The sequence below is a fragment of the Quercus lobata genome, chromosome 2 (genome assembly GCF_001633185.2).
Source record: "Quercus lobata isolate SW786 chromosome 2, ValleyOak3.0 Primary Assembly, whole genome shotgun sequence".
Taxonomy (NCBI): Eukaryota; Viridiplantae; Streptophyta; class Magnoliopsida; order Fagales; family Fagaceae; genus Quercus; species Quercus lobata.
This window is the reverse complement of record NC_044905.1, coordinates 93,488,548-93,632,004: the sequence shown is the minus strand read 5'-3', so window position 1 is coordinate 93,632,004 and position 143,457 is coordinate 93,488,548. Positions and strand designations below refer to the sequence as shown.

The window sequence follows — 143,457 nt, the reverse complement described above, 5'->3', positions numbered from 1 at the left end:
GGTCCGTCGTAGGTGTTGATGGACTTAGGGAGTTCATCATGCTGCCAGAGTGGACGGTGCACAACTTTAGGTCTACCATCAAGGACAATCACTTCAGTACACTTAGGGACAATTTCCAAATTCCAGACAACATTCCCATCCGTCTACCCTATATGTCAAAGAAATGCTATTATGAAGGGGTAGAAGGTGTCGGAGTGTATGAACAGATGTTGAAGGCTGGACTTAGGTTTCCACTGAGTTCCCTTCACCGTGAGCTTCTCAAACATCTAGGTCTATTCGTCAACCAAATATCCCCAAACGCCTGGAGGGTCTTCATAGTAATGAAGGTCTTGTACGGTGCTATGACAGACGTAGCCAGGAGACTGACGGTGCGGGAATTTCTTCACAGCTACCGTCCGGATGAAATAGACAAATCAAGGGGGATTTATAGTTTTGCTGCTAAGAGTCCATTATTGAAGGTCATATTTGAAACCCCTGATTCTAATAGGGACTGGAAGAGCCGTTACTTCTTCCTAGAAGGTGACGAGTGGATGTGTCGTCCAGGGGATACGGAACACATGCTCGTCAATACGACTTGGGGCATATTGCATCCATCCCATATGCACCCGTCCTATTTCATTTGTTCAGTTTATTATTCTCTCCTTTTTGAAATTTTTTAATCCGTCCTCTTCATTTGCAGCTAGACGGCACCCACAAGTCAGTCTTGAGGAGTTTAGTTTTTTGGAGAGAATTTTTGCAAAGACCAAGCCGGAGGAAAGGACTTGGGAAAAACTAGTAACGCTTGATACCATTCACTGGTATTGTGACGGTCCTGCACCAATGCCGGCAGCCTCTAAGTACGACACCAAAATTCACAGACATAAGTCCGTCGCCTTATCCTTCTCGGACGTCTTTTATTTGTATAACTAACTTTGTCCATCAATCTTTGTAGAAATGGACAACGCTAAGAGGAGAGCACTTATTAGGTCGCAGGATGCAAAGAAGAAAGAGACCGGCGACGTGGCTCTCAAGGGGACGAGCTCAAGTAATCCGTCCACTAAGAGAAAACAGCTGCCAAAGGGGGACCGTCCAGCTAAGAAGCCCAAAGTCTCCTTGGAGCCCGTCGTAGGGCTAATGGCCGAGGGGGCGAAGACGGTTCCCAAAGTAAAGCATGGGGTCGGCAAAGGCCTTATAAAGGCTCCGTCTAATAATCAGGAGAAGCCGCCCATCCTCCTCCGTGAAGACTCTAAACATGCCTTGGAGCCACTCTCGTCCATCTTCTCGTCAAAGGACTATGAGGACCTGAGCAATCACTCCACGGAGGCTATAGGGGAGACGGGTCTTTTTGCAATCGCTCAGGTAATCCAGCCCCATCAACTTAATGTCCGTCTACCCAGTTGGCTTCCCGTCTAATTTCCTTTCTCTTTCAGGCCATGGTCATGATAAAGGGGCTGATGGGATGGTGTCTTACAAATGAGACGACCTTGGAGCGTGTATGGGCAAAGGCAGGGGAGACAGAGGAGGAGCTGAACCAGCTTCAAGTTTGGAAGTCCAAAATGAAGAAAAAATTTGAACTTTTAGAGAGGGTAAGGAAAGATCTTGAGCAGAGCATGGAGGAAGCAAAAAAGGCCCTTGACGGTAAGGACAAGGAGATAAAGGACCTGAAGGATAGGCTACGTCAGGCTAAGGAGGTGGCAATACGTGAGTATCGTGACTCCGACGCCTTGCTGTCAGAGCTAGGAGACTCCTTCCTTCAGGGTTTTGATGACGCCCTCCGTCAAGTCAAGACTGCCTATCCCGACCTAGATGTTTCAAACATTAAAGTTGAAGATCAAGCTCAGACCTCCTTCATGCCCGTCGCTTCAGAGGACACCGACGACCTTTTTGCTGATAATGTAATTTTGGGTGATAGAGAGTCTGCTCAAGCACAAGATGTCCAAGTCCAAGGCAATTTTGTAGTTGATAAAGCCCGTCAAGAACAGGACGCAGACCCTCAAGAATAAAGTAGTTTTTTTTTTTTTAAGTCTGAGAACAATCCGTCATTAATTTTGTATATTGAACAATTACCCTTCGAGGGTTTTCATAATTTTCTCTGACAATGATATCTATCTTGCCTCATTCCTTAGTTTTTATGCCCGTCTTATTTGGACTATTTTTTGTGATTTTGGATGAAATTTTTATAAGACTCCGTTCATCATGGGCGATCCGTCCACCTTTCGGGCTAGGGTTTTCATCCTTCTTAGGGCGATCCGTCCAGTCGATCGACTTTGATTTATATCCATCCACTTTGATTTATATCCATCCACTTTTGTGGACTTAGAATTTTTCATCCTCTTGGGATGATCCGTCCAGTTTTTCGGACTTTTATTTAGATCCGTCCATTTTTGTGGACAAAATTTTTCATCCTCCTGGGGTGATCCGTCCAGTCTATGGGCTTTTATTTCTATCCGTCCACTTTTGTGGACTTGGAATTTTTCATCCACCTGGGATGATTCTTCCAGTCTATGGGCTTTTATTTATATCCGTCCACTTTTGTGAACTTGGAATTTTTCATCCTCATGGGATGATCTGTCCGGTTTCGGGAGTTAGAATCTTCATCCTCCTGGGATGATCCGTCCAGTCTATGGACTTTATTTATATCCGTCCACTTTTGTGGACTTGGAGTTTTTTATCCTCATGGGATGATCCGTCCGATTTCCGGAATTTTATTTATATCTGTCTAATTTTATGGACTTGGAATTTTTCATCCTCATAGGATGATCCGTCCAGTTTCTGGACTTTATTTATATCCGTCCACTTTTGTGGACTTGGAGTTTTTTATCCTCATGGGATGATCCGTCCAGTTTCTGGACTTTATTTATATCCGTCCACTTTTGTGGACTTTAGAATCTTCATCCTCTTGGATGATCCGTCCAGTCTTTGGACACTGTCAGAATTCAGGTTGAAAAAGAAATAGAGATGCGCCCGAATATTCTTCTTAAAAAAGTGTTTGTAAAAAAGGTACAAAAAATACTAATAATTGTAGCAAAACTAAATAAGCTAGTAAATACGAAAAATTGTCTGAGCAAAATTAGTACGAGAGACTAAATAAATTGTCGAATAGGGGAAGATTGTTGCTTTTCATATCATCTCTACTGGTAGTATTTCCATAGGTGCTCCGTGTTCCATGAATGTTGCAACTTCTGCCCGTTCATCATCTCGAGGTGGTAGGTGTCCTTCCTTTGCCATGACGCGATCCTGTAGGGTCCTTCCCAGTGCCAAGCTTTCCTTGCGAAGGTTCTCTAGTAGCGCCCATTACTTTGCGTAGTACAAGATCTCCAACCTGGAAGTCTCTACGTCTGACATTGGAGTTGTAGTGTTTCACCATGAGGTTCTGATACCGCGCCAATCTTTGCTCCGCTGTTGCTCGGACTTCGTCTACCAGGTCGGGCTGAAGGCGCATGGCCTCTTCGTTCTTAACCTCGTCGTAGTTGTCCACCCGATAGCTTGTGAGCCCTACTTCTGTTGGAATGACAGCGTCACTTCCATATGCTAATCGGAACGGCGTTTCTCTAGTGGGCGTCCTTGCTATAGTTCGGTACGCCCATAGGACGCTTGGCAGCTCATCTGGCCAGATACCCTTTGCCCCTTCGAGCCGGGTCTTGATGATCTTAAGCAAGGATCGGTTCGTGACTTCAACTTGTCCGTTGGCCTGTGGGTGTACTGGCGACGAGTAGTGATTCTTGATACCAAGCTCTGAGCAGAAGGCCTTAAATGCGTTGTTGTTGAGTTGCTTTCCATTGTCAGAGACAAGCACTCTTGGTATCCCGTACCTGCAGATGATATTTCTCCAGACAAAGCTTCTAATGTTCTTCTCCGTGATAGTAGCTAGGGCTTTTGCCTCCACCCATTTAGTGAAGTAGTCAATGCCAACCACCAGGAACTTTCAGCTGCTTAACTGCTGTTGGGGAAAGGCCCCCTGATATCTAGTCCCCATTGAGCGAAGGGCCAAGGGGCTGTCATAGGGGTCAGTTCTTCAGATGGTTGCCTTATGAGATAACTGAACCTCTGACATTTGTCACAAGCCTTGACATAAGCCTATGCGTCTTTCAGCATTGTAGGCCAATAATAACCTGCTCGAATCAACTTGTGCACTAATGACCGTGCTCCCGAGTGGTTTCCGCAAATACCCTTGTGGATTTCTCTCATTACATGGTCCGCTTCTTCGTGGCATAGACACCTTAGGTACGGTCGAGAGAACCCTCTTTTGTATAAAACATCTTTTATCAGCACAAATCGTCAAATCGTGATGCTTGGACCTTTAACTTTCTAGCGGCGTTGTTCCCTTCTGGTAAAACGCCAGTCTTCAGGTAAGATATTAATGGCGTAGTCCAATTGCTTTCAGAAGTTACTTCCTGCATATTTATTCCGTCATCAATAAGCGAGGAGATTTGGACGAACGATAGTACTTGTTCGGGGACAAGCATAAATTCTGCCGAGGTTGCTTTGGCTAGTCAGTCGGCGCATTCGTTTTCTCCTCTTGGAATTTAAACGAATCTGACTTTGAGGCTGCCGATCCAATTCTTCACTTCCTCTAGATACCTCTTCATCCTTTCATTCTTACATTCGTAACTGCCATTGATCTGACTTGTCACTACTTGTGAGTTGCAATGCACGACCACGTTTTCCGCACCTACAGCCTTTGCGAGGTCTAGCCCTGCCACCAAAGCTTCATATTCTGCCTCGTTGTTGGTTGTGGGGAAATCCAGTCGGATCATGCACTCGATCTTATCCCCCTCCGGGGTTTGGATTACCACGCCAGCTCCTCCTGCTCATTTATTTGAAGATCCGTCTGTATAAATACTCTACTGTTGTGTCTCCTCTGCCCCCTGGTCGTCTCCGAGGGTGAACTCGGTGATGAAGTCAGCCACTACTTGCCCTTTTACCGCCGTTCATGGACGATACTGTATATCAAACTTGCTAAGCTCTATTGCCTACAAAGCCATCCTTCCTGCAGCCTCGGGGTTACTCATGGCTCTTCTTAAGGGCTTTTCTGTCAAGACAACAATAGTATGTGCTTGGAAGTACGGTTTGAGTTTTCGTGCTGCTGTTATCAACGGGAAGGCCAACTTCTCCATCTGAGGATACCTCTTTTCTGCTCCTCGGAGCACTCGGCTCGTAAAGTAGACTGGTCTTTGAGATCCGTCTTCTTCTCTTACTAGAGCTGCGCTAACAGCGGCCTGTGAAACAGCTAAATATAGGTAAAGTTCTTCTCCTGGCCTGGATGGACTGAGCAACAAGGGGGATGAAAGATATGCCTTTAGGTTGTCAAACGCTATTTGGCATTCATCCGTCCATTCAAACGATTTCTTCAGAGCGCGGAAGAAAGGTAGACATTTGTCCGTCGCTTTCGAGACGAACCTGTTCAAGGCTGCGATTTTGCCATTCAAACTTTGCACCTCTTTGACTGTCCTTGGCAGCTCTAACTCTATTATGGCCTGTATCTTCTCTAGGTTAACCTCGATACCTCTTTGGGATACCATGAAGCCCAAAAATTTCCCCGCCGTCACTCCGAACGTGCACTTGCCTGGATTCAGCTTCATGTTATATGACCGGAGGGTGTCAAAGGTCTCACAAAGATCGCCTAGGTGATCACCTTCGCATAGGCTTTTTACCAGCATATCATCAACATAAACTTGTATGTTCCTCCCAATCTGGTGCGCAAACATCTTATTCATCAATCATTGGTATGTCGCTCCAGCATTTTTGAGTCCAAATGGCATCACCTTGTAGCAGAATAATCCTTGGCTGGTGACAAAGGAAGTCTTCTCTTGATCGGCCTTTTCCATCTTGATCTAGTTATAGCTCGAGAAAGCGTCCATGAAGCTTAAAAGCTGGTGTCTTGTGGTTGAGTCCACCAAGGTATCTATCTGGGGGAGTGGATAGCTGTCTTTGGGGCAGGCCTTATTAAGGTCCGTAAAGTCTACGCACATCCTCCTTTTTCATTGGCCTTTTTTACCATGACGACATTGGCCAACCAATCGGGGTAGTACACTTCTCGGATAAAATCTGCCTTAAGTAATTTTCGTATTTCCTCCGCGATGGCTTTATCCCGCTCTTGAGCGAATACCCGTTTCTTCTGCCGAATTGGGGGAAATGAAGGTGATACATTCAATTTGTGAACCATGCTTAAGGGGTCGATCCCTGGCATGTCCTCGTGACTCCAGGCGAAAACGTCTTGATTGTCTCTTAGGAATGCCGTGAGCTCTTGGCATACAGGCCAGCTTGCCAATGTACCCACTCTAGTCGTCTGTTCTGACCTTGAGTTATCAAGGATCACTTCTTCTAATTCTTCAACCGGCTTTGCTACTGTCTGTTGTTCTCCTATGCACATTGTTTGCTGATGATCGTCCATCTCTAGCATAGCAATGTAGCATTCTCACGCCGCCGCCTGGTTCCCGCACAGTTCTCCTACTTCATAATCCGTTGGGAATTTGATCATTAAATGGTAGGTTGAAGTTACAGCCTTCCACAAGTTGAGAGTGGGTCGTCCAAGAATGGCATTGTAAGCGGACGAATAGTCGACCACCAGGAATGTTACTTCCTTAGTGATCAGCTGGGGGTAATCTCCCACCGTTATTGACAATATGAAGGCGCCGATAGGGAACACCCTCGTTCCTCCGAAGCCAACTAGAGGGGCATTAATCGGGACCAACTATTCTCTGTCAATCCTCATCTACTGAAAAGCCGGGTAGTACAGGATGTTTGCCGAATTGCCGTTGTCGACCAAAACCCGGTGCATGTTGTAGTCTCCCATCCTTAAGCTGACAACAAGCGTGTCGTCATGCGGGTGGTGCAGTCTTCGGGCATCTCCTTCTGAAAATCCGATGACGGGGTTATCGATCTATGCCATCTTGGGCACAGCGCCGGTAAGCTGGACATTCTGGACCGTCCTTAGGTAGGTTTTTCGGGCTTTTTTGGATGACCCAGAAGTTGTCGTGCCCCCTACGATCATCCTTATGTCTCCAATGGGGGGTCTTGGGCGCTCATTCTCCCGTCGCTGGGCCTGCTTTTGGGGTGGATTTGTTCTTTCCTTGCTAACGAACCTCTGTAGCTTCCCCTATCTTATAAGGGCCTCTATCTGCTATTTTAGATTGTAGCAGTCAGCTGTGTCCTGCCCGTGGTCACGATGGAAGCGGCAGTACTTGTCTCTTGGCCTCTTGCTGGGATCTCCCTTCAACTTGCCGGGGAACGTCAGGGCTCCTTCATCTTTGATCTGCATTAAGACTTGATCTATTGGGGCAGTTAATGGGGTAAAGCTTGTGAACCTCCCAGTGGGGGGTTTGGAGCATCTATCATCCCGTCAATCACTGGTCTTGGCCACCTTGTGCCCCCTATCCTGCGTTGTGTCCTCCTGTCTTTCCCATTTTCTGGGCCTGTCCTCGCGGGCCAGCAGCGCGTCTTCCGCATTCATGTACTTGGTGGCCCTGTAAAGCACATCCGACATGGTCTTTGGATCGTTCTTGTACAGAGAAAACAGAAACTTACCCTTTCGTAACCCATTAGTGAATGCTGCCACGAGTATCTTGTCATCCGCCTCGTCAATTGAGAGGGCCTCCTTGTTGAAACGGGTTATGTAGGACCTCAGCGTCTCGTCCTCCCGCTACTTAATGTTCATCAAACATTCAGTCGACTTCTTGTACCTGTGCCCTCCAATGAAGTGCGAAGTGAACTGGGCACTCAGCTCTTTGAATGTACCAATAGAGCTGGGTGTTAACCTACTGAACCAAATTCTCGCAGCACCTTTCAGCGTTGTAGGAAAGGCCCTACACATGATTTCGTCTGCAACTCCTTGAAGGTGCATCAAGGTCTTAAAAGTCTCTAGGTGATCTAGAGGGTCCTTGATCATGTCGTAACTGTCTATATGTGGCATGCGGAATTTGTGTGGTAGAGGGAAGCAATTGATGGAGGCAGTGAACGACGAGTCGGTTCGGTTGACTAGGTCGTCAAGATCGTTGGACACTCGCCCCTTTAGGGCGTTCATCATAACTTCCATCTGCTCCTTCATCGCCTGCATCTTCGCGACGATAGGTGGAGCCGCGTCCATGAGAGTTGGGAGGCTTATGTTTTGTCGCTCTGGTCTACTCGGGGTGTTACTGCCCTCCGGTCTCTCTTGGTTCTTGCGATTAGCACTAGCACCTTCTTAATCTTCTTCTTGGTTTCCTACCGCCATGTTCTTCTGTCGTAGCTGTTCCTCTAGGGTTTGGTTTTATCTGGTGAGGCGCTCCACTACCGCTATAAGGGTTAGGACTTGTCTCTCCAGGGCAGTAGGTTGTGGCTCGTCTTCCTGAATGTTTTTGGTGGTCGCCATTGAGCGTGTAAGTACCATGCATCCCTTTGTCCGGGTAGCGTTTGTATGGCTTACAAGCTGCAGTTACTTTCCCACAAACTACGCCAACTGATGATGCCGTAAATATCACTAGTGAGCTACACGTTTCTCGCACGCTCGCAACGATATCTGCACAAAAAAGAGAGGAGACCTAACAGAGAGCACCGGTGTGGTGTCGGCCGAATACCCTCCGAAGGTCAAGTTAGAACTATTCTCACAACTCTAGAGTGCTAAAGAAAGGTAAATTATACGTATCTCGGTTTGTGAGGGTATTGGGGCTTTTATAGTAGTAAAAGGTTGACCTTTCCTTCTGGATGTGGAAATCTTTTCCTTATAGGAATCTTCTTTAACAATCCTTAGCGTGATGGACAAGACTCTTCCTTATAGAGAAGCTCTTTATGAACTCGCGTATCTTCCGGAATCCTCTTAGTGCTAGGTTTCTATGGGGGTTTGGCGTGTATCGCAAGTATTCCCCATCTAGGGTTTCTGGCTGCTATGTAGACGCATGTCCCATTCTTATCAAACCTTCGTATGAGTTGGGCCAGGCTTCTACCGGCCCATGGATGCAGGCCCGTCAGGCCCATCTTTACAAAGATCCGTCATCCCAGATTTTACCCTCTTCAAGAAATATACACAACCAGGAACGTTTGGAGTAAAATCACCTTTTCATTATTCAATCAAATGGAGCATATTACAAAGCATAGCAGAATTAATCCAAAAAAAAGAAAGAAAGAAAAGGAAATGAACAAAATATATATGAAAATAATATAGAACAAGTAGCAAACTGCAAGCCTCGTACAGACATTTTATTTCACATAATTCAAACTAATTAACTAACCAACTTAAAGCATGAAGGTGATTTTCTCCAAAACAAGCTGTAACGATGAAGCCTACACGACAATATAGTATATTGCAGTCTCATCAGGCAGGGGGGACGTTCAGAGCTACGAGTTGGATATTGTCTTGGCCACTGCTGATGGAAACGCTGTCGCCGCCAGGAAGCGTTTGGGTACCACTACCAGTGTTGTTAGTTGTAAACTTGCGTAGTGCAAGGATGAGAGCGATGATGAGACGATCAAGCTCAGCACTTGAGTAGCAAGTTTAGCGTCCAAAAGCAACAACATTTCTTCCCTGCAGTAACAAGAGGAAACTAATTAATTATATCAATACTGGAAGCAACAAAAACAAAATTTGAAAAGAAATGTTAATAAAAGATATATTCAGCTATTGTTACCTGTTTGAGGGAGAAGACAAAGAGGACGATAGAGTGGAAGTGAGAGGACTCAGAGGAGCCATGTTATGCTAGCTTAGGGTGCTTAAAAGGTGATAGGAGGGAGGTATTTTGGGTTGTGTTGTGTGTTGTTATAGGCTTGTGTGCTTACTAGTAGTCTAGTTATTACAGATAAAGGTGATGGTTGTCTCTGCCTCTTTTTCCACAAGTTTGTCGGCCGAAGTCATTCTACGGCTGGTGGAATATGATTTTCCTCTCACTCTTCCTTTCTGACTTCGGGGTTCTTCGCCCACCTCCACCAGTTTTTCCCCCACCACCATTTATCCCAGAGGGTTTTGATAATTCTTTTACTTCTGGGAACACTGGATTTGATAATATAAGTAGAACACTGAGGAGTCTGTCTGGGCTATAGGAGTTGGGTTGGTCAAGGGAGCTATTAATGGCTCCCTGTAGTCTCCAGAATTTCACTCCTTGATTCCAGATTCTTGGAATATCAAAATGCTGTGATAGAGACTTGTTTTATGGATTTTTTGAAAGAGACTTGAGGTTTATCAAACACAATATAAGGATTTACAATAGGAAAGTTCCATTCTGGGGGAGATTTCTTCAACAATTGAGCCCATAATCTTCTTACACCCTCTATTCTAGTCGTCTGAAGACGTTTCTAGGACTTTTGACTGTCTTTTTTTTTTTTTTTTTTGTTATTAGGAATGTCTAGTCCCATCCATCTCTTCCTTGGAACCATTCTTCATCTACATCAGCATTTACATCTGGATCATGGTTGTGGTAGTAGGGGTCATCATATCCTTCAAGAGGATTAGGCATTTCCCAATGATCTTCATGTGGCCACTGCTGTCTACAAGTTTCTGGATCCATTGGTACTGTTTCAGATAAAATCCCTTTATTTAGAGATTCTGTCAGTGTGAGAGCATAGTAACAGGATACCCAAGATGGGTCCTGATGTGTGTGTAAAATGCCATCTGGATTAGTAATCCACTGTATTTCTGCAGGGTGGAAGAGTCTTTCTGCACGGACATCATTTTTGGAGTTAAGCTTGACAATTAAAGTTGCTGAAGTGATCTTGCTTGCAAATCTTGGATGTTCCATAGTAGAATATTTTATCCAATCACCATCAACGGCATCATTTTTCAAAATATCAGACCAGAATTTATGGAAGTATCTATTTACGCGTGGGAAAATATATTTGTAAAATTCTGGCTTAAAATGGATGCACAAATGATACTCACTAAGTAAATACCACATGTAGAGGTAATGTGCCACCGTCCAATTTGTTATCCAAAAGGCAAAAGGGATTTTCTATGGTTGGTCAACATCAGGGAAAATGGCAAGGAAGTGGGGCTGGTGTTTTTTAAGGTAATCATGGAGGGTTTTGATAATTCTTTTACTTCTGGCTTCAAGGGTCAAGATTTTGATTTAGTCTTTTATTTCTGAGGGAAGGTTTTCTATCATATTAAGGATATCATTAGGGTCTGCAGAGGAGGAGACTGAGGATGAGGATGGGTCTGTAATAGGATATACCCATAAAGGTGGGGGAATAATTGTGGTATTAAGGGCTAGAGGTTTCCTGGAAAGGTAATCAGTGATGAGGTTGTCCTTACCTTTAATGTGCTTGACTTGAAAAGACCATTGTGAAAACCAATTTGACCATCTGAGTAGCTGAGGATGTGGGAGCATTTTCCTTTTGAACTGGAGCATTTTGGGAAAGGAAAACATGTCCATTTCTACTAAGAAATTATGTCCAAGAAGATGGAATTTGAATTTTTCAATTCCATGCTTGACTGCAAGAATTTCTTTGAAAGTAGAATGGTAATGAAGTTCTGAGGGCTTGAATGCACTACTTTTGTAGCCACAAATATTCCTTTTGCCATCAATTTCTTCAAAAAGAGCTGCTGCCCAATACTCATCACTTGCATCTGTCTGCAGGATCCATTTACCTGGTCCTGGAATCTGTAAGGGAGGAAGTTTTTCTGATAACTTTTTCAACTGTTGAACCGCCTCTATGTGAGTAGAGTTCCATTCTGGGGGAGATTTCTTCAACAATTGAGCCAAACAGTTCCTGTATCTGGAAACTTTTGGAATGAAGTCTGACATGTAATTTACAATTCCAAGGAACTGTTGTATTTGTTTAGTGTTTGTGAGCTTGTCTGGAAATTCACCCAAAGAGGATGCTATGTGAGGCTGCAGAATATACTTTCCATATGAAATATTTACGCCCAAAAAGTCTATAGAAGACTGTCCTATGACCATTTTCTTTTCTGAAAGCATTATTCCTTGGGATTTCACTAAATTATAGAATTCAGTGAGTAATTTGGCATGAGATTCTTCATCTTTTGAGAACAAAAGGATATCATCCACATAGATTAAAGCATTGGTTAAAAGTGGCTGGAACAATGTTACCATTGCTTTCTGGAATTGGGATGGAGCATTTTTAAGACCAAAAGGCATAACAGTCCATTGGTAATGGTGGTCTGGGATGCAAAAAGCTGTCTTGTACCTTTCACTTGGATGGATGCCTAGCTGCCAAAATCCTGCTTTAAGATCAAACTTTGAAAATACTTTTGCATTTGAGAGATGCTGAAAGAGGGCACTCTTGTTTGGCAAGGGAAATTTGTCATCTGCTAGGAAGTGATTGAGATCCTGGTAATTGATTACCAGTCTGAGTTTTCCTCGAACTTGCTCAGCATGCTTATTGACATAGAAAGCTTCACATGCCCATGGGGAAGTTGTGGGTTCAATAAGGCCTTCAGCTAGGAGAGTGGATAGTTCTTGAGTGGCCAAGGCTAAATGTTCTGGATTCATCCCTCTGTGATTGGCTCTTGTAGGGTTGACATCTTCATTTTTCTTGAATGGAAGGTGTATGAAAAATTCTGGGTTTTTCCACAGAGGATTTGGATTTTTAAGGAGGAATTCAGAATGGCTCTTTGCACAATAGTCACTGATAATCTGGAGTTTTAAGGAGTCAAAAGGATCCACTGTGAACAGGTGGGGTACTTGGGTCCATGTAAGAAGGTGTTGTTTGTGCATGCGCCCTTTTGAAGACCATCTAAGACTTGGTATTTGATGAAGGAGATCAAATCCGATGAGAAGGTCTCTACCTGTAAGAGGGGATCCAAGGACTTGGTGTTTGATAGTTAAGGTTGGAAAAATTCTGATGAGGAAAGGTTTACTCTTTAAGGTTATAAGGAATGTTTCTCCATTGGCTGCTCTAAACATCTGGTGATGGGATAGCCAGAATTCTTGAGGTAAAATTTTGGGGTGAAGGATTGTTGCTGCGGCTCCTGTATCAAATAAGGCTATCACCGAAATAGGTCTAGAGTATGTATCAAGGAGTGCACTTGGGCTATAGGAGTTGGGTTGGTCAAGGGAGCTATTAATGGCTGGGATGTGAAAATGGTTTGGGTTTCTGGATCTGAATCATATTCACTGTCTGGTTCTGAGTCTTCTTCCGATGTAGAATAAGCCACAACTGCCAAGGCTTGAGGGGAGTATTCATCATCCAAAGAAAAGAGTGACTCTATATCCGAGAAAGGAGTATCTTCTGCATGGATCTGGGCTTGTTCAAGGAGCTTTGCTACTTTTTCCCTTTTCGGGCAATTTTTAGCAAAATGGCCTGGTTTTCTACATACAAAGCAAACTTTCGAAGTTTTGCTTTTAAACTGCTTCCTCCTGAGAAACTTCCATTTCTTTTTTTTGAAAGTGTTTTTCTTTTTTCCCGCATAATGTCTTTTCTTTCCAAAATATTTTTTGAAATGATTTCTTTTTTTCTGTGGACAGGCACAATTTTTCTCATAGCACTTTATCTGCAAATCTTTTCTCCTGCAATTGTCTTTGAGTTTGCTATGGACCTTGTCGATTTCAGAAAGAAACTTCCTCTGATTGCAGAGCTTTTCCAGGGCAATAAGCACATGTTGGTAGATTTCTCCCAAGGAAGCTTGTTGCAGAGTTATTTTTTGGAGGTTCATCATGCGAAGAGTTTTATCTCCCAATGGTTCTGGAAGGGAGTTGAGAAAAGTATGCTTGGCATTAACATCATCCATACCATTAAAAGAATAATATCTCCTTGACATTCTGTCGAAATGCTTTTCCAAATCTTTTCTTTCAAATGAGCAACATTTCATCAAAAGGAATTCTTCTCGTGCTACCTCTGTGTAATGAGTTACGGAGCCAAGAAATTCATTATGGACAACTATGAAAAAATCTTCCAACGTGTTGCACTGGGTTGCTTGTCTTTGTCTGTATTCTCCTAGATTGATCCACCACTCTCTTAGTCTTCCTGTAATTCTTGCCACAAATTTAGCAATTATCTGGGCCACAGTGGCATTCGGGGCTTGCAGTTCAGCAATGCACCAAGAATACATGCTAAAGATCTCATCATGCCATCTGGAAGGAGGAGCATTATCGAGGGTAAACAAATGTTTTGAGTCTGTAGTGGGTGAATAAGCCAACCTTGTTTGGTTTTCTGGGATAAATGGTGGTGGGGGAAAAACTGGTGGAGGTGGGCGAAGAACATCATCTTCCTCTTCCTCTTTTGGTTCATTATTTGTCATGAACACCTCTTCTAGGCCAAGATCAGACAAATCTAGCTCAGAATCCTCAATTACTGGGAGGACAAAAGGTTCTCTAGAGTCATTAAGGGTGAGGGTTTTAAGGAATGACGAAATTGGGTTTGGGGGGTCAGGGTCCACGGTCAACATGTTCATATCTGGAGGTCTTGAGGAAGCACCAATAGTTGGATCTGGAATTTGGTATACTGGTTCTTTGTCCTTCTTCATGGAAGAAGAGTCATTTTGGGATTTCACTTGTGATTCTGGTTGAGGTGGAAAAGGATATATAATGCTGGGGAGAATTCCATTTGGCTTAAAGGGATTATGATTAGGAAGTGTCATGACTAATGGTTGTAGGTTTTGAGAAGTTGGTGAAAACGGTGAGGTCAAGGGCATGGCAAGATCTTTATACAATAATTGCTGAGGCTGGTAGGGCATCTAGACATGCATTGGAAGAGCCTGAGTAGCTTCTTTCTGTGATCCTTCCATAGATTGGAGTTGTAGCAGCAACTGCTTTTTCTCTTTTTCTTTTTGTCCAATAAGAGGAAAGGAAACAGACAAGTCCTTGACTGTAGAAGCAATAATTGCCAACTCTTGTTCAACTGCCTTGATTTTCTTCTTCAAATCTTCAATAAGAGAATTGGAAGATGAAAAGGTATGATTAACTGCTTCAGCCATCCTTTGCTGGTTATCCTGGATTCTTGAAAGGACTTTATTCTATGCTACAGCATTTTCTGCTTGCTAGTTTAACGCTGCTTCTGCCGAAGAGACCTGTCTCTTGGTACCATCAGAATTAGTTCCAACAGGATTCTTTATTTTCCAGACATGTTTGGTATTAGTTTGAGGGTGGTCAAAATTTTCTAATGGAGGAAAATTCTGAGAATAGGAAGGAGAGGCTTGGTCAAACATGTAGCAGGGGGAAAATTCTGATATCTGGGTTGATTTAATGGGAAGAAGTTGACATTTAAAGGTTTGGGGAAGAACTTTCTGGTAGTATGGGATTAATGGGGGTTTCTGGTTTTGGTTATGATTTTCTTTGGATGAAGAGGGAGAGATTTGTTTCTTGGTTCTAGGATAAAGGACATAATAATCAAACTTTCCAGAGGGCTCTCCTAGAAGGTCAACTTCTGGATCTCCTACTTCATATCTTTCTTTGAGCTTTTGCTGGGAGGATTTGTTCTTTCTCTTGGAATAATCCTCTTCAAAGCTTTCTTCTTCCTGGCAGTCAACACAATCACAAACGTCCCACCATATGTGACCAGAAGGTAATTTCCCTTCATAACAAGGCTTTCCATTTTCTCGAAATGCTTTGATTTGAAGTCCTTCTTCACCAACATAAGATACTGGTTGGAGCATAGCAATTTGAGTTGGAAATACTGTGACATCCTTCTTCTCAAATTGTGCCATCAAGAATCTTGTTTCTACTTCACCATTACTTTTCTGATAAAGAGAGGATCTTTAGACTGGACTGGTTTAGTTGCTTGATGAAGCATCTCATATTTCGTAATCCATGATTCTGGGAAAAGAGTCATCATCTGATCTTTGTTGAATTGCCTTGGAACAAAGGTACACATGGGTGTCATTCCCGGATCAACTTGAATCAGCAACGCCTCATTGGATTGGGCTATGTCTGGAACCGCCATGTCAAAAGCATGATTTTGCAGTCTATAAGCCAGTTGATAGTGAAGTGTGGCAACAAATGTATCCTGCACCTGAGAAGCTCCTGTAATTTGGACTTGTACTTTGAAGGCATCACAAAGATGGGGGTCCTTCAAAGACATGTTAAAATTAGGAAAAAGGGTAACAAAAATTGTTCCCGCATTTAAGGTGGTTTGGACCGTCCCTATGACAGCATTTTGATATTCCAAGAATCTGGAATCAAGGAGTGAAATTCTGGAGACTACAAGGAGTCCCTTTCTTCCATGGAAAGTCAATGCCAATCTTACTGCTCCAAAGTGGAGGTGGGTATATCCCTGTTTCTGCCATGGAATTATAAATTCCCTAGGAAGTGCAAGAGTAATGAAATTTACTGTTTCACTGGCTGGAATATTATACTGGTCAAACTTAGAAGCTTGGACATATTCTTTAACAGTGGAAGACTAGGAAGGACCTAACAATTTTTTTATGGATTTTTTGAAAGAGACTTGAGGTTTATCAAACACAGTATAAGGATTTACAATAGGAAAGTTAGTAATAGGGATCTTACTATCTTCAGGTACATGAGAAATTTCATACAAATAGTCTAACCTATTAGCAGTAGACTTACGAAGAGAAAGGTCAAAAGTAGGTTTAGTGGTATCAATTACTTCTGAAGATGAACTTGCCATGATAGTTTCCTATAAAAAGAACTATTTACCAAAGACTTATCAGGACTAAAACACCTACTCCAGGCTTAAACGTCCCCAAAGAAACTATGGCAAATAAGATTCTCTAAAGACTTTCAAGACAGACTCCTCAGTGTTCTACTTTGATTATCAAATCCAGTGTTCTGATGTGATTAAGATAGAGGATCCACGTAATGTGGCAACTGCAAATCACAGAGCATACTAATCAAGACAATAATCAAAGTATACTAATCAAAGGAGGGGGAAACCAATGACATGGCTCTGATACCACGTATTATGCTAAGATAACAGAGGGAGTGTTATGCTAAGAAAACAGAGGGATGACTAGAATAGAGGGTGTAAGAAGATTATGGAAACTGGTTAATTAGATAGAATACTAGGAACATATAAAAGACAACATGGAAATGTGGAATAGAGCACAACACTAGATACAACAAACTGAGGGATATTATTAGATTCAGCAACTTTTTTACATCAGACATAAGAGGCACTAAAATACATTTTACAACAAGAGCTTTCTTTTCTTTTTCTTCACTCACTCTTGCCTCTTCAGAGTATTCTACCTAATTAACCAGTTTCCATAATCTTCTTACACCCTCTATTCTAGTCATCCCTCTGTTATCTTAGCATAATACTCCCTCTGTTATCTTAGCATAATACTCTTGCAGACAGATGCAAGTGATGAGTATTGGGCAGCAGCTCTTTTTGAGTCAAAAGTCCTAGAAACGTCTTCACACGTAAGCCCCCCAACAGCTCCCAACAGTATCATATTCCCCCTATCATGAAAACGGTGAGGTCAAGGGCATGGCAAGATCTTTATACAATAATTGCCGAGGCTGGTAAGGCATCTGGAACCCGGAGTCAGAAAGGAAGAGTGAGAGGAAAATCATATCCCACTAGCCATAGAGACCAACTATGAAATATGATTTTTCTCACCTTTTGTCCCACAATTGGTAAGGGGAACAAAAGGTGAGAAAAATCATATTTCACAAAAGTTGAGAACAGTCATGTTTCACACTAACATGATTATTCTCACCTTTTGAGAGAATTACCAATTGTGGGAGAGATGAGTTCTCTCTCCCACAATTGTGTGAGACATGATTGTTCTCACCTTTTGAGAGAATTACCAATTGTGGGAGAGATATGAGTCTCTCTCCCACAATTGGTAGGTCCCACAATTTGTGGGACTTACCAGCTTTGAAAGAAGACTTATTTATGTGAATCCTCTCTACATGAGTATGTTTCCCTTACAGCCGGTTGTGAAGGAGGACTTATACACAAGTGTGGAGCTAGCTATAGCTCAGGGTTCATTTAAACCCTCTAAGAGCAATTACATCAGCTTGTGCATAAGATTCCGTCTATTTTACACTTAAAACCTACTTTTTCTATTTTACACACCCATTTTTACAAAACACCCATATCAATTTATCTATTCTACACATTTATTCAATAAAATATTCATTTTTTTACAATTTTTTATTACTCTCCCTCACCGCCCCTCTCTCTCACAGACCAACACTCCCTTATAGACCCAGACCCAACACTCTCTCACAAACCCAGATCCAACACGCAAAGATCGGTCTTTTTGTTTGGTTCGTCGACCTAGACCCAGCCTTTTTTGTTGTTAATTTCCTTTATTTCTTGTTTGGTTGGTGAGAAAGTGGTGGAAAATAGTAGAAATAGAAAGAAAGACGATCGGCAACACTCTCTCATAGACCTAGACCCAACACGCAAAGAAAAGTAGTAGTTTTCGTCGATGTGTGAGCTCGGTTGTTGTTGTCGGCATTCGATTTTGGCGGTCCGGTGATTGAAATGGCACGCTTCTTGGATCGGTCTTCTTGTTTGGTTCGTCGACCCAAGCCCAGCCTTTTTTGTTGTTAATTTTCTTTATTTCTTGTTTGGTTGGTGAGAAAGTGGTGGAAAAGAGTAGAAATAGAAGGAAAGACGACCAGCAACCAAAGATCTGTTGATTTTCTCTGTGTTTGGTTAATTTTCTTTATTTCTTAGTTTCTTTGTGTTTTTCTCAGCAACCAAACAAATCCTGTGTAATACTAATTTCTTGTTTTACTTGATTTTGGAAGAAATTTTTTGATGTGGTGTTCTCTGTTGATGAATGTGTGGTGTTCTCTGTTGATTGGTGGCAGTGAGAGTGAGGTGAGAGTGAGAGTGAAAGCAACCAAAGACACAAAGAGAAGGAGAGAGAAAAAACTAATAAAAAAAATAAATGGAAGCGCTATAGTAACCGTGCATATATGCACGGTTACTGTAGCAATTGTGCATAAATGTAGAATTTTACACCCACTGATGTGGGTGTTTTTTGGGCCAAAATGTGTAAAAAGACTACCTTTTTCTATTTTGCAAAACTATCCACCAGCTGATGTAATTGCTCTAACTATATATATATATATATATATATATATATATATATAATATTTTTATTTTCATTGACCCTCTTAAAATAAATATTTGAATACTTTTACTCTAATGTTTTTTAGGTACAACTAAAATAACCTTAAATATAATCTTTGTTAGGGTACTTTTTTTTACCTAATATTTTTTAAATAACACCTATTTATTTTTCAAACGTCATAAACAAATTATTGGGCATACCTATGTATTTTTGACTAATACTATGCTAGCCCACGACTATTCTTCTTTCCATCACAAAATTGGGCTACAAATGTAAAACAATATAAGACCCAATATTTTTGTAAAGCCTAAATTATTTATTGAGAAAGCTAAAATCTCATTCCTTCTAAAGCCCAAGAATTTTCATGCTTAGCAGTATTTGAAAAAATCCCATGATTCAAATACATGGCAAAACAATTTTATTAATGAAATTCAAGTCCATAATTAAAGCCCATGATTCAAATTCATGGCAATATTATTTTATCAATGGGATTCAACCCCATGATTAAAGCTCATGATTCAACCCATGGCAAATTATTTATCAGAAGCCCAATTTCCATTGGCAACATCAAAAGCTCAGTTCTTGCTAGCAACATCAAAAAGCCCAGTTCTCACTGGCAACTTCAAAAAGTCCAGTTTTCACTAGCAATATCAAAAAGCCATCAAAAAGCCCAGTTCTCACTGGCAATATCAAAAGCCCAATTTTCATTGGCAACATCAAAAGCCCAGTTCTCGCTGGCAACATCAAAAAGCCCAATTCTCGCTGGCAACATCAAAAAGCCCAATTCTCGCTCGCAATATCAAAAGCCCAATTTGCGTTGGCACTATTTTATCAAAAACCCAAGATTATTAACACTTGGCAAAAATATTATGTTATAATTATTTCATTTAAAAGATGAACGATTTTTCTTAAACATTACTATGGCAGTCATCCCAAAAAACCAAGGCAATCATTTTATAAAAGCTCATGGAAAGTTATAATCAAAAGCTTATGGAAAGTTATCTTGAAGATTATGATATTAATCTCATAACATATTTTACATCACAATACCCATAATATTTGTCTTCAAAGCTCATGGTAACTATTCAATCCCACAAGCTCACCATTTAAATTATGATGTGATTATTAGAAATCATAGACATTACTTATGATACGGAGTTCATCATTTTCAAAAATAGTAAATGTTGTTTGCAAAGGCATTTTGAAACTTATCCTATTATTTCAAATATTACAACTCCTTGCCAAAAGACCCATTACAAATATCTATGAAAACCCAAAATATTTACTAATAATAAAAGTCCATGAGGGATGAAAACCCATGGCGTTGATGTCCATTTTGTAGGATGAACACAGCCCAGGCCAAAGGGACCAGCCCACATGAGCAAGCTCATTCCAAAGAACTCTAGCAAAAGGCAGAGGACTGAAAATAGATAACTAGCCCTTGTTCATCCTTGACCAAGGTACAGTTGGAGGCCTCTACAAGAGAACCAAGTCTTTGAGGATGAACTAGGGGCTGTATCATCAACTCTTTGTCACCCTCTACCTGACGTGAACAATGTCCAAAGGTTGTGATATCAGCTGAAGTCTAATGGGTGATGAAACTTCATCATTTTCCTTAAGACTATATCTTCAACGGAAGAGGAGTTGAAACCAAGTTATCCAAATCTCAACAAATCAATGCTATAAATGTCAAAAAAATTCAAGACATGGTTCATGTGTCAAGCCCATGAATCCTAAAGGGGAAAAATTGGGAACATGTGGTTTGGAGGGCATAAAGGGATCTCCAGTAGAACTCTCTGAAGTGGGCTTAAACTTTGACACCTAGCTTGGTGTGTTGAATCCTACTTCATGGGGTCCAAATCTCAGTTGCAGCACTAGGGTTCCTCCTTTTATACTTGCCTTAATCCTATTGGTTAAACTCAGCTTCAAAAAATCTTGACATTTAATGCAAACCACCCCAAAAACCCACCATGTGTCATATTACCCAAAGAAGCAAAGTAGTCCCAAAAGCAAATCTCCCACTTCTGGCCAAATCCCAGGATAATTAAGCTTGATACTCTACCCTTTGATCAGTCCTATGTTTTTGGACTTTTGTTATTTAATGCTTCCCTAAACTCCACTATAAAAGCATAAGCACACCAACCCACAGACGCACATCGACTCCCTCTGAAACTTCTGATTTGCTTGCCATTTTGCTTGTGTTTTAGCTCTCCCTAAGCTCAAAATTACTTCCTCTTAGCCCACACTCACTTAGCCTCAAACATTCCCCCATTTTCTGCATATTCACAGCCTATAAATACCTCCTAATCAGTCACAAACAACCTCTTACTCACTAAAGCCTTAACCCCGGCATTAACTCCATCACACCACCACAAGCCTAAATACCCACTCACTCAAAATAGCCCGCACTATCCCATTCGTGCCATGTATATATATTCACCAAAATCTTAGTTCAACATTTGCTGCACTGAGCTGGAATCTCTCTCTCCCTTCACACCATGCCAATTAACCCCTTTCTTCTTCCCATGGAACCTTTAATTTTTACCTTTTGTTTTACTATTAAAGGATATAATGTATTTGTAACAATGGAATTTTTCCCTCATATTGATGTAATGATGGCTGAAAGTACAATAGATTCCCCTGACCAAGATACACAAGGACCTCTAGAAGTGAACACTTTCCTAAATCTATTTAATAATTGAATTGCTGGACTCTAAGTGTAATTTTACCCCACCGCTGGAGAATTTATTTTTCTTGTATTATCAAAACATGACCACTAATGTACTAATTAACTATTCTGAAGTATTTTTATTGGGCTTTTGTTGCTGTTTTGTCAAGGTGCAGCCTTTATTTTCTTGCTTGGATAGGCTTATCACCACACCGAAAGCCTTTGGGGATCATCTCAAGAGCCCATCGTTGAGTTCTAGCTTGACTTCCCAATATTTTATTCAGAGGCATCAATTTCCCCCTCAACAATCGTTTTATCAATATCTTATCATTTTTGAATAAAGAAAAAGTCCAACAACAAACCAATTTGATCTAAAATCTTGAAAATAAAAGTTAGTTGCTGAATCTGAATATACTTTTAATTAATTTATTTATTTTTTGTAAAATGGATAACTTCATTCAACTAAAAAATAGAAAAAAGAAACATCAGGGCAGCAGGATAGAGCCTGGTAATGTCGTGGCCATAAAGGTCCGAAAGAAAAACATCCAAAATGCTGGGGTGGGGGGGGGGGGGAATTATAATACAAAATGTCATCATCATGCTTAGTTCCTAGTCTAGCCAGACCATCAGCGCATTGATTAGCTTCCCTGTAGCAATGGGCCACCTTCACTTAGGGCACCTGAGCAATGAGAAGCCTGCAGTTAGCCACAAGAGAGGAGTTTACAGCATTAGTACCTCCAGTTTGATTCATCAAATCAGTAACAATACACGCATCTAGCTCTACTTCAATTGCATTTATTTGTAAATTTTTACACGGCGTAAATGCACTTTTAGTTCATACATTTTGACTTTTTTCCATTTTAGTCCCTACATTTTATTTTTACCACTTTTAGTCCCTAAACCAATTAACGCAGGACATTTAAGTCCTTGAAGCACCATTCTTTCACCAAACTAACGGGGAAAGCTGATGTAGCTGACGGATCAATAAAATAATGATTTTTTTTACACATGGATCAATAAATTAACGAGGAAAGCTCACGTGAAGCACTTACCAAGCTCACACTGTGGCATCTCCTCCAAACATGCTGTCTGAGGTTTTTAAGTTCATTCTTCTGAATAGGTTTCACAAAAAAATCAACTGCACCCTTTGATAGACACTTAAAGTCTATCCCCATGGAATCATGAGATGACATCACTGCACGCATAGCTCATCAGGTGTGATAACTAGGGTTGTCCAAGCAACCCGGTGACCTGGCCAAGCCGACCAAACCAACCGGACCCAACCCGTCACGGCTAAATCCGACACCTCCGGCAGTCGGTGACGGTTCCTATCCTCTGAAACCCAACTCCGGCGGGTCGAGTGGCGAGTTTCAGGCTCTAAAACCTGAGCCACCCGATCCGACCGACAAATGCTTAAAAAAATGCCAAAATTTCCTAGATCTAGCAACTTTCTGGTGTTCCTTAGCTCCGATCCGGCCACCCTTGGTCTTCCTTCGCTCAGATCTGGTGGTATTTGCTCAGATTCACTCAAATCCGGCCAAGATCTACTCTCCTCATTCGTCAGATTTGCTCAAATCCAGCGATATATGGTTAGATTTGACTTAGATCAGCGAAGATAGGCTCAAATCGGCAAAGATAGACTCAGATCGTCAAAGATAGACTCAGATATTTGGTTGAATCCAGCTATTCTTACTAAGATTGGCGAAGATAGACTTCGATCTAATCGAATCCAGTGCCTTCAACTCAGATCGGCGAAGATAGAACTTCTCCTCCGCCCGTCGTCGCTCATCATCGGACTCGACCGACCCGACCGTTCGCTCCCCTGAGCTTGGCCAACTCGACCCATGGTGGTCGGTGGTCGGTTACGGGTGTGTTTTTGTTCCACTTGATATGAGTGGGTCGAGTCCAGGTTGAGGCCAAAACCGACCCAGACTGACTCGTGGACAGCCCTAGTGATAACCAAAAGCAACAAATCAACATGATTTATAACAAAACAAGCCTTACATTTTCATCAGTAAAAAAGATAGAAATTGCTAGAAATGCTATTAAATGACACTTACTGATCACAGGAATATTCTTGAGAGATTTGTGTCTCATGATCTTACATAAAAGACCTATTCCAGATAATAAAGGCATGACTACCTCTGTTAGGATTAGATCAATATGATTAGTTGGATTTTCAAAGATTTCCCATGCTTGAAGACCATTAGCAACAGTAGTAACTGCAAAAAGACGAAATTAACAATTAAGAAGTGTAAAGGAGAAACTAGTGTTAGGATTTAAAGACAACTTCAAAGGGCTTTTATCAGAAGTCAGAGGAAAAATAAGTTCTCCATCAACAGGCAATACAAAGCATTTTCAGCACCATGGAAAAGATTTTACTAAACTTCGTAACTGTAATTCCGTAGCAGAGCACTGACAACCTGGTGCGTAGAATCATCATATTCCACCAGAAGAACCTTCAAAGATCTAATAGGAAGAAACCTCTCCCAACATATCACGGGCCCTTGAGGTTGAGGTTGAGGTTGCGATATCTGCAACCCATCGTGGACCTGAATCAGCCCTCTAGGCCCATTGCTTACATCTTCAGTTGCCTCATTAATTCTTGGCTCATCTTCCTCTGATGATCCCAAACCTTGCCCTTCACCTACTACTCCAGTACTCACTTACTTTTTCTCATAACACATATGGTTATTTTGTTCCACCAACCCTTGGCCTCGAGCATTATCACTATTCACAAGAACGGCCCCCATCAAAAAGATTCAAGTGCTTCACGTGAGCTTTCCTCGTTAATTTATTGATCCTTGTGTAAAAAAAATCATTATTTTATTGATTCGTCAGCCACATCAGCTTTCCCCATTAATTTGGTGATGGAATGGTGCTTCAACGACTTAAATGTCCTGCGTTAATTGGTTTAGGGACTAAAAGTGGTAAAAATAAAATGTAAGGACTAAAATGGGAAAAAGTCAAAATATAGGGACTAAAAGTGCATTTACGCCTTTTTACACATAATAAACCCATCTCTTAATGCCCATAACTCGGCAAGGAAGCTAGTAGTTGAGCCTATATTTTTGGAGAAGGCTCAGATCCAAGCATCGGTAGCATTCCTAATACCTCCCCCTCCTCTAGCAGCACCCGGGTTTCCTAAGAAGGATCCATTAGTGTTCAATTTGTACCATCCCCTACTTGGTTTCTCCCATTTGATTCTCCTTTCCACACGGAGCCTATTGACAGATATTGTTTAAGCACAATACACAAATTCAGTCACTCTCTGCATGACTTCCTTGTGAATAAACTGATTTGGAGATTGGTTTTGAAAAACCACTCTATTCCTATACTGCCATAAGGTCCAAATCCAGAAGGCAAATATAGTGCTCCAAGTTATCTAACTGGTTCCACAAACCGAGTTTTGGCAACAATATTTTTTAAGCCAATCCTGTAGTTCAAGAGTGAAGAAATCCATATTAGCATCATCTCCACTTAGATTTTGCCAATAGTTAATAGCTAAGGTACAGTCCCTTAGAGTGTGAATGATAGACTCAGATGCTTGATGGCATATCAGGCAACTTGTATCCACATGGATTCCTCGAGAAGCAAGGCATTCCCTTGTTGCTATGCTCTTGTGAAAGCACAGCTAGATGAAGGATTGTATCCTAGGTAGGACATTTAGCTTCCAAATCCACTTGCCATTAAAAGAGTTTGGGGAATCCTTCAGTTCACAAGCAAGAAGGTAGGCACTGTTGAGATTAAATTCTCCATTGGATGTTGCAGCCCATATAAGGCAATCCTCCTCGTTGGCTATGCGAGCATGTGGCATTCCTTGGATCTCCATACGAACCTTAATAGGTAACACCAATGAGATCCTTTCCTAATCCCAGCCATTTTCTATAGCAATGTTTCCAATAATTAATTCAGCTTCCCCCTTAGCTAGAGGGCCGTGGATAATGGATCTCAAAGGACCATTAGATGTCCAAGAGTCTGTCCAAAATTTGAGGTTGCTATCACGACCAAGACTTCACCAAGTCCCTTTAGAGAAAGTTTTCAATCCTCTCTTCATTGCTTTCCAAGTTTGAGAGTTAGGGAGAGAGTTCTCATTCCTCAAATTGATCCTCCAGGGAGTCATATATTTCTTTTAAAGCACTTGGGACCACAAAGCATCTTTATCTGTATTAAATCTCCAATTCAGTTTGGCTAAGAAAGCCAGATTCCTCTCTTCTATCGAATGGATGCCAAAACCACCCTCCTCTTTAGGCCATGTCACTTTATGCCACCCCACCCAATGCATTTTTCTATTAGAATTACTAGAACCCCATAGGAAGTTCCTATTCATTCTATCAAAGCTATCTAAGATTCAGACAGGGAGAAAGGAAGTTTGCATCACATAAGATGGAATAGTGCTTGTAGTGGCTTGAATGAGGACACTTCTCCCCACAAGGGATAATAAATTCGCTTTCCAACCAGCGAGCTTTTGCTTCACACACTCCATTATGAAGTTAAAGTCCTGATTGGATGAACCTGCATGTCTAAGAAGAAACCCTAGGTACAACCCTAATTTAGGGGTTAAGTTGAAACCAAGAATATCACACAACTTCGCTCTTCGATCCCTATCAATATCTAGAGAGAAGAAAACTTTTGACTTTAAATTGTGAACCTTTTGGCCAGACAGCATACAAAACTCATCAATGACTTCTTTAACACAATGTCAGTTGGAATCATTTGCTTTAGCAAATAGTAGCAAATCATCTACAAAGAACAAGTGGGAGAAAGTAGGCCCACTAGTTGAAGCTTTAATTGGTTTCCACATTCCTTTCAAACACTTGTCCTCAATGATTCTCCCTAGTACTTTCATGCATAGGATGAATAGAAATGGGGACAACGGATCCCCTTGATGGAAGAAAAGGATCAAGAATCCTTCCATTGAAGAGAATAGAGATTAAAGTCGACGAGACACAGCTCATAATTATCTGAATCATGTCAGAAGGGAAGTTTGCAGCATGAAGAACTTCCTTAATGAAAGACCATTCTAGTCTATCATATGCTTTCTCCAAATCTATCTTAATGACTGTGTACCCCACTCTTCCCTTTTTCCTCCCGATAGTGTGTATTATTTCCTGGGCAATAACACCATTGTCCACACCCTTCCTCCCCAGCACAAAGGTAGTTTGGAAGGGGGAGACTAACTTGTCCAAGCACGGTCTAATTCTTGCCACTATAATTTTAGTTATGACTTTATACATGGTGTTGCAAAAGCTAATTGGTCTGAAATTTCCAATTGTCTCTAGGATGGGAATCTTTTGGATGAGAGCAATGAGAGTCTGATTTAGAGTTGGGGGAATGCTTTTTTCTTAAAAAATCTTCTTAACTTTTTTGATGGATGACTGTCCAACTATTAACCAAAATCTTTGGTAGGATCTAGCATGCAATCCATCAAGACCAGGAGACTTGGAGGCTTTTAAGGACCAAAGAGCATGTTTAATTTCATCATTATGCACTTTTAATTTGTTATTTGTTGAGTGGAGATTGGGGGCATGGGATAGGCTGAGAGTGATTGAGTAAAGACAAAAGAAAATGTTAACATAACAAAAAATTTCTTAATGTTCGTTTGGAAATAGTTTATATAAATTTTTGCTGAAAGTATAAAATTGGTAGGAACTCACATGGGACCTACGAATAGTAGGAAAAAAGAAGAAGTAATAAGCTAACTTATAATCAAGACCTAAACACACACTTAATATAGTTACAAAGAACAATAATTGAGTTGAATTGTTAAAAAAATAATTGTAAAAAGTCAATATAAAGTAAAAAATAAAAGAATTATAAGCAATAATAATTAAAGTTCACTTAACAACAATAATTAAACAGAGAAATAGAAAGAATAATTGTTCGAAATAGTGTTCTACAAAAGGAATCAAATTCTGTCTTTATAAGAAGTAAAGAAATTAATCAGAGAAATAGAAAAGAATAACCGTCTGGAATAAGAAGTAAGGAAGATGAAGCGTCAAGAACGAAGAAAAGTCTACCCCGCCCATTACGACACATTTCTGACGGGTACCTATTCTTTCTCTTTCAATTTTTTTCCCCAAATTTAAAAAGAAAATTTGACCATTTATCTATTTTCAAAGTTTCGTTTCGGTTCCTAATTAAAACTCAAAGAAGTGGGCTAATTATAGTGGAATTTTGAATTGTGACTATTTTTATTTAATATTTTTGTATTGTTTGATTTCATATATTTTGGATTTATATCTATCAATTCCTTTCTCTATAGAAATGAGGTGGGTTCTTTCTAAAATTATTGAGAGCTCTTTCTCTCTCTGTCAATGGTAGACAAGAGATTAGAGTTTCTAAACTATAAAAGAAGAGGATTATGGAGACATAAAGAGAGGGGAGGCACGTACTACTACAAAAAGAAGGAGCACCAAATGGTAAGACCTTTCTTTCATTTAATTGCTTTTTTGAAATTTAATAATTTGTTTAATTATTATACAAAGACGTGAATATGAATTTGAAATTCAATTAACTTGTATTGTTATTATTCTTGAATTACAAAGTTTGAGATTGTTGGTTTTACATTGCAATCCTTCATTGTGTTGGTAAAATTACCCATCAAAGTTTGGGAATTTGAATTTCCATTGTATTGAGGTTCATCTATTTGATTTTTAAATGGTACTTTTGTTTGTGTTTGTGAATAATATGAGTCTAGATACTACAATGGGTAACCCATCATCAACAACAGCAACAATGACAATGACACCAAGGTATTCCAAAGTCTTTGTCCCAAACTTGGCTATGTTTTTAAAATAATTTTGCATTTACTTTGGTCCTAAACATCTGCTTCTCTATTGGTAACCAAATTTGGTTCAATTTGTGGAGTTAAATTTCAGTTTTATTTGTTATTTGATTATATTTGTATATATTACACCTTGATGTTGTTCAGTCATTTAATAGATTGCCTACAATGTGTTTGATTAGAGTTGTCTACAAGTTTGCCATGAGTCCTAATAGAATCAAAGTTATTAGTCTTAAGGTTTTTGTCTTGGTTTGTTTAAGATTGTAATATTGACAACAACTATGGTAATGAATTATTCTTTTGAGAGAAACACATTTTTCTCTTTTATTTCTCTATTTTTACATTGGTGGTGGTTAAATTTGAAGAACTATTTCAAATTTAAATGGTTTTTTTTTGCGCGGGGGGGGGGGGGGGGGGGGTGTTTCTTTTGGATCTTTCCAAGAATTAGGATTGTGATTGTTGGAGATGGCCATCTATTGCCATTTTCAAATTAGTTACTTTATCTTTACTAAAAAAAAAGGAGTTAGTTACTTTATCTTTCATTGCTAACATCTTTTTTCTAATCCTGCTAATAGTACAAATTAATTTTTTAATATTTTTATACACAATTTGTTTGAAAAAAATATTGACCTTTTGTTTTATTCTAGAATTCTTAATACATGGAGGTGGAGGGGAAATAAGGAGCGTGGTCTTGTAGGAGTAAATAAATGGTCCCTGCCTTTTCTGTGCAATGCTGATGGTATTGAGACCTTTCTTACAATTTAGGGACTACCATATTATTAAATATGGAGCATTGATTGATTATTGAAGAAATTTGTTTCCTTTAGAAGCACACAAACTCTTCAGGTAATTTTATTTCATATAATTTAATCTTTTATACCTAATTTGTAAACCTAATTTATCATCTTTGCCTTTTGTTTTGATGACATTGGGAGTGTCACCCTTGATTTTAATAGTCAAATCTAAAAGCTTAATTTTGATTTATTGAGTTCTTTGCCAATTACAACACTTGGGTAATCTTCAAAAAGAGTTGCTAGAGCAAACTGATAGGTTATAGGATAGTCAAATTTCCCTTCTATTTATCTCATACTTTGTATTCGATTTTTTCCATTTAGTGTATTTATGTTTGAATTGGCTTTGATTTGCATGTTTTAGCCAGCTATTTTCTTTACAGGCTGATTTTAATAGCCAAATCTGAAGTTGAGAGTGAAGATTTGTTAAACATTGTGTTACCGCATATTAAGGGATTATTTACTTAATATGGTTGTTTGGTTTACACAGTAATGTGTGGACCTAAATTTTGTTGAATTGTTCTCGAAAGTAAAATTTGTTGAATTGCTGGATCTAATCTTCAAGAAGAGTTGCTAGAACAAATTGATAGGTTAATGTGGGGCCAAAGAACTTATGACCCGGCCCACTTTCCACTAGGACCTAGGGACCGTGCCGAGGAGAGTAGTTGCCGAGGACAAGTGGTGAAAGACCAAATAGCCTAGAGAAGCAGCCGAGGATGACCCTGTCCTCGGCATCCCAAGACTTCAAAGGGAAGAGCGACATCTCGTCAAAGGCTGCCTCCAAAATGCCCCCAGAAGAAGAGGCGAGTAGAATGGGACCCACATGGGGGTACGGAGTGGGGGTGGTTCAAGGTAAATACGTCACCTCCGCATTGAATGCGCCCACAAACATCCTAGCCATATTGATGAGAAAAGACGCTTGAACAGTGTGGTTTTGGTTAGTGCAACTAACAAAAAGCAGGGGGAGGCGGCTGATGAGACAGGTACTTGAATAGGTACCTGCTTGATAAACAGGTGGAGGGTCAGGATCAACCGAGAAGGACTATATAATGTGAGGACTTATGCACCAAAAAAGGGGCTTCTAGACCAGGGAGTCCTAGAAAAGGGAGATTAATAAGGACATGAAACTCCTTAGACGACCGGAGCCACTCATGACGTACCGGAATAGATTATTATTAAACACGTCAGGTTCATCCTTGTGCAAATCGCTATGGAAACCCTGATTAACTACCGTCCGGTGACCAAGGCCTAGCCTTTCAAGCCCACGCTCTACAAATTATATTGTTTGGGCCCCTAACGTGCGAACCCAATATCATTTTAGGGTCGTTACAAATTGAGTCCTTACAGTTAAGATAGCTTGATTTCCCTCCTATTTATCTCATAAATCGTAGTAGTCTTTGTCCATTTGGTGTATTTGTGTTTGAACTAGCTCTGATTTGCATTTTTTTAGCCAAAATTTTTCTTTACAAAAAAAAAAAAAAAAAAAAAAAAAAAAAAAAAAACTAATCAATCTAATTCAAGCAATAACTAACGCAACAATAATTTAAAATGTTAAAAATAAACAAGTAGCCTTATTACCCATTGGAAGCATTAGATTGATTAGTGTTTTTTTTTTCCCCATTTGAAAATTGAGACTACTAAGTTTTTGAACTTAAAAGCATTGATAAGCTTTGCAATGCCTAAGATAGTAATCAATATATAGCCTATGTTGTCTATGGTGCTACTCATTTTAGTAATTTTAGGCATTCTTTGTTAGAAAGTTTTGAGGGGGAAATTGATGCCTTTGAATAAAATATTGGGAAGCCAAGCCGAAACTCAACAATGGGCTCTTGAGATGATGCCCAAAGGCTTTCGGTGTGGTAATAAGCCTATCCAAGCAAGAAATAAATGCTGCACCTTGACAAAACAGCAACAAAAGCCCAATAAAAATACTTCGCAATAGTTAATTAGTACGTTAGTGGTCCTATTTTGATAGTGCAAGAAAAATAAATTCTCTAGCGGTAAGATGAAATTACACTTAAAGTCCAGCAATCAATTATTAAATAAATTTAGGAAAGTGTTCACTTCTGGGGGTCCGTGTGTGTCTTGGTCAGGGGAATTTATTGTACTTTCAACCATTATTACATCAATATGAGGGAAGAATTTCATTGTTACAAATACATTATGTCCTTCAATAGTAAAACAAAAAGTTAAAATTAAAGGTTCCATGGGAAGAAGAAAGGGTTTAATTGGCATGGTGTGAAGGGAGAGAGATTCCAGCTTAGTGCAGCAAGTGTTAAACTAAGATTTTGGGGGACATATATACATAAGGCATGAATGGGGTAGTGTGGACTATTTTGAGTGAGTGGGTATTTAGGCTTGTGGTGGTGTGATGGAGTTAATGCTAAGTTTAAGGCTTTAGTGAGTAAGGGTTGTTTGTGATTGATTAGGAAGCACTTGTGGGCTGTGAATGTGCAGAAAAGGTAAGGGAATGTCTGAGGCTAAGTGAGTGTGGTCTAAGGGGAATGAGTTGTGAGCTTGGGGAGAGCTAAACCACAAGCAAAATGACAAGCAAATCAGAAATTTTAGAGGGAGTAGTTGTGTGTGCTTGTGGGCTGACGTGCTTATGCTTTTATAGTGGAGTTTAGGCAAGCATTAATTAACAAAAGTCCAAAAATGTAGGACTGATCAGGGGGCAAAGTATCAAGCTTAATTATCCTAGGATTTGGCTAGAAGTGGGAGATTTACTTTTGGGGCTGCTTTGCTTCTTTGGGTAATATGACACATGGTGGGTTTTTGGGGTATTTTGCATTAAATGTCAAGATTTCTGAAGCTAAGTTTAACCAATAGGATTAAGGCAGGTATCAAGAAGGAATCCTAGTGCTGCAACTGAGATTTGGACCCCAAGAAGTAGGATTCAACACCCTAAGCCAAGTGTCAAAGTTTAAGCCCACTTCAGAGGGTTTTGCTGAAGATCCCTTTTATGCCTTCCAAATCACATGTTCCCAATTTTTCCCTTTTAGGATTCATGGGCTTGGCACATGAACCATGTCTTGAACATTTTTGACATTTATAGCATTGATTTGTTGAGATTTGGATAACTTGGTTTCAGCTCCCCTTCCGCTGAAGATATAGTCTTGAGGAAAATGATGAAGTTCCATCACCCATCAGACTTCAGCTGATATCACAACCTTGGGGCACTGTTCACGTCAGGTAGAGGGTGACAGAAAGTTGACAAGACAACCCCTAGTTCATCCTCAAAGACTTGGTTCTCTTGTAGAGGCCTCTAGTTGAACCTTGGTCAAGGATGAACAAGGGCTGGTTGTCGATTTTCAATCCTTTGCCCCTTGCTGGAGTCCTTTGGATCGGACTTGCTCATATGGGCTGGTCCCTTTGGGCAGGGTTGTGTTCATCCTACAAAATGGACATCAACAACACATGTTACCATGAGTTTTTATCCCTCATGGACTTTTATTATTAGTAAATACTTTGGGTTTTCATAGATATTTGTAATGGGTCTTTTGGCAATGAGTTGTAATATTTGAAATAATAGGATAAGTTTCAAAATGCCTTTGTAAGTAACATTTACTATTCTTGAAAATGATGAATTCCATATCATAAGTAACGTTCATGATTTCTAATAATCACATCATAATTTAAATGGTGAGCTTGTGGGATTGAATAGTTACCATGAGCCTTGAAGATAAATATTATGGATGTTGTGATGTAAATGATGACCACATGTTTCATGGGTTTATAATATGAGATGAATATCATAATCTTCAATATAACTTTCCATGAGTTTTTATAAAATGATTGACATGGTTTTTGCCATAGTAATGTTTAAGAAACATTGTTCGTCTTTTAGATGAAATAATTATAACATAATATTTTTGCCAAGCGTTAATAATCTTGGGCTTTTGATAAAATGGTGCCAACGTAAATTGGGCTTTTGATATTACTAGTGAGAACTGAGCTTTTTTGATGTGGCCAATGAAAATTGGGCTTTTTGATATTGCCAGTGAGAACTGGGCTTTTTGATTTTGCCAGCAAGAACTGAGCTTTTGATGTTGCCAATGAAAATTGGGCTTTCGATGTTGCCAACGAGAACTGGGCTTTTTGATGTTACTAATGAAAATTGGGTTTTTTAATGTTGCTAATGAAAATTGCGCTTTTGATAAACAATTTGCCATAGGTTTGAGTCATGGGCTTTGTTTATGGGGTTGAATCTCATTGATAAAATAGTATTGCCATGAATTTGAATCATGGACTTTAATCATGGACTTGAATTCCATTGATAAAATTGTTTTGTCATGTATTTGAATCATGGGCTTTTTTCAAATATTGCTAAGCATAAAAATTCTTGGGCTTTAGAAAGAATGAGATTTTAACTTGCTCAATAAATAATTTAGGCTTTACAAAAAATATTGGGTCTTATAGTGTTTTACATTTATAGCCCAATTTTGTGATGGAAAGAAGAATGGTTGTGGGCTAGCATAGTAATAGTAAAAAATATTTAGGTATGCCCAATGATTTGTTTGTGACATTTGAAAAAATAAATAGGTGTTATAATATTAGGTGTAAAAAAAATATACCCTAACAGAAAGTTTGTTTTAGATGGGGGCAAATCAAGCTAAGTTTGAATGAATTCAAACTGGAAGTCTTTTCCATATTTGGTAATTAAATGACAGTTCTTTAAGTCCCAAGCTGAAGTAGACCATTTCACATACATGGAGCTATGCAATATCATCACAAGGTCAGTTCAAATATTTTATTTCACAAGTTTATTCTTGATTTGTATTGTACTTATCATTATTGAATTTTAATAAGTTGACATATTACATGTTTCGAATGTAGTGAACTATTTTACAATTTTACTTGATGTAAATATTTCAAGTTTCTACATTGATCTATCAACTTCTTTATAATAGCTTTTGTAAATATTTTCGCATGTATTTTGAAAGTAGTTTTATAGTTACAATTTCGTTATGCATTTTCAATACATGTAAATTTATAAGATTTATTAAGAGGATCTTTTTTTTCCTCCCCCTAAAGGTTAATACTGAATTATAGCATCATCTTTCAATCAATAAAACATTTATTATTACATAAACAAAATTGTCAAAAATGAATGATAATTACGGAATAGTAGCCTTTGAGCACACGCTCATGTGCGTGCTCAGAAGCTCTTCTATTTTTTGGGAAAAAGTTAATAATTTGCATCCATTATAATATGAGATTACTACATTTTTCAATCACAAAAAAAGCCTAAGAATGTGATGAGTATCATACATTTACAGGTGAAATAATTTTCCATCACTCTCCAAGCGATACAGAGTAATTATAAAGGTAATATCGCAGCACGTGAAAGTCCAAAAAAAACTGATCGATCAAAGAGCTCGAGGTAGAACAAGCCCAACCTAGGGTAGCCATGGCTGACCAGGAATAGCCTGAGCCCAAACAACTCGAACTTATAACCAAGCACCAAGGCCCAAACATCAAATCCGGAAAGACGGTAATGGAAATCTACAGCTACACACGAAGGACTTGGACATAATGGAGGCAGTTATGCTCCAGATATAGAACATAATGAATAATTCCCTTTACTTTCACTTTCACAGTTTCACTAGACCGTTCTTGCGACTCCCTTCTCAATTAGAGTTATTAGGCTGGTGCCACACCTGTGTCATTTTATCTTGTGCAAGTATGTTTGATCGCGGTCAACCACGTAAATCATAATTAACTCTCTCATCATTAAGTTGTTTAGTATTTTGATCTCCCCCTAACACTTGCCAAATGATTCTATGTGCTAAATTCATCAAGTCAAATAACATCCCCCAAGACATTAATGATTATGAGTAGCTAAGAGACTTTAAATCCCATAGCAAGGACAGAGCTCATAGTTATCTCTTGAGCACCTCCCCGGTGGCTTCTCCCCCAGAATTCTTGTAGTAGTCTCCTTTACTTGGCCATCGCCTGCCCTTAAGTTGCATAGTTGACAAGAATGTTCACAATTTGTGTGGTAGGGTTTAGGGGGATGCTTTCATTGTTAAGCTACACAAAATGCTGATGCACAGATAATGTCATTTTCACTCAAGATAACGATATACTATTTATTTCATCAAATGCTCACTACAGAAATGCCTTCAAACTTAGTGGCACGCCCAGCAGGGAGCACAGTTCACAATATATGGGTGTACTAGAGACAAATTGCAAAAATGGTTTACTAATGAAGAGCAAGTTATCCGTTCGCATTAAAAGGTATCTATCAAGCACTGCATTTTTGTCCTTCCAAGAATAGGTCATTAGCGTTTATATTACTCTCGAGGCACCGCTATAAACAAGCAGTTCAAACCTTGTCCCCAACAAAGAATACACACAAATGTATAATATTTGATAATTACTCAACCAAAGGCAGAAGCTTATATTGACAAACCACGAAACCAAATTCAATTACCATAATGGATTCATTGCATGCTGAAAGAGTAAAATATCATCAACTTAAAGTGCACACAAGATAAACAGTCAAAAATCAAGAGTAGAATGCATTGAAAGTTCAGATTATAATTTTAAACTCAATGGCATTTCACGGGTAAATTGGTACATGAATACAACATTGCCAGCACAGGAGCAAGCTGCTGCAGAGCTCTATCTGCAAGAAAAATAGAAATTAATTTCTGTCTGGTAAATATGAGAAAGAGGAAAAGATAAAAACAAATATATTGTGTTACTTCAAAATCATTAAGGCTCTTGTTCTCTTTTGTTCTCCACCATTATCTCAACCAAATAAAGAATTATAAAAAAATCAAAGAGTAAAAGGGAAAAGGGAGGGAGTGGGGGAGGAAAATTGAGCTTCATTTGATTAATAAAAGATAGTGGGGAAGAAAAATAAATCAGGATTTTGAAGCATTGCCTACACTTGGAAGAAACAAAAATTTTGATAAAGTAAAAAGCTATATTTTAAGAAATGCATTGGCTAAACCTTCTCTCAACCAGCTAAACAAAAGAAAATTATTCCAGTTAATATTCATTAATCATGTGCATCTGATTGATCAAACAAAAAGGTTATTCTTTAGCTAATGACTTAACATATGCATCCAGTATTTACACTCTATTTTTAGCTGTAAATCACTATTAATCCCACTACCTGTACCTTAACAAAAGCATACTTGTTTCTTTTCACCCTTTACCATAGAACACAACAGTCACTCATAGGAACATAGGAAAGTAAAATTCAAACAAAACTGGGGGGGGGGGGGGGGGGGAGAGAGAGAGAAAGTGATATGCCATTGTAACTATGACTGGAAGAAACCCCAAAAAGGTTCAAAAGTTGGCATTAGATTTCACTGCAATACGCTCTCCACATTAACTTTAGATATTTGTTGAAAAAATTAAGATCTAAGACTTAATATCATCTGTATGCAACCACAGCTTGTCTTAAGCCAAACAAACGCATTTCTAATGTCATTTTGAAAGAGAGAGAGAGAACTTTGCATAGCTGATGCACTTTCTTCTGCATAATGGGCAAAACTTAGGTATAGTTAGGTTCCCCGATTGAATACAACCACATGATTACACTTAAGTGATCAATTTAGTGTTATCTTTTCCAGAGACAATTAAATTCAACCATGTATTTCATTGGTTTATGCAACCACATGCTTATACTTAATTGGGGAACATAAGATACAACCCCTAAGACATTGTACCTAAATTTTATCCTTACATAATATACCCAAATCAAAGCAAAAATCACTATATGATTTCTTGTACTTTAATTAAAGCAGCATGATCATAGTTTTTTCAATTCAATCAAAATGTTTAGTAAGGCAAAACCCACGTGAAAATAATTTGGGGGAAAAAAAAAAGACAAGGATAAGCAAACAGATTGTGAAGCGTTAACTACTCAAGTCGAGGTCTTAAGTCAGATAAAAGATATTAAAAAAAAAAAAAAAAAACCCAACAACCAAATCTGAATAACTAAGTAACAATGTATCAAATAATACCATATGGGTCATGGAAAATTCATTGTTTGAGAGGCTAAAATTTGAAAAAATCATAAAAGTAAATAGAGTAATGAATGAGAGAAGCAATTACCAAGGCTATGCGGAATAGTAGAGTGGACGCCTGTATTCGTCAAAGTACTGATCACGATCCACAAACACAATGGCATAGAGAGCGTAGATTATTCCAGGGACGTAACCCAGAATAGTCAGCAACACACAGAGCCAGAACTCAACCTGTAAAGTTTCAAAATTGGAGCTTCAAAACAATGAAAAGCTAAGTACAGATCGAATAGAGAATCATGGAGAGAAAGAGAGAGAGAGAGAGGGGCGTACGGTGCAGCAACCGTGGCGTAAACAAACGCCCAGAGGAGGGAGCAAGATGGCGATCAAGATCTCGCAGAAGATTTCACAGCGATTTACCATTTTGACGGAGAGTGAGGGGGAAAGGGAGAGAGTCAAAGATATTTTATAAGAGATCCACAGACGTGAGGACCGAGGAGAGGGTCTCTTATAATAATTTTTAAACTTAATGGACAAGAAAACAAATTAATTAATAATAAATAGGATCTTAATTTTTTTTTTCTATAGAGGATAGAATATCAAATTATGGGAACCACAAACCCTATGACAATAGTTTGTTATCCTACCAAATTATCGACTAATTTTTAGCGTAGATGAGTTTGAGTTTTATATCTCTTATTTAAAAGCAAAATATTAAATCAGATGAATTAATTAGAACCTGAATTTATCTTATATAGCTTGTTGTTATCTATTTAGTGGTTTAAGTGTCTGTACCATTTTAGAGTTATTGTTAATTTGGTCCTATATTTCAGTATGAGTCAATTTGGTTTTATTGTTTTCAATCTGTAGTCAATTTGACCTTTATCGTTATCTTACCAGCAAAAATTGATTGGCAAATTGAAAATAGTATTGACTAAATTTAATAATAACCCAAAATATAAAGATCAAAATTGTAAATATTTTCAAGTTTTTGTTTTGGGCATGGATATTTTGGCGTGGATATGGCTTCTATAGTTTGCCACCTCACCTGTCAACAAAAGTGTGGGTCACTCATTTTATCTGCTTGCCTTTTTTTGGGGGGAGGGGGAATAAATAAATAATATTCTTATTTTGACCTTCTTTTGTAGATCACAATTGATTTTTTGATTGAATCCCTTGTGGTTCCAAGTTACTCAAGTTAAGATAAATCATTGCTTTGGCGAGGCAAAAAGATGCACTGATACCCTTGCTAAATTGGGAACTAAACAATCTTTTGACTTGATGTATTTTAATTTTCCCTTTGTTGATCTTTTGGATGTTTATTTATCAAACCTTTTGTGGGCTGTACTTTAACCGGCTTTGTCTTAAACCTTTTGTTTTATTTATGGTGTAGTTGAATTAATTCATTTAAAAACAAAAAATGCCTGATGGTTTGAATGGTAAAGCAGTTGGGAACCTTTTATTTTACTTTAATAATTCGATAATTGGAAGTATTAGTTATTATTATTATTTTTCATATCACTCTCTTGAGGCACCACTAAGTCACTAAACTATACACAACACAAGTTGTTTAACTCATGTCTCCGACCAAAAACACACTCAAAATTATAATATTTATTTGTAACTGATCTTTTCCATACTCGAGCAATGGCAGAAGCCCATATGACAAAACAGGAAACCAAGTTCAATTACCATAGTTTGTTCTCAAAAAAAAAAAAAGTTCAATTACCATAGTTGATTAATTGCATGCTGAAAAAGTTAAACATCGTCAACTTAAAGCGTACACAAGATAAGAACCAAAGATCAAGAGCAGTATGCATTGAAAATACAGATTATAATGCTAAACAAAATGGAATTTCGCAGATAAATTAGTACGGGAATATAACATCGCCAACACTGGAGCAAGCTGATGCAGAACTCTATCTGCAAGAAACATAGAAATTAATTTTACCTGGTCAATAAGAGAATGTAAAAAATATTAAAACGCAAAATTTTGTGACTCCAAATTTTAGTATATGAAGCTTGAGAAGAGAAACACTTGGGTATCAACTAAACTGTTGAGAACAGAGAGAAACAGAACATAGGACTAAGGTTGTTTGAAGCATTACTTACACTTGAAGACACAAAATTTTGATCAAGTAAAAACTTAAATTTAAGAAATGCATTGACTAAGCCTTCTCTTAGCCAGCTAAACAGAAGTGAATTATTCCAGTTGATATTCATTAATCATAAGCATCTAGTTGATCAAACAAAAAACGCTGTTCTTTAGCAAATGACCTAGCATATGCATCCAGTATATAGGTTTGCGTTGATTTTATCCGTGTCAACAGACAATTTGAAATGTCTCAACTTTTTTAAACTCCAATTTAAGCTGAAATCACTTAAACTATTTAATCCCACTACCTTGGCATTAAGGAAAGCATACTCATTTCTTTTCATCCTTAACCTCCTTAACCTCAGAAAACAACTGTCACTTGTAGGAACATAGGCAAGTAAAAAACAAAACTAGAGAGAGAGAGATGCCATGGTAACTATGACTGGGCTAAACTCCCACAATTTTTAAAATTACGTGTACGGTTTCACTGCAATTAGCTATTCAACACCAGCCCTAGTCTCAAATAATGTCTTTTATTGAGCCCACAAAGTGTAGCATTCCCCTACAGTCTGTAGAGTAATTTTTCACTAAGAAGGATTGTAATATGAAAGAGAGCATTCTAGTTTGAAGATCTCTTGACCCATATACAAAAACCTTTGATTGCGTATTGAATATAGATGCATGTCATTCTTATCCCACAAGCTAAGACCAAATTCTCACATGTCCGTTTCATTATTACAACCGGTTTTGTTTTTTTAATGTCAAAGACCAGAAGCTATGCACAAATTACAAATATTATTATTGGATCTGGGTTGTTCTTAACATCAATGGCTATTCATTCTTAATATCATCTCTAATTCCATATTAAAAAAAAAAAAAAAAAATCAGCTTGTCTTAAACCAAACAGACACATTTTCAATGTCATTGACAAAGGGACCTATGTATAGGAGCCAAATATAGGATGCGTTTGTATAAGCTGTTGTGAAACAGCATTTTAAGTTTAAAATAAACATTTGTAGAAAAGTTATAAGTAGTTGCTGTCGCAAAACATCGTTTTGGGTTTTTAAAATGCACTTTAGGCTCCCAAATCGTCTGACCAAACAGACTCATACAGTCATGCAAGATCAAAAAGCTCAGTACTTCCTTATGCACAATATACCCATCACACAATACAAAATTTACAGGGTAGCAAATTAAAATCACTATATGCTTCCCTGTGCTTTACTTAAATCAAATTGATCACTATTTTTGCAATTCATTCAACTATTTAGCGAAGCAAAACCATTACGCATGTGAGATTAATTTGAAAAAAACAGGGATAAACAGAAAAGATTATGAAGTGTCAACCACCCAAGAGTCAAGTCCATGTCTAAAGTCAGATCAAAACTAACCCAAAAAAAAAAAAAACCAATAACCAACCAGATATCCAAATAACTAAGAAACTGCATATTCATTGTTTCAGAGAGTAATTATTTGATAAAAGTAAACAAAGTAATGAGAGAAATAATTACCAGTTCTAAGCGGAAGCGTAAAGAGGACGCCTTTCTTCACTGAAGTACTCATCACGATGTAGAAACACAATGACATAGAGAGCATATATTATTCCAGGGATGTAACCCAGAATAGTCAGCAACACACAGAGCCAGAACTCAACCTGTAATATTTCAGATACATGAAATCAAAAAAGAGACAAACAAAAAAAGACAATATTTTTATCATGAAGAGAGAGAGAGAGAGAAAGGCATACACTGCAGCAACCATGGCGGAGACAAACACCCAAAGGAGGGAGCAAAATGGCGATCAGAATCTCGCAGAATATTTCACACCCATTTGCCATTTCGACAGAGTGACAGTGAGAGAAACAGAGAGAGTGAAATATAGTTAAGGTCTTGGAAGTTTTGATGGACAAGGAAATAGATCAGATACTAAAATCTTTCAGTTTCTTCTTTAGAAGAATCTGATGACTTATTTCAATGACAGGCCTTTTTGTAGTGATGTGGGGTCAACTGTTTACAGCTTGGTTTCTTGGTTTGAGTGTAAATAGGAGGAAATACCGATAGAGTAGAATTTGTAAAGAATATATATTTTTTATTCTTTCTTTTAGTATATCCTTTCTGTCTTTTAGTCTTTTTCTTAATCATAAATTGGGAGGTTGTTAGACCAAAATTAGCAAATTTTGAGGTTAAAAAAGAATTATTGTTTAGATTTTGGTTGGCAGATTTTCTACTTTCGTATTTTTGGTATATTTTGGTCAATGGTTTGTAAATGATGGCTTTGTCAATCAAATAAAAATAAATAATTTAAAAGTTACATATGGTCAGACACAGTTTAGTTACACTGAATACGTTAAGACGTGGATATGTGTCTGCATCTTAATATGTTGGGACACAAACTCTTCTTTACTTGGTTTGAAAGGATTTGAATAATGGATATTTTGGTTAAATATATTAAGAATATTATTTAAATTACAAAATTTTTGACGTGGAATTAGAACACCTAGTGTATTGTAAATGACAATTTTGTCATCAATTTGGTATACTTGGGTCACTATAACTGGGCATCTTGACAAATTGGCATATTTTAGTTTATCAGGTATTTTGTAAATGGAAGCTTATCAAGTTATGTTCAATTCAATGACATCTTACTGCTTAATTAGCTGTTCTACAACTTTTATGTTCACTGGACTGCTATTGAGGTGTATATGAGTGCAAATAGAGTTACATCTGTTGATATCGGTTCATATTACTATGGTAACCAAGTGTTGTTATTTTAATTCATATCTCAAATACATAGCCAAGTTCGTATTACAATAAAAGGTAATAATAATAAAATAACTTTGTTTCATTCTTAATACACAGCTTTGTGCTTGATACATAGGAGTACTTACATAACTTTGTGTTTCATTAGCATTTCTTAAATACATTATAAAAAGCCTTTGCCTAAATACAAATGAATTCACTAGAGCCTCTTTTTTATTTTTATTTTTTAAAATTAGATAGTTACAATGGAAAATAAGAAATTTAAACCCTAAATATCTTAATTAAAAACACCAAAAAGTCCAACTAGTTGAGGTATAAGGGTCTTGACTGTTAACTAGACCTCTAAGCTATAATACCAATTACAAACGCATTAAGCTAATTACAACTTCTTCACTTAACCATTTTCATTAGCCCTCAAAAGTTCAACCATAAAAACTCCACAAAAACCCCATGAGCAATAAACGCCAACAGGAAAAGCTTATCTCAACTTTTCTGTGTAACAATTTTCTTATCCAGTGTGTCATTCTTCTGAACAGCATTAGGATTATCCTCTTTGCACGATGATAGATTTGAGGATTATACCACTAGAAAAAGGGGCACCATTCCCACTCCACAAGCAAATAAATTGGCAACCACAAGAAATTTCCAAACAGCAAACAAATTAAAGAAGAAAAAAGACAAAAGATAAGATTATTTGTCATGCAACATCATTTTTCTACTCTGTCGGCATTGAGATTGTGCAAGATCCCTAAAAGGGATCCAAGGGCTGCCTTTTATATTAGTCTATCAATAAGAAGAAGATGGAAAACTCATTCATGAAGCATGTGGTCTATAATTGGGGGAAAATGCTAAGACCATATAATTTTATATAACTTCTGCCACAAGTTGCCACGTGATGAGTTGTGGCCAAAATTGTGTAAAATTATGTGGCATGTCATGGATCACACGTCAAAAGTGATTAAGGAATTTAACCGATTTTTATAAATTACATGTACTGTTTTTATTTGGGTCCAATTACTTTGTCATATTTGGTCCCTTTATTTTTATTAAATCATACATGTGATTTATTTGGAGATCAAGTTAATTTCTTTTTTTTTTAATGAATATGTTAAGATTTATTGTGAATTATTAATCATTGATTTAAAATCCACAAAGTTCCTTAAATGTACTGCAGTCCAAGTTCAAATCCATTGCAGAGATGAATTAAGGGTTGTCCAATTGCTAGAATATTCAAATGATACCACTCGTATGGATCCAATCCATTACGCAAGTGAATTAAGGGTTGTCCAATTGCTAGAATATTCAAGTGACATCACTCATACGGTGTCACCAATCCTTATTCCATTTGCATTAGGGTGGAGCATTGGCATTGAGTCTTGCAAATAGTATATGTTGGGGAATTTTAGCATCAAAGCACAAAGCAAGCCCATTACCTGGTCTTTTAATTACAAAATTTTTTACAATAGTGTTACAGTACACTTCTATATTTAGACTTTACTATTCACAAATTGCAAAACTAAATATCATTATTTTATTATGACACCCTCTTCTATCTGTCTTGTCTTCACTTCCTTCTTATTATTTTAATTATTTTTTATGAAGAGGAAGAGAGAGAAAGAGTTGGCGAAAATAATATTTTAATGAATAAATGAGATAATTAATAAATGAGATATTGGATGTATTGTAAAATAGTGTGGTATAATAGATAAAGCAGTTTTTGAAATTATAAAATGAGATATATTGTGGATACCAAATGTTAATACTCGGTCTAAAAATACTACTATTTTCCTCACATTCAATCAAAAAGAGGCCCGACCAAAAATACCCAAAAAGCTCTCCTCCCTTAGCCAGAGAAATCCATCCTGTTTGACATTTTTACAGCCCTCCTACAAGGGTACAACCCCAGACTTAACGACCTCAACCTCTCAAAGAAAACCCAAAATCCCAGCCACAAACCAACCCAATCTCTTTCTTCGGCCCAACCTGAAATAGAAACTTAACAAACCCCACCCCCTCAACAACCAAAAGCTCAACCCGAAACTGAGTCTAAGCCCACACCTGTTAGGCTCCTCTCCTTTAAAAAGCTAACTCAAGTTCGAAACCACCAGCCCACTCTCAATCCGAATTTATACAACAATTAAAATCCAAGCTCACACTCATCCTAAGCCCAACCTGTTTCTTTTGTTTAATAAATTTTGGCTCACACCTCCCTTAAGCTTAGTAAATCTTGTGTCTAGCCTACACATAAATAAAATAAAATAAGCCTAACAAACAACTTCAAGCTCCAGCCCACATCAAAATTAAACATAATTCCAAGAACACATAACTGAATACAATCTTACTAAATTAATACGGTGGAAATCAATGTTGAATAATTCTTGAAAATAGTCTTGTGGGGGCTTTTTACAATCTTTTTTGCCTTAAGAGTCCAATACAATCTAACTGAATTCTTCGTGAACTTCTTTTATACCCCTTATTCTTTTTAAAAAGACTCTAGTGTCATCCAACCTCCCTCGCATAACCAAATTGCTAGGCGTCTCACCAATTTAAAACGATCAAAAAACTTAGTTGCAATTACTTAGCTGCAAAAAGTTAGTTGCAAAAAGAGATTTCATGATTTTAATAGTTAGACCCAATCTTTTGTTGATTTTCATCAATTTTTATGTGGTTGGCTAAATTTAATTGATTTTTAATACAAATCTAATCATGTGATTGGATTAATGTTGGAGCTATGTTTAAGATCATCAAATTCCATTTAATTCAGCTACTCATGGGTAAAAAATGGGCTTGAATTGAATGGGCTATCACTGCTGATAAGACCCACAACGATTTGTCTAAGCACCTCCTAATGATGACAGTGTTCTCACTGATCTATTTGAGCAGTTGAAGGAAATTATTGTGGCCTTGAAAGAAATCAATCGGAGGCTTGTTGATTACGTTGCTCTTTGCTACGAGGTAATGGCCATGGCATCGGAGGGGTATAGTGAAAATATGCTTGCAACTACATTTGATCATTTGTGTGAAAACAAGAAGGCAGCTAGGAGATTTTTGGCAAAGAATGCTAAGCTTTGGAAGCTTTGGATGAATAGTTCTTTTTTACTCAACTCTGATGACTTTGTTTGGTGTTGACTAGTTATGATAGGATATTTTTGTGATGGTGCCATTTTTTACTATTCACCTCTAATGATACCATTTATGTGACAAATATGTATTAACTATAAACATCAGTTGGTATAAGTAGGGTATGTATGTATTACTAACCTTGAACTTCTGATGGTGGTATCTATATTTTGTGGACTGTTATGCTCCGAGGGATAACAGTTATGTACCTTGATTGTAGGATGTAGTATTTTGTGGATTTGAGATGATACAATGGCCCAAGTCATATATCTTTAGTGTAGGCATGGGGTACATGTGTAACATTCAGGTACCTGTTGTAGTTATCATTTTTGTAGACCATGGAGGTTTACCTCCAATGATGAATGTTACATTTATGTATTTATGATCTATATATTATGAAAATATTATTCGGATGTTTACCTCTATATGTTAATTTGGGTTTCTAATGCATATTTGCAAGCTAATAGGAAGGATCAAATTCACTATTATTTTACATGTCATATATTTTTGTAATTTTTATGAACAAACCAAACAAGGAAAAATATATACTGGAAAAACTATTTCCATCCAAGACAAACACCTAAAATCGTTTTCTATCATATTTTCCGCAGCCCAACCAAACGCATGAAAATCCATTTACATAGAGCCAAACACAGCCTTAAAACTGCAATTAAAGTGTTATTTTCCTTTTACTAAATGGTACAGTTTGTAAACAAGGTCGGCTTGACCCTACGTCACAAATATGAATATTAGTTATAAGTTACAACAAAAACAAACTGAAACTATCTGCTTTTGACTCACAATTGCAGCTTTCGGCTCCCCTTCAAAAATCACCTCAGTATGGCCTATTTGCCGAGCTACGAACATTGTCCATCTGATGGCAAGAGATTCAGCAACTTCTAGATCAACTATCTAAGCATATCACAATAGCAGAAATATTTCATATAACCTTTTTTAAAGGATTTTTTAGTCAACGAAAAATATTTTATAAGATAACCACATTTTATATGCAAATGAACACTTAAAAATGAGAAAATACATTACTTCAAAACAAATGGAATGTAAAGTCACATTGGTGGGGGTGAGCAAACGCCAGGAGACAGGACTCACTTATTTGATTAAAGTTTACCCAAACAAATTTAAATCAATTTCAAGTTGACAGTGGGTTCCATGCCTTGAAACATGATTATGTGGGGCATCAATTTAAGGAAATTTGAATGGTCGAAACTAACCGACCAAAGTAGGCTAAATCTAGGTTGTGACGCCCATTACCACCACCGTAGAAGGGTAGGTTATGGTCATGGGAGGCTAAATCTAACGTCTTTGTGCCTCCACACGTGTGTTGTGGTCCCTTCCTTTGTCTTTCATGCATTTTTATACTTCTCCTTCCTTGTCAACATCGCTTTGCTTTCTCACTCGACATAAACAGTCAACAATTCGAAATGAAATTGTAGTCGGAGATAGGACATCATTAACTTTTCAATATAAATCCGTTCAAGCTTATTAAATCCTAATCTCATCAAATCAAGTGACAAATTGAGCATCAACTGGCCCAAACCCGACCCATGCTCAGGCAAAAATGCTAGTAAACAATTGCCCTTTTTTTTTTGGCTCAAGAAAATGATATTTTTAAATATAATTAATAATAATAACAATCTAAAATTCGGAACCAAACCGACATATATCGTTATCCATGTATCGCATCCCATCCCAAATCTTGTCACCCAACTTTTTACCCAATATTCTATTCCTTTTTTATTTTTTATTTTTGATAAACACCCTATATTCTATTCCATCCCAAACCTTGTTACCTAAGTCTATTGTCCCCACTCTAAAACCTTTACGTCACGTAGTCTTTTGACCTTATTCATAATCATATGTCTTCTCAGTAGTATCTGTTCATAAGACTTTACGTAAGGCTTAAGGTTGCAACGCTTTTATTCTTTTCACTTTATTTACTTTCCCATTAATTACTCACACATCCAGTTACAACGTATTACATGCCCTTCCTCCATAGCCAGACCTCAAAATCCTAAAATTTCAATTCTGATCTCTCTCTCTCTCTCTGCAATCACGTGGTGTTCGTGTTCCTATCCGTTGATAACTGACTTCCAACGTACATAGCTCTCCCATATATTCTTCCAACATCAGCTACTTCATGGAGCATGCATTGAGCGGTCCGTACACATATCAATCCTTTTTATCATATGTTCTATTTTTTGGTTGCTGAGAAATTAAAACAAAAGGAAGAGTATACAAAGTTTTATTTTATTTTATTTACGTTTTGTGCTGTTTTTTTTATAATAAAAAAAATAATAATTTCGAAGCATGAAATGAAAACTGTTTTGTCAATTTCAGCTTTTACAGGAGAGCAAGAATTGTTTACTTTTTAAATAATGTGGTAATTTCTATGAGCTTCAGTTTCCGGGGAAAAAAAATCGGAGTTTTAACTTTACCACATTAAATGGTTTCATTTGTTTTTTATTTTTTCGACTTTTTCCCGGGAACCAAACAGATCATTATTACCTACCACCTCGCAAATTTATTGATTTTGAGCTGCTCCTGTATGTATATGTTGTCAGCTGGTCTTTCAAGCATCAGTCTCCGACCAAACTCAGGGCCAAAGAAAAATCCAAACGACATCCGAGAAGCGAAGACGCAGCAGCGAGAGCTTGATATGTTTCCGGAAGCAGAAGTGGCATCTGATGTTAAGCCTCAGTCAGATGTTACTAAGACCAAGATGGTCAGTCTTCAATATCTCATACTATATATATAGCTACTATTACATAACTATTATATTATTTGTGAGTTTTTTTTTTTTTTTTTTAGATTATATACACTTTACTAGTATTTAGTGAAACTCTGCATGATTTTTATTTGTTCAGGGTAAATCTCGGACACACACTTTCATGCCCTATTTCACTTATGAGATTAACTATGACGCTCCGTTTGTTTGTTTTAAAGTGATTATTTTCAGACGTAAAGTTACATGTAAAAAACTTTACATATGTAAAATATTTTAAATAAAATATTTTTTTAGAGTTTAGTATGATAAGTAAAATTTTTCAAGCACCCCATCAAAAACGATGGCTCAACGCAGAAGCTGTTAGTGCCACAGGTCTTGTGACTAGACCGTTGGAACCAACAGTTAGAGTGGTGACTCCAACAATTGGACTACAGGCAATCACCATTGGAGGGGTATCTTTGGTGACCGGACCGCCAATATTAGTCAACAAAATGATGTCTTTACCAAACATCTAACATCGATTGCATCTGCAATGTGGCGTCTCCAACCATCGAATTGTGGGCACCGGTTGCTAGTGAGGCGTATCTTGCCACCGGTTCGCTTCGGCCATTAGACCAATGACCAAGTGACCAAATGGGGGAGGGGAAGCTACCTTGTGTGTTTTGGAAAGTGTTTTACCAAATTTTTAAAGATAAAAATTTTTACAACTTTTTATTAAAGATTTTACTGACAGAAAATATTTACAAATTTAACTATATTTTATCTATAAATAAATTCTTAAAAATGAAAAAATATTTTACTTCAAAATAAATACTTTCTGTTAATCACTGTTTATATTTATTTGTTGGGCTTTCCGGATTTGACTTGAGTATGTGTATTGAGCCTAATACAATGCCACCACGTGTCCAATATTTCGTATTGGGTCCTATGAACATGACCGCACTGGACCAAATGATGTACTTGTTTAGCAAGTTATAAAATTAGAGTGTGAAATTGGTGTATTGGTTGGTTGGGTCCTTAAAAGTATATTAACCTGAGTTTGCTGTCTGGATTGGGACGCTCGCTACAGTACTGTCTGTTTTGCAGAACTTTTTTTTTTTTTTTTTCATCTAACTTTCTTATTTGCTTATATATATTCTCATTTTTTTTAGGTACAATTTGATCAGCCTTTGACAAATAATCCGGAGAACAGTCAGGTGCCCAGAAACCAATTGTCGCCCCCGTTTAGAAGAAAAAAAGTAAATAAACTTTCAGCACTTCACATTACTTTAATGAAATTAGTACATTTATATCTTGAAGTCGTGAGTTTAACATTGGGCAACCTCTCAAGATTTAAAGGATAGATATATTATCTTAGATTCACGTTCTCTTCTTTGATTGGCTGAATTGAGACTTATTGGCATGTGTGTATGTGATGCTTGAATGTAAAAATACACGGATATAAGCATGATTGTATCATTTTATATGTGTGTACAACACACGCTTATGATCAGAAATAAGTTGATATCGATGCCAAGAATATGGGAAAAGGTCAAATTAAGTTGGTATTGAATTATTGATGCCAATAATAATAAGCAAGTGTTTTTAATTTCTTTACTTACATCCATGACCCAACCCATCCCTTACTTCTGATAGGAAATAAACTCTGTTATACTATATATTAAACAGCTTTAGAATGGGTATTTTTGGTCTTGTGTCTGAATTAAATTTCAAACTTTAATTTTGAAGTTGTGTCCGAATTAGTTGGATGTCATGTGCATCGGAGGGCATACAATTTATTTTTTACCTCTTTTTTTGGGTGATTTTTACATCAAAATTATGCCTTTGTGTATTTGCAGCTTTCCCTTGGCATTACTTCAAACACGGTTGAGTTTAATTGTTGTTGTTATTGTTGTTTTAAATTATCAGGGAGGGCCTCTAGTCAAATCCAACTTACCAGCTAAAAGGGGAAATCTCTCTGAATACGATCGTCTGTTGAAAACAACAGCGGATAGGTAATATTTTAAAATATCATAGTTGTGCTGCTTCTATAGGAGTTATGATTCTTATGTGTTGATTAGCTCTTTGATTTTCTTTATTTATATGAAATTATGAATAGATCAATAGTTAATGTGGATTGTTGACTCTGAGCCTTGTTAGCCATTTCAAGTTTTAACAATCCAAATCTTGAATTTCATGATGCTGTCAGAAAAAATGCAAGTAGCAGAAAATACAAAATTTGATAAACGCCAACCAATAAAATCCACCAAACATGATCGTTGATTCCACATTAGCACACTAGACAAAACTCAATCTCTAATTTTCTCAACAGACAAAAGTTTTCTCTTCTAACGCTTACATACAAATAAAAGGCTACATCACCAATTTACAAGGACATCACTCCCCCTACTTCATTTTCTTATCAATATGGGAGTAACACTCTTCATATATGTTAGGATTATATTTTCTATATAATTGGCTAATCATTTGACAAAACGCACTTTATTTATAATTGGGTAAATCTAAGTTGGATTTAATGTATCAAGTAGTATGTTGTTCAAACATATCAAGTGGTATCATTAAAGACATGGAGGTTAATCCAAGAAACGAGTGAAGCAAAGTTGTTTCATTAAATCTCCAAACTAGCTTGATAGATGTTGCTATCTAAGATTAATGGAGAAGCTCGACACAAGCTTGATCTACGATTTTAGAAATCTCATATCTGAAACTCGGCCCATGATGATTTGAATGATTAGGATTTCTCTTCTTACAACTCTAGTCATATATAAGACTTATTTTAAAAGTCATTATACACGAAAATAAAGACCTAGAACATATATACTCTGTGAAAAGTTTCTTCGTTTGTGCGCTTTAGGATTTTGTAATCAAATGCTTCCTGATCTTCATTGTTTATGAAGTGAAAAACTTTGTAGCTAACAACAATAAATCAAGTTGCTGGAGTTAATCACGTACTAGGATCTGTGCAAAGGAGCTAGTCACAGATTGGAGATTTTTGCAACAAAGGAAAAACGTCTGCTACATGATTAAGTTCAATTGTGTATTGAAGCAAATGTTCAATTGTAGGTTGGTATATTGGGATAGGCCAGGATAGTGGTAAGATTCCTCATACTTGTAACCGCTTGATTATTGATTAGTGGATTTTTAGAAGTGGTGACAAGAAATTCACTCAATGGGTTTTTGACTTGAGAGAAGTTTTCCTCGTTTGTCAACAAATTACCATGTTTATTTAATTTCCGCTGCATTTAGTTTATTTGGTGATTTTTTGGTGTCTTGATGATTTGCATGTAATTTGACCTAATTAATCAAATTAGGTAATTGAATTAATTAACCAGGGTTAATCTTTCTTAACCCAACAATACATATATGTTAAAACTGCATCTCCTTATTTTTATTTTAACTAATGTAGGATTTCAAAATCAATTAAGAAATCTCTAAATTTTATTCATCTTGTGGCTAGACTTAACAAAATAATGTTTATGCAGGTGAATATGTGATGCTGAATACTATTTTCTATTCCAATGCAGGATAATGAACAAGCATACCCCAACTATGTTTGATCTGCGACAAGATCACCCAATTTACAGTGGGATTAAATCAGCTGAAACCTTAGTGGTTAAGCACCCCCCTCCCTTGTTTATTTTTTATTTTTAAGTTTCATTAATTTACACATTCATAGCCAAATTTAGAAACATGGTTCCTTTGACTTGCAATACAGGGGACTATTTCACTGATATATAACAAGGCTGTGATGGAACCAGCATATTGTCACCTGTACGCTCTTCTGTGCCGCGATCTTAGTCTACAGCTCCCACCTTTCCCATCTGATGAACCTGATGGTGAAGAAATTACTTTGAAGAAAGTCCTACTGAATCAATGCCAGGAGACATTTGAGCGTGCTGACGAACTGAGGGAAGAATTAAGCCAAATGACTGCTCCGGAGCAAAAGATGGAGCGCCGGGTTAGAGAAAGAAGGCTCAAGCTTCGTTTTCTTGGAAACATCCGTTTACTTGGAGAGCTTTATAAGCAGAAGATGGTAACTAAAAAAATCGTTCATCACATTGTTCAGGTTCCATTTGAACTTCCCTTCTCTGGTCTGTCTTTGGAGCCATTCACTGTTCATATATAGCTTTAGTTTAGAATATCTTGCTTGTTATTTATATTGCTCATGTCACTTGTATACGTGAAACAGAAGCTACTAGAACCTCCGGAGGAAAACGTGGAAGCTGTATGTCAGTTACTTAACACTATTGGTAAGAAGCTTGACCGCAAAAAATCACGGGCTTTAACTGATATATACTTTAGCCGATTGAAGGAACTGAGCACAAACCCACAATTGGCCCCTCGACTGAGTTTCATGATTCGTGACATTCTTGATTTGAGAGAAAACAACTGGGTTCCCAGAGGTGAAGAGGTATAGATACGAATGTCATCTTTGTTTTTGAAAGAAACATTGTGTGATATCATATGTCTGTGCAATGTGCATGCATGGGTTTGGCTCGGATTATCTAACCATCTCTTTACTACCTTGCTTTTCCAGGTGAAACCTAAATTCATCCCTGAAATACACTCAGAATCGCAGAATCAAGGGAACACCAGCCAAGGGAAATTCATCCCCACGATCAAAAAAGCTGCAATGTTGAGTAATCTTCAGAGAAAAACAGTCTCTCTTATTGAGGAATATTTCACTATCAGACTTTTGGACGAAGCGCTTCAGTGTGTGAAGGAACTAAATTCTCCAGATTACCACCCGGAGGTTGTCAAGGAAGCTATTTCCCTCGGACTAGAGAAAGGTCCACCCTGTGTTGAACCAGTTGTGAAGCTTCTTGAGTATCTGTTTGCTGAGAAAGTTCTTGCAGATGGAGACATAGAGCTTGGATGTTTACTTTATGGCTCAATGTTGGATGATGTTAGTCTTGATGTACCCAAAGCACCAAATGGTTTTGTTGAAATTATTGGGAAACTAGTTTTGGCTGGGGTCTTGGATTTTACAGTGGTGAATAAGGTGGTTAAGAAGGTGGAAGATGAACGGTTGCAGAAAGCTATATTTGATGGAGTAGAGCTGATTGTTAATTCAACTTCGTCTGGACAGAGTGTTTTGGAATCACAATTAAGCATCTGATGATGACTGATATTTTGTATAATTGTAAATGAATTGAACTGTTATAAACACAGGTTGAACTTGGTAAAAAGTTTGTTTATCTAGATTTTATATAGGCTTTTAAGATTGGATTGCGTGAGTTTGTAAATAAACTCATCAAATATCAACTTTTATTATTTGTTATTTATAGATAATATAAATAGTCTATTTTTTAATAAAAAATAATATATATTTTAATAATATATGGTTAGTGAATCTAATTTTTATAAACTTATAAACAAAATTCATTCTATCTAACTAACTCAAATATTATAATTTCAACTATAGTTCAATTATACAGTATGCGAATAGGTTTGTGTGCGGTAAAAAAAAAAAGTTGTTGTGTTTATTATATATGAGAAAATAGTAAGTTAATTGCATAACTCATAAACAAGCTTAAGCTTATTTCAACAAAAAAATGAATCAAAATTAAACATATTGTTTAGTTTGTGATGAACTTGAGCTCAACTCATGTTTAAAATAAAATTAAATAAGCAATTCCAAATTTGTAATATATGGTTAGGCTCGATTTGTTTACAATCCGACTAGTAAATAGTCCTAATGTAATACTTTGCATAAGTACATTGAGGTGACAAATTTGCCAAGCCTTATGGGCTTGACATGCCTCACCCCGTCCCAAATTTTGTTTTATTGGAGAAGTTTGTGGTAACATTATATTTTAATGGATTAATGAATGATAAAATATGCATTCCTTCAAATCCCTTTTGTATCCAATGTGTTTCCTTTTAAGATATTCCAGGTACAATAGTTACCATATTAGAACTCACCATCTTATAAATATGTCAATCCCCATATCTTGTCACTAATATTAATTTTTGTGCCAAATTTGGCTTGGTTTGAGTTTGGGTTGCTTACTTGGTTTTGGAGGGTGTTAGGTGGTAGTGCATACAACGCTAATATTCATTTTGAGCCTTATTGTGTCAAGTCTAAATCTTCTATATCATTTTTTATGCTCTATTATATGTTCTACAAATAAAAACTTGCCACATGTACACCTGGTTAATTAAATTCTTACCCAAAATAAATTAAAAACCCAGTACATCCCCATGACCACCAACCTTCACTGGCACCACTAACAAGAGACTGCTAGCACCATCAGTCATGCTACAATCCATGGCCAACCACCGCTTTGGACAAACCATCTCTTTTCCACTTCATCACTCTCAAACCCACCACCTCCAATTTCAACCGAACAACAAATACCCACAACAAATCCTTAGTAACCCTTCAATATAAATATGACGATGATTATAATGGATTTTTGTATATATTTCTCTATCTTTGCCTTTCAATTTGAATATGCTTTTGAATGCGAATTTGAAGGGATTTTTTCTTTGTGGAACTGTGATGGATTAAAAAAATGATCTTTAATTTAATAATAATAATAATCCGAAATTCATAACCAACCCAATACATATTGCTATCACTATATCACATTTCATCCCAAACCTTGCTAGGCATTCACATTCGATGAGCTAAAAAATTTAACTTTTAGCTCCTCAAAAAGTTACTTTATGTATTTTAACACATCCCTTTACAATACACTCTATATCATATCTCCTATTTTAACATACAACCCATTAAAATAATGTAAACAATTTCTATCCATTAAATAAAAATAAATAAATAAACCAACAAAAACTAGAGACACCCATGAACACCATTCTACAACAACAGAACAACCACAAACTGCCATACCCTTGGCCAAACACCTAAACCCAAACCCACATCCATAAAACACCTACAAATAGCCATACCCATAGCCAAATACTCATTTCATAGCAAGCCACCAACCATTCCATAGCCACACCACCACTTTCACAAACACCAACCATACTGCAGCCACACCAACACCAATACCAACACCAACCATATGACAACCATCGATCCAAACCAACCAAAAACCAACACAATCAAACCCTAACTCCACCAAAACCCAGCTACACCAAAAACCACCACACAAGCTGCCCACAGTGACAAGCAACGTCCTACAACACCAAAAACCATTGCAAAGAGCAACCAATGATGCCGAGATGAAAGGAGAGGAGAGTGAAGAGATGAGAGAGGAGAGAAGAGAGAAATGAGTCTGGCGAGAGGGAGTGATGAGAGAGGAGAGAGAAATTAAAACTAATAAAGTATGAGTAGCAACTAGTTACTGTAGCTAGTTGCTAAATTTTTGCTATAACACCTCTAATGTGGTATATTTTTTTGGTGTTGAGTCTTAAAATAGCTTTTAAGTGGTTTTACAAATTACAATATTCGATGTGAATGCACTTACCCAAGTTTTACCCAATATCCCATTCCATCCCAAACTTGGGGATATTTGCCCTCTAGCATGATTATAGAAACTATTTCTTTAGCAAGCAAGGTTTTGAAACTATTGAGGAAAGTAACATCTTGAGCCTTTGAGGCTAGAGTTTAGTGAAGAAACTCGAGCCTTTAAGGCTCGAGTTTTAATTGCTGACATGGAGAATTTTGCCACGTGAAACTTAGTCTCTAAGACTTGAGTTTCATAGAGCGTGAATAAGAAGTAAACCGAGACCGAGGAGAGGATAAAGAAGAAGATTTGAAGAATCTGAAGAAGAAGTAGATCTGAAGAGGAAGATTTGAAGAAGATCAGAGGAAGAAGAAGAATAGACTAGGAAGATCTAAAGAAGAAAAAGAAGAACAGACCAGAAGAATGCAGGAACTCAAGTCTTAAATACTTAGGGCTTGTTTAGTTATCAATCTCAAACTCACATTTTCTCATTTTAAATAATATTACATACATTTTCACACACTTTTTCACCTATACGTATTTCAAAAAACTACAAACAACATTTCTCAAACTACTCTACCAAACACCTCCTTAAATTCCACATGAATTTTTTTTCACATCAAATTGCCAACACTTGCAACTTGGGTCGAGACTCAAGATCCATATTTGAATTTGAATTTTAAAATCTCAAGATACTAGTTCATAAATAATTTTACAAACATGACAACTAATTAAAATGTTTCAAAAATAATGCTAAATGCAAAAAAAAATTCTCCCAAACCTTGTCACTGCTCTAAAACCTTTATGTCACGAAGTCTGTTCACTGACTCTGTTCATATGATTTGACTTTAGTATCTATCTGATAGACTGTACGTAATTGTCAAGGTTGCAACGCTTTTTATCTTTCCACTTTATTTACTTTCCCATTACTCATATATCCAGTTACAACTTACGGCCCTTCCTCCATAGCCAGACCTCAAGATCCTGAAATTTCAATTCCTCTCTCTCTCTCTCTCTCTCTCTCTCTCTCTGCAATTTCGTGGAGTTCGTGTTCCTAGCCGTTGATAACTGACTTCCCACGTATATACCTCTCCAATATATTCTTCCAAACATCAGCTACTTCATGGAGCAAGCATTGATCGGTCCGTACACATATCAATCCTTTTTACCATATGTTCTATTTTTTGGTTGATGAGAAAACAAAAGGAAAAGTACACAAAGCTTTTTTTGTTATTTACGTTTGTGCTGTTTTTTTAGTTTCGAAGCATGAAATGAAAATTGTTTTGTCAATTTCAGCTCAGACAGGAGAGCAAGAATTGTTTCCTTTTTTAAAATAATGTGGTAATTTCTATGAGGTTCAGTTTCTTAAAAAAAAAAAAGTCAGGGTTTTAACTTTACAACATTAAATGGTTTCATTTGATTTTTATTTTTTCAACTTTTTCCCGGGAACCGAACAGATCATTATTACCTACCACCTCCCAAATTTATTGATTTTGAGCTGCTCCTATATATGTTGTCAGCTGGTCTTTCAAGCATCAGTCTCCGACCAAACTCAGGGCTAAAGCAAAATCCAAACGACATCCGAGAAGCAACGACGCAGCAGCGAGAGCTTGATATGTTTCCGGAAGCAGTAGTGGCATCTGATGATGTTAAGCCTCAGTTGGATGTTACTAAGAATAAGATGGTTAGTCATCAATATCTCATACTATAGCTACTATTATATGTTATTTCTGAGCTTTTTTAGATTCTATACACTTTATTTGTATTTAGTGAAACTCTGCATGTTTTTTATGCGTTCAGGATAAATCTTGGACACACTTTCATACCCAATTCCACTATCGAATGGTTGATTATAAATGGTGGATACTCTATGCCAACCACTCTTTATATGGCCCTACAATATTTTTTTGGTTTTTCGGGATTTGTATACTGAACCTAATACAATGCGCCACATGTTTAACATTTTGTATCGGGTCCAATGAACATGACACTCCACCCAAATGATTGACTTGTTTAGCAAGTTATAAAATTTAAGTGTGAAAAATTAATTGGTGTATCGGTTGGTTGGGTCCCTAAAGTATATCAACCTGACTGTTATACGTTCTAGGAATCTGTTTTGTTAATGAGTTTGCTGTCAGGATTGGGATACTCACTACTGTACTTATATATATTCTCATTTTTTTTAGGTACAATTTGATCAGCCTTTGACAAATAATCCGGAGAACAATCAGGTGCCCAGAAGCCAATTGTTGCCCCCGTTTAGAAGAAAAAAAGTAAATAAACTTTCAGCACTTTACATTACTTTGATGAAATTACTACATTCATATCTTGAAGTCAAAAGTTTAACATTGTGCAACCTCTCAAGATTTAAAGAATAGATATATTATCATAGATTCACCTTTTCTTCTTTGATTGCCTGAATTGAGTATTGTTGGTTTTTAGACCCTTTAAAACACAATTGATTTAACCTAGGTAATTAACCAAGTTGTTACTTAACCCAATTTAACAAATCTAGGTTATCACAATTACAAAGATTATATCATGCAAAGCAACGGAAAAATAAATAACTCAATGATATGATAACCCAGAAAAACCAAACCGGTAAAAAACCTGGGGAGGATTTAACCTAGTTATCCTCAAGGTAAAAAGCAAATCCACTAGAAAGAATCGAAGTTCATACAATAAGATTTACAAGCCCCCACGCTCGACTTCTTATTGCTACCCACCAGTAGAACTTACTGACACGACCACGTGCAAGCTCCGAATCCACGGACTCCTTCTTTCTTTGGCCTTTGCAAAACACAAACACCCCCGTTTGTGACTTTGAGATCCCACTCAAAAGTTTAACAACACAAACTCTCTTGTTTGTGACTCCAAGACTACCCTTGAAGGTTAGATCATCAACACCTTTGATGACAAGAGAAGGCAGCAACTTCTACAATACCGGATCTTGAGATTCTTCAAGGAATAGCACCTGTAGAAGACATAAGAGAGCTTTTTAGGAACAAAACCCTAAATACAAAAGAAGTACACTCTTTTCTCTGTGAAAAGCCACATAAAAACGTGCTTAAAGTTTCCTTTATATACTGGAAGAAGTAGATTAGAAACCCTAATCCTAAATGGGCTTGAACTACTGTTTGGGCCTAATTAAAATTTTGCAGATACGACTTTCGATCAATCGAGCCTGTCTTTCGATCGATCGAACCAGACAGATTATGAAATCTTCTTCCTGCAGCTTGTATGTTTTTGAATCTTGACTTGAATCACATTGAGCATTGTCTAATAAAACCTATAGACTCTAAGATCTATATCTAGACAAGTTTGTGTTCACGATTTGCCAATTGTTCTAAACATTTAGAACCTAACAAGTATTATTAACAAGTATGTGTGTAGGTGATGCTTGAATGTAAACATTCATGAATATAATCACGATTGTATCATTTTATATGTGTGTATAACACACGCTTATGATAGGAAATAAGTTAATATTGATGCCAAGAATATGGGAAACAGGTCAAAATAAGTTGATATTGAATTATTGATGCCAAAAATAAGCTAGTGTTTTAATTTCTTTGCTTACATCCATGATCCATCCCTTACTTCTGATAGGAAATAAACTTTGTTATACTATATATTAAACAGCTTTAGAATGGGTATTTTTTTGGTCTCGTGTCTGAATTAAATTTCAACATTTAATTTTGAACTTATGAATGTGTTAGAATTAGTTGGATGTGCGTCGGAGGGCATGCAGTTTATCTTTTGCCTCTATTTTTGGGTGTTTTTTTCATCAAAATTATGCCTTTGTGTATTTGCAGCTTTCCCATGGCATTACTTCAAACACAGGGTTGAGTTTAATTGTTATTGTTGTTTTTAAATTATCAGGGAGGACCTCTAGTCAAATCTAACTTACCATGGTCAGCTAGAAGGGGAAATCTCTCTGAATACGATCGTGTCTTGAAAACAGCAGCAGATAGGTAATATATTAAAATATCATAGTTGTGATGCTTCTGCAAGATTTATGATTCTTGCTTCATGTGCTATTTAGTGCTAGAATTTTTGTTTGTTATATGAAGTTATGAATAGATTGTTGACTCTCAGGGTTTGTTTGTGATCTGCTTATTTTATTGAAACTGAAAACTTTTAGTTGAAAGTACCGTAAAAAATGTAAAAGTTAGTTGAAATAGTACAATGAAACCCATAAATAGTACCAAAAAATGTAGTAGAACTCATAAATAGTAATAAAAATAAGCTGAATAGTAAAATAAGCTGATTTTTTAATTTATTCCCAAGCGCACACTGAGCTTTGTTAGCCTATTATTAAGTTTTAACAATCCAAATCTTGAAATTTTAAGACGCTATCAAAAAAATGCTCTATGTTCCTAAGACTGAAAACATTCTTTTGTAACAAGGTAAATGCGTAAATTGAAATGATTAGTGAATACTTGTAATGCTTGTTCTGCACAGACATTTTTAAATTGCTAATTTCCTCACTAAACAAAATTATGTCTTCCAACTCTCTCACACATAGGGTTCATTTGGATTGAACTTATTGTTGCTGAAACTGAAAACTGAAAACTGAAAATACTGCAGTAAAATAATTTTAAATGTGTGAATAGTACCGTGGGACCTATTTTTAATTTTTTTTAATGCTTGAACAGTGCTGCTATAGTGCGTGAACAGTACTGCTACAGTATGTAAACAGTGATTTTTGTCTCTGCATAGTAACTTCATGTGATTTTACTGTTCATACGTTGAAAAAAAAAAAAAACCCAAAATGCTGAAACCTGAAATGCGTAAACGCACAATCCAAACGGCCTCATAGGGTCCATTTGGATACAACTTATTTTTGTTGAAATTAAAAACTGAAAACTGAAAATACTGTAGCAAAATAATTGGCTTGAAAACGCAGACTTTAAAACGCTGTATCCAAACCCTTCCATAATAAAGGCTAAACCATCACTCTATTTTTACGGATTATCCTACCTCTCTACTTTTTTTATTATCAACATAGGAGTAACACTCTTAATACATAGGAATATTGCACTTCCTTATTATTCTTCTAATCAATGTGGGATTCCAAAACCAACTAGAAAACCTCCAAACTTAATCCTTTCATGGACTAGATTTAACAAATCTCCACCTCTAGCCTTGAGCTGTCTTTGCTAGTATCCTTTGAGTACCCTCTTTACATCTTCCTTGTCAGTAGGAATGCTCTACCACACGTCCTTAACAAGAGATGATATATATTGAGTTCACACAATGCCTAAACTTCTCATTCAAACTCATTTGTACAACCATTTCATTCATTTTGACCACAAATCTTACCCTTTTTACATCCATGGTTATTTTTCCTTTGCTGTTTTTTACTCAAAGACTCATCTTTGCATTTTGCTCCATCTTTAACTGTCTCACCAATCAACTTGCTCTAACGCATTTGAACATTTGCTAACTTATAACTCCACCTTTTGTAGAATATCCTTAGTTCATGGAATACGGCCGATCCAAAGAAATCAAATTTCTTTCATGCCCATGTACCTGTTTCACATTACACAAGATTTTCACTATCCCATCAAACATCTCTACTTTTATGGTCCCTATTCATGCAACATTACATTCTCTTCTATTAGTCAACATTAAAACTTTCATCACAAGTCCTGTACGTGTCAATCCAATCTTTATTCTAACACATACGAAGCAACAAGCAGAATCCAAAACTCATGATTTTTTAAACTAAATCTATACTTTTACTAATCATCAGAACAGCGCCACAATCTTCATTCTCGCTATATAGAATCATTGCATATGCAAACTTCTTACAATCACAACTTTTCTTGAGCTCTTCTAACTTAGATCTTAGCTTCTTGCATAGATACTAATATTGTCCCATCTCATAATAATAATAATAATAATTTATATCATTCTTCGGTCTAGAATTTGATATTTGCTTCTCCCTATAATTCTTCCCGCATGACATACTGCTACCATGACTTGAATAAGATTTCACCATAAATGCCCCATTGTCAAAATTGTTTATTCTTATTGAGCATCTTGATCTATAAAAACTATTGTAACCTCTTCTAACTTTAGTGTTTCCTTGCCAACCAACAGTATAGTCACTAGGCAATCATATGAAGGAGAGAGTGAAGTTAGAAATAACAAGGCCAAATCTTGCTCCTCAATTTTCGCATCCATGCTTGAAAATTGAGTAGTCAATCTATGAAATGCGTTCAAGTGATCCCTAATATTGGTATCTTACTCCATATTAAATTGATACAACTCTTTCTTCAAGTTTCCTTGCTTGAAGTCAGCACTAGGGAAACCACTAGGACTTAGCATCAGGGAAACCACTAGGACTCAGCATCTAGGGTGGATCTCGAGTCATCACCAGACCAAAGAAAGACCAAATAGCCATTTTTCTCATTCATCAAAATATCAACTATCCCCTCAATAAATACAAAAGGTTGCTTATAAAGGATTGCTAAAGCCTAGTTCTAATTAGCATAGGAAACCCTAATTGCCTTATTACAAAAATAATCTTGCTTCCAAATTAAATACTAATAGCTTGCTAAACTACTAAGACCTAAAACATAAAAATACAATTGACTTGCAAACATAAATAATACTAAATAAAAATCTTCTTGCATCTCTTGCATCAACTAACTATTTGTAAGCGAATTTGAAACATATATCTTCTCTAATTTTTCCATAATTAGTGGGAAAGAAGTCTCATTCAATTTGTTATAGCTTATCTCTAGAGCTTCTCAAACAGATAGTACCTACTACCTTCTTCTCAAGCTCTTCCCATTCATCATAGAAAGATTTCTTTGCTTTCCATATAATTCTTTAATTAATCCTTATTGTGCTAGGATGTCTTCTTCGATCTCAAAACTTTGTGCTTGCAATCTCCTAAATGCCTAATTAATAGCTCTTATCCCAATTTGTAGTGAAGACACGCAAAACAATATGAAGGCAAGTAGCAAAAGAAAGAAAAATTGATATGGTTTGGCAAACCAATTTATTGTAAAAACACAAAACAACAAGAGGCAAGTAAGAGAAGATACAAAATTTGACAAACACCAACCAAAAAAATCCACCAGACAATCTTGTTGATTTCACGTTAGCACACTAGACAAAACTCAGTCTCTGATTTTCTCAATAGACAAAGTTTTCTCTTCTAACTCCTACATACATATAAAAGGCTACATCACCAGTTTACAAAGACTATCGCACCCCCTACTTCATTTTCTTATCAATATGGGAGTAGCACTCTTCATATATAGTAATATTGCACCTCCTTATTTTTCTTTTAACTAATGTAGGATTTAAAGTCAATTAAGAAATCTCTCAAATTTATTCATCTCGTGGGCTAGACTAAACAAAATCATGTTTAAAATATTGCTACAGCATAGTTTTAAGTTTATCATAGAGTGTGACCATATGGCTGTTCTTCTTTTATCTTTGGCAAAAAGCACATTTTAGTCCTTACATTTTCAAGTGATTCCCATTTTAGTGCCTACATTTTATTTTTACCGTTTTTAGTCCCTATCCTAAAAAATGCTTCCCGTTTTAGTCCCTACCGTTACATCAGAAATGGAGAAAGCTGACGTGGCAAACGGCAGAAATAAATAATACTAAATTAATGTCCACGTGGCCTAAATTAATAATAAAAAATGTTTTTTGGCATTAAAAAATGCCACGTTAGCATTTAAATTAAAAAAATTTATTAATTTATTAATTTTAACTAAAAAAAATTAAAAACAGAATTAAAAATTAAAAATCATATGAATTGAGATCTAAATGTGTCTTGAACAAGAACAACAAGAATACAAACCTAGATCCAAGAACACAAACCCAGAAACGATAATCAGTCAATCCTACGCTTTCTCTAACTACGCTTCTCCCAGTCTCTCAAAACTCCAAAACTCTCATCTCTCAACTCTCTACACTTCTCCCTGGCCTCAATCTCCGAAAATCTTTTCTCTCTCAACCCTCCCTTGTGATCATCACAATTTTAGGTGGTGGGTTTTGGTGATGGCACAGATCGGAGTTTGGGTCGGTGGTTGTGGTTGGAGTTTGGGTCGGTCGGTGATGGCCGGGTTGCATGATCGTTCGGTGGCTGGATTGGTAATGGTTGGTAGCTGGATTGAAGTTTGGTGGTGGGTTTCAATGTCTGAGATTGGAGTTTGTTGGTGGGTTTCGTTCACAGATCGGAGTTTGGTGATGGGTTTCGTACTTAGATCAGAGAGGCATGGTGGCTGGACTAGCTAAGTTTTTTTTTTTTTAAATCAGATTTGGGTGGGGTAGTTTGCTCCGATGGGTTTGTGTGGGTAGTGGATGGGTTTATTGTTTTGGATTTGTGGTGGATTGTTAATGGTTATGTGGCGGATTCCGGTGGATTTGTGGTTGTGATTTGAGGGCAGTCACGGGTCAGCCATGGGTTTGTGATTTGGGGCGTGGGTTTGTATTCTTGGATCTGGGTTTTTGTTATTGTTGTTCTTGTTCAAGACACACTTAGATCTCAATTCATATGATTCTTAGTTTTTAATTTTGTTTTTAATTTTTTTTATTTAGTTAAAATTAATAAATTAATTTTTTTTAATTTAAATGCTGACATGGTATTTTTTAATGCCAAAAAACATTTTTTATTATTAATTTAGGTCACGTGGACATTAATTTAATATTATTTATTCTTGCCATTTGCCACATCAGCTTTTTCCGTTTCTAATGTAACGGCAGGAACTAAAATGGGAAGCATTTTTCAGGATAGAGACTAAAAACGGTAAAAATAAAATGTAGGGACTAAAATGGGAATCGCCTGAAAATGTAGAGGCTAAAAAGTGTTTTTCGCCTTTATCTTTTTATACATGTGATTGACTGGGTTAGTTTCAAATGGTTGTAACCTTTCCTAAGATAAAGAGAATTAATGAAGATGATGCATTTGCTATATGATTAAACGTATCATTGCATTTAGTTATAAAAGATGTGGGTGAATAGGTGATGCTGAATACAATTTTCTAATCCAATGCAGGATAATGAACAAGCAGACCCCAACTATGTTTGATCTGCGACATCACCCAATTTGCAGTGGAATTAAATCAGCTGAAACCTTAAAGGTTAAACACTCCCTCAACCTTCTCTTCTTTTCTTTTTTTAAAATTTTAAGTTTCATTAATTTGCACATCCATAAGCCAAATTTAGAAACATTGTTCCTTTGACTTGCAATACAGGGGACTATTTCACTGATATATAACAAGGCTGTGATGGAACCGGCATATTGTCCCATGTACGTTCTTCTGTGTAGTAATCTCAATGAACTGCTCCCACCTTTAGCATCCGATGAACCTGATGGTAATGTAATTACTGTCAAGAGAGTCCTACTGAATAAATGCCAGGAGACATTTGAGCGTCCTGACGAACTGAGTGAAGAATTAAGGCATATGACTGCTCCGGAGCAAAAGATAGAGCGTAGGGTTAGAGAAAGAATGCTCAAGCTTCATTTTCTTGGAAACATCCGTTTACTTGGAGAGCTTTATAAGCAGGGGATGGTATCTGAAAGAATCGTTCATCACATTTTTCAGGTTCCATTTGAACTTCCTTTCTCTGTTCTGTGGTTCAAGCAATTCACTGTTCATATATAGCTCTAGTTTAGAATATCTTGATTGTTATTTATATCGTTCATGTCACTTGTATACGTGAAACAGAAGCTTCTAGATCCACCTGAGGAAAACGTGGAAGCTATATGTCAGTTACTTAACACTGTTGGTAAGCATCTTGATGAGGACCAAAAATCTATAAATGATATGTACTGTCAATTGAAGTTACTGAGCACAAACCCTCAGTTGGCTCCTCGACTGAGGCACATGATTTGTGACATTCTTGATTTGAGAGAAAAAAACTGGCTTCCCAGACGTAAAGAGGTATAGAGACGAATGTCATCTTTATTTTTGAAAGTTATCATTATGTGATATCATATGTCTGTGCAATGTGCATGCATGGGTTTGGCTTGGATTATCTAACCAGCTCTTTACTACCTTGCTTTTCCAGGTAAAACCCAAATTCATCCCTGAAATACAGTCAGAATCGCAGAATCAGGGGAACATCAGCCCAGGTAAATACATCCCCAGGTTCAGAAGAGATGCAATGTTGAGTAATCTTCAGAGAAAAACAGTCTCTCTTATTGAGGAATATTTCACTATCAGACTTTTGGACGAAGCGCTACAGTGTGTGAAGGAACTAAATTCTCCAGATTACCACCGTGAGGTTGTCAAGGAAGCTATTTCCCTTGGACTAGAGAAAAGTCCACCCTGTGTTGAACCAGTTGTGAAGCTTCTTGAGTATCTGTTTGCAGAGAAAGTTCTTGCAGATGGAGACATAGAGCTTGGATGTTTACTTTATGGCTCAATGTTGGATGATGTTAGTCTTGATGTACCCAAAGCACCAAATGGTTTTGGTGAAATTATTGGGAAACTAGTTCTGGCTGGGGTCTTGGATTTTACAGTGTTGAATAAGGTGGTGAAGAAGGTGGAAGATGAGCGGTTGCAGAAAGCTATATTTGATGGAGCGGAGCTGACAGTTAATCATGGATAGAGTGTTTGGAATCACAATTATGCATCTGATGATGACTGATATTTTGTAGATTTGTAAATGGATTGAGCTGTTATAAACACAGGTTGAACTTGTTAAAAAGTTTGTTTATCTAGATGTTATATAGGCTTTAAGATTGGATTGTGTGACTTTGTATATAAACTCATCAAATATCAACTTTTATTATTTGTTTTTTATGGATATTATAAATAGTCTATATTGTAATAAAAAATAATATATAATTTTTAATAATATAAATAGTCTATGATAAGAAGACTTAATCTGAAGCAGAGTTAACAACACTGCCACTAGCAGCAGGGTTAAAAGAATCACCCTTTTTTTTCACTTTTGTTTACACACAAGCCGGCAAACTATGAGGACAAGAACACAGGCTGGAAATTGATTTATTTGACCTCTTTTGACTTTAATTTTGCTTTGGTTGTTGTGTCTGTGAGAGGGATAAAGAATGTTTCAGCTGTGGGAGATATTTATTAGCATATCAATTTGTAAATATTTTATGATAAAATCTGTAATAGTTATAGTATTTTTAATTTTTATTTAGACTTATTTATAGCCTAAATTTGGGGCTTTCTTCCACCTGAAACCTTGGGCAATCGCCTCACTTGCCTCATAGATAGAGCCAGCCTTGCGGAGGAGGAGCACCGCCAAAATGAGAGGAAAGAGAAATAGAAACCAATAACAGATCATCGTAGTTGGTTGCTACATTTTTGCTATAACACCTCTGATGTAGTATATTTCTTGGTAATGGGAGTGTTAAAATAGCTTTTTAAGTGGTTTTTTTTACAAATTACAACATTCAATAATATGATGAATGTCCTTACCTAAGTTTATTGTCCCCACTCTAAAACCTTTATGTCACGTAGTCAGTTGATGCTATTTTTTTTTTCTTTTTTTTTTTTTTTGATAATCGTAGTCTGTTGATTCTGTTCATATGACTTGAGTTTGTAAATAGTATCTGTTCTTAAAGACTTTACGTAATGGTAAAGGTTGCAGTGCTTTATATCTTCTCACTTCTTTACTTTCCCATTACTCACACATCCATACCCAGACCTCAAAATCCTAAAATTTCAATTCTGATCTCTCTCTGCAATTTCGTGGAGTTCGTGTTGCTAGCCATTGATAACTGACTTCCAACGTATATACCTCTCCCATATATTCTTCCAACATCATCTACTTCATGGAGCAAGCATTGATCGGTCCGTACACATCAATCCTTTTTTACTGTATGTTCTATTGTTTGGTTGATGAGAAAATGAGTGAAACGAAAGGAAAAGTACACAAAGCTTTTGCATTTTATTTTATTTTATTTTATTTACGGTTTGTGATGTTTTTAATTTCGAAGCATGAAATGAAAATTGTTTTGTCAATTTCAGCTCAGACAGGAGAGCAAGAATTGTTTCCTTTTTTTAAATAATGTGGTTCATAAAGTTCAGTTTCTGAAATAAAATATCAGGGTTTTAACTTTAAGACATTAATTAAATAGTTTCATTTGATTTTATTTTTTTCAACATTTTCCGGGGAACCAAACATGTCATCAATTACCTACTACCTCATAAATTTATTATTTTTTGAGCTTATGCTATATATATGTTGTCAGCTGGTCTTTCAAGCATGAGTCTCCGACCAAACTCAAAGCTAAAGCAAAATCCAAACGACATCCGAGAAGCAACAACGCAGCAGCGAGAGCTAGATATGTTTCCGGAATTAGTGGCATCTGATGTTAAGCCTCACTCGGATGTTACTAAGAATAAGATGGTCAGTACTCATCATCAAATCTCATACTAACTTGTATTATTACATAACTATTATTAGTGAGTCTTTTAGATTATATACTCTTAATTAGTGAAACTCTGCAGGATTTTGTCATCAGGTCCCTAAGAATACCCTTTAAAAAAACAAGCCCCTAGGCTTTCATACCCCATTTCATGAGTAAGGCTTAGCTTCAATGCACTGAAGCCAACACAATGCGAACATGTGACAAAAATAGAACACATGCTATATTGATGCTTCCTGCCCACCACTTTTTATATGGACCTATTATTCTTTTTCTCAAACATGGCTTGTTGCATCTAGTATACTAGACCCAATATGACACCACTTGCCATCTGTCTTATATTAGATTTCATGAGCAGGGCATTTTTTTCCCTCACCACTTACATGATCCACCAGTTTACCAAGTTATAAAATTTAGTGTTAAATTGGTGTATTGGTTGGTTGATTCTGAAAGTAGGAAATTTACGTTCTAGTAATCTTGTACTTTTTGTTAATGAGTTTACTGTCACACACTGTAGTGTCGGTCGGTTGGTTCCGTAACTTTCTTACTTGCACTTCTCAACAAAAGAAAATTCTTATTTACTTACATATATTCTCACTTTTTTAGGTACAATTAAATCAGCATTTGACAAATAATCCAGAGACCAGAAACCGACGGTTGCCTAGAAGAAAAAAAGTAAATAAACTTTCAGCACTTTACATTACTTTATTATCAGTTTATTTTTCTTTTTGTTGATTGCTTTTATTGAAAATGCACTGAAATATACTTGTACTTTGAAAAATTAGAAAGAACAAAATTTTAAAAAGTTATACATAAAAACTAAAAGTTTGTCACTAGAAGAAAACGGATTACCGTGTGATTGTGTGTTGGGGAATTGCTTTAAATTTTTTTTTTTTTTTTTGCCTTTTGTCTTTTTTTTTTCTTTTTTCTAATAATCTAACTTTTAACTTTTTGTGTAACACATTTAACATAAAAATTATCAAAAATCATATTTTTTGATAAATACTATGCAAATAAGTTGTCGAAAATAAGCAAAATCTAAACACACTCATAAAATTACTACATCTATATCCTGTAGTCAAAAGTTTAACATTGTAGCCGTCACAAAGTCTATACGAGATTGGGCAACCTCTCAAGTCTCAAGATTTAAAGGATAGATATATTATCATAGATTCACTCTCTCTTCTTTAATTGGCTGAATTGAGACTATGCATGTATGCATGTAGGTCATGCTGTAAACATGCATGAATATAAGCATGATTAATTGGATCTTTTGAACTTTGCTTACATCCTTCCCTTACTTCTGATAGGAGATAGACTCTGTTATACTGTATATAAAATAGCTTTAGAATGGAAACTTTTGGTCTTGTGTCTAAATGAAATTTCTACATTTAATTTTGAAAGTATGAATGTGTCAGAATCAGCAATTTATCCTTTGCCTCTTTTTCTGGGCAATTTTTACATCAAAATTATGCCTTTGTGTATTTGCAGCTTTCCCTTGGCTTTATTTCGAATACTTGAGTCTAATTGTTGCTGTTGTTTTAATTATCAGGGAGGACCTCAACAAAGATCTGACTTACCATGGTCAGCTAGAAGGGAAAATCTCTCTGAAAACGAATGTATCTTGAAAACAGCAGCAGATAGGTAATATATTAAAATATCATAGTTGTGCTGCTTCTGCAGGATATATGATTCTTACCTCATGTGCTGATTAGCTCTTTGATTTCCCCTTTGTTATATGAAATTATGAATAGATCAATAGTTAACGTGGATTGTTGACTCTGAGCCTTGTTAGCCTTTTCAAGTTTTAACAATAATCCAAATCTTGAAATTTCTAGACGTTGTCAGAAAAATGCTCTATCAGACTAAACCATCACTCTATTTATAGGGATTATCCAACCTCTCTACCTTATTATATTATCAATGTGGGATTAACAGTACTCTTAAATTCTTAATATATAGGAATATTGCACCTCCATATTATTCTTTTAGCTAATGTGGGGTTGCAAAACTAACTAGAAAACCTCCAAATTTATTCCTTTCATGGATTAGACTTAACAAATCTCCACCTCCATCCTTGAATTGTCTTTTGTAATGACTTTTTATTAGTACTGTCCTTCACAAGAGATGCGATGTGAAGGGTAAGTTTTAAATGATTAAACGAATCGGTGCATTCTTATATCCTTAACTTTTTGTTAGCTGCCGCTGTTGACCTTGACACTTGTTTCAAAACAGTAAAGATAACTTATATCATAATAATCTTGAACCTAATGACAGCATTGTTTAATGTCATACGGTAATTCCTTTTTATTATCAGTAACTTGCACATCCCCCGGCCACGAAAGAAAAACCCCAACCCAAATGCATAGCCTTGGTTTTAAAGCATTTAGTTATAAAAGATGCAGGTGATGCTGAATACTAATTTCTATTCCGTTGCAGGATACTGAACAAGCATACCCCAGCTAAGTTTGATCGGCTACAGGATCACCCCGTTTACAGTGGAATTAATTCAGCTGAAACCTTAGTGGTTAAGCTTCTTTTTTTTCTTTTTTTTTTAAGTTTCATTAATTAACACATCCAAATGCCAAATTTTAGAAACATTGTTCTTGTTTACCTTTGTGAAAATTTTCCTTTGACTTGCAATACAGGGGACTGTCACACTGATATATAACAAGGCTGTGACAGAACCTGCTTATTGTCCTATGTACGCTCTCCTGTGTTCTGATCTTTATCAAAAGCTCCCGCGTTTTCCATCTGATGAACCTCATGGTAGAAACATAACTGTCATGCGAGTCCTATTGAATAAATGCCAGGAGACATTTGAGGGTGCTGACGAACTGACAAAAGAATTACTGTGTATGACTGCTCCAGAGCAAACAATGGGTCGTAGGGTTAGAGAAAGAATGCTCAGGCGTCGTTTTCTTGGAAACATTCAGTTAATCGGAGAGCTTATGAAGCAGAAGATGATGTTTGAAAGGATTGTTCATCTTGTTGTTCAGGTTCTCATTCCGACTCCCTCTATCTTGTTAAAAATAATTAGACCCGATATTAGTCGAGGTCCAAGTTTATTAAGATGTCTAAACATTTTAATAATTTAGCCTACAAAATATATGGGAACCAAATATCTGGATTAGTCCAATGGTACTCTTAAAAAAGAATTGTCCAAATTGATAAAGTGAAAATTTTAAGATTCCATTATGGAATTTGATAAAAGATGTATTTTATTTTATGATAAGATTGAATTTTCAAAGAGTTTACTATATATATATTTTTTAATATAAATTTTATAAATAAGATAAATCTCAACTTACTTCATGATGTAGGGTGAACCATGTTAAATCCATTATGTGTTTTCTCTTTGCCTTCTTTATTTTCTTTCTAAATGTAATATTTTTCTATACAATAGGCTTATGCCATATATTGTTCAAATATATTGTAAATATATTGACTGTTATTTATATGGCTCATGGTTACTTGTGTACGTGATCAGAAGCTTCTTGGACCAGCTGATAGCAAGTTTCAACCCAATGAAGAAAATGTTGAAGCCTTATGCCAGTTATTAATCACTCTTGGTAAGCAGTTTGATGAGAGCCCAACATCACGCTGTAAAAATGATGAGTACTTCACGCAGTTGAATGATATGAGCACCAGCACGCAACTGGCCCCACTACTGAGGTTCATGATTCGTGATCTGCTCGATTTGAGAGCAAACAATTGGGTTGCCAGGCCTGAAGAGGTACGCATAGTTAATTTCTTATACAAAAGTTGTGTCCATAAACTTTCGATTTGCTTCTTGTTGTACTGATCATTTGTAAATGTGTAACAATCCCTTTTCTATATCTTTATTTTTTGCAGGTAAAAGCCAAAAATATCACTGAAAAATACTCAGAATCACAGAATCTAGGGGATGCCAGCCCAGGTGGCTTCCTCCCCATGACCAAAACAACTGCAAGGTTGAATAATCTTCAGAGAAAAACAGTCTATCTTGTTGAGGAATATTTCATTGTCAGACTTTTGGACGAAGCGCTTAAGTGTGTGAAGGAACTAAATTCTCCAGCTTACCACCCTGAGGTTGTCAAGGAAGCTATTTCCCTTGGACTAGAGAAAAGTTCTCCATGTGCTGAACCAGTTGCGAAGCTTCTTGAGTATCTGTTTGCTGAGAAAGTTCTTGCAGATGGAGACATAGAGCTTGGATGTTTACTTTATGGCTCAATGTTGGATGATGTTAGTCTTGATGTACCCAAAGCACCAAATGGTTTTGGTGAAATTATTGGGAAACTAGTTTTGGCTGGGGTCTTGGATTTTACAGTGGTGAATAAGGTGGTTATGAAGGTGGAAGATGAGCGGCTGCAAAAAACTATATCTGGTGCAGCAGTGCGGATTGCTAATTCTACTCCTGGACAGAGTGTTTTGGAATCAAAAGCATCTGATGATGAGTGATATTTTAGTAGAATGTTAAATGACTCAAGATGTTATACCAAGCTTAGCTTAGTAAAAAACTTAAAATTATATAGACTTAAGATTGCACTGTGTAAACTATAAGTTTATAATAGGTTGATAAAATATCAACTTATTAATTGTTATTTATAAATACTACAGATAGTTTATTTTGTAGTAAAAAATAGTATATATTTTTTAATAATATAAGGTTGATGAATTTAATTTTTTTATAAATTATTGGTATAGGTTTGTGGGTGATAAAAAAATGTAGTTGTAGTGTTCATTATATATGAAAAAATAATTAGTTAATTATGTAGCTCATAAACAAGCTCAAACTTGTTTCGACCAAAAAAATGAATCAAACTTGAACATATTATATATTTATTTTGGTAATTAACTTGAGTTCAACTCATATTCAAAATAAAATTAAATAAGCAATTCTAAACGTATTATATATGATTACACTTAGTTCATTTACAACCCTACTAGTAAGTAGCACTAATGTAATACTTATTAGCATGAAGTACATTGAGGTGACAATTTTGTCTGGCATTGAGGGCTTGACCTCCCTTTCCCCATCCCAAATTACATTGTAGTGGAGAAAGTTGGTGTAATATTATATTTTTATGGATTAATGAACGATGAAAAACGCATTCCTTTTGAATTCAATGTGTTTCCTTTTAAGATATTTTTGGTGCCATAGTTACCATATTAGAACTCACGATTTTACAAATTAGTCAATCCTTATATCTTGCCATTGTGATCTCGATTACCAAATCAAATTGGAAGTGAAAGGGCTATGCGAGTAGGCCTAGACAACCTCATCGACTCTTCCTCCTTGTCTTATTCTGATCTTGTTATTCATGAGCTCATAGAAGCCATCCACTATAACATTGTATATTGGTGCCAATCTGTTTTTAGTTTCAAGGTTGATAATAAAGAGCGATGGTGCTTAAGATAAAATCCTATGAGGGGTTGAAACCTCTAGGGATTTGATTTGAGGACTTGGCTTGGGTCTAGTGCGCTCCAATACACTAGATCCATTTTGATGATGACATGGATTTACTTTTGGCCATGTGTATTATTGCAATTGGTCCAATGCACTTGAGGCATTGTACTCAATCTTTACTTTTTTTTTTCTTTTTCTTTTTTGTTTAATTCAAATATCTTTTACTTTGCTTGATATGGTCACGATTAGTGTTGTTCATTGGTTAAAACAATTGGATTTTTTTTTTTGGGTTTATTTAGTTGAACCATTCTAGTTGGTTAGGCCCGAACCGTACCAATCAGCCCCATTAGGTGTTGGTTTGTTGGTCTTGGTTAGGTGAGTTTTTTGGGCTTAGTCCAAGTAATTGAATCTAGGAAAAAGGGTAAGTGAAGGTAGAAAGAGTGGAAGATATGACGACTCTAACTTTTGCTTGAAGATCAAAGACAACATATGAAGTGGTGGTTGGTCTTGTTGTAGGTGTGAGGGAGGAAGTCTCAAATTTGACTTGGGTTGGTGTGGAAATCTTGTAACACAAATTTGAACTTCGATTTTTGGGTATTTTTTAAAGTATTTTGTAATATGTATATATACATATATATATATATATATATATATATATATAAAAGGTTGACAATCGGTTCGATGATTGTTGAGATCCAAAACATACAACTAACATACTGGCTGACCAATATTAGAAAGGAGTGCAACAATCACCACCTTCGCCCCTATCAACTACCTCCTTTAGCAATTCAAGTTGTGTGAAACACGATCGAAATGTTAGTGCAAAATAACTACAATCCTAGTCACAACTATGAGATGTACAGATGAGGTTTTTTTAAATATTTTTTTTCAAATTCAAATTCAAATTCAAAAGTGAGTTTACTAGTATGAACTATACAAGTAAGACAAGGGATTATCAAAAAAAAAGAAAAAAAGAAAAGAGGATGGAGGTAGAGGCCTGAGGGACACACGTGAGACTTGTGAATAAGTGGCGGAATTTGTTATCACACTTCTCTGCGGTATGGACGCCCCCGCTGGAACTCAAACTAGTTCCCGGGTTGGGAGTTGGGACACTCACACACAAATACAGGAGTACAGATTTGACGTCCGACACGACACCTTATTGTCACAATGTCATACATATGCACGGAGATACCGATACTCTCTCTCTCTCTCTCTCTCTCTCTTTTCCCTAACCTTTTGACCTTCCACCACGCACATCCTTTGCATCTCCAGTCACGCGCCTACTTTATCTTCCCCACTCCGTTGATTCCAGTACTACCCACACTCTCAAAATTTCAAATTCTCTCTCACTCTCCGTGTATTGATCTGTGTCTGTGATGGAGTTCAAGTTTAGAGCTGTTGATGACCGACCACCACCACCACCACCACCTCCTCATCCCACTGCTCCTTCCACCTCCAACTACGTCTCCAAACAAGCTTTGAGAGGTCTACTCTTTTCTCTATCTGTTCCTCTATACCTTTATCTTCTTCTTTTTTCTTTTTTCTTTTTTCTTTTTCTGTTTTATATTTCAATATCCAAAAAATAATAATAATAAAAAGAATGTTTTTCCAAGTTTAAGCTTCAAAATAGCTTTTCCCTGTAAATGGAACTGTTTTTTTTTTTTTTAATTTTTTGTTTATTATGAAAGATTTATCAAGTGCTTCTCTCTTTCCGTTTGGTTGCTAAGAAAACCTAGGAACGTAAATACCTGAAATTTAGATGAGGTCCAATTACTGAAAAAGCATAACTTTTTAGCTAACAGAGCATAACTTTAATTGAATGATCTGTTTTGTTTTCTTTTATATATGTATATATAATGCTTGTCTCGTCTGTTTGTTTGCTAAGAAAACCAAGGAAAAAGAAAGGAAAGGAAATTTATGAAATTTTGATTAGGCCCAATTACGTACTGAAAGCATAACTTTCTTAGCAAACAGAGCACAACTTTCTCCTTAATGTGATTGACTGAATTTTTTTAGCAAATCCTATATCAGTATCGGCTGGATTTTCAGCCACCAGTCCAAGACCAAACTTGGAGCAAATTCAAAATCCTAATGACACCCGAGAAGCAATAGTACAGCGTGAGCTGGAGAAGGCGCGGATTAGAGAGGAAATAATTGCAGCCGAGATAACTCGGCGTAGACTGCTCGAAGTGGAGGTGAGGAGGGAGCTGATGATAGAGCGAGAGATGGTATTGCAGAGGCTCTCAGCTGAGGGCAGGATTTCGTTCGAGTATGGACTGTCAATGCACACATTTGACGGTGGCTTTGCATTTCCCAGTTGTATCAGTGCATTCGATATGTTTCCAATGCTGCCACCGCCGAGGTTACCGGAAGCTATGCCAGTCCATGTCAGGCCCCCATCGGAGACCAACAAGGATAAGTTGATTGTACTGGTTAGTTACCAATCTTACATCTCGCCTAATTGTTGATGTTATGTTATATGCTGTCTTAATGTGTTTTCAACTAGTTTTGGTGAAACTACTAGGGTTGAGATCCTCCAGAGTTCCCATGTGATTCCACCTTGGAGTTCCTAAAATCTTATCCATTCATTTTAGAAAGATTGGATTTTGACACATCATCAAAAGTTTAAATAAACTTTAACTATTCCACTTTGGTATCCATTTAAATTATTGATAATGTATCAAAATTCAATCCATTCATTCAAAGTGAATGGATATGATTTTATAAACTTTATGGTGTAGTTACTCTAAGAACTCTAGGGGATCTTAAATTGAAAGGAAAAAGTTTTCCTCTAACCCACCACGTGGAAATTAATAAAACCATCCACACACATATACTTTTAGTCACATGACTTATTAAATGAGTTGTGTGACTTATTTGAATAAAGTGTGTGATAGTTTTATGAATCACCATGTAATGGATTAGAGGAAATTCCTCCAAGTTGGTATGGAGAAAACTTTTGTCCAATTTGAAATTGCTATATTCACCTCTTGAAGTTATAAAGTTTGTCAATGTAGCTGTGACGTAAAGCTTTAATATTGCTAGATTTAGGTTGTATAAAGAGAAAAGTGTCAAACTTTCACTTATACATAATGAGGTTCTTGTCAAATAAATGGATCCAAAATTACATTTTGCTCTAGGTTGACAAACAATCTTTTCAAACTTAATTGTAAAAGGCCTCCACTTCAAAAACATTTTGAGGCCAATAAATGCAAACAAATGCGTACCTAGGGGATATATTCATTGGAAGTTTGTTTTAATTTTTTTTCTTTACATTTTTCCTCGGTTAATATGTACGTAGATGTATCTAAATATATAGAAAAGTATACTAGCATTACATAAACATGTGCGTTTGCATGCATGTTTGTGTGCACATTTGCATAATGTATCCATGTTTTAATGCATGCTATATGTATGTGTTTGAGTCTGCAACTGCAGCACAGATAGTTGCACAGATGTAGAATAGTTAGATTAGATTTGAATTAGTGGTTATGATCTCGTTTTAGCTAGAGCAGCATCATGTTGTCTTATTTAAGAGTTTTCTGTAGTTGAAATGGCAACTTATTCTTGAGAAATGAAAGAATTGTTAGCGAACTTTTTTGGTTTTTCTTTGAACTAACTAATTCAATAGCTAGAGCAACAACATATGTAGCAAGCCTAAATACATATGATGCGAAACTGAATATGAATGAGAGAAAAAAAGAATGAGCTTAAGAGGAAAATAATAGCTTCTTTTTTTTCTTTTTTTTTTCTTTCATATTTAGAATCGCATCACATGTATTTAGGCTTGCCAAATATGCTTCTGGTAGCCCTTCTACTTTGGAACATCACTTTAAAAGTCAGTCCTAAAGGGGCATCATAGTCATTGATTAGGTAGATTATATCACTGGATCACTGCAGCTACGAATGTTTGCTGTAAAATTTTTTATAGAGATGTTGTGATCTAGACACAAAATAATCTAGATCGATGCCTTTGATGATCCTTTGTTACGTACCAGCTGCCATACCAGATTGGTTCTAGCTTTTGAATTTGCTTAGGAGTTTATCTTTATCTTAGCTATTGATTGTTATCTAATATTTCAAGTATTTGTTATTTAGTAGGATAGCAATTGTCTTTATCCTTATCAGATTAGTAGGCTAGCAATTGTAGGAATTGTTTCTATCGTTTAGGTGTTGGATTTATTTTTACGTTCAGTTGTAAGCCTATATAAGGCCTATTATGATTAATAAAGAGGTATGAGAATATTTTAGTAAAAATCAAGCTTTGCTTGTTAAGGAGGTCTTGGTTATCCCTCGAAGTATAGCCATAAATTTCCTCTTGTCTACTGTTTTATTTCTAAAAATCCTTAGATCTAACCATAGCCCCTCGAGGGAAAAGAGGATCTGCACGCGGCTGTGGAGGGGGTCGTATCATACTTGGTTATTGATTTTTCTTGTGTGGGTTCACTTGGAGAAAGCTACCATGTGCGTATGCAGTAGGCTCTACTGGTTGCTGTCCTACCTTCGTCCATACATTTTTAAGTACTTTACTAGAGCTTTTCAGGACCTTCAGGTCACCAAGCACACCAACCGGCATTGACCTTCTTGCAGAACCAAGACTGATTGGCAAACAACAGTTTCCGACGAGTCAGTGGCGGTGATCAGTCACAAATTTGCCAAAGCCGACTAGGTCGATGCAGTAGTTGGCAAGAGATCAAAAAAACTGCCTAAAATTTCACTGACCGGCCTTCTCACATATAATTTTTCCCAAGTCCCCCTTCTCTTCTGTCAAATCTTGCACCTGATCTCAGTTCTGAACTAGGATAGAGAGAGGTAAATGTGATCTGCCAATCTGGCCTTGTGGTTGTGGTGATGCTGTGCACAGTCATCGTTGCTTTGCTATCGTTGATTGTTTTCAACATTGCCACCCATAAAAGCCATTTTTGGCAGTGAGTCCTCCGTTCTTGTTTCCTTAGTTTTTCACACCACTATATTTCTGTTGATGTTTGTGAGGTTGTAATTTGCTGGACTTCTGTTTTGTAACTGAGTCAACTGACAAAATCAGTAGATCTGTAGAACTGAGTCTGGTGCAGCTTGGCACCCCCAATGCACTGGTGCAGCTCATTTCCCAATTTTGGGAAACCAATGAGGCTGTTGTGGTGAAAAAACCTCGGCAAAATTTGACTGCATTGAACCATGTAGAGGCCTACTTCGAACAAGTCTCTTTTGTACGTAATTAAGTTTAAATTTAGCCTTTCAATTTTATGTTCAAGTATAATGCTCCTGTCATTACACTTTGTTAGCTAATCAAAAAAAACATTCTATCATTCCTACCAAACACATAAAATGAAAAAATAGTATCTACTCCACCCTCTCTTCTTTCTATCCTTTTTGTCTTTTCCATCATTTCACCTTTTCATCCTTCTTACTAAACAGAAAGGTAGAAACTGCAATTTTGTCTTTTTAAAATTTATATATATATATATATATATAAAGCCTTTAATGGTATTCAAAATTCAAGTTATCTTAAGTTCAAAGAGAAAACTGAAGGATTCTCCTACAACGGATTTATAACTGTTGTTCAAATTATTTTGGCTAAAGTTGAAAGAATTCTTTTTGCAAATCATAAGATTTTGACAAATATGATTATAAAATTATAGTTGTCAAAATCCTATGATTTACAAATTGAATCAAATAACTTAACCAAAATGATTAGAATCTTAGTCATGAATCCTTTGGCTCAGGATGAACGTTGGCGGCATGCTTAACACATGCAAGTCGGACGCAAAGAATCTTAGTCATGAATCCTTTCTGATAGAAGTCTACGATTGTCTCAAAGATCTTAAGATTTATGATTTGAAATCCTTAATGCTGTCAAAAAAACTAACACCCTCAAATCCTATGTTAACAACAAGTATGGATAAAAGTAATTGCTTCTTTTTTCTTTTCTTTTTTTCTTTTTCTTTCCTTTTTGTTTTGTTTTGTATATGTAATAGGTTAGACGAAATTTGTAAAATAATATTATTTTAATAATAATTATCTAAATTAACACTGCTTTGAAGTTATTTGGGGACGTAGTTTTTTTTTTTTAATTTATAAAATAATGTTTTCAAAACACATTTTCACTTAAAATTGTCCTCAATTGGATGAGCTTCTGTGAAATTATGTTTTCAAACATGATTTTAGGAAAAATGCTAAATCCCCAAATAACTTCAAAACAATGGCAATTTAAGTAATTAATGTTAAAAAAGTATTATTTTACAAATTTTTCCGAAGAAGTTAATTTGAGGAAGTGTAACCTATTCATTGTTGTGTAATTAATCCTCTATCTTATCAATTCATATATGAGTGTCTACTTATAAAAATACATACATACACGTGTGTGTGATGCAGGACAACCAGAACAAAATTGAAACAACAATAAAATAAAGAGATATAACCTAAGAGTCAGCACCTAGGCCTTACTTGGAGTTAGCACCAAGTGGGGAAACCACTAGAAGTCAGCACCTAGGATGGACCTAGAGTCAGCACCAGACCAAAAGAGACCAAATGACCATTTTTTCATTCATCAAAATATCAACTATCTCCTCGAGGAGTACAATAAATTGCTTATAAAGGATTGCTAAACCTTAGTTCTAATCGGCCTAGGAAACCCTAATTGCCTTATTACAAAAATAACCTTGCATCCAAATTAAAATACTAATAGCTTAATAAACTACTAGGACCTAAAACATAAAAATACAATTGACTTGCAAACATAAATAATACTAAATAAAAATATTCTTGCGTCTCCCGCATCAATGTGTGTGCCTGAATCTTTAAAAAAAAAAAAAAATTCCAAAAAAATTAATTTGCTTATGTGTCGTGTCAAATTCCACATGTGAGTGACATTTTCAGGCTCTATAGATTACGAAATGAACAAGATATGGTATAACCTACTAAATCTTAAGGCTTATTTTAAATTTTAGGGTAATTGTATGAATTTAAACAATCAACAATCTATTTTTATGTGCATCTAATGTCCTATTTTTTTAATAGATTGAACATTTTAAAGTATCCTCCTAAATACAACGTGAATCACAATTTGATTTGAATTCACTTTATGACATTACAAGTTGATTTTGATGGAACTGTTACCTTATTTGCTTCGTAGTACATGGAAGTGATTAATGAAAATTATCTATTGTCATTTTAGGCCTGACACAATTATAGTGCTAGATGATAGAGGAACCCATTGTCAGAGTCATTGACATTTTCCATATTCTTTTTCCAAGCAATCCCTCAAATGCACTCCTTAGTTTTAAATGTAGGCAGTAATGAGCATATTTTCTTTTTTTGATAAATAAAAAAGATATATATTGAAGAAAATTACCTTATGCAGAAAAACATAAGGCAGAGAGAAAAATACAAAGGGAAAAGAAAGAGAAAAAAGAAAAAGAAAGGAAAAGATACTAAATACACAAGAGAGAGCTAAGGAACATAGGGAGAGAATCACTAGAGGTGAGTCCCCAAGCCCTAGACTTGTCAAACAGAGAGCCACTGAAAAAAGCCATTGGTTATTCGAACTCTCCATGTCCTCAAATGTCCTCCTATTTCGCTCCCTCCAAAGACACCACATCAAGCATAAAGCAGCTAAATTCCAAATGCTAGACAAATGCTTTCCAGGCCAATTCCACCAACCAAATAGAGTATCCGCAACCGATCTTGGCAAGACCCAGGAAAACCCAAAAGATCTAAACACCAAACTCCACAACCGATAAGCCTTACCACAATGTAGTAACAAATGATCCATCGTCTCCCCATTACTATGGCACATGATACACCGGTTGACAAAATCCATCCCTCTACCCCTCAAATTATCACCTGTAAGGATCCTATCCCATACAGCAGTCCACACAAAGAAGGAAACACGCCGCGGAACCTTAACCTTCCAAACACCTTTCCAAGGAAAAATGATGGGCAAGGGGCTTTTCAACTTATTGTAAAACGATCGGACATCAAAATCCCCATTCTTTGTCAACTTCCATTGCATACGATCTCCGTTCTCAGTAGGAGGTAGATTTGAGCCCAAGGTACGGAGAAAATCATCCACACCACCCATTTCCCAATAATTTGGTCTTCGAGTAAAATGAACATCCCAGCTTCTCCGATCCTCTATCCCCAACCATTCGAGAGAAGAGGCCACCGATGCCTCTTTATTGGATGCAATCCCATACACACTTGGAAAAGTCGATTTAAGTGGAGAATCCCAACACCATTGATCTGTCCAAAGCTTCACTCTATCTCCCACCCCTACCTCAAAGCGAATATTCTTGCTAAAATCCTCCCATCCCATGCGGATACTTCTCCACAAGCCACTCCCATGAACCCCTCTACCTAGCTTGGAAGTCCATCCCCCCCATTCTTCCCCAAACTTGAGGGCTACAACCCTTCTCCAAAGCCTTGTCTCCTCAATCCCATACCGCCATAACCACTTCCCTAGTAAGGCTTTATTAAAAGTAGTTAATTTTCTTACTCCTAACCCACCGTTTTTCAAAGGTGCACACACCTTGTCCCATCCCACCAAATGAGTCTTGGAGTCCCCCCACAAGAAATCCCTTTGCAGCTTCTCAATTTTATTGGCCACATGCATAGGAATGGTAAAAAGGGATAAATAATAAGTGGGAAGACTAGATAACGTGCTTTTAAGCAACGTTAGTCTTCCTCCTTTGGACAAATACAACTTCTTCCAACAGGCCAACTTACGCTCGATATTTTCCAAGATAGGATTCCAAATAGTAGGAGACTTGTGAGACGCCCCCAATGGCATACCAAGATAGGTCATAGGCAAAGACCCGATCCGGCATCCCAAAATCTCAACCAAGATATGGATATTAGGAACCTCCCCAATGGGAACCATCTCACTCTTTAGCGCATTAACCTTTAAACTTGTCACTGCTTGGAAACAAAGAAGAAGCATCCGAACATGTAGAATTTGCTCCTCATTTGCATCGCAAAAAAGAATCATGTTATCCGCAAACAAAAGATGTGAGACACATACTCCTCCACCCCGTCTACCATCAGCCCTAAAGCCTCGAAGCAAACCAGCCCCTTCAGCTTTTTTCATCATCTTGCTGAGGACCTCCATCATAACCAGAAACAACACGGGAGATAGCGGGTCCCCTTGTCTTAGACCCCTCAAACTCCCAAAAAAATCAGCTGGAGACCCATTAAACAAGACAGAGAATTGGACAGTAGATATGCATGTGTGGATCCACCTCACCCCAAATCCCATTCTCTTCAACAAATCAAGAAGAGCCTCCCAGTTCACATGTTCATAGGCTTTCTCAATATCTAATTTACAAATAACCCTCGGAATCTTACTCTTCACCCTACTATCAACACACTCATTAGCAATGAGAACTGAATCAAGAATCTGTCTACCACCCACGAAACTATTCTGAGACTCAGATATCAGCTCATCCAAAACCTCTTTCAAGCGGTTTGCCAACACCTTAGCCAAAATCTTGTAAACACTCCCCACCAAACTAAAAGGTTTGAAATCTCAAATATTAGAGGCATCATTCTTCTTAGGGATTAAGGCTATGAAAGTTGCATTAAGAGATTTTTCAAACTTACTATGTTGATAAAACTCTTCAAACACGGCTAAGACATCTCTTTCCACAACTCCCTAACAATGGTGAAAGAAAGCCAAAGAGAAACCATCAGGACTTGGAGCTTTATCTCCCTCCAACTCTTTGACAACTCGAAGAACCTCCTCCTGTTCAAACCTCCGTTCAAGCCAGTCCCTCTCCAACCCCTCAATCTGATCTAACTCCAAACCTTCCACGAAAGGCCTCCACTCCTCTGTCTCCTTGTACAAGTTTTTATAAAACTGTACAGCTTGGTCTGCCATCTCGGATTCATCCTCATAGGTAACCCCATTCACCTCCAACATACTAATATGATTATACCTTCTCCGAGAATTGGCCACATTGTGGAAGAATTTGGTATTGTTATCTCCTTCCTTAATACAAAGCATTCTCGATTTCTGTCTCCACGAGACTTCTTCCAATGAGAGAAGGTTCTATATTTGAGATCTCAACAACGCCCTCTCACCTAACTCCACTTCAGAAAGGCCAAGTTCCCCTTCCTTAACATCCAATAATTTCAAAGCCTCCAACAAATCTTTTTTCTGACGCTCTACATTTCCAAACTCACTCCGGTTCTACTGAATAATATCTTCCTTCAATGCCTTCAGCTTCTTGGCAATTGGCAAGAACAAAACTGGGAGTATCTAAGAAGGAGTATTGATTCCACAAAGAATGAACCCTATCTTTGAACCCATCTGTTTTTAGCCACATGTTCTTGAACCTAAAAGGACTTTTCCCCCTTTAGATCCCTCCTGCCTCCACTAATATGGGGAAGTGGTCTGAAATGAGACAAGGTAAAACTCGTTGGGTCATATCCGGAAAATGGTCCTCCCAATCATTAAAAACCAGAACCCTGTCTATCCTAGACATCGAAGGCTGATCTGAACCACTCGACCATGTGTAACTCCCTCCTTCCAATGGCAAATCTATCAAGCTAAGCTCCTCAATGAACTCAGAAAAATTCGTCATAGCCGGGGTAAGACGTAATCCCCCCAACCGTTTACTTGGGAACCGAACAATGTTGAAATCCCCTATGTAGCACCATGGAACTTCCCAAAGTTGTTGAATTCCAATCAGCTCATCCCATATCTGCCCCCTCAAGTTATTATCATTTGGGTCATAAACCCCAGAGCATGCCCAAATAAAACCATTCCCCAAACCCTGCCACCGAATTGAGACAGAAAATTGACCCACTATTACTTCCAACTTTTCTAAAGCCCTTCTATCCCACATTATCAAAACCCCACCAGTTGTCTGAACCGCATCCAAAGCTACCCGGTCTACATAGGGACAACTCCATAAACTGCAAATCAACTGTCTATCCATGCCTGCAAGCTTGGTTTCTTGAAGGCAAACTACATCACAGTTCCATTCCCGTAATAAATTTCTAACTATCAAACGTTTCTGCGAATCATTCAAACCTCGAACATTCCATGACACCATTCTTAACTTCATTGAAACTGTAGACTCCCTACTACAACCTCAGTCAAAAAATCAAAGAAAAGGAAACTATCTCCCATCATAATTAACCGAGGAAATCAAATTCCTCAACTCCCTCTTCCCTTTGACCTTAGAGACAGCTTTTCGGTGTGCAGCATCTTTCCTGTGCACCAGCTTTGCTGCCTCAATCTCCATCTCAAGAATAAAACCTGTGAAATCCACTTTTACCTTTTATTTTTTGTAGGTGATAACTTTGTCTGTGTATGTGTTGTGTGTCATATATTTGGTTCACAATTGGTCTTAAGCTTTAAAAAGGATAAAGGTTGCCATAGGTTGATGTTCATCATAAAATGTAGTCACTCTATTATGAATGCATTATAGATACATGTTAGGGTGTCCTTCATTGAACCCCGGATGTAGTGAAAAACAGGCAAGGGTTAGTAAAAGATGGGCCAAAGTGACCACACTTTGATGAACAAATGCGGGTAAATAATCTAGTCCAAGAAAATAGGATGTTTGCACTTATGCTATGTTTGGTTGGGGTGAAAAGGGGGAGGATGGATAAAGGTGGAAGGAAAAAGGAGAGAAAAATGTGATTTTCTATTGTTTGGTTGGAGTGAAAAAAGGAGAGGAAAGAAAATGGGGTGGATGGATTTTTCCATCTAGGCTCATCAATTTTTTTCCTTCCAAATTGGGGGAAAAAGAGCTAGGAAAATGTTGTTGAGAAGAAAAATGGAAAATTATCCCCACTTTCCATCCTTCTACTTTTTATAATGAGGGCATAATAGTAATTTACTCTCAATCCTTCGACTTTTCTATCCTTTCTATCAAACACAAATATTTTTTATTCTTCAACTTCTCTATCCTCCTAACATTTTCCATTCTCCCAACCAACCAGAGCCTTAGAATATAGGGTCTTTTATAAGGGAAACTAATGGAAATAGTATATACAATGACTAGATGGAGAAGAAATATATTAATATAATGTCTTTTGGGGATTGAATGGGTAGGTGAGAAATCTACAGATTTTGAACATACAAGATAAGATTGAAAATGGGGTATATATAATCATGGTTAAAAGTCTTAAAAAAAAAACTTGTTGAGGTTAGGAGATAAGAGATAGAATCATGTTAATAAAACTTATCCTAGGAGAAGAGACCATTAACCTAATTAGTGCTTATGCTCCTCAAATAAGATTGGAAGAATACATAAAGCAAAAATTTGGGGAGGATATGGTTGAATTGATTTAATTTTTACCAAATGTGAAAAAGATTTTTATTGGAGGAGACCTAAATATTTTTGTAACAATGTATAATTGGATTTTAGCTAACACTTGGTTCAAGAAGAGGGAATCACACTTAATTATCTTCAAAAATGGGACAATCATTAGTCAAATAAATTTCATCATGAGATGTTGTAATGATTTAGGTCTAAGGCTTAGTCCCATAGCCAACTCCAAAAATTTGGAACTAAGGATTGATGTTGTAACGATTGTAAGGTATACCAGAATAGATTATTACTTACCATAGGTTGGTGGTACTAGATATTTGCATTAGAAGAAGGACAAAGAAATCCAAGGATAAGATGGTGGGGTTTGAAGGGGAAGAAACAAATTGTGTTTAAAGATAAAATGATCAAAGAAGGAAAGTGAAATTTAGACAAAGATGATGATAAGATGGAATGACATGTCTACTTGTATTAAAGGAGTGGCTAACGAAATTTTTGGAGAATGTAAAGGATTTGGGCGACCAACTAAGGAGACTTTGGGGTGGAATATGGAGGTTCAAGCACCAATTAGATTACAAAGGAGCTATGAAAGCCTACCTAGATGTAGAGAAAATTTGGGTTGTGAAAATAATATAGTGGTGAAGAGTAAAGCAAAAAAAGTTGTCCAAGAGGCTAAGCAAATTATATAGTAAGTTGTATAGCAAGTTGGGGATGAATGATGAAGAAAAGAACATTTATGACCATGCCAAAACAAGGGAAATGAAAAGAAGAGACTTGAACAGTTTCAATTGCATAAAAGAGCTTTTTAAAAAGAGATGAAAAATTATTGTAATAAACTTTTTAATGGAAGCAATACAAAAGATTAGCACGAATTGAGTAACCCAATTGAGAATATAAATCATAGGTTTGTTCAAAGAATTTTGATGAGCAGGTAAAGTAATCTAATACCTATTTACGAGAGCAAGGAAGATATTCAAAACTTGCAAATTACCGAGGAATTAAACTAATGAGTTATGTTATAAAAATTTGGGGCAGTGATTGAATATAGGTTAAGACACTGAACAACGGAGAATCAGTTTGGTTTAATACTGGGGCTATCTACCACGGAAGCAATTTTCGTATTTAGACTCCTAAGGGAAAAATATAAAAAGTAAAGATCTTTATATATTAAGTTGATTAAGAATATGTATGACGGAGCTGTAACTTCTGTGATAATAAAAGGAGGCATCACATATGAGTTTCCTATGACTTTAGATTTGCACCAAGAATCATCATTAAGTCAATATTTCTTTGCATTAGTGATGGAGAAGCTCACTGAATCAATTCAAGAGGAAGTCGCTTGGTGTATATGCCCTTTGTAGATGATATAGTTTTAGTGCATGGAACTAGACGTGGAATTAATGTCAAGTTAGAATTTTGGTGAGACACTTTAGAATTTTGGAGCATTGATTTATGGAGGGCTATACTACATTGTGTCCTTATGGTGTATTTGGTGAGAATGGAACTCAAGATGTTTCAAAGGGAAGGAACGGTCTATTTCAGAATTCCAATCTTTTCTTCTTCACAATCTTTTTCCTTGTTCTAATTTTTTAGAAATGCTTTATCTTTGTAATTTATGTGTTTGATGTACTGTTATCTATGTACACTCTTGGTGTACTTGGACTTCTGATTAATACAAGTCCGTTACTTATTAAAAAAAAAAAAAAAAACTTTAGTAAAAGTAGAAAAAAGATGAAGAGTCTGTAAGACTTGATGGCCAAGTGATACCTAGGAGCGAAAGATTTTGATATCTTGGATAAATAATTTATAAAGACACAGGGATTTAAGACAATGTGAATTATAGAATAACAACAAGGTGGATGAAGTAGAGAAGCATATAGGGAGTGTTGTGTGGTAAAAAACCTATTAAGTTGGAAAATTTTTATAAGAAAGTTACTAGAATCTAGATAAGCTATGCTCAAGTGTATTGAATGTTGGTTGTTAAGAAGTAACATATTCATAAATGAGTGTAGCTGAATTGAAAGTGTTCAGATGATAAGTAAATAAAAGTAAACATACGATTCAAAATGAGGAAATCCAATTACTGTGTGTTTGGGCAAGGTATTTGTAGCTAGAAGCCTAGATTTGAGGTTCAGCCTGCATTTTAAGTTCTGTTAACTGAAAATTCTGAGATTGGCTGTAAAGGTGGAAAATTAAAATTTCCTCAAAAAATTTTGGCCAAAATTTGTAAGGCCAAAATCCCAACCACAAATTCCACCTTAATCAGGCAAAACCCAGCCTAAGCACCCACAACAGTAAAACCATGATTGTTCAAGGAACAAATCAAAACCGCTCATATTACTGACTGTTGTAAGTTTGATTAACAGAACCCATCGCAAAACCATCACCCATGACCATTGAACGCGGTTGTGAAAGCCCAAATCCTAGAATAAGCCCTCCCCAACCCAAACCTACTTACAGCTATAGCCAGGAGCTACTGCCAAACCACCCTGTGCCACCACCATCAATCAAGTAAGGAGAGAGAGAGAGAGAGAGAGAGAGAGAGAGTTTGGCCATGTAAGTCAAGTGAGAGAGAAGATTAGAAAAAGAGGAAGGGGGAGAAGGAAGATTTAGTGTAGAACAGATTGGAGCACAACCATGAGAGAGGGTGGTTGTAAAAATGATGGGTTTAAATCTGATTGAAGATGATTTGGTTTTTTTCCTTAATGGTGGTTTATGCAAAATGATGGCATGTGCAAAACGATGTCTCTGTAGTATATGAAGTATTATTCTCACAGTACATCCAAATAATGAAATTTGTAAATGATGGAGATGTAAACCCTGTCATTTGTAAAATTCTGTGTATTTAACAATTTCTTCATTCAAACACAATGTTAAAGATAGGGAGTCCCCTGTTAAGGGAGAGTCGCTTGAGATAGTTTGGTTATGTTTAGAGGAGAGTGATTAATGTGACAATGAGAAAGAGTAAGTTAATTTAAGTTGAGGGAACGAAATATTTATTGAAATACCAAAAGTTTTGTTAAAGTGAGTGAAAATGACATATCAGTTAAAGAAGTAATAGATAGTATAACTCCTAAATAGAATAGAATGGCGGAAAACAATACATGTGGCTGATCTTGACTAGTCTATAGAGAATTTGTAGCCGGTCCCAAAATTTTGGAACTAGGGCTTGGTTATTGTTGAATTGGGTGTGGACCGTGTGGTTGATGAAAGTGTTATGGGTAGGACCTGGATTTCCCCTTTGAGAAATGACATATAGCGACTTTCCCCAACTCTATAATAAAAAATACTTCATGCTAAATCCTTAGTTCTCCTTTCCAATGTTCAGATCTGGTCAAATTTCCAAAACATTATATTTCTTGTTAAATTGCTTAAATAAGGTAATTGGTAGTTAGATTTATCCTATACTGTTAAATGTGGAGGGTGGGATTTACATGAGAAATGATGCTTGAGGTTTCACTATTCACCAGGTGATTATATACTAGAGTTTCCTCTTATGTACTGTGTTTGAGTATTCTATTGCAGGCTAAGCCCACTCCAAATATTTCTGGAGCAAAGCGGAAAGCTGAAACCGCATCTGCAGGGGGCACCAGTGAGCTCCCACCATTTGGTATAAAGAAGAGACCCAAGGAGGAGTGGAGTTGTGCTATCTGTCAGTTTAGTGCCTTGAGTGAGAGAGCTTTGAATGAACACCTTCAAGGTAGAAAGCACAAGGCCAAGGAAGCAGGGCTTAGAGCTCAGAGAACAGGCAGGAGTACCAGCTCTACACCATCGACAAAAAAAACTACAATGCCTTCAAAGCAAAATCCAAACAACATCCAAGAAGCAACAACGCAGCCGCGAGAGCTAGATATGTTTCCGGAATTAGTGGCATCTAATGTTAAGCCTCACTCGGATGTTACTAAGAATAAGATGGTCAGTACTTATCGTCAAATCTCATACTAACTTGTATTATTACATAACTATTATTAGTGAATCTTTTAGATTATATACTCTTAAATAGTGAAACACTGCAGGATTTTGTGTTCAGGTCCCTAAGAATACCCTTTAAAAAAACAAGCCCCTAAGCTTTCATACCCCATTTCATAAGAGTAAGACTTAGCTCCAATGCGCTAGAGCCAACACGATGCGGACATGTGATAAAAATAGCACACATGCTCATATTAATGCTTTCTGCCCGCCACTCTTTATATGGACCTATTATTATTTTTCTTGAACATGGCTTGGATTTAGTATCCAGTTTACTAGACCCAATATGACACCACTTGCCATATGTCTTATATTAGATTTCATGAACAGGGCTTTTTTTTATCCCTCACAACTTACATGATCTGCCAGTCTACCAAGTTATAAAATTTAGTGTTAAATTGGTGTATCGGTTGGTTGGGTCTTTTAAGTAGGAAATTTACGTGCTAGGAATCTTTTACTTTTTGTTAATGAGTTTACTGTCACGATCGGACACACTGTAGTGTCGGTTGGTTGGTTCCGTAACTTTCTTACTTGCACTTCTCAACAAAAGAAAAATCTTATTTACTAACATATATTCTCATTTTTTTAGGTACAATTTAATCAGCATTTGACAAATAATCCAGAGACCAGAAACCGATGGTTGCCTAGAAGAAAAAATGTAAATAAACTTTCAACACTTTATATTACTTTAGTATCAGTTTATTTAGTTTTTTGTTGATGGCTTTTATTGAAAATGCACTGAAATATTCTTGTACTTTGAAAAATTAGAAAGAATTAGATTTTAAAAAGTTGTACATAAAAGCTAAAAGTTTGTCACTAGAGGTAAACAGATTACCATGTGATTGTGTGTTGGGGAATTGCTTTAAATTTTTTTTGTTTTTTTGCCTTTTGTCTAAATTTTTTTTTTTTTGCAAATAATCTAACTTTTAACTTTTTGTGTAACACATTTAACATAAAAATTATCAAAAATTGTATTTTTTGATAAACACTATGCAAATAAGGTGTTGAAAATAAGCAAAATCTAAACACACTCATAAAATTACTAATTTATATCCTGAAGTCAAAAGTTTAACATTGTAGCCGTCACAAAGTCTATACTGAGATTGTGCAACCTCTCAAGTGTCAAGATTTAAAAGAAAGATATATTATCATAGATTCACTTTCTCTTCTTTGATTTGCTGAATTGAGACTATGCATGTATGTATGTAGGTCATGCTGTAAACATGCATGAATATAAGCATGATTAATTGGATCTTTTTAACTTTGCTTACATCCTTCCCTTACTTCTGATAGGAAATAGACTCTGTTATTCTGTATATAAAATAGCTTTAGAATGGATACTTTTGGTCTTGTGTCTAAATGAAATTTCAACATTTAATTTTGAAAGTATGTATGAATGTCAGAATTAGCAATTTATCCTTTGCCTCTTTTTCTGGGCAATTTTTACATCAAAATTATGCCTTTGTGTATTTGTAGCTTTCCTTTGGCTTTACTTCGAATACTTGAGTTTAATTGTTGCTGTTGTTTTAATTATCAGGAAGGACCTCAACAAAAATCTGACTTATTATGGTCAGCTAGAAGGGAAAATCTCTCTGAAAATGAACGTATCTTGAAAACAGCAGCAGATAGGTGATATATTAAAATATCATAGTTGTGCTGCTTCTGCAGGATATATGATTCTTACCTCATGTGCTGATTAACTCTTTGATTTCCCTTTGTTATATGAAATTATGAATAGATCAATAGTTAACATGGATTGTTGACTCTGAACCTTGTTAGCCTTTTCAAGTTTTAACAATAATCCAAATCTTGAAATTTCTAGATGCTGTCAGAAAAATGCTCTATCAGACAAAACCATCACTCTATTTATAGGGATTATCCAACCTCTCTACCTTATTATTATCAATTTGGGATTAACAGTACTCTTAAATTCTTAATATATAGGAATATTGCACCTCCATATTATTCTTTTAGCTAATGTGGGGTTGCAAAACTAACTAGAAAACCTCCAAATTTATTCCTTTCATGGATTAGACTTAACAAATCTCCACCTCCATCCCTTGAATCGTCTTTTGTAAAGACTCTTTACTAGTACTGTCCTTAACAAAAGATGCGATGTACAGGGTATGTTTTAAATGATTGTAACTATTAAATTACCAATTGTCCCAAAAGCTCTTGAGATATGGTAAATTTAATCATTTAACCACACAATTCTAACAGTAACCTTTCCTTAGATAGGATAAAATTGATGTTGATGATGCATTCACTATTGCCTATATGATTAAACGAATCGTTGCATTCTTATATCCTTACTTTTTGTTAGCTGCCACTGTTGACCTTGACACTTGTTTCAAAACAGTAAAGATAACTTATATCATAATAATCTATTAATCTGGAACCTAATGACAGCATTGTTTAATGTCATATGGTAATTCCATTTTATTATCAGTAACTTGCACACCCCCCACCAGAGAAAAACCCCAACCCAAATGTATAGCCTTGGTTTTAAAGCATTTAGTTATAAAAGATGCAGGTGGTGCTAAATACTAATTTCTATTCCGTTGCAGGATACTGAACAAGCATACCCCAGCTGAGTTTGATCGGCTACAGGATCACCCAGTTTACAGTGGAATTAATTCAGCTGAAACCTTAGTGGTTAAGCTTTTTTTTTTTTTTTTAAGTTTCATTAATTAACACATCCAAATGCCACATTTTAGAAACATTGTTCTTGTTTACCTTTATGTGAAAATTTTCCTGTGACTTGGAATACAGGGGACTGTCACACTGATATATAACAAGGCTGTGACAGAACCTGCATATTGTCCCATGTACGCTCTCCTGTGTTCTGATCTTAATCAAAAGCTCCCGAGTTTCCCATCTGATGAACCTGATGGTAGAAACATAACTGTCACGCGAGTCCTATTGAATAAATGCCAGGAGACATTTGAGGGTGTTGATGAACTGACAAAAGAAATACGGCGTATGACTGCTCCAGAGCAAAAAATGGGCCGTGGGGTTAGAGAAAGAATGCTCAAGCGTCGTTTTCTTGGAAACATTCAGTTAATCGGAGAGCTCATGAAGCAGAGGATAATGGTTGAAAGGATTGTTCATCATGTTGTTCAGGTTCTCATTCTGATATTAGTCGAGGTCCAAATATTTGGACTAGTCCAATGGTACTCTTAAAAAAGAATTGTCCAAATTGGTAAAATGAAAATTTTAAGGTTCCATTATGGAATTTGATAAAAGATGAATTTTTATTTTATGATAAGATAGAATTTTCAAGAGCTTACTATATATAGATTTCTTAATATAAACTTTATAGATAAAATAAATTTTCAATTTACTTCATGATGATTGCTCATTATCATCAAGCCAACAAAAATATATTAAAAATGTAATTGTTAAAAATTTTCTGTCATGGATGTTGGTTGAACCATGTTAAATCCATTATGTGTTTTCTCTTTGCCTTCTTTATTTTCTTTCTAAATGTAATATTTTTTTTATACAATAGGCTTATGCCATATATTGTTCAAATATATTGTAAATATTTTGATTGTTATTTATATGGCTCATGGTTACTTGTGTACGTGAACAGGATCTTCTTGGACCAGCTGATAGCAAGTTTCAACCCAATGAAGAAAATGTTGAAGCCTTATGCCAGTTATTAATCACTGTTGGTAAGCAGTTTGATGAGAGCCCAACATCACGCTGTAAAAATGATGTGTACTTTAGGCAGTTGAATGATATGAGCACCAGCATGCAACTGGCCCCACTACTGAGGTTCATGATTCGTGATCTGCTCGATTTGAGAGCAAACAATTGGGTTGCCAGGCCTGAAGAGGTACACATAGCTAATTTCTTATACAAAAGTTGTGTCCATAAACTTTTGATTTGCTTCTTGTTGTACTGATTTGTAAATGTGTAACTATCCCTTTTCTGTATCTTTATTTTTTGCAGGTAAAAGCCAAAAATATCCCTGAAAAATACTCAGAATCACAGAATCTAGGGGATACCAGCCCAGGTGGCTTCCTCCCCATGACCAAAACAACTGCAAGGTTGAATAATCTTCAGAGAAAAACAGTCTATCTTGTTGAGGAATATTTCACTGTCAGGCTTTTGGACGAAGCGCTTAAGTGTGTGAAGGAACTAAATTCTCCAGCTTACCACCCTGAGGTTGTCAAGGAAGCTATTTCCCTTGGACTAGAGAAAAGTCCACCATGTGCTGAACCAGTTGCGAAGCTTCTTGAGTATCTGTTTGCTGAGAAAGTTCTTGCAGATGGAGACATAGAGCTTGGATGTTTACTTTATGGCTCAATGTTGGATGATGTTAGTCTTGATGTACCCAAAGCACCAAATGGTTTTGGTGAAATTATTGGGAAACTAGTTTTGGCTGGGGTCTTGGATTTTACAGTGGTGAATAAGGTGGTTATGAAGGTGGAAGATGAGCGGTTGCAAAAAACTATATCTGGTGCAGCAGTGCGGCTTGCTAATTCCACTCCTGGACAGAGTGTTTTGGAATCACAAGCTTCTGATGATGAGTGATATTTTAGTAGAATGTTAAGGGTTATTTGGTAATGTTGTTCTAATAACGTTGTTTGTATTTTTTTGAAATTCTTATGGGTGAAAAAGTGTGTGGAAATGCATGTAATATAATGTTGTTTAAATACTGAAAACGTGTTGTTAAACCACTCTACCAAATAGGGCCTAAATGACTCAAGAATCAAGATGTTATACCAAGCTTAGCTTGGTATAAAACTTTAGATTATATAGACTTAAGATGGAACTGTGTAAACTATAAGTTTATAATAGGTTGATAAAATATCAACTTATTAATTGTTATTTATAGATAATACAGATAGTTTATTTTGTAGTAAAAAATGGTATATATTTTTTAATAATATAAGGTTGATGAATTTAATTTTTATAAATTATTAGTATAGATTTGTGGGTGATAAAAAAATGTAGTTGTAGTGTTCATTATATATGAAAAAATAATAAGTTAATTATGTAGCTCATAAACAAACTCAAACCTATTTTGACAAAAAAATTGAATCAAGCTTAACCATATTATATATTTAGTTTGGTAATTAACTTGAGTTCAACTCATATTCAAAATCAAATTAAATAAGCAATTCTAAAGGTGTAATATATGGTTACACTTAGTTCATGTACAACCCTATTAGTAAGTAGCCCTAATGTAAGGATAAAACTTAGTTACAAAATTGATTGTAGTATAAAATTATAATCTTACTCAATAAAATAAATATTATTGCATATTTTGAAAATTTAACTGGTGAGTTGCATTTTCTTTACTCTCTTAATACATATGTCAACTTTTGTATTAATTGGATGTTATTTACTATATGATCTATAATCTTATATTTTATGCATAATTTTAAATTACAAAAACATACAATTTAAACAATTTATTGATGACATAACTATTGATCTTTAATTTTTTAATAAATTTAACAAGCATGGGAGACATATAAAGAAGAAATAATCCAACGGTAGATTTATCAAAATTCATATCTAATAAAAAAATATTAAGTAAGGTTGTAGCCTTATGTTATAACTAATTTTGTAACTAAATTTTGTCCATAATGTAATACTTATTAGCATAAGTACATTGATGTGACAATTTTGTCTAGTATCGGGGGCTTGACCTCCTCTGCCCCATCCCAAATTACATTTTATTGGAGAAGGTTGTTGTAAAATTATATTTTTATGGATTAATGAACAATGAAATATGCATTCCTTTTGAATTCAATGTGTTTCCTTTTAAGATATTCTTGGTACAATAGTTACCATAATAGAACCCACGATCTTACAAATTAGTCAATCCTTATATCTTGCCATTGCGATCTCGATTACTGGATCAAATTGGAAGTGAAAGGGCTATGCGAGTAGGCCTGGGCAACCTCATCGACTCTCCCTCCTTGTCTTCTTTTAATCTTGTTATTCATGAGCTCATGGGAAGCCATCCACTACAACATCGTATATTGGTGCCAATCCGTTTTTACTTTCAAGGTTGATAATAAAGAGCAATGGTGTGTATGTGTAAGATAAAATCTTGTGAGGGGTTGAAACCTCTTGGATTTTGATTTAAGGACTTGCCTTGAGTCTAGTGCACTCTAATATACTAGATTCATTTTGATGATGATACGTGTTCATTTTTTACCATGTGTATTATTGCGACTGGTCCAATGCACTTGAGGCATTGCACTCAATCTCTACTTTTTCTTTCTTTTCTCCCCCCCCCCCCCCCCCCCCCCCTCTTTTTGTATAATTCAAATATCTTTTACTTTGCTTGATAAGGTCATAATTAGCATTGTTCATTGGTTAAAATGGTTGGATTTTTTTGGGTTTATGTAGTTGAATCATTCTAGTTGGCTAGGTCCGAACCGTACTGATCAACCCCATTAGGTGTTGATTTGTTGGTCTTGGTTGAATGAGTTTTTTGGGCTCAGTCCAAGTAATTGAATCTAAGAAAAATGGTAGGCAAAGGAAGAAACAGTGGAAGATATGACAACTCCAACTTTTGCTTGAAGATCAAAGACAACATATGAAATGGTAGTTGGTTTTGTTGTGGGTGTGAGGGAGGAAGTCTCAAATTTGACTTGGGTTGGTGTGGAAATCTCGTAACATAAATTTGAACTTTGGTTTTTGGGTATTTTTTAAAGTATTTTGTAAAATATATAGGTATATATATAAGGTTGACAATCGGTTTGATGATTGTTGAGATCCAAAACATATGATTGACATACTAGTTGACCGACATTGAAAAGGAGTATATCAATCACCAACTTCGCCTCTATCAACCACCTCCTTTAACAATTTGAGCTGTGTGAAACCCGATTGGAATGTCGATTGTGAAATAACTTCTGTGCAATCCTAATCATGATTATGAGATGTACAGATGAGGTTTTTTTTTTTTTAATATTATTTTCAAATTCAAATTCAAATTCAAGTGAATTTACTAGTATGAACTATACAAGTAAGACGAGGGACTATCAATAAAATAAAAAAAAATACAAGTAAGATGAGGTGGAGGCCAGAGGGACACACGTGAGACTTGTGAATAAAGTTGCGGAATTGTTTCTCAAAAAAAAAAAAAAAAAAGAGTTGCGGAATTTGTTATCACACTTCTCCGCAGTGTGGACGCAACCACAAGAACTCAAACTGGTTCCCGGGTTGGGACTTGGGACACTCACACATACAAGAGTACAATTTTGACTTCCGACACGACACCTTATTTTCACAAATTTCATACATATGCACGGAGATACCGATACGCCACTCTCTCTCTCTCTGCCCTAACCTTTTGACCTTCCCACCATGGACATCCTTGGCATCTCCAGTCACGCGCCTACTTTATCTTCCCCACTCCAGTACTCACAGTCACACATCCTTCATTGATTCCACTACTACCCACACTCTCAAAATTTATATTCAAATTCTCTCTCACTCTCTCTGTGTATAGATCTGTGTCTGTGATGGAGTTCAAGTTTAGAGCTGTTGATGACCGACCACCACCACCACCACCGCATCCCACCGCTCCTTCCACCTTCAACTACGTCTCCAAACAAGCTTTGAGAGGTCTCCTCTTTTCTCTATCTATTCCTCTATACCTTTTTTTTTTTTTTTTTTTTTTTTTTTTTTTTTTATATTTCAATATCCCAAAACAAATAATAATAAAAAGAATGTTTTTCCAAGTTTAAGCTTCCGAATTGCTTTTCCCTGTGAATGGAACTGCTTTTTTTTTTTTTTTTTTGTTTATTATGAAAGATTTATCAAGTGCTTCTCTCTTTCCGTTTGGTTGCTAAGAAAACCTAGGAACTTAAATACCTGAAATTTAGATGAGGTTCAATTACTGAAAAAGCTTAACTTTTTAGCTGACAGAGCATAACTTTCTCTTTCATGTGATTGAATGATTTTATTTTTAGCTAATTTTATAAAGCTTTCAGAGAACCTTTTTACTATAAAATGATCTGTTTTGTTTTATTTTATATATGTATATATAATGCTTGTCTCTTCTGTTTGTTTGCTAAGAAAACCAAGGAAAAAGAAAGGAAAGGAAATTTATGAAATTTTGATTAGGCCCAATTACTGAAAGCATAACTTTCTTAGCAAACAGAGCACAACTTTCTCCTTAATGCAATTGACTGAATTTTTTAGCAAATCCTATATCAGTATCAGCTGGATTTTCAACCACCAGTCCGAGACCAAACTTGGAGCAAATTCAAAACCCTAATGACACCCGGGAAGCAATATTACAGCGTGAGCTGGAGAAGGCGCGGATTAGAGAGGAAATAATTGCAGCGGAGATAACTCGGCGTAGACTGCTCGAAGCGGAGGTGAGGAGGGAGCTGATGATAGAGCGAGAGATGGCATTGCGGAGGCTCTCAGCTGAGGGCAGGATTTCGTTCGAGTATGGACTGTCAATGCACGCATTTGATGGTGGCTTTGCATTTCCCAGTTGTATCAACACATTCGATATGTTTCCAATGCTGCCACCGCCGAGGTTACCGGAAGCTATGCCAGTCGATGTCAGGGCCCCATCAGAGACCAACAAGGATAAGTTGATTGTACTGGTTAGTTACCAATCTTACATCTCGCCTAATTGTTGATGTTATGTTATATGCTGTCTCAATGTGTTTTCAACTAGTTTTGGTGAAACTACTAGGGTTGAGATCCTCCAGAGTTCCTTTGTGACTCCACCTTGGAGTTACTAAAATCTTATCCATTCATTTTTGAAAGATTGGATTTTTACACATCATCAAAAGTTTAAATAAACTTTGACTATTCCATTTTGGTATCTATTTAAATTATTGATAATGTATCAAAATTCAATCCTTTCTTTCAAAGTGAATGGATATGATTTTATAAACTTTATGGTGTAGTTACTCTAAGAACTCTTGGGGATCTTAAATTGGAAGGAAAAAGTTTTCCTCTAATCCACCATGTGGCAATTGATAAAACCATCCATATATACTTTTAGTCACATGACTTCTTAAATGAGTTGTGTGACTTACTTAAATAATGTGTGTGATTTTATGAATCACCATGTAATGGATTAGAGGAAATTCCTCCAAATTGGTATGGAGAAAACTGTTGTCCAATTTGAAATTGCTATATTCACCTCTTGAAGTTATAAAGTTTGTCAATGTAGCTGTGACGTACAGCTTTTCCTAATATTAGGAAAATATTGCTAGATTTAGGTCGTATAAAGAGAAAGGTGTCAAATTTTCACTTATACATAATGAGGTTCTTGTCAAATGAATGGATCCAAAGTTACCTTTTGCTCTAGGTTGACAAACGCTCTTTTCACACTTAATTGTAAAAGGCCTCCACTTCAAAAAAAATTTGAGGCCAATAAACGCAAACAAATGCGTTCCTAGGGGATATATTCATTGGAAGTTTGTTATAATTTTTTTCTTTACTTTTTGCCTTGGTTAATTTGTACATAGATGTATCTAAATATATATAAAATTATACTAGCATCGCATAAACATGTGTGTTTGCATGCATGTTTGTGTGCACATTTCCATAATGTATCCATGTTTTAATGCATGCTATATGTATGTGTTTGAGCGTGCAACTGCAGGACAGATAGTTGCACAGATGTAGAATCGTTAGATTAGATTTGAATTAGTGGTTATGATCTCGTTTTAGCTAGAGCAGCATCCTATTGTCTTATTTAAGAGTTTTCTGTAGTTGTAATGGCAACTTGTTCTTGAGAAATGAAAGAATTGTTAACGAACTTTTGTGGTTTTTCGCTCCCTTTCAATTAGGGATTGAGTTTATGTGTTCTTGCTAATTTGATAGCTTGAACTAGCTATATGATTTTCCTTTTCTTGTTTGAACTAACTAGTTTGATAGCTAGAGCAGCAACATATGTAGCAAGCCTAAATACATGTGATGTGAAACTGAATATGAATGAGAGATAAAAAGAATGAGCTTAAGAGTTCATATTTAGAATTGCATCACATGTATTTAGGCTTGCTTAATATGCATCTGGTAGCCCTTCTACTTTGGAACATCACTTTAAAAGTCAGTCCTAAAGGGGCATCATAGTCATTGATTAGGTAGATTATATTGCTAGATCACTGCAGCTACAAATGTTTGCTATAACATTTTTTATAGAGATGTTATTGTGATCTAGACACAAAATAATCTAGATTGATGCCTCTGATGATCCTTGGTTATTGATTTTTCATGTGTGGGTTCACTTGGAGAAAGCTACCATGTGCATATGCAGTAGGCTCTACTGGTTGCTGTCCTACCTTCATCCATACATTTTTAAGTACTTTACTAGAGCTGTTCAGGACCTTCAGGTCACCAAATACACCAACCGGCATTGACCTTCTTGCAGAACCAAACTGATCGGCAAACAACAGTTTCCGACAAGTCGGTGGTGGTGATCAGTCCCAAATATGCCAAAATCGACTAGGTCGATGCAGTGGTTGGCAAGAGATCAAGAAAACTGCTTAAAATTTCGCTGACTGGCCTTCTCATATATAATTTTTCCCAAGTCCCCCTTCTCTTCTGTCAAATCTTGCACCCGATCTCAATTCTCAACTAGGATAGAGAGATGTAAATGTGATCTGCCAATCTGGCCTTGTGGTTGTGGTGATGCTGTGCATAGTCATCATTGATTTTTTTCAACATTGCCACCCATAAAAGCCATTTTTGGCAGTGAGTCCTCCGTTTTTGTTTCCTTAGTTTTTCACACCACTATATATCTGGTGATGTTTGTGAGTTTGTAATTTTCTGGACTTCTAGTTTGTTGGTTAGTTGGAAAGGTAGTTCTAATAAGTGCAAGAATTTATCAGAGTCATGGGTGGCTCTCTCTTTTTCTTCGTTGAGTCAAAATCTTTTGAATTTTCTGTTGAAGAAGGGGGTTCTTTTTTCTCATTACGTATCTTTGAGAGAGGCAGAGATTCACTTCGATCAGTGTTCTTGGGCAAAGAGAGTGCAAAGAGACTGTTTTCTATGATGGAGAATTTTATTTACTCTGAGTCCCTTGGACACTTTGCGCGTACTGTTAGAGATGGCGAGATGGTGTTTATTCTACAATCAGGTTCCAATGCACATGGCTCTTTTCTTATGATTTCTGAACTTTCACATGGTCGTTGGAAAGGCTTCATAGTAGTTCCGAAAGGAAAATTGGGTAGTGGTTGGAGAGGTTTTGTTTGTCACTTGAAGAAGGCTTTAGCTCTGGGGAACCTTGCCATTAATCTGCCCCCAAAACTTTTACCTGGGTCTGAATTTCAAGCCTCCAAATCCTTTGCGGCAGCGGTGGTGCAAGGCCGTTAGAGTGAACCCAAAGTTCACAGGCTGGCAGCGGAGGAGCTTGCTCAGACCCAGGATTCTCACGACAAAGTAAATCCTAAACATTTAATGTTGGATTCTCGAATTCCTAACATAGCAAATCCGGGTTCTCAGACCCAGGATTCTCGCGAGAGCTGCCTTGGGAAGGAGAATGTCTGATCGGGGCGCTGCACTCTCCTGTTTTCTCAGATGGGACTGAAGGTAAGGTGCACTTAGACCTTTGTATTAGATTGGTTTGTGGGCCTCTTGGTACATGGGAGATCAGTTGGTCCAAAGTCATTGAGGTGGACCCTTCATTTAGCCAATCCTCTAACCCAAAGCCCATTGATTCCTTTAAGCCCAAACACACACCCACCCCTCCAGTTTGCCAATATTCAAACCCAAAGCCCTTTCAAGCCTCAAACCCAAAGCCCATCTCAAACCAATGCCTTCGGGTGGCCTAATACCAAACCCAAAGCCCTTCCAGCCTCTAACCCAAAGCCCAATCATAAACCTGTTTATAAATGGAAGCCCAAACCCCACCGGCCCTCTTTGACTCAATATCAGACCCACCCACACTCCTTCGCAAGCCCCTCCCTCTCACCTTTTCTCTTCGGCATCTTCAATTACGGGTAGCGATATGATCGACGCTGAGCCTACTTTGACCCACATGGAACCGACGTGCACCGAGAAGCTTCTCTCAGTGCCCGACAACTCCGATGCCTTCGACACTGAGTCTATGTCCTCCGATGCTTCCGTGGATGAGTCCTTGTGCTCTGATGCTTCCGTGGATGAGTCCTTGTGCTCCGATGGTGATGTGGCTTTGCAACGTAACATCCAACAGATCATTCATCAGCACACAGACAATGTCATCAAGAAATGGGGGAATTCCGAGCAGTGGGTTCTTGAATTACAAGATGGGAAGAGGGTGGTAGTCCCAATTCAAATTTCTTTGCCATCGGGAGCAGTCGATGTCGGAGTGGATGACTCAAACCAGTTAGCGATGGTTGCGGGGGTGGCTTTAGAATCTAAGGAGCTTAATTTAGAACTGGAAAAAGGGATTGATGTTATTGTGGAGGTTTGGGTTTCAGATATTTGCTCTGAGGATGCCTCTCAGTTTGCTGATTCTTCGCCACCCCTCAATGTCGATCCTCTGGCTTTCTCTTTGCCTTTGGGTGCCATGGATATTTCTGATCAGCCAGCTACTCTGGATGTCGAGACTTTGCTGGGTAAGGACATTTACTCGGAATGGTTTCAGGATAAATTCAGTGGCTTTGATGACTTTCTTGGGACTTCCCTTAAAGGTTTGGAAGAGCCAGCAACCAAATTCCTGATGGCTGTTGAGGCTGAGATACAACAGAGGGTTATTAAGGAAAAAACTGACAAAGCCGAGAAGAGCTCAGGGAGGAAAGGAATAAGGGAATTGAGGGGCTTATTTAGCTCTGTCAATTATGGTTTAGCTTCTTCAAGGCGCACTAGTTATGGTAAGGACAGAGCTCTTATTGTTTCCCAATGAATTTGAAGATTTTATCTTGGAATGTTAGAGGTTTGAATGAGAAGGAAAAACGGCTCAAGGTTCGTAATTTTTTATGCTCTTGGAAGGCTGATATCGTTTGTTTGCAAGAGACAAAATTGGAATGGGTTACTAGAGGTCTAGTTAGAAGCATATGGAGTTGTCCTTACATTGATTGGTTATATTTGGGCTCTGAGGGTGCTTTCGGTAGAATCCTTCTCATGTGGGATAGAAGGGTGGTTGAAAAGATAGAGGATGCAGTGGGGCATTTTTCGATTTCGTGTAGGTTCAAAAATGTCAGTGACCAATTTGAGTGGGCCTTCATAGGTATCTATGGTCCAAATTGGAATAGGAAGCGTCAACTTATGCGGGAGGAATTGGCAGGCTTGATCAGTTGGTGGAATTTGCCATGGTGTTTGGAGGTGATTTTAATATCATTCGCTTTCCATCGGAGAGGTTAGGGGCGGGTAGATTTACTCGCTGCATGTATGATTTCTTGGATTTTATTTCTCTTCATGGGCTTATGGATAATCCTTTAGAGGGAGGCCTTTTCACTTGGTCTAACTCCACCTCAGCCTCTAGAATTGATTGGTTTCTCTTCTCTCCGGCTCTAGTAGAATACTTCTCTCATTTCTCCCAAAAAAGGCTTCCTAGAGTGTTATCCGATCACTTCCCAATTATTTTGGAGAGTGAGAGTCATCGAAGAGGGCAAATTCCTTTTCGTTTTGAGAATATGTGGTTGAAGGCGGAGGGGTTCTTAGATAAGGTGAAGTCCTGGTGGGAGAATTACCATTTTCAAGGGACTCCTAGTTACATTCTTGCCAAGAAGTTGATTGCTCTAAAAACGGACCTAAAGAAGTGGAACGAAACAGATTTTGGCAATATCACAGTCAAGAAGCAGCAACTATGGAGTAAGTTGAATGCTTTAGATGTAAAAGAGGACAATCAACCTTTATCTGAAGAGGAAAAATTGGATCAAGCTACCTTTCGCGCCGATCTTGAGAAGGTTGCCTTGCTTGAGGAGATTAGTTGGAGACAAAAGTCCACAAAGTGTTGTTTTTAAAGGAGGGCGATTCCAATACGAGGTTTTTTCACAGGATGGCTAATTCTAATAGAAGAAATAACTGTATTGAAAACCTTATGATTGATGGGGCTGTGACTACCAACCAAGATAGGATCATTGACCATGTTGAACAATTCTTTATGAACCTATTCTCTGAGCAGCATGTGCAGCATCCTTTCTCGAATGTATTGGATTTTCCAAGGATTTCTGGGGATAATGTGGATTAGTTAGAGAAACCTTTTGAGGAATCTGAGGTTTTAGAAGTCATCAAGGAGTTTAACAGGGATAAATCTCTTGGGCCTGACGGTTTTTCAATGGCTTTCTTTCAAGCTTGCTGGGGGATTCTCAAATCAGACATCATGGCTGTGTTCCACCACTTCCATGTCACTGGTCAGTTTGAAAAAAGCTTGAATGCAACCTTCATTGCTCTCATTCCTAAAAAAGCTGTAGCAGTGGACATAAAGGACTTTCGGCCCATTTGCCTTGTTTGGGGGGGGGGGGGTGGTTTATAAAATTCTTGCTAAAGTTTTGGCTTCTCGTCTTTGCATGGTTTTAGGAGAGATCATCTCTGCTCCTCAGAATGCCTTTGTTCTTAATAGGCAGATTCTTGATTCTGTTCTCATTGCTAATCAATGTCTTGATAGTAGATTGAAGTCTGGTCAGCCAGGGTTGTTATGCAAATTGGACATTGAGAAAGCCTTTGATCATGTGAACTGGGGATTTCTTACTCTCTTGCTTGAGCGTTGTGGTTTTTCTGATAAGTGGAGGCAATGGATCTCTTTTTGTTTATCCACGGTTCGTTTTTCTATCCTTATTAATGGTACTCCCCATGGGTTCTTTGGAAGTTCAAGGGGGTTGCGGCAAGGTGATCCTTTGTCCCCCTTGTTATTTGTATTGGTTATGGAAGCCGTTGGTAGAATGTTGGATAAGGCTATACATGAAGGTCATTTGTCAGGTTTTAATGTAGGTGCTTCTGCTGGTAGATCTTTGATGGTTTCTTATCTCCTTTTCGCTAATGATACTCTAATTTTTTGTGATGCTAATATTGATCAAATGCTGATTCTCCGTATGGTGCTCATTTGGTTTGAGGCTGTGTCTGGTCTGAAGGTTAATTGGGGTAAGTCTGAGCTGGTGGCTGTGGGGGCTGTTCATAACATGGATCTTTTGGTGGCTGTCTTAGGCTGCAAGCAAGGGTCCCTCCCAATGAAATATTTGGGTCTTCCTTTGGGGGCAAAATTTAAGGACAAGTCTATTTGGAATTCTTGAGAAGATGTAAAGAAAATTAGCAGGTTGGAAAAAATTATATTTATCCAAGGGGGGTAGAGTCACATTAATTAAAAGCACACTCTCTAATCTTCCTACTTATTTTCTCTCTTTATTCCCTATTCCTTCTTCTGTGGCCAACTGTATTGCTAGACTTTAGCGGGATTTTCTGTGGGGTGGCATAGGAGATGAGCCCAAATTTCATCTGGTTGATTGGTCTACGGTGTGTACACCGCTTTCTTTAGGTGGATTAGGGATTAGGAATTTGAGAACTTTCAATGTAGCTCTTTTAGGGAAATGGCTTTGGAGATTTGGGCAAGAAAGGGATGCTCTTTGGTGTCAAGTGATAAATGTGAAGTATGGTTATGATTGGGGTGGTTGGTGTTCTAGCTTTTTCTCTGGTCCTTATGGAGTCAGTTTGTGGAAAAATATTAGAAGGGGGTGGCACTCTTTATCTCGGTTTATTATGTATGAAATTGGAGATGGATCAAAAGTGCAGTTTTGGCTAGATTGTTGGTGTGGGACTTCTTCGCTCGCAGTCCGCTATCCTGAATTAAATAGGATTAGCTGTAGTAAAGAGGCAAGTGTGGCAGATCTAATGAGGTACTCCAATGGAGTCCTCCATTAGGAGATTCAGTTTTGTAGGGAGGTGCATAATCGTGAATTGGAAGCTTTCAGGAGCTTCATCAATTCCATTTATAGCACTCCTGTAAGGGGAATCGAGGAGGATAAGAGATGTTGGCTGCCTTGTAAGAGTAAGGGGTTCACAGTTAGTGCATACTACCATCTTCTTGTTGGCCATAGTGAGCAGTTTTTCCCTTGGAAAAGCATTTGGAAGCAGAAGATCCCCTCTAGAGTGGCTTTTTTTGTCTGGACCGCAGCCTTGGGGAAATGTCTGACAATTGACAATTTAAGGAAAAGAAAGGTTTGTATTTTGGATTGGTGTTATATGTGCAAGTGTAATAGTGAAAGTATTGACCATCTTTTCCTTCATTGCCCGGTTGCTTCGGAGCTATGGGATATGGTTTTTGGTTTATTTGGAGTTAGTTGGGTCATGCCATTGTCTGTTGTTGGGCTCTTTGCTTGTTGGCAAGGTCGTTTTGGTCGCCATCGTAATGGAGATATTTGGAAGGTCGTTCCTCTTTGTTTGATATGGTGTATTTGGAAGGAGAGAAATAGTAGGTGTTTTGAAGACATTGAGTGTTCCATGCCTGATCTCAAGCTTCTTTTTCTCCGAACCTTATTTGACTGGTTCTCTGTGTGGAGAAACCAACCTTTTTCTACTATCTTGGATTTACTTGACTTTTGTAATATTCGTTTTTAATTTGTTCACCCCTGTATACTTCCTGTGTACTTGGGTGTCTCTCTGTTTTGATATCAATGAATCCTTATTACTTATCCAAAAAAAAAAAAAATTCTGGACTTCTGTTTTGTAACTGAGTCAACTGACAAAATCAGTAGAACTGTAGACCTGAGTCGTGCAGCTCATTTCCCAATTTTGGGAAACCAATGAGGCCATTGTGGTGAAAAAACCTCGGCAAAATTTGACTGCATCATACCATGTAAAGGTGTACTTCAAACAAGTCTCCTTTGTACATAATTAACTGAGTTTAAATTTAGCCTTTCAATTGTATGTTCTTTTTTTTTTTATAGGTAACATGAGAACTATTATTAATAAATAAAAGATGAATAATACAAGCTGTTCATGATGATGAACAAAAAGAAACAGAAGAAACAAACAGCCAGACGAAGAAGAGGGAAATCAAATAGATAATCTAAGGGAAAACAAAAACTCTGGAAGAGACGAAGACTCAGTAAAATCCCAACAACGAGACCACTCAAAAAGACTACGTTGGCTTAAAACCTTCAACTCATCCAACGTCTTCTCCTTGTTCTCAAAGGAACGACGATTCCGTTCCAACCAAACAATCCACATTATGCACCCTGGAATCAAATTCAAAATATTCGAATTGTGCTTCCTGAGCCACTGATGCCAACAAGACAACAATCCCACCACCGATCTTGGCATAACCCAATGAATACCATAAGCCTGAAGCATGAAGGCCCATAAGGTATGTGTAATAGGACAGTGAAGAAGGAGATGGTCAACCGACTCCCCATCACAACAACACATACAACACCAATTTGTCAAAATGCAACCCCTAAGCATGAGATTATCCAACGTGAGAATCCGATCATGAGCAGCTGTCCACAAGAAGGCTACTCGCTTAGGAATCTTAGGTTTCCAAACATCCTTCCAAGGAAACTGAGAATTCGGATTACCCTGGATTGCATGGTAATACGATCGGGTGTCAAACCTACCATTACCTTTGAGCCGCCAACAAAGAGAATCCCTCCTATCACCCCGTGGAATACGAGGTTGGATAAACTGAAGTAGGGAAAAAGATGCAGCAAGCTCCCAATCTTCGAAAGCTCTGTAAAACCTTAAATCCCACACTCTTATAATGTTCCTGTCATTACACTTTCTTAGCTAATTAAAAAAAAAAACATTCTATCCTACCAACCAAACACATAAAATGAAAAATTAGTATCTACTCCACCCTTCCTTCTTTCTATCCTTTCTGTCTTTTCCATCATTTCACCTTTTCATCCTCCTTACTAAACACAAAGGTAGAAACTGCAATTTTGTCTTTTTAAAAATTATATATATATATATATATATATATATAAAAGCCATTAATGGTATTCAAAATTCAAGTTATCTTAAGTTCAAAGAGAAAACTGAAGGATTCTCCTACAACGGATTTATAACTGTTGTTCAAATTACGTTAAGTTAAACTTTCTCAAATCTGTAGTTCAAATTATTTTGGCTAAAGTTGAAAGAATTCTTTTTGCAAATCATAAGATTTTGTCAAATATGATTATAAATTATAGTTGTCAAAATCCAATGATTTACAAATTGAATCAAATAACTTAACCACAATTATTAGAATCTTAGTCATGAATCCTTTGGCTCAGGATGAACGCTGGTGGCATGCTTAACACATGCAAGTCGGACTTAAAGAATCTTAGTCATGAATCCTTTCTAATAGAAGTCTATGGTTGTCTCAAAGATCTTAAGGTTTATGATTTGAAATCCTTAATGCTGTCAAAAAAACTGGCATCCTCAAATCCTATGTTAACAAGAAGTATGGATAAAAGTACTTGCTTCTTTTATTTTTATTTTTTTTTGTTCCTTTTTGTTTTGTTTTGTATATGTAATAAGTTAGAAGAAATTTGTAAAATAATATTGTTTTAATAATAATTATCTAAATTAACACTGCTTTGAAGTTATTTGGTGACGTAGTTTTTTTTTTTTTTTTAATTTATAAAATCATGTTTTCAAAACACATTTTCACTTAAAATTGTCCTCAATTGGATAAGCTTCTGTGAAGTTGTGTTTTCAAACATGATTTTAGGAAAAAGGCTAAATCCCCAAACAACTTCAAAACAATGGCAATTTAAGTAATTAATATTAAAAAAAGTATTATTTTACAAATTTTTCCTAAGAAGTTAATTTGAGGAAGTGTAACGTATTCATTGTTGTGTAATTAATCCCGTATCTTATCAATTCATATATGAGTGTCTACTTATAAAAATACATATGTACATACATATATATGTGTGTGCCTGCTTCTTAAAAAAAAAAGACTTTTCAAAAAAATTAATTTGCTTATGCGTGTCATGTGTCAAATTCCACATGTGAGTGACAGTTTTAGGCTCTATAGATTATGAAATGAACAAGATATGGTATAACCTAATAAATCTTAAGGCGTATTTTAAAATTTAGGGTAATTGTATGAATTTAAACAATCAACAGTCTATTTTTATGTGAATCTAATGTCCTATTTTAATAGATTGAACATTTTAAAGTATCCTTCTAAATACAACTTGAATCACAATTTGATTTGAATTCACTTTATGACATTACAAGTTGATTTTGATGGAACTGTTACCTTATTTGCTTCGTAGTACATGGAAGTGATTAATGAAAATTATCTGTTGTCATTTTAGGCCTGACACAGTTATTGTGCTAGATGTTAGAGGAACCCACTGTCAGAGTCATTGACATTTTCCGTATTCTTTTTCCAAGCAATCCCTCAAATGCACTCCTTAGTTTTAAATGCAGGCAGTCAATGAGCATATTTTCTGGAATAAAACCTGTGAAATTCACTTTCACCTGTTATTTTTTGTAGGTGATAACTCTGTCTGTGTTTGTGTTTTGTTTCATATATTTGGTTCACAACTGGTCTAAAGCTTTAAAATGGATATAGGTTGCCTTAGGTTTGATGTTCATCATTAAATATAGTCACTCTAATATGAATGCATTACAGATACATGTTAGGGTGTCCTTTACTGAACCCCGGATGTAGTGAAAAAGGGGGAAGGGTTAGTAAAAGATGGGTAAGTGACCGCACTTTGATGAACAGATGCGGGTAAATAATTTAGTCCAAGAAAATAGGATGTATGCACTTATGCTGTCTTTGGTTGGGGTGAAAAGGGGGAGGATGGATAAAGGGGGAAAGAAAAAGGAGAGAAAAATGTGATTTTCTATTGTTTGGTTGGAGTGAAAAAAGGAGAGGAAAGAAAATGGGGTGGATGGATTTTTCCACCTAGGCTCATCAGTTTTTTTCCTTCCAAATTGGGTAAAAAAGAGCAAGGAAAATGTTGTTGAGAAGAAAAATGGAAAATTATCCCTACTTTCCATCCTTCTACTTTTTATAATGAGGGCATAATAGTAATTTACTCTCAATCCTTCAACTTTTCCATCCTCTCTACCAAACACAAATATTTTTTATTCTTCCACTTATCCTCCTAACATTTTCCATTCTCCCAACCAACCAGAGCCTTAGAATATAGGGTCTTTTATAAGGGAAACTAATGGAAATAGTATATACAATGACTAGGTGGAGAATAAATATAATGTCTTTTGGGGATTGAATGGGTTGGTGAGAAATCTACAAATTTTGAACATACAAGATAAGAATGAAAATGGGGTATATATAATCATAGGTAAAAGTCTTAAAAAAGAACTTGTTGAGGTTAGGAGATAAGAGATAGAATTATGTCAATAAAACTTATCCTAGGAGAAGAGGCCATTAACGTAATTAGTGCTTATGCTCCTCAAATAAGATTGGAAGAATACATAAAGCAAAAATTTGGGAAGGATATGGATGAATTGATTTAAGGGTTACCAAATGTGGAAAAGATTTTTATTGGAGGAGACCTAAATTTTTTTGCAACAGTGTATAATTGGATATTAACTAACACTTGAGATGTTAGTTAATATTTGACCTAAATCATTAGTCAAATAAATTTCATCATGAGATGTTGTAATGATTTAGGTCTAAGGCTTAGTCCCATAGCCAACTCCAAAAATTTGGAACTAAGGATTGATGTTGTAGTAGATGTTGTAACGATTGTAAGGTATACCAGAATAGATAATTACTTACCATAGGTTGGTGGTAATATTTGCATTAGAAGAAGGAAAAGACAAAGAAACCCAAGGATGAGATGGTGGGGTTTGAAGGGGAAGAAACAAAATGTGTTTAAAGATAAAATGATCAAAGAAGGAAAGTGAAATTTAGACAAAGATGATGATAAGGTGGAATGACATTTCTAATTGTATTAAAGGAGTGGCTAAAGAAATTTTTGGAGAATCTAAAGGATTTGGGCGATCAACTAAGGAGACTTTGGGGTGGAGTAAGGAGGTTCAAGCATCAATTAGATTAAAAAGGAGCTATAGAAGCCTACCTAGATGTAGAGAAAATTTGGGTTGTGAAAATAATATAGTGGTGAAGAGTAAAGTAAAAAAAGTTGTCCAAGAGGCTAAGCAAATTATTAGTAAATTGTATAGCAAGTTGGGGATGAATGATGAAGAAAAGAACATTTATAACCATGCCAAAACAAGGGAAATGAAAAGAAGAGACTTGAACGGTTTCAATTGCATTAAAGAGCTTTTTAAAAAGAGATGAAAAATTATTGTAACAAACTTTTTAATGGAAGCAATACAAAAGATTAGCGCGAATTGAGTAACCCAATTGATAATATAAATCATAGTTTTGTTCAAAGAATTTTGATGAGCAGGTAAAGGACGCATTGAGGAGAATGGAAATATGAAAGGTCATGGGACTTTATGAAATTTTATTAAAGATTGGAAATGCTTGGATGTACACTAATTGACAAACAATTTCAATGAGATCTTAAGTGTTAACAAAAATGCCTTGTGAGTGGAGGCAAAGTAGTCTAATACCTATTTACGAGAGCAAGGAAGATATTCAAAACTTGCAAATTACTGAGGAATTAAACTAATGAGTTACGTTATAAAAATTTGGGATAGTGATTGAATATAGGTTAAGACACTGAACAACAGAGAAATAATTTGGTTTAATACTAGGGTATCTACCACGGAAGCAATTTTCGTATTTAGACTCCTAATGGAAAAATATAAAAAGTAAAGATCTTTATATATTAAGTTGATTAAGAATATGAATGACAGAGTTGTAACTTATGTGATAAGAAAAGGAGGCATCACAAATGAGTTTCCTATGACTTTAGGTTTGCACCAAGAATCATCATTAAGTCAATATTTCTTTGCTTTAGTGATGGATAAGCTCACTGAATCAATTCAAGAGGAAGTTGCTTGGTGTATATGCCCTTTGTAGATGATATAGGTTGTGCATGGAACTAGATGTGGAATTAATGTCAAGTTAGAATTTTGGTGAGACACTTTAGAATTTCGGAGCATTGATTTATGGAGGGCTGTCCCACATTTTGTCCTATGGTGTATTTGGTGAGAACGGAACTCAAGATGTTTCGAAGGGAAGGAACGGTCGATTTCAGAATTTAAATCTCTTCTTCTTCACACCTTGCTGGAGTGGAGTTCTTCCTTTAACCTCTTTCCTTGTTCTAATTTTTTAGAAATGCTTGATCTTTGTAATTTATGTGTTTGATGCACTGTTATCCATGTACACCCCCGGTGTACTTGGACTTTTGATTAATACAATTCCATTATCTATCAAAAAAAAAAAAAAAATTTAGCAAAATAGAAAAAAGATGAGGAGGCTGTAAGACTTGATGGCCAAGAGATACCTAAGAGCGAAAGATTTTGATATCTTAGATAAATAATTTATAAAGATACATGGATTTAAGAAAATGTGAATTATAGAATAATAGCAAGGTGGATGAAGTAGAGAAGTGTAGCTGAATTGAAAGTGTTCAAGATGATAAGTAAATAAAAGTAAACATACGATTCAAAATGAGGAAATCCACTTACTGTGTGTTTGGGCAAGGTATTTGTAGCTAGAAGCCTAGAATTTGAGGTTAAGCCATCATTTTAAATTCTGAGATTGGCTGTAAAGGTGGAAAATTAAAATATCCTCAAAAACTTTTGGCCAAAATTTGTAAGGCCAAAATCCCAACCACAAATTCCACCTCAATCAGGCAAATCCAGCCTAAACACCCACAACAGTAAAACCATGATTGTTCAAGGAACAAATCAAAACCACTGCCTCCGGAATATTACTGACTATTGTAAGTTTCATTATCAGAACCCATTGCAAAACCATCACCCATGACCGTTGAATGTGGTTGTGAAAGCCCAAATCCTAGAATAAGCCCTCCCCAGCCCGAACCTACTTACAGCTATATAGCCAAGAGCTACTGCCAAACCACCCTGTGCCGCCATCATCAATGTAAGGAGAGAGAGAGAGAGGTTTTTGGCCATGGAAGTCAAGTGAGAGAGAAGATTAGAAAAAGAGGAAGGGGGAGAAGGAAGATTTAGTGCAGAACAGATTGGAGCACAACCATGAGAGAAGGGTTGTTGTGAAAATGATGGGTTTAAATCTGATCAAAGACAATTTGGTTTTTTTCCTTAAATGGTGGTTTATGCAAAACGATGTCTCTGTAGTATATGAAGTATTAGTCTCACATTACATCCAAATTATGAAATTTATAAATGATGGAGACGTAAACCTTGTCATTTGTAAAATTCTGTGTATTTAACAATTTCTTCATTCAAACACAATGTTAAAGATAGGGAGTCCCCAATTAAGGGAGAGACACTTAAGATAGTTTGGTTATGTTTAGAGGAGAGTGATTAATGTGACAATGAGAAAGAGTAAGTTAATTTAAGTTGAGGGAACGAAATAGTTATTGAAATCCCAAAAGTTTTGTTAAAGTGAGTGAAAATGACATATCAGTTAAGGAAGTCATAGATAGAATAACTCCAAAATAGAATAGAATGGCAGAAAACAATACATGTGGCTGATCTTGACTAGTCTGTAGAGAATTCATAGCCGGTCCCAAAATTTTGGGACTAAGGCTTGGTTATTGTTGAATTGGGTGTGGTTGATGAAAGTGTTATGGGTAGGAACTGGATTTACCCCTTGAGAAATGACATATAGCAACATTCCCCAACTCTATAATAAAAAATACTTCATGCTAAATCCTTAGTTCTCCTTTCCAATGTTCAGATCTGGTCAAATTTCCAAAACATTATATTTCTTGTTAAATTGCTTGAAATAAGGTAATTGGAAGTTAGATTTATCCTATACTGTTAAATGTGGAGGGTGGGATTTACATGAGAAATGATGCTTGAGGTTTCACTATTCACCAGGTGATTATATACAAGAGTTTCCTCTTATGTATTGTGTTTGAGTATTCTATTGCAGGCTAAGCCCACTCCAAATATTTCTGGAGCAAAGCGGAAAGCTGAAACAGCATCTGCAGGGGACACTAGTGAGCTCCCACCTTTTGGTTTAAAGAAGAGACCCAAGGAGGAGTGGAGTTGTGCTATCTGTCAGGTTAGTGCCTTAAGTGAGAGAGCTTTGAATGAACACCTTCAAGGTAGGAAGCACAAGGCCAAGGAAGCAGGGCTTAGAGCTCAGAGAACGGGCAGGAGTACCAGCTCTACACCATCAACAAAAAAAGCTACAATGCATTCAAAGCTTACAGAGAGCCCTGATTTTGGGACCTCAGGACAGGAGGCAAAAGTAGAAGGGAAATCACTTAAGCAGAATGAAACTGGGGGTGATTCAGGCCAGAAAATGGAGATGACAGGATGTTTGAAGAGTAAAAATCAGCGAGTTACACTGCCAGAAAACCAAACTGCAGAAGATTCTGAGAAGACAAACAGTACAAAAGCAGAGCAGGGATCTGCTAAAACAGAAGGATTTGAAAGGAACAAGATGTTTAAGTTTTGGTGTGAAATGTGTCAAAAAGGTGCATACTCTCGAGTAGTGATGGAGACTCATATAAAGGGGAAGAAGCACAGGGCTCGGCTTCAGAAACGTGGTCAAAAAGATGGAGTTGTCAGTACAGCATCATCTGGTTCTGCTCAAAAGGCACAAGATACAAATTTGGTAGCTGAAAAAACAAGTCAGTCAAATGCTACTCAAAAGGCAAAAGGTGTAGCAGATGTTATGGCCAAAGAAGCAATTAAGAAGACACCAGTAATTGTTATTGTAGATGCAGATTAATCAGGTTCATATCCAGTATGAGATTCAGGTTTGGGGTTGCGACTATGGTTCTGTTTAACTTGTGAAATATATCTGTTCAATTTAGACCCTGTATTTTACTTGTTAGTCCCTAAGTTTGGTCAGTTTCCATTTAGGACAACTGTCATTTGTTAACCCGACAGACTAAATGATGATTACATTGTTTCTGACTCTCTCTACTCTCTTATTAAGTCAAATTCCTACTTAGATTTCTGGACCCCTCCAGAATTTGGTCAGGTCTATATGATGGCTCTAAAGGTAATTCAGGCTTGTCTAGAGCAAGAGGTATTATATGTGATCCCAATTGCACCTGGCTGGTGAGTTTTTAATTTAAAGTTGCATTTAGGATGCGTTTGGATACTGCTTATTTTGCTGAAAATTGAAAACTGAAAATAATAAAAAAAATTAATTTTCGGTTACTGTTCACATTTTAAAAATACTGTTCATATGCCTTGATACACTGTTCATGTCCCTCCCATAAACAGTGCACCAGGTGCTAATCCAAAAAAGAAAAAGAAAAAAGGGGGTGTTGAAACGCAAAACATTCAAACGTGAACGTGATCCAAACGCTCGCTCGCTTCCAATTGCCTAGTTGAATTGTAGGCGGTTCACGGAGCTCTCAGATTAGCATAGTTATTAGGTTTTGCAGACTTCAACTTCATATTGGTAGTTAATTCAATTGTAGTTTATAAATTCCTTCTATCTCCACATCAATTCCTCATTACTGGACTACTTGTTACAATACTTGGTAGGATATTACTTTGACTGGAGGGGATTGTAGGATATTACTCTAAAATTAGGCCAGTTTGATTTGCTGACAAGCTTGCTTCAATTGGTAGCCAACCTAAGGGATCAGGGATTCGTATGCATTAAATAGAAAAAAGTAATGCTAGGGATATAACATTTTTTTACCATTATTGACATGACCTATAGCAATTGGAATATTACTTTCACTTAAGTCTATCATTAACGCCACTTTCTTTACACATTATTGCATGGAAAACAGTTATGAAAAATATTATAGCCCAACAGTTGTTTTGTAATGAAAATGTCCTAATTGTTTTCTGGTTAGTCTTTTTGTTTGTTTACAATTAGCTGCTCAACGTTATGAGGCTGTAAACTTGGATTTTTTTTGTTAATAGTATATTTCCCAATAAACAAAGAGCTGAATTTAGTTGCCGGCAATGAGGATGATGTGAAGTCTTCTGTCCACTATAGTCAAGGCCACTAATATATGACTTGTCAAAGTGCATCAATTTCTTAATGGTACAAAGTAAATATTTCTTTGCCCCCATATGACATATCATTATCATTATGCTGCAGATAGGATCACAAGATACTATGAAAGTGTACAAAAGTATGCCTGTATCTTGAAAAAAAAATTTTAAAAATGAAAAAAAAAATGCTGGAAAAAGTGAGGTGTTAAAAAGCTGTAAAAAAAAAAAATTAAAAAAATTAAAAACTAAGCTTATAAGTTGATGCCAAACAAATAGACACATAATAATATACAAACATAACAAATTTTATAAGCAGGAGATTGTGATTAATATAACTTTATTTTCTTATAAAAATCATCATTAACACTGCTTTTAGTATACTGTATGCATCGATTACAATCTACAGCGTCAACTGCTATTGATAAGTTATATATCATTTGAACCACAACTACCAATATTAATATTCTCCGATTCATTTTCCACCGCAAGACTTACTAACGTCGACCTGGTTAGTAGTGGCCTTTGCTTTCCCATCCTTTTTCCACAAAACAATTTCCAATCGCTTAACAGTAAAGTAACATAAAAGTGGTAGTTCCCTACGTAAGCTGAAAACAACGTTACTAGGAGTAGCCAAAGAATAAGAAGAAGCAACATTATTACTCCTTTTGTTTCCACCAAGAAAACAAACATTCATCTGCTGAGTGGCCATTGCTTTCCTCCCTTTCAAACCAACAACTAACAATATGTATTAACAATTACTTTATACAATGCTACTAGTATCCTCCAGAAATAGTTGGAAATGTAACAGCCCAAAAAAAAAAAAATGTGGCAGTTCCTACCCAAGCCCAAATTAATCATCTTTGTTTCTTGGGGAGGTAAGAGATTATTTTGTCACAGCCATAATTGGCAGAGGGGTATTATGTTTTAGATAGAATAAAAAAGAAATGCCCCAGTCAACACAAAATTATAGTGCTATTTTAACAGCAAGGGAGAGAACATTCATGTTTCATGATCATGATTACGGAGGTTAAACAGAGGGTGTAGACATTGTTTCAACATAAATGGATAAAACTTTTTCTAATATGTTACTACTTAAGTTTCACAATTAAATTCATTCATATGACTTGAATTTAATTGTTGTTAGGTGAAGAAAACATCTTTCCTAATACATTAGCCAATGTAGTCACATCGTAAATTTAATTAAGAACCTACAATACAACACCTAAGAAAGAAACTGTCTAAGTTTCACGTCATATTATTTGTTGTGACATGGATGTTGAGACTTGAGACCATCTGCAAATACACAGAGCCCACCCTCTCAGAATGAATAGAGTTGCAAGCTCCTTTTAGAAGCCACATGCATTCATAAACTAATTGGAGGAAAAGAATCATAAAAGAGATGTTCAAAGATAGTTAAACACCTATTCGATTCCTGATCATCAATTCCATTGTTTCATCTATATGTTCAATATATATAAAACTATTTCGACTTTACACTGGAGGGAAGAACCCCAACAAAACTACAAAAGAAAAATGAAGATTTGAAGTACACAACAAGATATGGCAACATTTTTTTTTTTACCCCCAAGAAAGTATAGGATCTTCAATTGCAATTGAAGAAACATCTCAAACTCTTAAAGCCACCTGATCTTGCCATGAAATCTTCCGTTTTCCTGCTCGATTTGACCCACTTCCGACATTCCTACAAATTGATATCTTCATATCATTGAGTTGCTCATCACTTCCACCTCTAAGTAAACTTTTCTTTGACTCCTCTGTTCTCAATGGCTCACAATCAGCCTGTATTTCCTCTTCCTCTGTCTACAGTAAAACAAAATCAACAGAAGCCATTAGCTCACAGAAATAGCTAATGCTATATCTTAAAGCTCATCATTCACAATGGTTGCTAAATATTTACCGAAATCTGGTTCAAGTCGAAAACTGGAGTACTGTTCCGCTTAGCGGCATCTTTTCCACTATAGATCCTTTCCTTCTGGTTCAGGTCAAATTTTGGTGCAGAAGTTGGTAAAGCGGCTTCCTTTCCATTGAAAGCCCTAACCTTCTGGTTTAAGTCAAAAATTGAAGCAGGTTTCCTCAAGGTGGCTTCTCCTCCATTGTAAATCCTTTCCTTTCGGTTTAAATCAGAAACTAGAACTGGGTGGCGCAATGCCACTTCTTTTTTACTGTATTTCTTTCCCTTTGTAGCACCATTATTTCGTGTATCAAACTTCTGTGGTTGCACAAAATCTTGCTTTGGCTGTGGTTTTGGAGATTGGTTTGTAATCAAGTATTTGTATCGTTTCCTCAAAAATCTGAAATTAAAGAGATAATAAAATGTGGCCCCAGTTATTACCTTCTTGGATAAATGATTGTACATTATCCCAATTTACCAAATTTAAAAAGGCACAATTCATACCGGACTTCCGTTGAGAGAGTCAATTTTTTCTGTTTCATCATCTGCAGTTTATTCTTCATGGCTTCCGTTTCCTGAAATATGCTTCAATATTATAAATATCCCCATATCTGGCTATCTCAAGATAAAAGCCATACATAATTCACAGTAGCCAAGAGCTCATAAACCCAACAAGACATATCTAATCAAGTTAGCAAGAGGAAAACACAAACAGATGTAGGGGCAAAAAAAAATTCCAAGGAAAACCCAAAGGCAATTTTCTCAGAAACTACAAAGAAAAACCTACAAATTAAAGTTGAACCTTCTATACTATAAAAGAATTTTACGGGAATCTAAAGCATATAATCAATGTAAAAGGACTGCCAATTAACAAATACAATAACCAGAAGATAGAATCTTTCCCTCCCCTCAGCCAAAACTCATTCATCAAAAATAAAAAAGAACAAAAAGTCAGCAACAACAACAGCAAAGGTGCCAAGCAAGGGAATAACAGATTGAACTCACATGAGTACTAAATACTAAAAACAAAAACCTCCCCTTTGATCAGTTAGGATGATGGGAAAAATTGGAATACAAAGAAGATAGCAATCTGAACACCCAAGAAAAGAAAATTGTATTAGGAATGTTGATGGGTGCTCATTATATTTGAAAAAAACCAGACATACCAACAGGAAAAATGTTATATAAAACTTCAATTCCACTTCTTCTTTATCAAATTTTCTTAGCAATTAAACAGAGGATAGGGTAAGAAAATCAAGCAAATAAAATTTTGAAACCAATAGTTTTAACACACAAAAAAAGAAATCAATTTTTTTGGCTTTGCTTAGTCAAGATCTTTTGCTTCCTGGAATCAAAAGTTTAAAACTACAAAATCAAAAATAAGATCCAAAATATTAATTTTCTCTTTCATGCACTCGATTTTCTAAGCAACCAAACACCATAAAAAAGCCAAATCAAAGAGAACCATAAAACCAGAAGAAAAAGAAAACACTAAACCTCCAGAATATCAAACAAAACATCAGATCTGTTGAAACCACAAAAGAAATTACAAATCCCTGGAAACCCACAAAAGAACTTACCTTCTGTAGCTCTTCAAAGTCCAGTAAGAGACTCTGATGCCTCAACCTGGTTCTTGGGTCCTCACCCACAACATATGGAGAAGACTCCTTTGCAACAACCCCTTTCATCTTCATCTTCATCTTCTTCATCAGATCAACCGAAAAGCCAAGAACCAAAAACTAAAGAGAGAGAAAACAGAGAGGGAGAGAGAAACACAGAGAGATGATGGGTAATGAAAAAAAAGAAAGAGGAAGAGAGAGAGAGAGAGAGAGAGAGAGAGAGAGATAGGTGATAAAGAATGAAACTTTGAAAGAGAGAAAGAAAGAGAGAAGGAGAGGAAGAAAGATAAGAGAGAAAGAAGCAAGAAAGACAAATATGAAAGAGAAAGATATAGATAGAAGGGAAGTGGTGAGAAGGTTCTTGCTTTCCCTGTTTTCTCTGTGAAAACTCTGACCTAGACAAAGAAACCCAAAAAAGCCCACATAACTCGGTGAAAAATAATGTTCTTTTGAGAGACAGTGATGAAGATGGGGATTTTTTGGGGGGTTGCAGAAGGGTATTGTTGGCAACATGGTTTTTTTTTTTTTTTTTTTTAAATGAAAGAGAGTGAGTATGTGAGGTGGGTTTGGTTGGAGGACATTTGAAGACATCTAAATCTATCTTCTCTTTCTTTTCTTTCCCATTCTTTCTTTCTTTCTTTTTTGTTTTTCTTCTACATAAATTTTGGTCCAGCTGGGCCATTGAAGAGAGAGAGAAGAGAGAGAGAGTTGGGTGGTGTGGACTCTTCCTTTGTTTTTTGATAGGGAGGTGAGGGTGCGTGGATTTTCCATGTTTCTTCTTTCTTTGTATGTGTTGTTGGCCTGTGTGTTAGACAGAGAGAGGTAGAGATAAGAGTCTTTTAGAGAGAGAAAGTTGAGGACTTGGCTGAAAAAAAGCAGAGAGAGTTAAATGGGTATGAATGATAGCCTGTTACTGATATATGTATCTGATGTGTGCTGTTGCAGTTGCTCTTTTGTTTTTTTGGTACTACCCCCTATTTTTAGGCTTTGGGTTTGGTTTTGTGATGGTGGTGTTTTTTCTCAATGGGTTCCTCTTTTCCTTTTCACATTATTATAATTATACCAGGTCAATGAATGTGAATTTACTTTTGTACCCCTTGTTTTTGGTCTTGCTTTGATGTCAAGGATGCTGTCTGTCTCTTTTCTGTTTTTACACCCAATAAGCTTTTCCAGCACTCAGCAGATAAAAGTAAGAACAATACCCAATTTCTGGTTCCAGCCAAAAACTTATACAAAGTTGTCCTTTGCATAATTAAATTCACTGAATAGTTTGGGATTGGGAAAGGGTATCCCTTTGACATTTACAATTTCTCTTTCTAGGGGGTAAACTAATTAAGTTTTGTGTCACTGTTCCTATTGAATAGAAAGGTTTCCCATATCTACACCTAACTTCTGGACTTTGTGTGACACCACTCTACCTGCCTAACCACTAGTAATAATAGATGATGGAAAAAGCTTTTCATAGCCTCTTGGTGCATTGTTGTTGGGGCCAACTAAAGCTCAAAGATTCTACCAGATTTTACAAAGTTCACATCCTTTCAACCAAAAATAGTCATTTACACCCAAAAGAAATCAGGAACCATTTCCATTTTACATGAAGTAGTTGTCTTGTGCCACTGCCATAGTGGTAAACACTGTGAATACCCACCATGGTAGGAGCTTTATTATAGGTATGTAAAATATATAATGTCACAGAACCTTGGAAGGAGCCTCCATAGAAGCTGAGAAGGTGAAAGAGAAGAAAAAAAAAAAACTGATGGGTCTCTTAATTTACGTAACAATGTTGTGGGTGTCCACTCCTTAGTCCTTGATCCTTGCCCTCACTATGATTCTTAGAGAGAAAGGACTTGTGTGTTTGGCTGTATTTCTAAGTTATTTTTCATTTGCTAGAAGGTACAGACGTGCGTTGTGTGACGTGGACATGTGAGTGTGATACAGAAGATAGGTGGTAACTGGTAATTAACAGTATTCGTCTTTTTCCGTTAGGGAGAGCATGGAAGATGATACGCGTGCTTAAATCATACACTATTATTTGTTTGGTTGGGGTGAAAGGAGGAGAGAAAAGAAAATGAGGTTTCACTCGGGTCACCATTTTTTTTCCTACCAAATTGAGGAGAAAAGAGAAAAGAAAAAAAAAATGAATACACGAATATTTTGATTTTTCTAATTTTTCATCTCCCAACCAAATAAAGCGCCGAGTTTAACATGGAAAAAGAAAAAAGAAAGAAATAGACACATGAATAGGGTGTCCAGTGTAACACCGTCCTAGAACACAACATGACTTTTTTGTGGTTTAGTGTTGAGTATAAATGAGTTCAATGTCATAGGCGAAATGACTTGCTTTGACACGATTAATAAATTTGTCGGTTCATGTAAGTCACAATCAATCCAAAATATCGTAATTCATATAAATAAATATCATTTTATCTAACATAAATTTAAATTTTAAACATAAAATTAAGTAATTAAAATAACTTTAATGGTTAAATTGCTAAATTCTTAATTGAAAATCCAAAGTTCTTAAGGCGATTTGCCCATAACTATTTATTTAAAAAAAAAAATCTTTTCATTTTATTTTTAGGTTATGTGTTTCTAAATTTGAGTGGAACTTAATTGGGTTGTAATAAGAAAATTTTGAAATGCTATTAGTACTTCAATTGATGCTGTTATAAAAAATAATTTGTAAATAATTATTATAACTATGTGTTGACTAAGTGTATGTTTGGATAGTGCGTTTCACGTTACGTCCGTGTTTTTTTTTTTTTTTTTTTTTTTTTTTTTTTTTTTCAGCCGCATATTGTTGACTTTTCAACCATGAACAGTGACTTATGTACTGTTCGTGGACCCCACAAACTCCACTTTTTATCAACTTTTTCATTAAAAATGGGTCCCACGGTACTATTTACATATTTAAAAATTATTTTGCTACAGTGTTTTTAGTTTTAAGTTTTCAGTTTCAGCAAAATAAGTTCTATCCAAACAGACCCTAAATATAAAATATGTTAATAATTCTGGGTTATTTTTTAAAATGACAGAAATGGGTTAGGTCTATGTTCATCCAACACATGTTAATTAAATGAGTTGAAATAAGTTGTTTTGTGTTGAGCCGCTTAATAGACAGATTATGTTAGGGTTGAAGTTGAGGAGTTTTGACACAGTAATCAACTGGGTTGAGTAAGTATTGAGCCACATATATTTGAAATACTTACCTCGATACAACACAAATATGATGGCTCTTAACATGAATTGCCACCCCTACTCATGACAAATCAATTGATGGGGCATAAAAGGTAATACCTTTTTTTAGTAGATAAAATGTAACACTTAACCTGGACACGATATTTTTATTCATTATACACTTATTATCATTGCCAAATAGAAAGAAAAAAAAAGTAAATAATAATAACGGTTGGGCACTCCATTATAAGCTTCATTAATTGTAATCTTGTCATTTTTTTTTTTCAAAGTAACTGAAGTTTAAAAAAGAAAAATGAGGACATATGTTATATTGCAACTAGTGGAATTTAAATGGAACAATTTTAGTGGGATAAAAAAAAATTTATTTTGTTAGATGTGTTTAAGAATAAAACCTCATTCACTTTTGAGTGTTCCACTTTATGCTCTATTAATCGTAGTCTACTATACGTCTTTTTTATTTCTTATAAAGTAATCAAAGTTTAATGAAATAAAACCAAATATGTCATATTGTAGTTGATAGAGTACAAAGTGGAGCAGAAAATTTTAATTTTGTGTTTATTATAGTAGCGTTGATATTATGTTAATATAATTATGAGTAATTACTCAATACTCAAGGAGTAAAAAAAATTCTTAATAAAGTAACCAAATTTAAAAATGAGAAAAAAAAAATTAAACACACAACATATTGCAAAAAAAAAAAAAAAAAAGACTTAAAAGTATGAGAAATAGTGTTGGAGAATTTTGGATAAATTGTGGATAAAAAATTATTGATCCGCTAGATCATTTGAAAATTCTCAAACACTACTGGAGGCACCGCAAGCATTAATTCTTAAATGAGCAAGGTCAAGTATGAGAAATGGTATTAATGTTTAATTATGACTTGTAAGGAAAATTTTAAGGAAAATGACAAAGCAACTCTCCCCCACAGGCATCATGGAGTACCATCTCCCCACGCTGATGCATTCAACAACGCACTAAACAAGGTGCAATACTATTTGAAACAACCACGGTTTATACCTAAAGGCTAATGATATGTTATTTTATCATTGTATTTAATTGTATTTGCAGTTTTTGCTGCTACTCCAACCATGTAGTGTGTGATCAAATTCAAAATGATTGCAAAGAATGCTTTGTCAATTGTCATGTCGTTTTTTGTAAAGAGAAGTAAAACTCCAAAATGACCATAACTATGTGTTGGAACAAGTCAAGAAAAGTAGCCGTCTGTAAGAGTTGACAACTCCCTCAAGCTAATAAGGACGAAGTATCTTTCATTGGCTAAATTTTCTTTTTCCTAATCAAACACCGCTTATCAAAAGAAGATAATTCGCAACAATGACTTTGAAGAGCAATAGTGTTTGAGAATTTTCAAATGACTGGCTTTAAAAAAAAAATAATAATAATAATCTAAGCCACCTCTTGTTAAGAGAGTTAGGACTACTTAGGACTATAATTATATGAGAATTATGATTTTTTTTTTTCAATTAATTATTTAGTCACACATAGACGTAGTTCCTGAATACATGGATTGAATGCTAGACTTTTCTTTATGAACAAGATGTTGAGCTGCATACAGATTGGCCAACACAGAAGTTTCAACAAACCCATGATGTACAATTTTTTCAGATTTAATTCAATGGTGGATCTTGAGGCTGATAACCGTATGATAGAAGGTATTTAGTATCATTGAGATATATCACTCCACCTGGGAATGGATTTTACCCGGATCCGTTCTCATGTGAAGGAATTGTGATACATAAAATAAAAATTGGTATCGTAGGGGCTAAGTTACTGTCGTTTTCATTTAGTCTTTGGTCTTTTAAAGCCATGGTTAAAGAGAAAAATGAAAATATTGTAATGCAGTTCTGAATGTCATCTGCTAAATTAATGTGGTTTAGAAAATCTTGCTCAATCCTCGATGAACAATTTGAATTTAAATACATGCTTGCTTGCTTGCCTGCTCTATATCTCAAAAGACTTCGAAAAATTGAATGTATAATGCCTTAGGCAGTAGTAAGTTGCAACTGTATTAAAGTTCAGAGAAATGGACCGAGAAAAAAAAGAGAGGATGCTTTGGATTCGAAATATATAGATTAAAAAAAAAAAGAAAAAAGAGTAGAAAAAAACATAAGTACCTTCGTGGACATAGTCATATAAATCTAAACAACAAACCTCCTGTATGCATTGAAATCCGGTTTAGTAGCTAGGGCTTACACCATGAAATTACCACACCCATTACCCATATGAGATTTATAAGATAATATGGTAAAAAAGTTATTTTATATTATTTTTTTAAATATAAAATCCCATCAACTTTTATATTTCACTTAGTGTGGTAATTGCATGGTGCAACAGTCCTTATTCTAAATCCCTCTTGTATTATTGTGTTAACATATTGTTAGAATCTATTGATGGTTGATTCATGCATCGCATTTTGTAAAGTCAACGGTAGATTCAAGATGAGTATAATAAAATTATTGGCTTAGATGAAAGTGAGACCAAACATGTGGATTTTGTTTCTCTTCCTCCGGCTTATAACAAGTGAGGGTGGAGGGAATTTGAATAGGGGTGGCAATTTGTTAGCGGTTGTGTCCCTCTTGCGTCATGGTAAGTTGAGTTGAAAATATATAGCTCAACCCTAACTCAACTCATTTAATAATCATGTCAAAACCTCTCAACTCTAACATAACCCATTTATTAAGAGCATGTTTAGTACACTAAATGAAGATTACATTAAGAATAATAATCTTTATTACTAGAAATAAAAAATATTGTAATGGAATAACTATTATTGTTCATAAGTTTGGTTGTTACATATAAAAAACTTGTAAAATGTGATGTATAAGGAAAAATTATATGTTTGAAAATATATTAATTTTAAGATCTATTATAAGCATTAAGAAATAATTATTACATCTGTTTTAAAGAGAAATATTTATTCTTTAATTTAAAGAAAAGTTGTTCATTTGTAATAACTAATCCATGTAATAAAAATGCAACAAAATGACCGAATTACTATTATACGTAAATAATTATTCAATTACAAGAGCTATTACACCATACCAAACATATCCTAATAAGTGGATTGACACAATATAACTCATTTCAACTCGTTTAATAAAGCGAAAAGAGACTTTTTCTCCATTTGTTTTAGATAAAAGGGATAAAAGACTTTTATGAGTTTCAATGAAGAATTTATTAATATAATCATTATATATCTTTTATTTACTCAATTATAGAATTCAATTTAGGGGTGACAATGCTAAGCCGAAATGAATTAGAGTAATTTTATTAATTGGTGTTTTTTGAGATTCTGTGCAAAGATGATTTTTGGAGCTAGCCCAGAACTCAATGTTGGGACCAAAGGAAAAGTCCAATGGCTATCGGTGTGCATGCTTACTTCGGATCAGCCCAATGCCCAAATCATGCTTGAATAACACTGGACAAGACCTTCAATTTGATTATAATAAGACCATGTACTCATTTTATATTAGCTTGTTGAAATGCCAACAAATATATTTATATTAAAAAAAAAAAAAAAGTATGGATTAATATAAATCTTATATCAAAGCGGTCACCATTAAATGAATTACTTATATTGAAAAGTAAGAATAATGAATTAAAAAAAATTTATAATATAAAATATTAACTAAATAATAAATATCATTTAAATCATATTTAATATATAAAAGAGTTCATTTAAGATATTAGTGTTCACTTTTAGGCTTTTAGCCTCCAATTGTATTGAGTTGGCCTAAGTAAAAATATCCAAAGGAGTGTAATAAAGAGGACTCAGGCTGTGTTTGTTTCAGGTGAAAATAAAAGTTGGAAAATATTTTACACCGTTATGTGTGTTTGAGAGCACATGTAAAACTCGGTCAAAGGGAAAATCAAATCCTTTGACTGTAAAATGAGAGCCCTTCAAGTGTAAAATATATTACACGTTAGAATTACCTTCAAACCTCATTTTACGGACTAAAAACAGAGAGAGAGAGAGAGAGAGAGAGAGAGAGAGAGAGAGAGAGAGAGAGAGAGAGAGAGAGAGAGAGAGAGAATAGCAGTAAGGTTGGTCTAGTCTTCGATCCACCCAAACCCATCGTTGATTAGATCATGTCGTTCATTCCCCTCCACGTGTCGATCAGTACTATTTCCTTGTCTTCCTTGGCTTTTCTTCTCCTGATTGTGCCGCCTCAGTTGCTCTGTCGTGCTTAAACCCATCTTCGAGCACTGCATTCCCCCAATGAACCTAGCTACCGATCTATCCTCGATGAACCTAGCTAAACCCACCTCGAATTGACCATCTTGTTCTCGTTGCCGCCCCCTGTAACTCGTCTCCTCCACCTCTCTCAATCTCGTCACTACTGCCCTCTAGATCAACCCCCTTGACTCGATTTCAACCAAGTTTCTCGATCTACCTCTCTCTTTCCCTTAATCTCTCACTCTTTCTTCCTTCCTCTCTTTGGTTTGATTGAGTTTGAGAGTTTTAATGGTTTTATTTTGATTTTTGTTTCTTTAAAAAGTTTATATATTGCAATTTTCTATTATAAAATTTGTTTGGAAGCTAAGAAAAAGATTGAGAAAATGTAAGAAACTAGTAGAAAATTTGTATTCTCAAAATGTTACCAAACACTTGGAAATATTTTTTAATACAATTTTCAAAATGCAACTAAACACTAGAAAATATTTTCCTTTTCCAAAAATATTTTACATTTGGAAAATAATTTACATGTTGCCAAACACAGCCTTAGTTTGGTTCTAGTCTCCATGAGTAGTGCATTGCACAAGTTACGACAATATGTTATTATCGCAACGGGTTCAATGACTTTGCCCAAATAAAATAACTTTACCTTTTAGAATTTCAGTCTACGTGTTCAACTATAATTTGTCTGTCCTTTGTGTCAGCTGAACTGCAAGTGACAGTAATTCTCAACGCTCAAAAAAAAAAAAAAAAAAAAAAAAAAAAAAAAAAAATCAAAACGAAGCAAAGAAATAAAAACCTATACATTATCCTCTCGAAGCAAAAACCAAGTAACTCTCTCACTTTTTTTTCACAGTGTTGAGCAATGGCGTCGACGATGTCTCTGGTTGGTCAGATATCGAACCTACAAGGAGTAAATGACTGGAGAAAGCCTTGCCCTTCATCACTCTCACTCTGTATCTCTCTTTCCTCTCTTTCTTTATTACCTGTTTGTTTGCTGAGAAAACTTAGGATATTAGGGAATAATGCTTTCAAATGGGAAACAAAATATATTGATATCAGTATTTTCTGGGATGTGGGTTTCTTTTGTGTAGTTGGTTTTAGTTAAGATCAATCATGTATTGCTCATTTTGCATTTGTTTTCTGGGATTGTTTTTAGAGTATGTAATTGCACTTCTATGGATTTGATAGCCAGTTCAAGTTGAGATTTTTATGATTTTGGGTACTTTTTTTAATTCCAAAGTTATTAAATTGAGCCATTATGGGTCTAGGGAGTGTCTTGTTTTGGTGGGTTAAAGCTATTACACTGACAGAAGTACTTAGGTGCTGTTTTTGGTTCCATCTCTTAAGATTCAGCCATTTGGCTGTACTTAACTTAAAATACACTTCCACAATGAGAAAAAAAGCCACATGGTTGAATCTTTAGAGGGAACTTATGGAGCAACACCTAAGTACTGTGCTTAAGTTTTGCCCAATGGGTTATTACTTACACAATGAAATGGGATATTATAGTTTCACAGAACAGCTAATGTCTCTACAATGGTGTCTTTGACAAAAAAATTACCTTTGCACAAAGAATGTAGGATGAGGATGACCTAACAATCTTTGAAATGAGAAGAGAAAATCTACCATCTGTGTAGTTATTAATTTTTAGGACATGCTACCCTAGATTTGTAAGTTGGAACACTATGTAACACGGATGAACTGGATGCTGGAGAAGATGGACAACTTAAGATTAGATGCAAGTGAAAAACTTGGCTTGTACTTTGGATAAAGATATTAAAATTAAGGTATGCTATTAGACCTTTAATTATTAATTAGGTTGGCAAAGGAGATTCGATTTTACGGCTGAATAACTGGCACTCATGAGGGAAATCTTTATGATAGATTTGGCTATGGGGTTGTAGATGATGCTGCTGGCAATTTTAATGCCTGGGTTTCAAATGTTTTGCAGAACCAGTTATATCATATGAGTTAATCACTGTTCAAGCAATTTTCAAGATGATTTTGTTGATACAGACGGTGTTCAATGGTTCCCTCCCAGTTCACTTGTAGATCTGCTTTCAGGGCTGGGCAGTAAAAAGTTGAATGGAGCAAACTAATTTGGTTCTTGGGTTCTATGCCAAAGCATGCATGTATGTCTTGGTTGACCGTTAAGAATCCTTTAACTGCTCATGAAAAATTGGTTTCTTGGAGTTATCAAGGTGACTCATTGTGTCTCTTTTTCAGGGGGACAATTGAGTGTAGGGATCATATCTCTTTGAATGTCCTTTTTAGGAGAATCTGGCTGTGTTTGATGAAAATGTGTCTCTGTAGAAGGTTGATCTTCAGCTGGGATAATATTTTGTAGTGGGGACTGCATAACTTGAAAGGGAGGATTGCAAACTATCAGTAAAGTGGTCTTTGCTTCTACCATCTATCATTTGTGGATCCAAAGAAATGGTAGATTTTATGGAGTGGAATACTTTCTGAAAAGTGTAATATGATATCTATTAGGATTTTTAATAGTCTTGTTTGTCTAATAAAATCAACTCATTCATAAAAAAAGGGTTAAAAATTTAACGTTGTAATGAAAAAAAATACCTCCCCCCCCTCCCTCCCCAGCCCTGAAGGAAAAAGGAAAAACAATAGGAAGATGGGATTTAGAAGTTGAAAAGTAAATATGGCTCTTACTTTTGTTGTAACTAATTGGATATATGATGCTTTCTTGAGTTTCTTATATGTTTTTAGAATGTGGTATTGTGGTTTAGGAAACTATGCCAATAGAAGTTTGGCATTCAAATTCTCTATAATGATTCATGCCTATAACAATTCATTCTTTAATTTTGGCTTTTCCAGTTATTTTATGATAGTAAAAGAGTTGGTGGTAACTGACTCTTGTCCTGCTCATTACAGGTAACCTAATTTCAAGCTCAAATTCAGTGGGTATGCAGATGTTTTCTCGGTGTGGTAGGGGAAAATATGGCCATAATCATAGATCTCTTCGTGTATGTGGTCTATTTGGAGGAAAAAAAGAAAACAATGAGAAGAGTGAAGATGCACCTTCAAAGGTTGATGAAATTAACTTTTTCTTCTGGTCCTGAAGTATTTGTAGGTTTAAATTGTTTGCTTGTTTCTATATAGTAAGTTTTAGAGATTCAAGTTTGCATTTTGCATGTCTAGACAGATGTTGTATCCATTTTTTAGACTAGTTCAATATGCCTTGTTTATGCCTAAAATATTCATATAATTACATTCTTTGTAAAGCTTCTTTGATTGACCATAATTTAATGTATTTCTGATTCTTTGTATTTCCATTCCTTCATATGAACTGGTACTCCTAGTTCAATTCATGTCAATATTAGAACACAAACTATCAAGGATCAAAATTTGTTTGAACATAAGTATTAATGATGAACATTTGGAGGAACATTTTTATTTTAGGTGCATCTTGAAGTTCTTGAGAAACCTCTTAACCAAATTTGATGATATTTTGATGTAGTTAGAAGTTTCTCTGTTGCATGCCAATGAGAAATCCAAAAGTAATATATATATATATATATATATGTATTTCCTGACCTTCATTTGATGCTATGGTATGTGGGACATTAGTCCCTAACAAAAGTGGTTATTGGGTGTTTGATGACATGACACTTCAGGCTTTATCTGATCCCTATTTTGGAACTGGTGGAACTGTGTTCCTTTATTTATTTTAAGTTCCATAACTGTTTTACACTAACTTTTTCACATGCATATAAACACACATCTACAGAGACATACAAAAGATGTGCACTGGAATAAAATCACAACCATGCGCTTATCTACCATGCCCGTGTCAAGATTTTGGAGAGTTGCTGTTTGTCCATGTAATGAGTTTTAAGTTTTTTGACGCAAGACAGAGCTTCAATGGGCTTTGATACCAATTTTGATATAGTATCCTTAGAAATTCAATACTATTAAATTAGGATTTTTGATTAGATCTTGTAGGGTTCTTGAATAGGGTTTACGTTTAAGGATTTAGGTAGGGTTAGGTAATGAAAAGATTGGATATTGAATGAATTTGATGGATGTTTGGTGTCAAGACAGTAAATAGAACAAGAAACAAAGAAAGATAAACCTTAGGCAATCACACCCTTAACTTGCATTGATTTTATTAAATCCAATCTATCCATCTCCATTATTGACTACATAAAAGCCTTTATATAGGCTAGTGCTAAACCCTTTCTTAGAATTAGGACTCTGAAATAACCTTTTCTTATAAAGTCTTGGACTCCTAATCACAATAAAACAAAAGAAAAAAAAAAGAGTATTTAAGAACTTCTAAACCTAATAGAAATAGAACTCAAAACATAAAATTAGCCTCATGGGCATCTCTTCCATTGGGACCGAAACTCATATATAGGTCTGTGGCACAGCCTATCATAACCCGTTCTAGAAAATCTGAAAACGATCAAAATACCCCTGATTTTAGGACACCTAATTAAATCTGAACCTGCAACGTTTTAACCTAAAGAACTTTAATACTTTTCAGACTCAATAATAACTAAAGTAGCATATGAAAGCTGCCAAAAAGGACCCACATTGAAACTAGACCACAATTCTTGGATCTTGTGGTAGTTAATCTTATTTTTCACTTTTTCTTGAGCTCTTTGCTGGCTGCACCATTTTGTCCACCCAAAAGTTCATTTCCTTGTGGGCAATAGTGTATGAGGTCTGAAACCTAATGAAAAATAAATGTTTGAAGAAGTTGGAGCCTCGTATTTGTTTGTGACTGGAGTTAAAAAATCTGAACTTCTCTATCGTTGCAAGGCCATGAAGTACTGCATCCTTTTTTTATTTTTTATTTTCTTTCCCTAGATTTTAGAGTTAGAAATTGCTTTAAACACAAACTTCTCATACTATGGCACGCATCTCAGACTGACAAGAAATGGCTTCTATTGCATTGTATTCAGTCATAAACAAGGCCTCAGAGGAGTCTCAAGTTTTGGATGATATCATAATACCTACGGTGAGAGTAGTACAAGTCAGATGGTACAGTTATCGGTAGAGTAAGAGTACTTATTTTATCTGGACTTGGGACTTGCCCTTATGGCCCTCATCCTCCCCTCCTCTCCTCAAATTATTTTTAGTGAAAAAGTATCACTCTATACCTTGGTGTATCATGATGTTTTCCCTTGAAAGTGAGATATACTAACAGATTTAGGGAGAAAAAAATTTGTTTGCAGCCTTAGATCAAATTTATATGGACAATCAACTTTATTGGTTTTGGACATTATAGTTGCATGATGACCTGGAGTTGGAATTGTATCCCTAAACTGAGACTAATATTACTTTGCTAATTTAATGTAGGCAGGAATTTTTGGAAACATGCAGAATCTTTATGAGACAGTGAAGAAAGCACAAATGGTTGTCCAAGTTGAGGCAGTGCGGGTGCAAAAAGAACTTGCTGCGTAAGGCTTATATGTTACACCCATTACTTCTGAACTTCAACCTCTGTGTTGATGATTACTAATAGTTTTTATCATTTTGTTTTGCAGAGCTGAGTTTGATGGTTATTGTGAAGGTGAGCTAATCAAGGTAATTAGTCTCTCTCTCCCTCTCTCTCTCTCTCTTTTTGCTCACACGTGAGCGCTTGCACATGATTCTTAGTGGCTTGCTTCTACAAATGTCATTTGCTCATTTTTCTTTTGGACATTAATTAGGTAAAATGTTCATTTGTTAGATCAATTATTTGCTCATGTTTCCATGATGTCAAGATTTGTTTTTAGCTTATTTTAGCTTTATTTATCCCAAAAAAAAAAAAAAGAAGATTTGTTTTTAGCTTTTGTTTTGGTTTTCCTTATCAAAAGAGTTTGCAAAAAATGGAAAATTTGTTTGTGTTATATTGTATCCAGTGGGTTTTAAGGGGTAAAGTTCTTTCTTTTGTGGTAGAGTCCTTACTAAGCAAGATCAGAATCATTGTGGAAGGTAATAAGATCATGTAGGCATTTTACTTATCAAAAAAAAAAAAAAAGATCATGTAGGCATTTTAGTTGGTATCCTTTGATATCTTTGTTATAATTCTTTACAATGTATGTTTCCAATGTAGCGAAAATAAAGGGTCATCATTCTAAATGTCACTTTCTAGTTCCTACCCTGTGGAATGATTTTGTTTTTCATGGATGTTTGGTTGCCCCCCATATGCTTGCTGCTTTATCTCTTCATGAATGCACTGTACTTTCCATCTTAGTGATGTTTGGAAATGCCTCTAATGATTTGATGATGTCTTAATATTACAGGCCTTAATTTATTTATTCGATGAACTTCGCAATGATTCTTAACTGATGCTTTTAGGTAACACTATCTGGAAACCAGCAACCTGTTCGCACAGAGATCACTGAGGCTGCAATGGAATTAGGACCAGAGGTGAGTATCTTCAATTTACACATACTTCTCACTTCATCTTTATATCAATTTTAGTTGGGTAAATTAAACCTCCCTCCCTTGAGAACTCTCAAATGACACTCCTAAACTATGGACGAAATGACACTCCTCCCTTGAGGTTTGTATAAATGCAACAAACTAGTCCATGCTCTCCCTTACTGAATTCCCTAATGGAATATTACATTTCTATTATAATAAAATTCCTACTTATTTATACAAACGTCAAGAGGGTAGAAGTGTCATTTCTTCCATTGTTTGGATGGGAATCTTAAAAAAAGAAGAAGAAATATTCCATTAGGGAAGTCATTCATGGATTTATCTATTATATTTATACAAACTTCAAGGAAGGAGTGTGATTTCTTCCACAATTTTTGTGGGGCGGTGACATTTTGTAAAATCTTAAGGGAGGTTTGTGTAGTTTGCCTATTTTATTATAAATAGGTATGAGATTGAACTTATCACTTCATTCTCCTTCCCTTATATATTGGGGAGATATGGTCTTAAAAAAAATGTAAAACCTATTCTTATAATAGATAGAATCACTCAAATGGGACTGTGGGCTTCAGGCTTCTGGATTAGATGCTTTACAAAAGCAAATAGAATCACTCAAATTCCATGAGACAACCAAATGAACCCTGAAGCAACATACTTAATCTTGGATGAGGTGTTCTTGTTTATTGAAAACTTCTGTAGGCCTTGGGTCTTTGCATTTTCACTATCTTGTCCTTGTACCCATAAGGACATGTTCATTGCTGTTACTGATCCATTGCCATTTTCACTGTATGGTTATGACAATAGCATGTATATATCTTTAGTTGAAATTGCTAAGTATTATATGATATAAAAGTTAGCAGTTTGGGGTGACTGTTAATATATTAACTGGAAAATTGTTGAATAGAATTCTCTGGAAAGAAGGAAATTGGGGGTTGGGGGAGGCGGGGAGAGAAACCAGTAATTTTTAATTATTATTATTTTTTTTATAGGTAACACTTAATAAACAAAAAAAATCTTGGTAACTATCTAATGAAGCTCAACCATTTGATGTTTAGGCTAAGAAACATGCCTATCTAATGATCCAATTGTTATAGAGTGCATATCTTGGAAATATATTTAGAAAAGAAGAAAACAATTTAAAACAATTTAATTAGTTCATATGCGGGGTTCCATCACCCTTACAATTGTACGGAATCTTCAAAGAATGTAGGAAATAGTTTAAAGTGTCCAATTGGTTTGAGGTTCTGATTACACTGATGGATGGGATACTATTTAAGACTTACAGATATATGTTTTCCATACTTATAAAAAAAAAACATACATGTTTTCCATTATGTGCAGAAACTTTCGCTTTTAGTTACTGAGGCATACAAGGATGCGCATCAGAAGAGTGTCCAGGTGAGAATTTCAGTTTTTTGTATTTGAAACTCTTCTCCCACCTTTGCTAATTGCTACAAAACCGAGTCTCAGCTTTTATATTTTTTAGGCCATGAAGGAGAGGATGAGTGATCTTGCACAGAGCTTGGGAATGCCTCCAGGCGCTGGTGAGGGTTTAAAGTAATAATTTTTTCATCTCACTCTGGTATCTGAGATGCACTTCAATTTTGTATACGATTACAAACCAAGGCAGGACTACTTGCTTGTACTATGTCCTTGAATCCAGAAATGTTCATTTCAAATTGATAAGTAGAGATCTTTGGAATTAGTGTGCAGCTAATTTACCTGCACACGTTTTCCTAAAATTGTAAAGGATGTCTTTTCCTTCATTCAGTTAGATTTGTTGTAGAAATTGTCGTTCATTTTCTAGGTGCTGGTAATGTGTTTATTTCATAAATATGTGAAATGGCTTTGTAGAAAAATTAAATATGCTTTTGGTCCTTAATTAAAACTGGGTTACTCGATTGGTTTCTAAATCGCATGCAACATTGGGAAGCCATTGGTAAAAATGCCGCGGTTAAGATATTATTTATTGGAATTGTGACTTGAAATTGAGAGGATCTTGTTCTGCGAATAGAGGCACTAATTTTGGATTTGTAATATATCAATCCGAATCATGAAACAATTACACTTAATAAGTTGCTCAAAGATGATCAATTTTCTTTTGTTATCATCTCCAAATAATTTGTCAAGATTCTGGCAATTCCTTCCCTGCCAAAAAAGATTTGAAAAGAATGAATGCTCGCTTGGGCTGAAATAGTGGAACCTCGTGGCCAGCACCTCTCACTGAAGTAAAAGTTAGTTCATTGTAGACCTCTGTCCATCCTCCTACCTATAAAAAAAGTTTAATTTCTAGATTATTGTAACACTTATTTGTGAATATTTATCTACCTATCTGTATATTTTTATTAGTGTGTTCGAGGTTTTGTTTGATTTTTGATAAGAAGTTGTGGTTAATTACCTGCTCTTCTGCATACCATGAATACCACTCGGTTTTAATTGATGGCTGAGAGATAGCCTAGTGGTAGTCATTGGAACCACTACATCTGTGTTCCCATTGCATCAACATAGAAGCAATTGCCTTAAAAAAATTAGATCTTTCTCTTTGTTTGTACTTCTTACTTTTCAAATCAAAAGCAATTGCATTTACCCCACTCTTTAATCCAAGTCACCGGCCTAAAATTACTTACCACGTGATGCTAAAGCCAAGTTTTAGCAAGCGACTGACAACAAGTACCATAGGTACAAATTTTGATTTGTGGCAATTATTGCACAAAAGCCAAGAAAATTCTTCAAATTATGATCTAGAAGCTGGAATGCAGGTATGGTAAATGAAATCTTCACCCCGACTGCTGCTCATGCAATTCTTGCCATTCCTATCCCAGTTGCTCCTCTGGCTACCAGACTCAAGGAATTTTCTGTGTCAAATCTGTCCATAAAGTTTCTTTTACCCAATCAAACGGTGATGTTCAACCCCAGGCCCATTGGAAGAAATTGTGGAAAGCCAGGTTCCCTGAACGACTCAAAATGCTTATTTGGAGAATAGAATAGGCATTAATGCTATATCCCCACTAGAGCTAATCTGCAACGAAGGCTCCAACATGTTGATCTGACTTGCATTCTTTGTAACTCAGGTGATGAAACCAGTATCCACCTCTTCTTTGAATGCCACTTTGCTAGAACTCTATGGTCATCCGCTAGCTGGGGCTTCAGAATAGAGGCTTAAACTCCAATGAAGATATTATAAAGCTGATTATGGCTCCACCAAATTCCCCCATGCCTATACAGGAGCAATGGACCATTTCCCTTAACATGGCCATAATCATTGACAAAATGTGGAAGACTAGGAATCTCATGTTGTTTTAGGAGGGCAAAGCAGACCCCATCAAAGCCAGGCAAAATATCCAAGCGAAATTCCTTGAAATTACAAAGGTTTTTTCTCTGGCCATCCAACCCCCCACCGGTGCAAATCACAGCTTGGGTCAAAATTAATGTAGATGTTGCCTTAAACAGCTCAAGGTCCGCTTTAGCTGTTGTAGCAAGGAACCACCACGGTGAAGTTATTTACGTATGGGGTAAGAGGCATCAAATCTGTACCCCCGCGCAAACGGAAGCTGAAGCCCTCTTGTGGGTAGTGCACCTAGCTATCCAAGAGCGATGGAACTTTGTCATCTTTGAAGGAGATGCAAAAAACTGCTTCGATGCCATAACATGCTCAGAGCATATCCCTGATTGGCTTACGAGCACAACCATCAGTAATATTTGTTGTTTGTCTTCTTGTTTGTCTATTTGTTAAATTTTGGTGGGTCCAGAGGACTTGTAATTTTGTAGCTCATGAGACTGCAAGATTTGCTTTGAACTTCTTTTTAGGCTTTTGGCTACTTTACTATGAGAGTATTCATAATAGGTTTTTAGTTATTTTGGCTACTTTACTGTGAATACTCTCACTGTAGCTATAAGTTAAAATTAAAAAAAAAAAAGATTTATTCCTTCTTTCTCTCTCAACCGGACCTAGCCAAGTCCATGGCTGAAGATCATGAAAGGGTCACCACTGACAGTGGCGATATGTGGCGATGCCACCACCAACAGTGGCTACCATTTTTTTTCTATCTCTTTACTATTTTGTATACTTAGGGTCCGTTTGAATATAACTGAAAACTGAAAAATACTGTAGCAAAATAATTTTTAAATGTATGAATAGTACCGTGAGACCCATTTTTAATGAAAAAGTGGTTTTGGTTTATGGTGGTGGGGCTGGTGGGTGGGTGACCATTTGATGGGTCAGACGAAGTTAGAGAGAGAAAGAGAGGTAGAGGCAAAAAAGAATAAATAAATGAATAGTGTTTGAGTATGATGTGAAAAAAAGAAAAGAAATAAAGATGTTGGGTGAGTTGTGAAATAGTAAATTTAAAGAGATAAGGTAGCTTTTAGCATCCTCGATGTGAATGCTTTTAAAGTACAAATAAAAGAGTTCAAATAAACTACCTTCAACATCAAAATAGATCAAATAAATTAAAAAAAAATGATTGGTTTTTTCTTTGTCAAAATCGGAATCATTGTGGGAGGTGATAAGATCATGTCGGCATTTTAGTTGGTTTTATTTGATATCTTTGTTATAATTATTTACAATGTATGTTTCTAATGTAGTGAAAATAAAGGGTCACTTCCTAGTTCCTAGCCTGTGGAATGATTTTGTTTTTCATAGATGTTTGGTTGCCCCCAAAATGCTTGCTGCTATATGTTACGAACAGCGGTACTTTCCATCTTAATGATGTTTGGAAATGCCTCTAATGATTTGATCGTGTCTTAATAGTACAGGCCTTAATTTACTTATTCAATGAACTTCACAATAATTTTTAATTGATGCTTTTAGGTAAGACTCTGGAAACCAGCAACCTGTTCGCATAGAGATCACTGAGGCTGCAATGGAATTAGGACCAGAGGTGAGTATCTTCAAGTTACATATACTTCTCACTTCATCTTTATATGAATTTTATTTGGGTAAATTAAACATACTTCCCTTGAGGTTTACCGAATGACACTCCTAAATTATGAATAAAATGACACTCCTCCCTTGAGATTTGTATGAATGCAGCAAATTAGTTCATGCTTTCTCATACTGAATTCCCTAATGGAATATTTCATTTTATTTTATTTTTTAAATTCTTATTTATATAAACCTCAGAAGGGTAGAAATGTCATTTTGTCCATTGTTTGGATAGGATTTTATTTATTTATTTATTTTTAAATGAAATATTTCATTAGGGAAGTCATTCATGATTTTATCTATTGTATTTATACAAACTTGAAGGGAAGAAGTGTCATTTCTTCCATGATTTTTGAGGGCTGGTGTCATTTCGTAAAACCTTAAGGGAGGTTTGTGTAGTTTGCCTATTTTATTTTTATTACAAATAGGTATGAGATTCAACTTAGCACTTCATTCTCCATCCCTTATATACTGGGGAGTAGATGGTCCTAAAAGAAAAAGTAAAACATATTCTTATAGCAGGATCTTCTCACATCTATTAAATTCCTAAAAGGGCCTGTATTGGTTCTCCCTATATCATTGTTCAGAATTTATGGAACACTGGTTTGCATTGTGGATTTCTTGATTAGATGCTATACAAAAGCAAATAGAATCACTCAAGTTCCATGAGATAACCACATGAACCCTGAAGCAACATAATTAATCTTGGATGAGGTGTTCTTGTTAATTGAAAACTTTTGTAGCCATTGGGTCTTTGCATTTTCACTATCTTATTCTTGTCCTTGTATCCATATGGGCATGTTCATTGCTGTTACTGATCCATTGCCATTTAGATGCATTGTTATCATAATAGCTTGTATACATCTTATAAAAAATTAGGAGTTTGGGATGACTGTTAGGGTGAATTTCTGGTTTGGTTTGATGGCCTAGCTCGACTGGTGGAAGTGGAGTTTGGCATTGTCAATATACTTTTGTTTTTTGATTTTAAGAATAAATTATGGAAAACATATCAACTGGAAAATTGTTGTAGAGAATTTTCTGGAATGAAGGAAAAGGGTGGAAAAACCAGTAAAAATTATTCTGGGTAACACTAATTTAATAAACAAAAACAAAAAAATCTTGATAACTACCTAATGATGCTCAACCATTTGATTTTAGGCTAAGAAAAATGCCCATTTAAGGATCCAGTTGTTATAGAGTGCATAACTTGGAAATATATTTAGAAAAGAAGGAAACAATTTTAAACTAATTAATTGTGCAGAATATTTAAAAATGTAGGAAATTAAAGTGTCCAATTGGTTTAGGGTTCTGATTAATATGATGGATACTGTCTGAGACTTACTAAAAAAAACATTATGTTTTCCATTATTATGTGCAGAAACTTTCGCTTTTAGTTACTGAAGCGTACAAGGATGCACATCAGAAGAGTCCCCCAGGTGAGAATTTCAGTTTTTTTTTTTTTTTGTCTGAAACTCTTCTTTCACCTTTGCTATAAAACTGTAAGTCTCAGCCATTATATTTTTCAGGCCATGAAGGAGAGGATGAGCGATCTTGCTCAGAGCTTGGAAATGCCTCCAGGCCACAGTGAGGGTTTAGAGTAATTATTTCTTCATCTCACGCAGGTATCTGAGATGCACTTCAATTTTGTATAATTGTATTCGATTATGAACCAAGGCAGGAATACTTGCTTGTTCTATGACCTTGAATCCTGAAATGTACTTTTCAGATTGATAAGTAGAGATATTTGGAATTAGAGTGCAGCTAGTTTACCTGTTCATGTCTCTTCCTAAAATTGTAAAGGATGTCTTTTCCTTCATTCGGTTACATTTGTTGTAGAAATTGTCATTCATTTTCCAAGGGCTAGAAATGTGTTTTTTCTTAAAATGTGAAATGGCTTTAAAATTAAATATGCTTTTGGTCCTTAATTAAGGATTGAAATTGGGTTACTCAATTGGTTTCTAAAATGGCATGCAACATAGGGAAGCCATTAATAAAAATGCCATGGTTTATCTTCAATTTTCTTAAATATGGTTAAGACTTTATTTATTGGATTTGTGACATATATAGAGGCACTAATTTTGGATTTGTAATATATCAATCCACATCATGAAACAAATACACTTAATAAGTTGCTCAAAGATAATCAATTTTCTTTAGTTATCATATCCAAGTAATTTTCTCAAGATTTTGGCAATTCCTTCCCTGCCAAAAAAGATTTGAAAAGAATGAATGCTCGCTTGGGTTGATATTGTGGAACCTCGTGGCCAGCTCCTCTTACTGAAGCAAAAGTTAGCTCATTGTAGACCTCTGTCCATCCTCCAACCTATAAAAAAGGGGAATAATTTCTAGATTATTGTAACGTTTCTTTGTGAATATTTATCTACCTATCTATATATTTTTGTTAGTGTGTTGTAGGGTTTGTTTGATTATTGGTAAGAAATTATGGTTAATTACCTGATCATCTGCGTACCATGGATACCACTCAGTTTTAACTGTTAGATTGAGATGGCTGAGAGATAACCTAGTGCCAGTTACTGGAACTCCTGCATCTGTGTCCCCACTGCATCAACATAGAAGCAATTGCCTTAAAAAATTAAATCTTTCTCTTTGTTTGTACTTCTTACTTTTCAAATCAAAAGCAATTGCATTTACACCACTCTTTAATCCAAGTCACCGGCCTAAAATTACTTACCACGTGATTCTAAAACCAAGGTTTACCAAGTGACTGTGACAACAAGCACCATGGTCCATGGGTACAAATTTTGATTTGTGGCAATTAGCGCACAAAAGCCAGGAAATTTCTTCAGTTATGATCTAGAAGCTCCCCGATAAAAGTTGAAACATGTGGACTAGTAGACAACAAACAACCTGCCCTTCCCGTGCACTTTCAAGGAACACTATTTACACTAGCCAAAAATACTTTGGGGAAATCATGATATTTTTATTCTCGTTTTCAAGGGGGAAAACCAATGTGACAATGGTGAAAGTTTTGCTAAGATTTATCGTTTTTCACACATTATGAATGGTAATTTATTTATTCATATCTATTATAAAATCGATATTACTCTAATTATAAAAATTGCCATCCTTAGAATTTAAAAACTCTTGCCTGAAAACCCATATTCTTAGACCAGCTGCAATCAGCTTCTTATATGTCGGCAACATAGAAATTTCAGAATCAGTCCAATTGCTGTTGACATCAGCACTGCACAATATAAAAGTATATATAGGCATTAGATGCATTCATCAAACGCCTAGATTTATGTTTTCAATTTTAAAAATAAACAAACAAAGTAAATAGCCATATAGCTAACCTGACATTTTTTAAAATGTTTTTAAATGTTTCTAACAAAGATGTTCGTGGTTCAAATCACTCTACTTAATTATCAAATTATTAAAAAGTAAATACATAAAATAAGTGTTGTCATTAAATAGAAAACCTGAAATCAGTCCAGTAGTGAAGAATTCCATTAACATCTGCATGCATTGATTTTTGTACTTCTGGTAGATTATAATACTTCTTCGCATAATGTATAGCACATGGATCATACCCTGAGACCCTTCGATGCAATAGAGTATTTTTGAGCCTTGGAGAGCTCATAGTATTATTAAGCAATTCCATGCAAAGTGGTGTATAAATACTGTGTTCATTTATGTTTCCATGCTCATGAGCCTCGACATAGCGCACTGCAGCATTACATTCCTGTGATTTATGTACCTCCTTGAAATTGCATTTCTTGAGAATTGATCGGTAGCTTGTATCAGATATCATTGAATGGCTCCACCAATATATTATTTTTCCAATGAAGTCATAGTACTCATCAATTAGAGCATTTCCCACCTACAAAATTCGATTGAAATTTTTTAATTAGAGTTATGATCAAACTTGGAGTTCAAATTTGTGTTAGTTATGTATTACTTACTATAAATCCTTTAAGGTTGAGAATGGGTTGCAAGAGTGCCTTATTATATTCGACAATTTTCTCTGCCAGTTGGGGAACATAATGCCCTATAAAAGGAATGAAAACATAAGCTTATATATGATTATTTAGAATTACTCATAATTATGTAATAATAAGTTATTAGTTATTTGTTGCATATATATATATATATATATATACCAGCATAGCTCTCCCCAGCAATGTAGAATTCTCGATGTTTGTATTGTGGAAATCTTGACATCCATTTAATTAGAAATACTAGAGCATCCTCAGCTGTGTCACAAAATTGGTAACGCATAGGATTCACTTACAACATAATTTTTTGAGAAATTAAATAATAATAATAATAATAATAATAATAATAATAATAATAATAAATCATCAAAATCTAGTACCAGTTCGTTTATCTCCAGAATATTTAAGATTGGAGCTTGAATTTGTGTACGAGAAACCAACACCGGCAGGCGATTCAAGAAATAAAAGATTCGCTTCTGTAAGTACAAAAGTAAAGATGTGATAGATTTTAGCCTCAAATTAGCAAAGATAAATGTTTACTAACTTGCTGAATATTAATTATTTTGAATAGTGGTTGTTACCTTTATTCCATGAATACTCATTGAGATAAAGAGATGAACCGGTTTGGTTAATCCTAAATGGCCCGATTTCCTCCGATGCTCCATATGCCACCGATGAAGCACCTGGCCCTGCACAATTACGCAATGTATACTTATTAATTAGATTATTTACGTCAATCTTTTGTGAAGTTAAGCCATGTGGTAGGTACAAAATAGAGTAGTGATCATTTGTTAAGTAGCATAATTTTAGTATAGTTACAAGTTAGTAACAAAAGATGTGTTTTGTTAACAAATTTCCTTAAGAAAATTGTTAAAAAACCATTTAAGAAAAATTTTATACAACTCTTATAGGAAATATAAAAGCCCATGATCAAAAAAATTATTTATATTTTTCTTTTCCTATAAAAAATTTCTAAAAATATTTCAAAACTAATTCCCTTAGAGTATTCATTCATTTTTCTGTATTACCTTTCTACTTAAAAAAAAAAAAAAAAAATTATTTATGAGTTTTTATAGTTGTGTACAACCTTTTCACAAATATATTGAAGCACCTAGCTATGAGGTTATGACCTTCCCTTTTCATTGATAATTATTATTATCCTATCACCCTAGAATTACAAAAGAATAGTACGTAGTCGGTGGAAATTAAAAGAAAGTGAGAAAGATGCTAAACTAACCTCCATTGACCCAAAGAACAAGAGGTTTCTTTTCAGGAAAAGAAGTGGCTTCAGTCAACCAGTAGAAGAGAGCTCGTCCATGTTGCTCGTTGACCGTAACATAGCCAGAAAATTGAGAAAATGTGACTGGTGGTTGTCCAGGCAGTGCTGAAATTCGATCTAGCTCTTGTTGTTTTGGCAAGGTAGCAATGACAGTGGTGATGGTTGAAGAGAAAAAGAGTAAGGACATGATGAGTTTAAGGACTACACTTTGGAACACCATTGGACCCTCCAGAAGGCCAACTGATACCTGGATCCGAACTTAGAATAAGCCAGCACAATATCATAAATGCATCACAAGAGATCTCTCACTTAGGGTTACAATAGTAATTATCTACTAATCTGTAACTATAATGACATAGTATTTTCTCCCTCAAGTAATTGTGGATGTTACTAATTAAATTCATGCATAAAAAGGAAGTATTATGTTGCTGTTTTTTGGGAATATCTAATGATTTTTTAGTTTACAAATACTATGTATCAACTCCCAAGCCACTGGTGCCACTCTCACTCATTTAATTGAAAGGTTGAGATTAAATGAAAAAAAGTTTACATTTAATTTTATAGGCCAATTTGTTCAAAGCTTTTAATTGAGAGGTTGAGTCAAACCAAGTTTTTTATGTTTGGTTTAGAAAATCTGGTTTCATAATGGAATGTCACCTAACACCGGGAGGTTTGGCTGGGAATGAAAAAGTGAGGATAAAAATTGAAGGAGATAATGGAAAAGTGAGTTTTCCTTTTTTGTGTTAAGTTAGAGGATGGAAAAGTAAAGGGATAGAAAAATAGAGTTTGTATAAATTTTCTCTCATGCCTTTACTACATAACTTTTTTTTTTT

At 36.1% G+C, this 143,457-nt stretch overlaps 10 protein-coding genes across 14 annotated transcripts; 6 read left to right on the top strand and 4 right to left on the bottom strand.

Moving 5' to 3' along the window:
• Positions 1-35,523: 35,523 nt before the first annotated feature.
• LOC115957804 (UPF0057 membrane protein At2g24040-like) lies at positions 35,524-37,601 on the bottom strand. The gene is made up of 3 exons (XM_031076138.1): positions 37,460-37,601; positions 37,218-37,360; positions 35,524-35,775 (listed from the first exon to the last, which is right to left on the bottom strand). Exons 1-2 carry the CDS (start codon positions 37,547-37,549, stop codon positions 37,223-37,225), a joined length of 228 nt encoding a protein of 75 aa, XP_030931998.1. The 5' UTR covers positions 37,550-37,601; the 3' UTR covers positions 35,524-35,775; positions 37,218-37,222.
• A 1,250-nt stretch (positions 37,602-38,851) lies between these two features.
• LOC115957788 (UPF0057 membrane protein At4g30660-like) lies at positions 38,852-41,227 on the bottom strand. The gene is made up of 3 exons (XM_031076117.1): positions 40,969-41,227; positions 40,733-40,875; positions 38,852-39,049 (listed from the first exon to the last, which is right to left on the bottom strand). The coding sequence occupies exons 1-2, from the start codon at positions 41,056-41,058 to the stop codon at positions 40,738-40,740; spliced, it is 228 nt and encodes a 75-aa protein (XP_030931977.1). The 5' UTR covers positions 41,059-41,227; the 3' UTR covers positions 38,852-39,049; positions 40,733-40,737.
• A 5,861-nt stretch (positions 41,228-47,088) lies between these two features.
• On the top strand, positions 47,089-53,068 carry LOC115977272 (eukaryotic translation initiation factor-like). 2 transcript variants are annotated; one of them, XM_031099038.1, is made up of 8 exons: positions 47,089-47,277; positions 47,683-47,843; positions 48,998-49,084; positions 49,755-49,840; positions 51,371-51,458; positions 51,562-51,879; positions 52,036-52,257; positions 52,384-53,068. In XM_031099038.1, exons 1-8 carry the CDS (start codon positions 47,259-47,261, stop codon positions 52,963-52,965), a joined length of 1,563 nt encoding a protein of 520 aa, XP_030954898.1. In that variant the 5' UTR covers positions 47,089-47,258; the 3' UTR covers positions 52,966-53,068. The 2 variants fall into 2 exon arrangements, with proteins under 2 accessions (XP_030954898.1, XP_030954897.1); XM_031099037.1 differs by having other exon boundaries at positions 51,562-51,912.
• Positions 53,069-56,237: 3,169 nt separating this feature from the next.
• On the top strand, positions 56,238-72,247 carry LOC115973862. The gene is made up of 16 exons (XM_031094101.1): positions 56,238-56,403; positions 56,782-56,945; positions 57,448-57,534; positions 59,144-59,235; positions 64,290-64,374; positions 64,489-64,839; positions 64,963-65,178; positions 65,306-65,845; positions 66,996-67,089; positions 67,464-67,621; positions 68,247-68,315; positions 69,193-69,284; positions 70,080-70,167; positions 70,289-70,639; positions 71,131-71,376; positions 71,496-72,247. Exons 1-16 carry the CDS (start codon positions 56,385-56,387, stop codon positions 72,078-72,080), a joined length of 3,237 nt encoding a protein of 1,078 aa, XP_030949961.1. The 5' UTR covers positions 56,238-56,384; the 3' UTR covers positions 72,081-72,247.
• Positions 72,248-74,039: 1,792 nt separating this feature from the next.
• On the top strand, positions 74,040-94,088 carry LOC115977271. Its single transcript, XM_031099035.1, has 9 exons — positions 74,040-74,517; positions 75,064-75,464; positions 88,836-89,225; positions 89,869-89,937; positions 90,817-90,908; positions 91,847-91,934; positions 92,052-92,402; positions 92,875-93,120; positions 93,237-94,088. Exons 1-9 carry the CDS (start codon positions 74,409-74,411, stop codon positions 93,819-93,821), a joined length of 2,331 nt encoding a protein of 776 aa, XP_030954895.1. The 5' UTR covers positions 74,040-74,408; the 3' UTR covers positions 93,822-94,088.
• A 2,330-nt stretch (positions 94,089-96,418) lies between these two features.
• Positions 96,419-114,148, top strand: LOC115977273 (zinc finger RNA-binding protein 2-like). 2 transcript variants are annotated; one of them, XM_031099039.1, is made up of 3 exons: positions 96,419-96,878; positions 97,458-97,873; positions 113,104-114,148. In XM_031099039.1, exons 1-3 carry the CDS (start codon positions 96,776-96,778, stop codon positions 113,908-113,910), a joined length of 1,326 nt encoding a protein of 441 aa, XP_030954899.1. In that variant the 5' UTR covers positions 96,419-96,775; the 3' UTR covers positions 113,911-114,148. The 2 variants fall into 2 exon arrangements, with proteins under 2 accessions (XP_030954899.1, XP_030954900.1); XM_031099040.1 differs by having other exon boundaries at positions 96,421-96,878; positions 97,473-97,873.
• On the top strand, positions 97,883-107,100 carry LOC115977274. Its single transcript, XM_031099041.1, has one exon. It carries the CDS (start codon positions 101,233-101,235, stop codon positions 102,106-102,108), a length of 876 nt encoding a protein of 291 aa, XP_030954901.1. The 5' UTR covers positions 97,883-101,232; the 3' UTR covers positions 102,109-107,100.
• Positions 114,149-116,533: 2,385 nt separating the features above from the next.
• Positions 116,534-118,873, bottom strand: LOC115977270. Its single transcript, XM_031099034.1, has 4 exons — positions 118,638-118,873; positions 117,562-117,632; positions 117,064-117,457; positions 116,534-116,966 (listed from the first exon to the last, which is right to left on the bottom strand). Exons 1-4 carry the CDS (start codon positions 118,764-118,766, stop codon positions 116,772-116,774), a joined length of 789 nt encoding a protein of 262 aa, XP_030954894.1. The 5' UTR covers positions 118,767-118,873; the 3' UTR covers positions 116,534-116,771.
• A 7,961-nt stretch (positions 118,874-126,834) lies between these two features.
• Positions 126,835-139,005, top strand: LOC115977269 (nucleoid-associated protein At4g30620, chloroplastic-like). 2 transcript variants are annotated; one of them, XM_031099032.1, is made up of 7 exons: positions 126,835-127,025; positions 128,965-129,119; positions 131,398-131,498; positions 131,586-131,625; positions 132,382-132,453; positions 133,807-133,863; positions 133,952-134,264. In XM_031099032.1, exons 1-7 carry the CDS (start codon positions 126,935-126,937, stop codon positions 134,024-134,026), a joined length of 591 nt encoding a protein of 196 aa, XP_030954892.1. In that variant the 5' UTR covers positions 126,835-126,934; the 3' UTR covers positions 134,027-134,264. The 2 variants fall into 2 exon arrangements, with proteins under 2 accessions (XP_030954892.1, XP_030954893.1); XM_031099033.1 differs by lacking the exon at positions 133,952-134,264 and adding an exon at positions 138,916-139,005 and having other exon boundaries at positions 126,876-127,025.
• Positions 134,044-142,920, bottom strand: LOC115977268 (serine carboxypeptidase 24-like). 2 transcript variants are annotated; one of them, XM_031099031.1, is made up of 9 exons: positions 142,583-142,920; positions 141,927-142,034; positions 141,726-141,821; positions 141,511-141,603; positions 141,313-141,398; positions 140,830-141,230; positions 140,499-140,594; positions 139,844-139,949; positions 134,044-134,734 (listed from the first exon to the last, which is right to left on the bottom strand). In XM_031099031.1, exons 1-9 carry the CDS (start codon positions 142,842-142,844, stop codon positions 134,591-134,593), a joined length of 1,392 nt encoding a protein of 463 aa, XP_030954891.1. In that variant the 5' UTR covers positions 142,845-142,920; the 3' UTR covers positions 134,044-134,590. The 2 variants fall into 2 exon arrangements, with proteins under 2 accessions (XP_030954891.1, XP_030954890.1); XM_031099030.1 differs by lacking the exon at positions 134,044-134,734 and adding an exon at positions 139,449-139,712.
• Positions 142,921-143,457: the final 537 nt, after the last annotated feature.

Coding starts and splice junctions, on each gene's coding strand:
- LOC115977268 (XM_031099031.1), bottom strand. CDS start 142,844: ATGGTGTTCCAAAGTGTAGTCCTTAAACTCATCATGTCCTTACTCTTT. Junction 142,035..142,582: donor TGTTCTTTGGGTCAATGGAG/GTTAGTTTAGCA, acceptor GTAATTGTGCAG/GGCCAGGTGCTTCATCGGTG. Junction 141,231..141,312: donor TCAACCTTAAAGGATTTATA/GTAAGTAATACA, acceptor CGAATTTTGTAG/GTGGGAAATGCTCTAATTGA.
- LOC115977273 (XM_031099039.1), top strand. CDS start 96,776: ATGGAGTTCAAGTTTAGAGCTGTTGATGACCGACCACCACCACCACCA. Junction 96,879..97,457: donor CTCCAAACAAGCTTTGAGAG/GTCTCCTCTTTT, acceptor TGAATTTTTTAG/CAAATCCTATATCAGTATCA. Junction 97,874..113,103: donor AGGATAAGTTGATTGTACTG/GTTAGTTACCAA, acceptor ATTCTATTGCAG/GCTAAGCCCACTCCAAATAT.
- LOC115977269 (XM_031099033.1), top strand. CDS start 126,935: ATGGCGTCGACGATGTCTCTGGTTGGTCAGATATCGAACCTACAAGGA. Junction 127,026..128,964: donor CCCTTCATCACTCTCACTCT/GTATCTCTCTTT, acceptor TGCTCATTACAG/GTAACCTAATTTCAAGCTCA. Junction 131,499..131,585: donor GTGCAAAAAGAACTTGCTGC/GTAAGGCTTATA, acceptor TTTGTTTTGCAG/AGCTGAGTTTGATGGTTATT.
- LOC115957788 (XM_031076117.1), bottom strand. CDS start 41,058: ATGGCAAATGGGTGTGAAATATTCTGCGAGATTCTGATCGCCATTTTG. Junction 40,876..40,968: donor TCCGCCATGGTTGCTGCAGT/GTATGCCTTTCT, acceptor GAAATATTACAG/GTTGAGTTCTGGCTCTGTGT.
- LOC115977272 (XM_031099037.1), top strand. Junction 51,459..51,561: donor AATCAGCTGAAACCTTAGTG/GTTAAGCACCCC, acceptor CTTGCAATACAG/GGGACTATTTCACTGATATA. Junction 52,258..52,383: donor GGGTTCCCAGAGGTGAAGAG/GTATAGATACGA, acceptor TTGCTTTTCCAG/GTGAAACCTAAATTCATCCC.
- LOC115957804 (XM_031076138.1), bottom strand. CDS start 37,549: ATGGTAAATCGCTGTGAAATCTTCTGCGAGATCTTGATCGCCATCTTG. Junction 37,361..37,459: donor TACGCCACGGTTGCTGCACC/GTACGCCCCTCT, acceptor GAAACTTTACAG/GTTGAGTTCTGGCTCTGTGT.
- LOC115977271 (XM_031099035.1), top strand. CDS start 74,409: ATGGAGTTCAAGTTTAGAGCTGTTGATGACCGACCACCACCACCACCA. Junction 89,226..89,868: donor ATGTTACTAAGAATAAGATG/GTCAGTACTTAT, acceptor TCATTTTTTTAG/GTACAATTTAATCAGCATTT. Junction 92,403..92,874: donor TTGTTCATCATGTTGTTCAG/GTTCTCATTCTG, acceptor GTACGTGAACAG/GATCTTCTTGGACCAGCTGA.
- LOC115977270 (XM_031099034.1), bottom strand. CDS start 118,766: ATGAAGAAGATGAAGATGAAGATGAAAGGGGTTGTTGCAAAGGAGTCT. Junction 117,633..118,637: donor ACTTTGAAGAGCTACAGAAG/GTAAGTTCTTTT, acceptor AGCATATTTCAG/GAAACGGAAGCCATGAAGAA. Junction 117,458..117,561: donor ACTCTCTCAACGGAAGTCCG/GTATGAATTGTG, acceptor CTTTAATTTCAG/ATTTTTGAGGAAACGATACA.
- LOC115973862 (XM_031094101.1), top strand. Junction 57,535..59,143: donor CCCCGTTTAGAAGAAAAAAA/GTAAATAAACTT, acceptor TTAAATTATCAG/GGAGGACCTCTAGTCAAATC. Junction 64,375..64,488: donor AATCAGCTGAAACCTTAAAG/GTTAAACACTCC, acceptor CTTGCAATACAG/GGGACTATTTCACTGATATA.
- LOC115977274 (XM_031099041.1), top strand. CDS start 101,233: ATGATCGACGCTGAGCCTACTTTGACCCACATGGAACCGACGTGCACC.